The 144,179-nt window shown below is 40.0% G+C and overlaps 4 protein-coding genes across 9 annotated transcripts in view; 3 read left to right on the forward strand and 1 right to left on the reverse strand.

The window, feature by feature from the left end:
• The first annotated feature begins 2,705 nt into the window (after positions 1-2,705).
• On the forward strand, positions 2,706-105,835 carry IQGAP2 (IQ motif containing GTPase activating protein 2). Of its 6 annotated transcripts, none has more exons than XM_018070384.2 (37): positions 2,706-2,799; positions 43,176-43,332; positions 44,577-44,654; positions 46,436-46,512; positions 51,086-51,153; positions 51,482-51,595; positions 55,433-55,614; positions 56,272-56,359; positions 56,919-57,082; positions 57,585-57,672; positions 60,099-60,262; positions 60,819-60,979; positions 63,196-63,320; positions 64,788-64,951; positions 73,361-73,451; positions 77,390-77,551; positions 78,755-78,897; positions 79,903-80,073; positions 82,209-82,292; positions 82,974-83,045; positions 83,211-83,280; positions 83,603-83,811; positions 84,983-85,132; positions 85,919-86,082; positions 86,715-86,939; positions 87,548-87,688; positions 88,042-88,126; positions 89,336-89,568; positions 91,658-91,790; positions 93,223-93,325; positions 94,240-94,381; positions 97,840-97,927; positions 98,785-98,997; positions 102,408-102,568; positions 103,367-103,510; positions 104,392-104,500; positions 104,966-105,835. In XM_018070384.2, the coding sequence occupies exons 1-37, from the start codon at positions 2,735-2,737 to the stop codon at positions 105,077-105,079; spliced, it is 4,902 nt and encodes a 1,633-aa protein (XP_017925873.1). In that variant the 5' UTR covers positions 2,706-2,734; the 3' UTR covers positions 105,080-105,835. The 6 variants fall into 6 exon arrangements, with proteins under 6 accessions (XP_017925873.1, XP_017925874.1, XP_017925875.1 ...); XM_018070385.2 differs by having other exon boundaries at positions 55,433-55,611; XM_018070386.2 differs by lacking the exons at positions 56,919-57,082; positions 57,585-57,672.
• F2RL2 (coagulation factor II thrombin receptor like 2) lies at positions 67,314-71,587 on the reverse strand. Its single transcript, XM_008921679.2, has 2 exons — positions 71,099-71,587; positions 67,314-69,436 (listed from the first exon to the last, which is right to left on the reverse strand). Exons 1-2 carry the CDS (start codon positions 71,154-71,156, stop codon positions 68,349-68,351), a joined length of 1,146 nt encoding a protein of 381 aa, XP_008919927.1. The 5' UTR covers positions 71,157-71,587; the 3' UTR covers positions 67,314-68,348.
• A 10,009-nt stretch (positions 105,836-115,844) lies between the features above and the next one.
• On the forward strand, positions 115,845-117,455 carry F2R (coagulation factor II thrombin receptor). The gene has a single exon (XM_018070253.2). The coding sequence runs from the start codon at positions 116,036-116,038 to the stop codon at positions 117,212-117,214; it is 1,179 nt and encodes a 392-aa protein (XP_017925742.1). The 5' UTR covers positions 115,845-116,035; the 3' UTR covers positions 117,215-117,455.
• A 22,652-nt stretch (positions 117,456-140,107) lies between these two features.
• Positions 140,108-144,179, forward strand: part of F2RL1 (F2R like trypsin receptor 1) — a 6,434-nt gene continuing 2,362 nt past the window's right edge. The window contains exon 1 of the mRNA XM_018070220.2: positions 140,108-140,403. Within this exon, the coding sequence (XP_017925709.1) occupies positions 140,337-140,403 (67 nt within the window). The 5' untranslated portion in view covers positions 140,108-140,336. The remainder of the gene's footprint in view (positions 140,404-144,179) is intronic.

The raw sequence follows: 144,179 nt of genomic DNA on the forward strand, positions 1-144,179 counted from the left end.
TGACATTCCCTATGCTCTGTATTTCCAGTGCTCAGATATTCAGCCTGGAAACTTCAGCGGCTTTGGCCTTGACAGGAAAGAAGTCTGATTCCCAGCCTGTGAGCTGCTGGTATCTCTTCTAGACAGGATCTGGCTTTTTCACTTCTCAGTGTCTTGAAGGGTTTCCTGAGCAGAGCAACTATTACAATCCCAGAATATCTATTAATGCCTGAATCAATCTTTGCAGATAATTTCAATGAGGGATTTGAAATGGGCCAGGGCTGCTTGATCTGGGATGTCTGAGAATGGGAGGCACCTATCAACATGTAGATCCAGGGCTAGACTGTAAAGCATTAGTGTTATTCAGGTTAATTCCTAGAGTCATACTTATCAAATGGGTCATGTCGTTTTCTTTCACCTACCTTCTGACAAGCTGCCTTTTTTGCTGCTTTGGTTATGGATGTGGTGAGTTGTGTTTGGAGGGCAGGAGTAAATGTCTGTTTAACAATTAAGAGGAGCAGGGCATGGGGACTGTCATGGAGGATAGAGGCTTGGTTTGGTCCCACCCTAGCTGACAGGACAATTGGCTGGGATCTTCTGATGGCACTTGTCTTCATATGTGGGCTCTCATAGCTGTGGAGAGCATTTGAAAAGTGGCCTTAGAGCTCAGTGCTGCAAATACTAAAGTGATAAATTAAGTTTCAGTGTGGTGTTTCATCAATACTTCTCCCTCGCTCTGGGGAGTGAGGAGCCCTCTGCAGCTCTGTCAGGGAGTGGGAACAGCCTGTCCTGGATGTGCTGACGGTGGTGTGGGTAGAGCAGTCTCCATGGCCAGTTTGCCAGACTGAATATTTTACTTTGCATCTCATGTTTGCCTCCAAACTATGTTTTGCTTCATGACAAGTGATAAGCCTGATTACAGTGTCTGAGAGCTCATTTTAGAGTTAGTCACACTTATTGGAGCTACCAGACTTAAAAGAAACTCTGAGCAAGACATGAATTTGTTTGATCAGCGTATGAAATATCTGGGTAATTAGGAAGACCAATGTTAATAGCAAAGGAAGATGAGAGATAACAGTGCCTGTAGTGATTAAAACAGAAACTACAAAGCTTAAAGCAGCTATATGAGATGTTAAACATGTGGTAGCATCAGTCCAAAATGTGGGCAAGTCACTTTTTTTGTGTCCTCAGTGAATGTATGTGGGATCTGGGGATTTTTTAGCTCTTTTTCGTAGGGTTGGGTTTTTTGTTGTTGCTGGTTTGTGTTTTTGTTTTTTCTTTTTGAGGTACAGGCTTGTATGCATGCAAGTATTTGTAAAGCCCAGAGTCTTGCTGGTTTAAAGTGCTTCTTACTTGAGTTGCCTGATTCTGTTACCAGAAGGTGTTTACCCACTACATGAGGCAGTTGTACTGGGGAAAAGCTGAGAACTTGCTGATGACATGCCCAGTCTGTGTGGGAATGGAACTAACAAAGCATGTTGCAGTGCATTTGAGGAGGAGCAGGGCCTGTGTTTTTTTTTACTGAAGATGTGTCTTGATGTTCTCAGCTAGCAGGCTCATGGGCCACCGCAGAGAGCAGCTGGCCCAGCCCTGTGTTTCCGTCCCCTCCCTTGTGCCTGCACCACCATGCCTGCAGGTGCACAATGGCTCAGATCACAGCCCCAATCTTCCTAGAAATGGGTCTCTTTAGCGAGGGCTGCCCGTTGTTCTGCTTCACTGATGCAGTCACAGGGCTGCCAGCTCTGACATGAGAGGTGGTGTGAGTACATGGCTGAGAAATATGAGGAAGGGCAGGACCAGGTCTTTTCACAGAATAACAATCATTGAGGTTGGAAGAGACCTTCAAGATCATGTAGCCCAACTGTCAATCTAGCACAAATAGGGTGTAATTTTGGTAACTGGTTTATGCTGAAGGCTATTTCCAAAAGCCTCACCTGCTGTGCCTGAAATTCAGCTAGAAGTCAGCACTCGTGGTCCTTCAGATTCATTGCACTTCTGCTTGGAAGAATTGCAGAGGTGCTCACAGAGGCCCTCTATACCCTGCAAAGAGAGGGAGACCAATCACTGGATAGTAGTTGTAAATAATCAGGGCAATTTGCAGCTAGAGAAGTGCACAGACATACTCAATAGCCTGGGAGAGTGCTTTTATGGGAGGTGATGTGATTGCAGCAGTAAGTAGGAGATACCACAGCTTATTTATTTGATGACAACTGTCATCCCCCAGGAGTGGGAGGCAGCTCAGCCTGTTGCAATCTCATGGCTCCCTGAAGTTGCAGCCAATTCCCAATCTGTCCTTGAGATACCTTTGAAGTATGTTGCCCTACCATTGAGGCTCTGCTTATTGTGGGGCTGCTTCTTCCTCTGCTTGCCTTGAGCTTCCTCATGAGAGTCGTCAAAGTCCTGTGAGGATGTGTAAGCTGAAACTTTACTGGCTCCCAGGCTCAGCCCTGCATGTTTGAATGCTCCATCCTACCCCCAAAACAATGGCCTAAGAGCAACATGTGTCAAAGAAGTGAAACTTGAGGTATTCATCGTAGAGAGAACAGTATACTCTTCGTGACATAAAGATCTTTGTAGACTATACTATAAAGGGCCTCTTTTAAAGAGAAGTGATACTATTTTAATTTCCCTTCTTCAGTAATTTGCCCAGGTTCTCAGTAAAATTGCTCTAAAAATCACCCCTGACTCATGTGTAACTTGGTATGGGTTTCTGCTTGCAGCTATTGTGGATGATGAAAGACTTTCTGCAGAGGAAATGGATGAGAGGAGGCGTCAGAATATTGCTTATGAGTATCTGTGCCACTTAGAAGAAGCAAAAAGGTAAGTAAATGAAAGCACATTTGTTCCTGGCCTCTAAATAAGGAAGTTCAAGCCTGTTGTTTTCTTAAGCATTGCAATTTTTATTTCAATATCTCAAATTATTTGGATTAACTGAATGTTGGAATTTCATAGCACTCAATATGAGAAACTGATGCACAATGTGAAAAGTCTGATTCAAAGAAGGATTTAGAAAAAATCAAGACATCCTCAAACTTACCATGGTGTTCATCTTCAGTGAAAGTAGGGGCTGGGTAATGGAACATGAAGCTGTGATTTTTGAGAAGCTGAGACAGGCTTATATGACTAACTGAGGTAAGTATTTTGCTCCTGGCTCTGTGGTTGTGCTCCTTTCTTGGCACTAGTGCTTGTGGAGAGACTCAGGTTGCTAAGATGGTAGAAAGTCACCTGGGCTCTTACTGATTTAATAATCGATATAATCTCAGTGCTAGGTGCAGGAGGGGCATAAGATAAGATGTACCCTGTTCTTCCTTTAGTTCCTCTAACTCACTGGACAGCAGTATTCATCTCTTGAAGCAACAGCCTGTGATGAAACACTGATTTGCCAGTGTACAGGGATTCGATCACTTCATGCAAATGTACTGTGCTATGTACACTGTATTTTCTAAACAAATATTCAACAGCATTTTCATAATGACTAAGCAAGGTACAATATCCTGGTGCTTTTGAAGTAGCTTGAAGTGCTTCTATTGTTGTATGTAAAAGCATATTTTATATTCAGTCTGGTCAGACTTTTTCAAATATGCCTGTTGTACTCAAGTTATTGCTGTGGGCACCACTGGTAGTGTCTTGCTTGTGCTCTGCATTTGTTGATGATGCTGTTTTTAATCATAAACTTAATTTGGATTACTTTCCTATTCATTTCTATTGAGAAAAGAAAACTTGAATTCTGATTAGTAGTGCAAACTATGAAATATTAGTGCAATGACAAACCATAGGACCTTTGTAATGGATTACAACAGTGTACTTCGGTCAGGAATCATCCATTAAATGATGTTCTGAGCCTTGTTTCTACACATTTTCCCTCACGATAGCTGCCACTGGTTTTGTCCTAGAGGCTTTGTTATAAAAATTAGCCATTCTTGCTTCTTTTTCACTACTGTCCCATTTGCTGTAGCAACATTGTTTCCTTTGTTCTTTGCTTCCTCTTTCCCTTGCAGAGTGATTGCCTGTTCAAATATTTAAGGTGACAAGTGTCTTACTGCTGCCAGATAGGACTGTTCTGCTCTGAACACTCCTGTTGCCTCCATTGTTCCGTTGTAAGAGATTGTCCTCAGTCAGCTGAATCAGCTCATTATGCTGGCAGGCAATTCTTCGCTCTTTTGCTGAGTCAGTTTTCTAGTGAGCTGACTGGTCTGATCCACGGGTCAGAGGAGAACCTGTGCTGGCAAGAGGAAGGGGATTGGGTGCAGCTGCACTCTTGAGAGAGGGGAGGGAGCAGGTCTCATTTGTAGAGATGTTAGATCAGCTTCACCATCTCTGGAAACTCCAGTGAGTCAAGGTTGATTTTACTCAAGGTTTCTACTTGATATGTTGCAACTTACCTATCTGCTGCCTTATGGAATTTAATCTCCAAATCCAACCTTTTTTGTTTCTTTTGCTATTATTACTAGTTTATCATCCTGGCTTTATCATCCTTTAACCTTTCCCTTTCACAGGGCTACTTGTCACTTTGAACTCAAGTCCTCCAGTTCATTTGAAGCAGCTCCCTTGATTTTTCACAGTGAAGTTATTTTTACCATTAATGACTTAAATTAGCATCTATTAGGAGTAACACCCTCCCCATCCTCGTGTTTATTTTCATAAAATGGATTCATGCTAGTAGCAAGTTTTTAGAAGAAACATTCTTTTAGCTCTGCTAGCCCATGATGGGACTTCATAGCCAAAACAGTTACTCACGGAATTGTTAGGTACCTAGAAGCATTTCTGAATCTGTTTGGAAAATCAGAATATGCAGGTCATATTCATGAGCAATGCTTACTACTGCATGAGGTGGGGATGAGTTCTGCAGTGTAGGGAGCCTTGTACTTCCCTCATCAAGGGATTGGTCTGTCATAGGTGGAGCTGATGTGGCGGTCCAATGCTGCTGGATATCCTGTCCTCTGTCTCAGCACACTGGTCCCTACTGCTCATTAGGGAGGAAAGGGTGGTGATACAGGGTGTGGTGAAGACTCTGGGAGTGCTTTTGGGTGGACAGAGCCGTTGTGGTGGGGAAGAGAGAGTGTGAGGGAAATTTCTCCCTTCACAGAGCACTGTTGAGATAGGCTTTTTGCACCATGAGACTTTGCCCCGAGACACTCTTACTAATGTAAAAACAACCTGGCAACAAACACATACAAAAAACTTGTAGAAACAAGGAGAAATGCCTGTGTCTCGTAGCTGTGTAGCCCCTAGCCATGCTTCCTCAGGAGGTGAGTAATGCTGTCCAGGGTGTCCAAGCTGGTGCCAGGCCTAGGCTGAGGTGTCAAAGGTGCATGTTCGTGTTTTCCTCAACCTTAACCTGACAGAACAGGAAACAAGAGAAAATGCTGCATCCGTAGCATAACTGCTCACTGCACAGTTATTGCCTCTCTGTGTACTCGAGTAGGAGTGAAACACATTGATGTGCAATCTTTGTTCTGTGCTTGCACAGTTATAGCATTTTCTTTGTCACTGCAGAGCCTGAACATAACCAGGGACTCTTGAAAGCAAGAGGCTCAGAGTGAAACAGAGTCATGATTCAGTCAGCAGCAAAATGAGACCAGCTTGGGAGGCTTGAGTGTAGGAAGCAGGCTACTTCACAGCACATGGTGAATCCTGCCCTTCAGCTGGGCTGAGAGAGCAGTTTCACAGGATCCAGCTCATGGATTGGCTATTCAGAGAATCACAGAATGCTTTGGGTTGGAAAGGACCTTAAAGATCACCTAGTTCCAACCGCTGTGCCATGGGCAGGGACACCTTCCACTAAACCTGGTTGCTCCAAGCCCTATCCAACCTGTTTCTGAACATTCCCAGGGATGGGGCATTCCCAACTTTTGCTGCTGCTGAATGGAGGGGTCCCAGCTGGGTTCTCATCCCTCCTCCCCAGAGCTGGAGGAGAACCTGTGGGATGTACAGGGCCCCTTCTGCTGCTTTGTACTTCCGGCAGTGGGTCTGAGTCAGAGAAGGCAGGATGGTGCCTCCAGCCCCAGGCGCGCAGCTGGTTGTGAAACTACGTGGAGCTGTGGCCTGCTTGCTGCAGCAGTACCCTCATGAATGAATCTTAGGGGTGGAAACTGCCTTTGACATTTAATCTCTGTCCTGAATGATTGGAAAGGACTTTTTAGTGTTCAGGACACCGTGGATATCAATGGCAATTTTTCCATTCAGTTGGCAGCTGCTGAAATACTGTTTCAGTAATATATTCAGCAAATATTGTTTCAGATAATCAACTGTGTGCACATACAATAAGTTTTGGACCATATTGAAGAGTAATAAATACTGAAATAAACAATAAATTGCAAAAGACTGGGGCAGAAGAGGGCTGGGACAATACTATACCAGGAGTTATGTTTTGTTTCTCGCCATATTTGTAATCAAAACACTATTATAGAGCAGCCTTGCATTTTGAAATTCCAGAGTTAATTAAACAGGTGAAGAATGTGTACTTTCAGCTGCTTTTCAAACCACTGTTTGCACACTTAATTCCTGTAGCCCAGCTTTAATAAAAACTTTGCAAGTTCAACAAGAAAGGAGAATCCTCTTGCTGCTAGCTGATGCTTCTGCAAATACCTTCTGTGCTAGGCACAGTATCTGTTAGACATATGCAGCATAGGAAATTGTTTTTTAAACACAATAGCAGGCTTGTAATATCTGCAGAGGCCAGTTGTGTTTGATAGTGTTATATTTGATACTGGAGAAAAAACATTTTGTTCTATTAGATTGCTGGGCCCCTTTCTCCTGAAAATCACACATCTAATAAAATGAAGTTTTGGTTGCTTGTATTTATATTGTTTGATTTATTACTTTTGCCTTTAAGGAAAGTTTCTTGCATACTAAAAAAAAAAAAAAAAGGTAGCAAAAAATGGATAGCATCAAGCATCCTTGAACTTCTAAGAAGAAGAAGTCAAGAATAAGCAATTAGGAGTAGGGATTTTCTCCCCTCAAGCAATGCAGCCATGGAGGCCACTAATAATGCCCTCCAAACATTGCTCTAATACATATCCAGTATAGTTTGGAAAATTTTTCTATTAAATAACAAATGTTTAAGATGGGCATGAGCAGCTGTCACAAGCCCTAATGTCTTATTGAATTAGATTAATGTTAACAGGTAGAATTTACCACAACTTCCTCCTTTCCAAAGGAAATACTTAGTACATCAAATTCTACCGTTGGCTTTTGCTGTTCTTGTCTCTTCGCAGATGTGTAATTACTGCATTGTAAAGGTAATACAGATTTGAGGGGTTTAAATTGTGATTGAAGCTTTGGCATATAAAGCAAATCAAGTTTACAGTAAATGTGTTGTGGCTGGCTAAGGTTATAATTATCCATCGTTAAGCAGATATTATTTCTCTTGGCTTCTTATAATTTATACCTTCTTATGCTAAGCTTAAATTTGAAACATGGAAGACCTCATTTTACTAGCCTTGTCTTTCTTGGCTTGAAATGGAATACACCTTGTTTCACAAAGCATATGCTGCAATTTCAGAGTCAGAACTGCCAGAATTTTTTTTTAATTTTTCTTGCTCAGCTGTTCAGTAAGGCAGGAACTTGTGTAAAACACTGAAGGTTTAGCTTCAATGTTAGGGCTATGAAGATACTGTAAAAGAAAACTACCCAGGAAATTTCTTTTTGAGAAGTCTTTTTTTTTTTTTTTTATTTTGAAAATGTAAATTCTCATTCTTTCCCAACTTTTCCATTTTATGTTCTAAAATTTGCCTTCTTCATAGTGTTGGTTTTTATTGAATTGGTTTGCAATGGCTAATTGCAGTATTGGTCACTGATGACATGATAGTTTGAAGCTGCTATATAAAAGTACATGCAGTTTAATATGCTTAAAAGGTCAAACCCTAAAGTGCTTAATTGGCTTCAGTTAAAGCCAGCAATTTTGCAGTACAGAAAGCTAAAGTTGCCAGGACTATGGGACCATGGAGAGTGGCTTTGGAGTCCACCATGTTTCTGGGGAGGTACTGGGGTCCTACGAAATCTTGGTACTACAAGTGAATTTTGCCAGGTTTCCTGCTGCTGTTTCTTCATGGGCAAAATTGTGGCAACTCTTCACCCTGGTGCTCATGAGTGAATTAATGCTACTCAAATGCTTTCAGACTACAGGAAATCTTTAAAGCTCTGTGCTTATAGGTAAATGTATAATATTGTAATCTAGCTGTACAACTAGCTCACTGTAGCCAGAAAATATTAAGATATTTCTTAGTAACATGTTTTTTCTCAGTTTGTCAAAAAAATCTGGGAGTGGTAGCCTGTCATGTAGTGGATTATGAACTTTGGCTCATCTACTCTCTCTGCTTTAAGATGAATATAGTACCAGTGAGCATGGCTGGCAACAACTCTGTGAAGGCCAAGTGTTTGAAATGAGGGTACTTTATGAGGTGAAATTCTTTGAAGAATCCTACTTAGCTGGGATATACCCATTGCTGAAGTAGCTCTGTCCATACAGAGGGATTGATCAACAAGTGCACTTGTTGTTTCATGTCTTGATCCTCAGCATACTAGAGTACTGGCTATTTTGTTTTGGCTAGTTATACAATTGTGCAGATATAGCAGAGTTTTCATATGCAGCTGTCAGCAGTATCAGTCACTCCAATAATTGCTTGGATGGTGACATTTGCATATGAAAAGTCTTAACAGTGAGATCTGAAGGAGACAGAAACGTTTGTGCTGGTTTCTGTACAGGATGCATTGACCTGCTCACTGGCATGTTGAGGTAATTTGTGCACATGTAATGGGTCATTGCTCAGTCTGTATAGTTGCAAAATAATGATGCCAAGTAATGATGGATATGACCTTTGTTTTTTGCAGACTAGACCATATGGTACTTGTTCCATAGCATGTACTGAAGCTAATAGTACAGTCTCTTCAGAGCCCAGTTAGTTTTCTTTCTCAAAGTTTCCACTCTCTTTTAGGTATGACCCTCTTAAGAAAGGAATTGGGATTTCTTCTTTTTTTTAAATTCAAGAGTGAGAAATTTGAAGTTAGGTCATACTCTGCTACCCTCATATCAGTGTAGTTTGTAGGTTCAGCTTCACCAAGAGAACACATGGCATTTTCAGTTCTCCTTCACTTTCCCCTTTTTAACTTGGATTATCTGTGGTGCAACTCAAAAGCCTCTTTGACTTTGTACTCCACCCACAAGACTAACTGCTTGTCAGATCAAAGTGATGGCTTCTTTCTGCACCCTGGGTAGCTCCTGGTTAATATTAAGCATGACCTGAGATGGCCTCACCAAGGTAGCAGCAGCAGCTGAGACATTACATTACTATAAAGAGCACACCGAGGAATAGGGATACTGGCGCTGTGAGGTAGCAGAGGTACTTTAGGCTTGCATCTTGCCTAAGAGAGTCATAGGAAGTTGCTGTTGGGAAGAATCTGTGACAGTACCTGTGGGATGGAAGGACATTCTTTGCTTAGTCTAAAAGGTTTAAGTATTGTTCTTAACATGAGGGTAAGTTTTTCTGTACTGTTTGAACTCTGCTCAGTAATTCCTATTTACCTGAGAGCAGCCTTGGCCTTTGCTTCTCTGTGTGTTAATGATGGAACAAGTGATGGCATGTGGGCTGTGTACCCCGATCACCCACGCTGGTCTGTGGGCTGTGACAGTCGCACACCATGTAGCTGACCAGCAAAGTGGTGCATTTTGCCTGGAAGGTATCCCATAGGATTGTATCCCTGGTGTGGCATTCAAAAAGCTCTGTGATCATGTGTCTGTTTGCTTTGGACCGGAGGAGGAATTACCTGGACTGATGGAATCTGCTTCTTAAGAGGTCCCTTGCAGAAGTGTACTTTTCACATGCTGAGATCCTTCTTTCTCAGCTATCATGTCCTGAAAAACTGTTGATCTTCGGAAGAAGTGTTTATTCAGGCTCTGGCAGAAACTGCTGTGGGGAGGTATAAGAGGCTTTTCACAGATCAGAAGAGATGAGACAGCAACTGTGCCTAGTGAGCTTTATAGCACTACTTTGTATAGACCACTGCTACTAGTGAGGTGCCCACAGGTATGTGATAGTGGGATCTCACTGTACTGGATTGAAAAAAAAAGTGTTCATAGAAAACATGCTTCTAGAGCAAGAGACCTTTGCTATTACTTTGTGGATGTTAGAAATCCACATCTCCACAGCTGGCTTAGCTAGTGCTTTGAGACTGGAGATTCTAAAATTGGTCCAATGATTGCTGAGATTAGTAAAAAAACTAATGTGCCACTATACCTCCAGTTTTGAATTGGAAAAGCAACTTGGGGAGTGGAGGGATCAGTGCTCACTGAATGTGCAGGTGTGACCTTGCATCTGGCTTTTGCCTTCCAGCTACTGCAGGCAAGTATTTTATGGCATAAAGAAATTTCTGAGGGATGTAAATCTGTGTTCCTTTAAACATCATTTTGTTGCCAATATCTCAACAATTCACAGACTGGAGAAGGAGCACTCTGGCAGTTTTTACCTCATATCTATAGAAATGGAATAATGCTGGAAACTGCTTTTGCTGTTGATGTTACTCACTACAGACCGTGTGAATCCTGTCTTAATAGATCGAATTACTGAAAAACCCAGTGTTCCTCACCACAAGATGAATGGCAGTCCTCTGCAAGGGACTCTATTATTTTTTTTTAAAGTAATACATGGTCAGACTTGCAACCAAGCTGTTTAGGTTGTGGAGTTGTGTGGCTCAGTGTGTGCACTGTATGGTGCTTTTGTTTGCTGTTGTTCTCAGTGTTTCACATGATTTAATAAAGATGACTTCCTATTCACCTGCATTTAAATTCAAGCTTCTAGTAAGAGGTAGGTTATAGTAGTGTCCCAGAGTTGATAAGAGCCTGTATCGATCTCTCAGGAGCTTGGACATTTGTCAGAACATTCTTCATGTTCTGGAGCCACTACCATTTGAGGCTGATAGTGTGATGCTTTTTTTTATCTAGAGATAGGCATGTGCAGGCCTCTGTGTGTGGTTGTGTAAAGCCCTCAAATTCTTTCCACCTCACTCAAGTTAGGGAAGGCTGTGAAAATGGTTCTGTTCTTCACTGTTTGCATATTTTCCAGCTACCCATGTTTCTTCCAATTGCTTATACACTGTCTGTAATGGGTTTTTGTTGTTTTTTTGGGGCGTTGTGGGTTTTTTTTGGTTTTTTTGTCTTTGTTTGTTTGAGTTGAATTGAGGAATATTGACAAGTGAGTTGTTACTGTGGTACTGACTACAGAGGTATTCTGGTAGAATGACAGCTAACTTAATGCCTAATTTTCCAGCTATCCAGAGGACAAACAGCTAGCCTGCCCTGGAATGAAGGCTCACAGACCAGCAATTGTGGTGTGCTATAAAGGTGTGCGGTGAAGAAGTACCCTACTTGCTTTGCATGGCAGCCAAGATGAGATACCGGATTCTCATCCTGGTTTTTATTGTTCCCACTTGGGTTGTTACACTTTTTGGGTTATGGGTGATGCATTTGCCTCACAAAGGAAGTGATAAAGCTGGTTTGACAACTCAAGCTCTTCTGCCAGCTGTAGTGTGTTAACTGTTCCTAAAATCCGGTTACCATCAAAGCAGAGCAGTGAGTTAAAAATTTGATGCAGTAAGGAGTGTAAAAGAACTCTTTCAGTGAATGAAATTGACTTAAAACCAATGCTTTTCACTACTGCTATTATTCTGCTCCCTAAGTCTGCTTGTTACAGGACCAAAAGCAGAATTTGTCCACTATGGCAGTAAAAACCAAAACAGTTCCTGCAGGCACACATCTGCCACTGTCCAGGAATTGCTCTGCTATGTCATAGGTATACTCAGGGCACTGGTGTGTTTTGCTTTCCAGTGGGTAGAATGAAAAGAAGCTGTGAGGGCAAGGAGAGAAGGGGAAAAGGTTCACTGGAAATGTGCAAAAAATACCTCAGACAGGAGGCTTGCAAGTGGGAGAAATCCATGGAGGGCCATTGTATGCAGGTTATGGATGTTGGCTGCTGCTCCTGGGGTGTGAGGCTGGGTGGGTATATGGAGGATACCACTACATGCCAGCCACCTTTGTCCACAGGGCAGCCTTTCACTTGCAGAAAGCATTAGAACATCAACTGCATCATAAGTTACGCTCTGTGGCAGGAGTGACTTTAAAACCTGGCTGTCAAACAGGCTGCTCTAAGATGGGTAAACATCAAACATCTATTTATGCCTTATGCTAAACCCCTTTTCCTTGTTAAAGAAACAAAGCAATGAAATTATGTTACATCAGTAGATGTTAAAAGCTGGAACATCATCTTTTCCTGATGGTTTCCAAGTTGCAGATTGCATCCCCTGACCCAAGGAAAGCACAGTGAGCTTTACTTAAGTATGTCCACATTTGCCGTGTCTGCACAGACCTGGTCATGTGGGATTTACTTTGCAGCATATTTGGGGAGTGCCAGCCCTTGGTCTCAGCTGCAATCTCTTTGCTGGAACAAAGTTCAATGAGATTCATGACTAGAACTGGGTTTTAGAGCTTCCCATTTTTCTGATTAACGTCTATAGAATAGGGAAGTGTTAACTTGTTACACCCAGTAAATTTTGAAGCACACTGTGTTTGGCTGCTTTCAAAAACAAAAATCAAAACTCCACTTCATGTTGAACATGAAACGGGGGAAAATGTGATTTTTTTTGTTTTGGGGTTTGTTGGTTGTTTTTTTTTTCCCTTTGAAGTATTGATGGCACTGAGAGAGATGTGTGTTTGCAGCTTTTCGAATTTTTAATAGTATGTTTTTGCAGTCTTCAGATCCTCTGTTTGTATCTCCCTTCCCTTTTTTTCCACAAGAGCACTGATCTTACCTTGCGATTAGCATAATACTTAATACTGCGATGTCTACTATCTATTTTGGGCATAGCTTATACTTCAGTTGAAGTCATGGTAAATGTAAGGTAAAGTATTGAATGGTATTGGCATATCTTTGTTTTCAGTTTATAAAGCTGGAGGTACATTTTAACATTCCTGCTGCTTTCTGTCTCAACAGAGAGAGACCTTGATCTGCTGTTTCTAAATAAATATAATTCTGTTGTTTTTTCAATTTCAAGATTTTCCTTACTTCCTCAAGGTCAAAGTGGTATCACATGATGGTTAGTAGCACATACTGTTCTCCTTAGTGAGAAGCTATAGGAGAGAACATACTTTAAAACAGGAATTTATCCCAGAAATGTTATTTGTGAGCTTATGCATTTCTACTATGTTAAAGAGAAGGTAGGAGTACAGGGAAACTTCTCACTATTTTTCTAGTATCTTGTATTTCTTTCTTGCCAGAGAATAATAAGTAAGAAAGATGGTGCCTGCTTAAGTTTTTCAGTGTCTGAAACTGGCAGAGACAAATTCATTTGCTGTGGTGGTTGCTGGCTGAGATTGTAATGGTATTTTCAATGTCAACAGCAATTATTTTGCATCTTAGGAAATCATAGAACATCCTGAGTTGGAAGGGACCCACAAGGATCGTAGAGTCCAACTACTGGACCTGCACAGGACAGCTCCAAAAATCATACCATGTGCCTGAGAGCATTATTCAAATGCCTCTTGAACTCTGGCAGGCTCAGTGCTGTGACCACTTCCCTGAGGAGTCTCTTCCAGTGTCCAACCACCCTCTGGGTGAAAAAAACTAATAATAATAATCATAATGTTAAACAGCATTTTCAGACCCTTGTAGAGATGTCTAACAAAAGTTTGAACTTGCCCATTACAGTGCAAAAAAAGACTAGGAAAGCAAGACTAACTGGAGGATTTAGCAAGATTGACCCTTAATAACCTGAGATGCCAAGGAAGAGGCAACAGACTGCAGCCACTGTACTGAGATCTCTGAAATCTGTAAAGGGCTCCTTATGTACTGAGTGTTCACTGGGGTCAGCAAAGCTGTTACTTGTGTTTGTTCTGCTGACACCAAAATCTGTATGTTGGCAAAATATTATATTTGATGCAGTTTTTGTTTAGATTTTACTTTAGTGCAGAAGGAATTGGATCTGTTCATCTCTAAGCAATTTCACTTTCTTGTGGTTTGATTTTAGATTTCAAATAAAAAGCTGAACTCTGCTGTTGCTTCACGGGCTTCCTAAAACCGCTAATACCTAAACTGCAGTGCAGAATTTTCATCAGTCCATTAGTTTCCAGTAAATTCAAAGATGAAATATGCACGCAATGCTTCTGACTTAAGTCCATGTCAAGATCCATGTGTTTCAAAAGAAGCCACTGTCTGAGGGCGGAGTTCTGATGTTTCTGTCTGTCTGAACTTGGTGTCACCAGAGGAATTGTATCTCTTCTGTGAAGATCCTGCTTAGCTGGTACTTTGATAACATAATGAGATTAATAATTAATGCTGAGTGTGCTGTGTGGCCTTTCATGTGATGCAGGACATGAATAAGCAGGTGACTGTTATTAAAAATTGTCTCTGCCTGCAGCATACCAAAGGCTTATGGTCCATCAGCAACAAAAAACATAATAAGAAATACGTAGAATGTTTTTATTTGAGTCCTTTTCTCTTGCTTACAGGAATGGTAGGGATTAGGGCTGAGGGGGAGTGTGAGGTGCACTTGGGGGTTTTCAAGGATAAGCAAATTCCTTTTGGAACCTCTTTTTTTTCTTTTTGTTTTTCAAGAATTGATGAAAATAAAACTGCTATTAAAATGGCTTTCTGGCATTCCAGAAAAAGAGGACACCAAAATAGCTCTTTTTCTTTTTTGTACACCAAGAAACTGATGAAATAAGGTGAAAGAAACAACTTTTGTAAATGCTATCACAGCTTCTTGTGCTTTTGGCAAGCACAAAAAGTGGTCCATTTGTCTATTTTTTTGAAGAAAAAGATTTTGAGCTTGTGTCTGATGTCTATGCTAAGAAGACACCAAAGTAATGACTTGTTCTTGTTGGATTTTAGGTGTTCCATAACTCAGTTTCATTTCAAGAGGTGGTTGAATGAAGTTCCTCACCCTTCACTGTGGTCACTTTCTCCTTTTAGCCATTTGTTTTAGGTCAGATAATTGTACTGGGACATGCAGTGGTTTGACAGAGCTGGCACCTTGCAGGGGGGGCATGGGTTTACTTGAGTATCTGCAGCAGTGGAAACAGATACAGAAGAATAATCTGCAGCTAGGGGTTTCCTCCTGCTACAGCAGGGAAACATCTACTTCTCTCAGGACTGGTGGAGTAAGGATTTGGGAAAAGTATGTGCAAATCTGTTAGAATAACTAGGTGTAAAAATATTTGACATGAGGCATTCAGCTTTTTCAGTGCTGCTGTTAAAATAAGCATGTGTCCAGTGTAAAATAGTACCACCTCAAGGCAGTGAATCCTTTCACGTGGGTGCCTACTAGTAAAAGTTCTGTCTGAGAAGCATTAGAGCATGCAAGTAAAACAAGAAAACTGCTTTGTTTAGAAGTACAGCTTTGGTAATGTCTGATAAAGCACTTTCTAAAATAACAGTTGTTAGTGCTTTTGCACAATACTGCTTTCATCCACTTCTGACATTTAAACGCTGAAATACTATTGAGTTATTGAGTTAGTGTTTGCAGAATGTTTTCGTAATGACCATATTACTCTGAGGAATCTGATCAAGGAGCCAAAAAAGTGAATAACCTCAGGCATCTTTTCTCCTGCTGCATCATCTGTTGGAAAGTTTCTCTCAAGGCACACTTTCAGAAATTGTGAAGTACCCTGACATATGTCCTATAAAGTGGCTTAATGATTTTAAAGTACAATTCTGCTTTGAATAGAGGTCATGTTTTAAAGGTCAAAAGTGCTTGAGCTTGTGATAAAAATGAGCCTTTGTTGTAAATCACTTCTGTTAGTTATGCTGGCTTGTGGCACTATAAGTAAAGCGTACTGGGTTTTTCTAGAGGTAAGACTTCTAACTGGAGTTTGTTAATTGAGGTAAGCCTGTCAAGACAAATTAGTGAATTATTACTTGATCTGCAGAAGTGTTTCCTAACAGCTGCAAATAACAAGTGAAATAGCTTGTTGTCCCACAGTAGATTTTCAAGGTTGGAGACTGGAAGAACTGTTTTGAATTATAAATTCGGCATACCTGCATGGAAGTTGAAAATAGGAGTTGGACTCCTACACTTTCCTGAGTGAAACTGTAAGAAACGCTCAGTAGGTGCTTTGTAGTGACCCAGACCTGTTCTTCTTGCACTGGGAAAGCACCGGGATACATGACAGGAGACTGATAGTTTTGTTTCATTTGACTTGATTGTGTATTCATCATGTTTGACAATTTTCTGTTTTGTGAATTGTAAAGAACCATGTGGTCAGGTCTCCAAGGAGCCCATTAATACCTCTTTTCTAAAACTTAAAAAATGCAATCTCTAAGACATAAATGTTTACATGTTCATTTCTGTGCCTGCCCTGTTAAAGTCAGCAGCACCTCTGTTCTTCTGGTGTGTAAGAACTACAGCTGACTTCTTATTCTGTGTGTTGGAGGGACTAAAATACTTTTAATAGAGGCCTGGTGCTAGCTGCTGAAATCACAGAATCATAGAATGGTTTGGGTTGGAAGGGACATTAGACATCATCAATTTCCTATCCTCACCCATGGGCAGGACACCTTCCATTAAACTGAGAGCAGTGCAAGGCTGTGCTGCTAAGGAGTGGGCAGAAAGGGTTGGAGTTTAGTGTGATGAGACTTGTCATCTTTCTCCAGCTGGTCTGGTTGGAGTTGTGGTGAAAGGGATGGATAACAATTCAGGTTGTGACACGGTGTGCAGGGAGTTGACAGCTTGGAGGACCACCAGGTAAAGCACTTGTACCCCGTGGAGAGCTTCTCATGGTTGCCAGAATATAGTTTTATTGTAACCTTCTCTCAGTTTAGCAGGTAGGGTGGTAATATCTTACATAATGCTACGAACTGCAATATTAGTAATTATTATAATTTTTAAAAATTTTAAAAAATTAAATAAAAAAAATTCTTTGCAATTTTGGGAATTTTGAATCAGTGCAACTTCAACATTACTCCTCCCTCAGAACAAGCACTGAGTGCTCACTTCATCATAAGGATAAGAAGATCTTTGTTCTGTTCCACCCAAATGTTGAACTATAAACCTCTGTCTAATCATTCTGTAAGCAATGATTTGCATCTAATAATCAACTGCTAAAGTGCACTGTTGAAGTAGCTTAGGTGTGCTCTAACTACTACACACTTAGGATAGCTATGTGGTTGTTAGGGGATCATAGCTATGTACTTGTTAGGGGACTTAGCTACAGAGAGGAGAACAAGGTCTGCCTATCCTTGGCAGTGGGGGGCATAAGACCTGGTAGCTACCAATCCCTAGATTAAACAACTTCTAAACGTGCCAGATTAATCAGTTTGTGTAACCACAATACCTAACAATCAAATGGCAATTTGTTATAGTAATTTTGACAGTTGAAAACATGATGTTATACACTTAAGTGTGTTATGGCAGAGTTTGTCTTGAAGATCAGTATTATATTCATGGTGAAGGATTGAATAGCCAAGATACTTAAAGTGAACAGGACAAAACTTACCAAAATAGCACTTGAAGAATGGAGACCTGTGCTGTTTATAGAAGCATGGTTAAAAACCCATGCTGTTTGGGAATGTGGAGAGATGACAAAACCTAAGAAGTCATCTAAACTTGGGATGATGATCATCTTGGGATGAATGGAGTATGCTTTGTGAGTATTTTGTACTGACCTGGTAAAATCTGTGACCTGTGAATTGTCTAAAAAGAAAAGTCATCCAGACAAAGCCTCATGTGATGTATTCCCTAGATCAGCTGTTCAAGATCACTCATTGTCTCCTATTTAACTTTGAATCTGTTCTTGATTGGCTATTTGCCATCTATGAGAAGTGAACGTGAAATTTAAGTTCTAATTATTGTCTTGTGTTTTTTATTTTCTCATATTTTGACTTTGCATGTGAGGAAAACTTGAGGCGTTGCCTTACTGGAGACATATCTTGTGCAACCTTGAGCAAAGTTTCCTGAGTAAAACACGAGTATACCAGTTATTCTGATTATACCAGTTGTTCTTAACACTGAGAAGGAGAATATAATCTGTGCAAGAATGCTGAGCATTTCTTTATGCTGTTTCTCTTTTTCTATGCTTTCATTTTTTAAGAAATCTTAAAATCCAAGAGATTTTCTTACTTGCCATTTACTAACTGATGCAGTCTTACTCCCTTGTATGCACAGCACTATCAGCTGTATCGTTACTTCAAAGGCTTTCTCTCACTGCTGTTTTTGCCATCTGCCTCAAACTGGTATGCCAATTTGCCAATAAAGCAAGCTGAAAATTCTTGACTACTTGGGTAGTCTGAGCAATACATAGAAAGTAATTTGTGAGCCAGTGGCAAGCATGAAAGTTGAAGCATTCTCAGGGAAGCATCTTTTTAAGAAGCACACTTGATCTTTGGGAAGGAAGGTAGCTGAGGGGGTTAGATCTTTTATTTTTCAGCAGATCTTGTTCACAAACCTAGATGAAGCTTAGTCAGTGCCTTTCTATTTTTTGAAAGGGGGTGGGGTGGAAATAGCCCAACCAAAAACTAAAAAAATCTAAACCTCATGAAGTTTTCTAACTCTTGTTCTGCCTCCTCACTTCGGTTTAAGAAGGAAAAATTTTTCTTTTGGCTCCCTTTCTGCAATTCTCTCTTACAGCCAAACCTAGTTCTTCCCATTACTGCATCTTCCTTTGCCTTTGGTTTTAGGAGGGTTAAGAGATTTGCTTCCTGTTTATAACTGACAAACAGCATTCCACTCTTTACTGGTGTCCCCTGCATTGCCCCAAAGAGGTATAGGTCTTTCTTTAACCTTCTTTAATCAGAAGCAAAAGTATTCAGAATCAGTATCATCTCCCTGGTTTTGTCAAGACAGTAATTTTTTACTAAAGCACTGTAGCAGCCTGTCTGCATGCTCAGCATCTGGATGATACTTTCATGTTGCCCTCACGTTTTAAGATTTTTGCTGTAATGAGAAGCAGTAACTAAGTATTTTAATGAGATCTTAAATTCAATGAAAGTTCATCCCCCCAGGTCAAACTTCTTGTTTGCAAGGGATGGATGCTTGCCAGTACGCTGTGCTTGAAAGGAATCATTGTGCAACATTTGTCCTTTTAAGCTATCCTACCCCATAACTGAATGCTATCAACTCAAGAATACCCCTTTTTACATGAGAACAAGCATAATAACACAGAAAACAGATATCCATCTGTTGATTCTTTAGGTTCAGACTTGGTCTTAAGAGGTGCATCTAGCCGTCTGGTTTATTTATTAATAACCATGTGTCTACACCTTGGTGTAGTCTTATTCCAGGCACGTTTCTTTTTCGTGCAAATCATGCTTGTTACAGACTAAGCCTCCCTGACCTGAACAGCTTTCATCCTCTTTTGGACTGAAACCCCAGCAGCTGATGCGACCTGGGGGAGAAGCAGTTGTGATGCAACCTGGAAGAGATTTTCTCCTACTGGCTTCAGCCACTGATAAAGAAAGTAGGTGCCATGGCAGAGCTGCAGCTCCTGCACCATGCTCCTTGCTGGCTGACATGTTTTATTCCTGGAAAAGAGAATTGGTTAGGCTTCAGAACAGCCATTTGTTATTTTATGCAGTGCAGATACTTTTTCTGGCAAGGGAAATCCTTGCTGAAGGGAAAGTGTAAGCCATATGTAGTCCTCCTTACAACAGAGATGTACTTACAGTAGAGGTTCACTCCTGTTCATGCAATTCCTGTTCATGTAATTCCTGTTCCCCTCATTCCTGCTGCAGGTAGCCTTGTCAGGGAGTATCTGTTGATAGTTACCTGGAATTTCTTTTTAGCTAGGAAGTAACTGTGAAATGGAAATTCAGAGTCGAATTACATCTGCTCTTTGTTATTCCAATGCTCCTTTATATTTGTCCTGTGGATTATTAATCCCTGTGACACCTTTTGGCTCTACTGTGGAGAGCAGAAGGGAAGTTTTATTGATCACTTATTTTTCCAGTTGATGTGCATGAAGGTAGAAACACTAGATACTTTTGGTTCAGCTAATGCTCTTCTCTGATCCTCAAAGGGTGATTTGATGGTAAACAGATGTTCCTCATTGTTAATCTTCATCCCACAGTTTCCAGGCATTAAAACAATGATTGCCTTTCATCCTTGAATTTGGAAGCTATTGCAATTCACTTGGTATTTCAGTTTAGCATTTGATGTAAGACTGGTGAGTGGTGCAAAACAGTCACTGTGCTGGGCAGTGAAGACAAATAGTGCTGGCTGTGGCTTTCTTTGCATCTAGAAATCAAATTAGCATTCAGTATTTCTAGGTTGTGGTCTTACCTGATTCTCCTGGGGATTCTCCTCAGAGGTACAGATATACTTAAGTCCTCATACCCATCACTGACTTGCTGATAAGACATTATCACAATTAACTAGGAAGTATGTAAACCCAGTACTTATGGCCTAGTTATTCTTATTCATAAGTGTTATCTCAAATAATGAAAGGAGATGTTTGGCTTCCCATTTATGGAGGAGCTCTGATACTGTGGAGACCATTATGAGACAGTAGTAAGTCAGAGGTTGGTTATATCACATGGGAAAGCAATAATGAAACTTTACAAAAATAGCTTTCTGCTGGATGCCAAGGTTGCCGTCTGGGTAATAATCAATTTTTTGAGGTTATTGCAGCCTCTGTTAGGGTACTCAGGGTACTCCTACTCTGTAGGAATTCCAGCAGTTGTAGTAGTAGCCTGCTCTGGGTCAGAATAGATTAGGCTTAGCTACTTTAGTTTGGTTCACGATGCACACTTCATTAGAGACAGTTGCTAAGTTGCTTTCTGTGCAAGATTCATTTCCTTTGAAATAGATATATCAGAGAAGACCTCTGTGCAAGCACTACTTGTCATAAAGGTGTTGTGTCAGAGCTCTGAAAGTCAGCAAAAAAGCCCACATACATTCTCCTTTTTAATATTACATCATCGCAAAACATCAGCTTTGTGTTCTTTAGAAAATAACTCTTGTTGTTTTAAAATAATCCCCATTGAGAATGTAATTAAATACCCCTTAGATGCAAAAAAAAAAAAAAGGTTTAAATACAGGTTAAGCAAAAAAGAACAATATATCTGTTTAGTGATAGTGCTAAGGAACCTTTGCGTGTCAGTGTATTTGTCAATTGAAAGGGTAGTGACAGGGACACACAGCCTTTTTGTACTTGCTCTCACTGCTAAAGGTGGAGGGGTTATACAGCTGTATTATCTATATGTGCCCAGAAGATCAATTTCAGATGCTGTGTATGTGGTGCCACTTTTATTTTTAATAATCCAGATATGGCCCATAAATCCTAGGCTAAGAACTCAGGCAAGAATGTAAACTTACCTTGAGCTGCACAGTAGCTTAACTGGCTCTGGTGATCTGTGTCTTGAAAGCAGCGTAAAGCATTTTCAGAAGATAATGAGAACCGTCAGACTCATGGCAATGCCTGGGTTTGTAGAGGAGATGCTAATAGCAAGCATACATAGGACAAATATTCAAATCAGGTGAAACAGGCAGCTTCTGACTATATCGCGTAATGAAATACGCTGACCTCTTCAACAAAGAGCAGGCATGTACATCATCTTTAACAGGCTGGAGTAATGATCTATGATTTAGTGACAGCCTTTGATTTCTACAAAGTTCTCATCTGTTGATTAGTAAAAAAGAAAAATTGAGCAGTAGCTCAGGTCTCCTAAGGATAATTAGACTAGTCTCTCTTAGTCATTCATGCATTCCATGTAAATGCATGGAAAAATGTCTAGATGCATTTATAAAAAAAAAAGTATTGATTGGATTTCAGCCTGACATGATTCTAAGTGCTGTGTTTCAATGCCTTTGGAAGCAACTGAGTAGCTTTGAGCCTTCAGTCCTAGGGAATGCTGCTTTTCTTTTGCACCACATGCACACACCTGTGAGTTCTAACAATGCAACTGCTGGGATAAATGACTGTGCTCTGTAACAGCTGTTTAAGTAGCATCCAATGCTGTTTGTGTGCAAAGAAGCATGAATTCTTGTACCTAAAATATTGGTCTAATGGTACCCAGAACTGAAGCTAATTATAAAACTGTCACATTTCTTCAAGCTCTGGTTATGCCTTCTAAAGTAGGCAGTACAGAGAAATTACATGTTTAAAAATAATGTGTGATTAGCTTCTGAGAAATTGAGACTCAAAGCGTTTTGAGACTAATTAATAAATATATTTATGCTTCTTTGAATGTGCTGGGAAGCAAAGTATAGAGCTATGGGATCTCTTGTCCAGCCTGTGTAACTGTCACTCCAATTTATGTTCTCTGACATGTTTTTGACATTCAGGCAACCTTCTAGATACAAGGCTGGAATTGTCTTAAACTGTTTGCTTTGAGTCTTCTCATAGCAAGAGGAAACTGCATCACATTGGATTTACTCTGTAAAGCCCAACACACTTGTTTGATGACAAACCCTTCTCAGAGAGTGGCTGAAGAAGCCTATGAAATGAAGGTACTTGCTCACACAAATAGGTGAGAATGTGGTCCTAAAAAAACCAGTTTCAGATGTAGTGAGACAAAAAGCACTTCTGTAAGTATTTGGACAAGATTTAACAAAGCAGGCAACAGATCTGGCTAGTCCAGTGGTTTAACTTGAGTATTGGCCCTTGAGTATAAGCATAAATAGTACATACAAAACTGCAGTATTTTATTCTGGTTGACAAAACCAAAATAGTAATTTTTAGATCTCCTATTTTTCCATCAGAAATACTGTGCTTTCCTCTTGTGGTTTCAGTTTCCATGCGGGTCTGGATGATGTCTCACCGATTGCTGAGGACAGACTAAGGGCAGGGTGAAGATGGGATAAAGCAGAGCTGGCTTAACAATAGCTTTTTGCTGCCGAGGACTTCTTGGCCCATGGAGACCATCTGGTACATGTGTCTGAATACTGATCTAGTGCTGTCTGCTGGGAGAAGTTAGTGTGACTGGAGCAAAAAAATACTTCAGGATGGTGTGCTCTCTGCTAGAGTTGAAAGAACATGGTGTAGCTTTGCCCTTTTCTGGGCTAAAGTAGCAGATGACTTAAAAGAAAGTAGAGTGCACTAGATAATACTATAACATGGGAGTGGCTTTTTTTAATGGTAGTTGCATTAGTTTGTAAATGTCATGAAGCGCAGAAACATGTGAAAAGTACATAAATTGAATATAAATCATCCACTTGTGATTAATTTTAAAAAGTTATAGTTACTTTAGTGACAAGGGGTAGAAAAACCTGGGGAAAGTCTATTTCTGTTGTCACATGAAGATGTACACACTGCAAACTCAGTCACAGCATTTGTGGTGTTTTCAAGAAACCCTATTATTGGGGAAGGAGAAATAGTTTCAGTCTGAACTAGAGTGACATTGGTACAGCAAACCTGTATCTTGCTCCTGTAAGTACCATTGCTTTCAATGAGCAGAGCTTGTTCTTTCTTGGAGTACGTGTTTCTTTAAGCAATTAATAAACCTGTCATTCAACATGCAGATAGCCCTCCTGGTTAGTAAATGTTTGAAATGAGACTCTGCAGTTGCAGTAGACCAAATGCTTCCACTATACCTTGAAAAGAGTTAGTGTTAGATCTTACCTAAGCTACAAAATAAAAGCAAAAAGGAAAATAACGTCTGTTAATGTATCACATCCTTTTATCTACGGACAATGTTTCTGGTGTCTCTGTCAGCTGTAGAGAGGCATTTAAATCTTCTGCCTCTATAGCACCCTTGTTCCCAAACTGTGACAGACTTAGAAACAAAGATTGGCTTTACAAACAAGATCCAATTAGTGACTAAAGAGGAAACATTCTTCTCAGGGTGGATAAGTGTCTGGATGCAGTGAAGAACTGGAAACTCTTCTGTGATAATTAGCATTATTCCTCAAGACAGTCTGTAATGAGTTGTTTTCATAGTCTTCTGGGTCTCTTTCCATCTATTTCCCAGGTAGATTAATTGGAGGGTTGGGCAGGGCTGAGTAGAGAGGCCTTGTAGTCCTGTCTTGTGCACAAAGTTAGTGAAACTGGTGCTTACCACAGTGGAAACTCTCAGCTGGAAAATGCAGGTAAAATAACTTGCAGCTCAATGTGTGTTCACATACCTGCTATGTATTGACCATTAATAAACCAATCCACGCAAGCATGTGATCATGTAGCTCCAGTTTTTGGGACTGCACAATTGTATCTGCCTGATCACTTCTCCAAGATGCCCCTTTTCATTTGAGTCCAAAGTTAGATTTATAGCTGCTTTTTCTATCCTGAGCAGTTGACTGGATTTGTGCGAACACCACGGTTCACTAGAACAATAGAAACCTTTGAATTGCATGTTCTTCGCTAGCGTGGTTTCCCCCTTGTTTTGCAAAGTGACTCACAGGCTAGGCCTGACATAGTTGCCAGAAAACGATGTCATACTGTAAAATCCCACGAACAAACCAAAGGCTATTTAGAAATTAGGCTGACAAGAACAAAAAGGAAATAACTGCATATCAGATGCATATCTCAATTTTAAAATCAGAATAATGGTGTGTGTGCTTATTAAATGCAGAGGTAGAATAAAAGGCATAAAGAAAAGCTGCAGTGTTTCTCGAACTGTCATTTTTGATGACTGCAGAGTGGGTAATCCTGTTCTCTGATGTCTGTCATGTGCCAGCAGTAGTTCATGCAGCCAAGCTGAGTCAGATCAGGGAACTGATTTGGTCAAGCACTAACATATGTATCTTGTGGTGTTGCATTAGTTCTCAGCAAGATCAGTTCCCTGGTCCCATTCTCCCCGCTGTCCCTAGGGTGCTGGTGTGGCCAAAAATTTAAGGTAAAATGCAGACAAGAATGGGAAGAGAGAGGAAGCATGTTAGCTTGACCAGTGGCCATCTATCTGTATTGTAAAATGGCCTTGAAATTATATCCTTAGCCTCACTAGGGTGGTTTGACAGAATTTCAGATGTACTGGCAGGAGATCCTTCTTTATGTCTCCTTCCCCACCCTACCACATTGTCCAAAAAATCCAATGTTTGCTCTTTGTGGCCCTTGTGCTGCTACTGGGACCTGGGAAAGGGCTGTCCTTTGCTGCAGCAGCAGGACTTACCATCCTCAGGACTCCTTTGCTGCAGCAGCTCAGGGTGTTCTCATTCTGGCACACAGCAATGGAGCTCCTGGCCAGTGCCCTTCACAGGCAGATGACATCCACATTAAGTAAGACTAAGGTCAAAGTCTTTTCCTTTGCAAAATGGCAAAGGCAAAAGAGGCCAACAGGTATGATTTTGTGGGAAAATAAACAGTCTTCTAAGCATTACCTTTTCCTTTTTTATCTCTCCTCTTGCTAGCAGATGTATCAACTTGAATTCTGCTGATTTGGGAATGTATGTGGAGTTTAACTTGCTACTAACCATCATATTTTCAGATGTCTGACCCTGATCTGGAATATAGTACACAGTGTATCCCCAAGATAAATGAACTGAGCAGCATGTTTCTTATTACTTCATATCTTTCTCTGTGTTCTGTATTAAAATTAAATAGTGAATGAAAACTGGCATGTAAACTGACCCACCTGTATTAAGCACAGCACTAAGTAAGATAAGTCTAAATGTTCAGCCTGTGCACTTCATTTCCCTGTGTGATATACTACTGACTCTGCCCCTTAGTGCAGTGTGCTTTGCTGCTTCTGTTGCTCCTGATTATTGCAACCAGAATACAACTAGATGTTCCTGGTAAGACCATTAAATACAGTGTTTAACTCAAATTCATCATAATTTAAAACTCATTCAGAAAGAGATCTTTCTCCTTTGACTGTCCCTAACCTAGATCATATCTTGGACTTGTAACTTAAAAGGAGTTAGAAGGGTTTCATTATTTGGCTGCCTTCCACTTCTGGAGTGGGATTTCCCATTTGTGCACTGAGGTGACAAGTACCATCAAAAGAGATTACCCTTCCACCAGCCTGTAACAAAAGAGCATTGAACATCAGATATTGTTCAATCTGATGCAGATAGGTCAGAAATGCATTTCTTCATAGGTCAGAAATGCATTGCTAAAGAGATGTTCACAGTGCCAGGTGTTACATAGATGAACACCAAACAAAATCTTAAATCAAAAGTGTCAGACATTAGGAGAGCAAAGAACTGAACTGAGAGAATTTATGCAAAACTAAAAGCTGTTGCAGTGCATTCCTCTTCAGTCATCTAAGTATTTCAAGCCCTGACCCTTAGGTGGATCCACATTACTTCAATATTTCTAGATCCTTTTGAGTATCAGAAGCACTCTGCTTTCCCTTGATGTGCACAGTCTCCTTTCTGAAAACTCTGGCAATGCAAACTCACATGCATTGAGCAGAGCTGAAACAATTCCGATGCTTAGACTGGAGCATCATTGTGACAAGATTTGTGGATTCACAACTGGGTAACTGCAGGACTGCTGGGCAGCCTTACATGTGTGTATATTGTAAGTATACATACTACTAACAGAAGTTATTACAAAATTTAAAATCTAAAATTTATTTTTAGTCTTGTTAAAGCAGAATAGACTGAGTTGAAATTTTTGTAAAAAAAAAAAAACACAACAAAACAACACCAATAAAGCAACCACCTTTTCTAGCTTTATGAGAAGATCTAGATGAAGGCAGTTGCAATTGCTGAAAACTATGATTAAGTTTTGTCACACAGGTATTTTGTCAGAGAAAATTAAGTCCCTTTGACAGAGGACCAAGGAGAGACAGACAGATTTCCTTAAAATGAAGAATTATAATTGTGTACAGGTTAGTTTTTGTTCTTACATATAGTGCTGCTATTTCATCTAAATAATAGATATAGAAACAACACAAGGGCAGCTTCTGAGTTCTGGCCACTGTTGAATGGTAGTAGTTGGCAATATAAACACAGTGTTTCACTTTTACTCACCATCATTTTCTAATAAAACTCCTTAAAATAAAGGCAGATGTGTGGTTACTGACATACAGCAATTACTCTAATGTATGGTACTGTCCTTTAAGTAAGCAAATACCTTAATTAAAATTAAGAAAAAGTCCATGTAAAGTTTATGTTTGATTTAGAGTCTCATAGAAATTATCAAAAAATTTACATATGGGAAAATCTAATTAACCATAACACCCAACATGAGAGAGATTAGGAGTTGATCATTTACCTTTAAGCACTGTCAATAGTAGAATACATATCTACTGAAATTAGTTTAAAAAGGCAATGCATGAAAAAAACCTGAGAACTTTCTGAAAAAGTCTAAGTTTAGTCTCCCTCTAAATCGAGAGTTTTCTGACTCTCTTTCTTGTTCCACACAGTTGGTGTTTCTCTTTTCAGTTGTTGTAAATATTTCACCCTGAGATGTGGTGTGCCTGTGACATATAGTGCTTCAGTGGCAGGAAGGTTTTTTTTCCAAAGCAAGGCAGAATGGAGCAGAGAGGTCATGTTTATGTAAAGTAAGCTGTGTGAAAGAACCATGCTATAATTCAAGAATAACATACATATTTATAATTGTAGAATGAAACTACTCAGGATTTTGTGAACAAGCTGTTTGCATCTTAAGATTACATCTGCTGCCAGAGTAGCATTGAAAAGACAGCTTATATTTCATTTAACATTTTGGTAAATCAATTGGTAAGGAAAAAGAAAACTTATTTCTGAAGGATAAATGCTTACGTTCTTTCCCTGGCCAGCCATTGTGGAGACAAAACACTTTTGTGCAGATATATACAAGAGACTAATGTCCTGCTCTTTGTCTGAAAGAAGGGGATGGCTTTGAGTTAGGATATTATGCCATGTGCATTCTGCTATTTTTCATGGAGCCAAATGAAGTAAAGACTTGCTGCGATCAGTTAATGGATAAAAGAATTAGTCTGATATTTGTCTGAAAGACAGGTTGACCATCTGTTACTAAGCGTGAATATAATTTTGTTTTTGTTGAATGGCAACAATAAGGTATAAGAGGATTAGTGGAAAAACAGTTAAATACTTTGGTTTCCAGTAGCCGTCAAGTGAGTTGATTGAACTTGCTGCTCAGGTAGGAGCTATGCACCCTGTTTAGCTTGTGCTTTATTTTATTTTCTTATAGTTCCCCCAGCCCACATCTTAAACTATTACCTTAATGTGCTTGCAGGCAGCAGTGCCAAGCACAGGTATAGCATGAATGATCAATGTTGGTAGAATGCTGAGTCACTAGGTGGGCAACACATAGGATTTTTCAACTCCTTAATTCCCTTTGACCAGGCACTAGTTTTGCTTGACTGCCATGCCCCAGATACTTTCATGTTTGCATCAAAATTCCTCAAATGTCTTTATGTGCATATCTATAAACATTATTCCCATCTAGATACTGGATTTACAGATTACATGGAAGAATGTACTGTGTTTGGTTTCTTTGGTATGAATGATTGTTCATCCCCTTCACAAGGAGCCTACTTCTGACAGATCCATAACAGCTGAAATGTGGGTTTGACTATTTTCTTTTTTTCTTAAATGAAGCATTTAGTATGATATTGTATTGTCTCACTAGGTCTTAACCTATGTGTGGTGTTGTGGTGATGGGACTGTAAGGAAGGACACACGTAGGTATCTTCTGAAGATGGTTTTTGAATTTCACAGGACTGGACATTTAACACTGGGATAAATCCACAACCTTCTGATAGCAAGTGCATTGAAAGTAGCTGAATGCTTAAGTTTGGATTCTATTGCAGAGGTCTGGCTTGTTTGAGAATTTCATGCCATGGGAGGTGGGGACACTCTTTCTCTGGATGAGGCAATCAGATGGAGTTCCGCTGTTCCACTGTGGAGAAACTGCCTTATCGTAGTGTGGTGAAAAAAACATACCACCAATCCAGGCAACTTGGAAATGGCTGTCTGCACAAACGTCTCCTACTTGTAAGATGATACCAGAAGCAGGCAAAGTTCTAGTAGCTGACTCAGTTATAAGGGAACAAGAAGGCCAAAAGGACTATGCTTGTTCCCCTTTTTTTTTTCCATTTGAAGTAGATGAAAGTTGTTGTGAGAGTCTTTGGGTGTTTTTTCAGCTAGCAAGAAAAGCCAACCTGCACCTCTGTACAGGAAACTTCTGCTTCAGTGAACATGGGACTTATGCTGGGCCTTTCATTTCTTTGGAAGAACACTTGCACCCCTGAAATCAGTTTGAGTATAACTCTTATGTTCAAAATTAGGAGCAACTGGGCTTTTAAGTTTCTTTGAATGTACATATAAGTTCTCCTGAGAAATAAGAGTATGGAGACACTTTGACTATGTTGCATCTTCATATGGAAAGCTGAAGTAAAATATGCTATTTAAGGATTTGACTGGGTAACAAAGGAAGTGTGCAGAAGTGCTGTAAGACATACTTTTAAAATCTTACATGAAGGGAAGTGTCTAAGGATGAAGGTGCTCTGTGTCAGAGTTAGAATTGCGTATTCTTTCAGTTTCAACTTGTATCTGTTGGAATAAGTGCACAATTACACTAACACTCTCTTTTGGGCTCTTGCCTCTTTTTGTAAGTATTTCTTGAGAAATTTTGGGTTCACCATTTCAGCAAAACCTACTGTGACCCCAGGAAATACCCCTTCCTTGGTTAAGCACCTCTTCTGGTGCTTACATCCAGACTTCTGATGCTACCAATTGAGTTGATTAGAGTGTATGATCTTTAGTATTCCTTAGAGTTGGGCAAATCTTATTTTTGCTGGGGCACTGCTGCAGCTTGTTCTTGACTTAGGCTAAGGGGCACAACTCTCCACATTCCTTTAAAACCCCCATCAACATGATCTATCATGTTTTCTCTTCCCTACTCTAAATCTTGCTATCCTGGTGTTCATCCTGTGGGTCTCCCCTATCTAACTACTGCCGTGGTCGGCTCTTTCTGCCCATTTCTCTTGTTGACAGGAAAAGTTTGGCATAATGACAGTTGCACTCCTCTTCCTCTCCCCTGTTGCAGTTGCTTTCCCAGCACTGGTGGATGACTAGTGTTTCCAAACTGTCCATTGCTGCCTTGCTTGGCACTGTGCAGGCTGGTCAATTTATGCTGCAGGAGAGATTGCCATGAAAGCTAATAGCACCTCTGTGGCTCTCTTACAGGACACCTTGTACTGCCCATGATGGTCAGGCTCTGCAGACTGCCAGTAGTTCAAAATACATGAGCTATTCCAAAACCATACAAAAACACGTTTTTACAATTTACAGGGAAAAGGTATGATCCAGTTATAGTACTGTGTGGCTTCTGGATGTAACTGCAGCAGTGTCTTCCCAGACTTCATGGATGGCACTGTGCAGGTGCTGTACTTGTGCAGAGAAATGAGAAGAGGAGAAAATTCACAGGTCAAAATAGCAACCTAAGTCGCTTAGGGCTCGGTGTAGGGCTGAGAGTTAACAAGTTGTGATGGTTTGCGGATTACCTTGATCAAAGTAGCTAGGTCATTAATAGGCTTGGCAGCAAGGTAAATTGACTTAAAATACCTTTTGGTTCAAGTTCATATGTGTAGGGTTTGTTTTTTTTTCTGTGCTAAATTGTTAGTGACTTCAGGTTAGAGACCCTGTTTATGAAGAAAAGTAAGCAAGAGCTCCTGTAAAGCATTTTAATGTTTGTTCTTTCTTGTCATCTTTTTGTGACAATAGTAAAGTGAGCTGTACCAACCTAAAAGTTAGTTTCCTAATGAAAGGGGGCTGCTAAGGATTCCTGGATGTCTGCCCTGTGTTTCACTTTGATTTCAAAATAAAAATGACTGTCACTACTTCCATTTTTTAATACAGAGCTTTTTACATTAACTCCTGTGCCTGAAAGCACTTTGAGATCTTAGAAGTGCTACAGGAGTATTTCCAAACAGGGCATTGTGTTGGTTGAAGAAGTATCTACTGAGCTTTTCTGCAACATTTTATTTTTCAGAAACTACTTCTACAAAAATCAATGACCAAACCATTCTATAGGGTTTGTGCACCTAAAAGTTTTCTAGAGGGTTAGAGCATACTGAAAACTCTCTGGAAACACAGTTGTAGAACATAAGCTCAACAATTGATTTGAAATAGTCTCTAAAACTTGCCAGTTTTTCCTTCTGATTTTAAATTTCTTGCATTTTTATTTCCTCTCTGTGCCTGAATAAGGAAACAAAGAAGTATTTTGTTTTATGTTTACTACTTCGTATAAAACACTGTGGTTTCCTGTAAGTAGTCTTATACATCCAAAATTGGGTTTAATAAGACTTTTCTTGTATATGGCATCTTGTGTTTAAACAATGTGACCAGTAATGGCAGTAATGTTCTGGCTGGTGTTGTACAGCTGCTACATGCACCATTTGGCTTGGGGCCACTGGCAAGGAATTGCCTGCCTATTTGCTTTTCTGCTGCTGGTTGACAAGATGACACAGAATATCCAGGGGCATTCACAGCTTGCCCTGAATGGCATTTGAAGTGGGAATGGTGTTACAGGACATCAGAGCCTGGGTCAGCCGTGGACATATGGGGGCTGTGTTACTGGGTGAGTCAGCCAGAGAATGAGCTAACAGTGTAGATACTGATAAATGCTTTGCCCATTCAAATTACTGGAAAACTTTTTTTCTTTTTGACAGAAGAACATATTTTTATGCAATGGTACTTGGAGTCATGGCAGGGAGAGTGGGAGGGTAGAGGAGGATGTCCTCGATTGCTTCTAGGTACCGTAAGCCAGACTTGATATTCCATTGACACGTTTGTGGCCTTTGAAACAAGTGGCATCCTGGTAGCCTGCTTTTGCCAGTCCCTACTATCTTATCTGGTGACTGGAAATCTCTTATCTGATTAAGTGTTCCTTATACCCCTCTTACTGTCTTGAGTGACTTGGATGTGTTTGAGATGCCTATGACTATTTTATGTAGCTGTTAGTTATATGTTCTCAAGAAAAATTCCAACTTACCATGGAAAAACTGCATCCAGGTCTTAACCAAGAGCTCATGTCTAAATATTATATCACATAGAAATGTTAGTTGTGACCCTTAGTGTTAACTGTTTGCCTCAGCTCTCTGTAGAAAACACTACTTAGTTTTGGAACTGGCAAAATTATATGGTCCTGGAGGATCCAAAGCTTTGTGCAGCAGTTATTAGTTTATATTCTGATGATAAAGCTGAGGCTACAGAGCACTTGTGAATATTTTTGCTGTTTTCTGTTATAGAGAGGCTGCTTATCTTCACTAGTGTAAAGCAATACAATTAATTTCTTGGGTTTTCATTTCTTTGTGGATTATTAAATGCTGTTATACTGCTGCCTACATTTTTCTCATCTATAGCAGGGCTGATTTGTATGCATGTGCTTCTTATAACTTTATAGATTGTTATTAAGCAGGTAAGGGAGTACTGTCTCTCCAGCCACTGGGGCTGGTGGAGGGCATTTCTTGCATAACCATGGGAAGATGAAAAGGGAAAAAGGTAATTGTAGGTGCTGTGCATGGCATTTTTCACCTAAATACCTTGGGTTTACCTTTGTTCTTCTATCTTGTGTTTCTTTTTGACACGGGACAAAGTTTAAACTCCCTCTTGCTGCAGTTTTACAGAGTTTACATAACACTAAATGCTTTGAACAACAGTTCAGCCTTTCACAAGCTGGCTCTTTTGGTCTTTTCACTTCTTTTAACATCTTGTTCTCTCATCCATGTCTTTTAATTCTGACTTGGCTGCTGTCCTGCACCTTTCTTTAAGAGTCCCAGCTGCCTGTCTAGTAGGTGTACTACTTGGGTTATTTTTGTGTTTTCTGTACCTGCATACTTGCTGCTAATTGCTTTCACAAAACTAACCTTTGTCAAAAGTTAGACAGTAATATATAAATGTTCACATCTGATCCGGTGGACTTGAACTGGTCAAGGAGTCAGAACAGCACTCTGCATCCTGACATGTTTGAGTTTGGTTTCTTCCTCTGCCATAGGTCTCCTGTGTGGCCTCAACAAGATCTTTAGCCTGCACCTCCTTTGGGTGTTCCTGCTGATCCAGCTGCATTAGTTGCCAAGTAAATGTGCAGGTCTGCAAACAGAGCTGTGTCCTTCTGTTGCTGGTCTTGAATCATGAACTAGGCTTTAACACCCAAACAATATTCAAGCTTCTGTGTTGAAACTACACTGGAGGTACTTCCCTGGGTCAACTTTCTACCTTACAAGAGTGTGTTTATTATAGAAATGGTTGTAATGTTTATGCCTGTCCTCTTATCTGAAAAGAAGGGTAGTAGCACATCCCTCTGGACAGCTGAGGACTAATACTTGCATGGAAGGCACTTTGCAGGGATAATGGACAAATACACAGAATAATAGATCTTGATGTAAAAATGACTATTGCTTTGATGTTTCTTTAGCTATCCTTCCTTGTGTTGCTAGCTTGACAGCTACTGGAAACAGCACATCTGATAATGCAGTGGATTTTAGGAGAGGGTTAATAAAATGTTCCCTAACAGACATGTGTGGTTTAGTTTTAGTAGAAGCTTCATCAAAATGATTATTGGATAGATCACTTCCTAGAAACGACAGCTCTATTTGCAACAGATTTAGATAGTAATTACTGCCATGGCAGGGTGTGGACTTTGGTTAAATACTCACTGTAACTGTAACTTAAGATTAGTAGGACTATTGTGTGAAGGACTAAAGCGTGAAGGGTATTTCAAGGACTCGTTGATTTTTTTTTACAGCAACTTTTTTTCTGTGGCTTGCCAAGGGCACGTATCTTCTGCTACTCTTCTGCTCAAGTGGATTGCTTGGAAGACTATGAGATTATTCCAGGCCAGAATCTTTTAAATTGGTAAATCTGAAATACCATATGCTGTTTTAAGGGGGTGCCTTAAACTATATTACCATACTGCAGCTACAGAAGGCATAATAGAGCAAATCAAACTGCAGTACTATGTAGCAATGCAGTATTAATGTGCAAGTCTAAACTATGCTTTTGGAATCTGCACAGTGTTCTCCTAAAGCAAAAATGGTGTGTTTGGGGGGATAACTTGTTTTGCAACATTTCCACATGAACAAGTGCTGTACTGTGTAAAAATACTCTTGCTGCTGTGTCTGCTTCTATTTATCAAATCAGTGTCTACACAGATTGATGAAAAACTAAGATTAATTGATAATTAATATGTCAAATTCAGCTTCTCTCTTTTTCAGATAAAAGCATTATTTTATTTGTAGGAAGATCCCTTTTCTTTACATATGGACTTGCTACAGAACTCATGTCTGCACTACCTAAAATTTCATTAGTGACTTGAGTCATCTGTCTGAAATTATGCTTTCCAGGGGCCACTGAGCCACCACTGCCAGACTAACACAGGAAATACTTGTGTTTCTCTTGCTGTGGTCTCTGCTGCTATTTGGAAGAGAAGGCTATTAAAATAGGTTTAGACAGTGCAACTGGGTGATGCATGTCAATCTGACTTTTGTTAACTTAGTTGCACAGGGTTTGCAAGGTTTTTAGGAGAGGATTGCTCTGTTTCATACTTTTTACTCCCTTTTCATCCAAGTGAAAAACCAGTTCTTCTCATAAAAAAGGAATATTTCAGACCACATCTTCTGCAGATACTTTTTCTCTCCTGAGACATTTGAACACTGACTTAATATTTCCACTGCATTTGCTTAGGTAACCTGTTGAGTACTGCTGTTTCTGCTGAGAAGAATTGAGGTTTCATAGGGAGACATACTCGCTGTTCAGACTCCACCACCATGGCGAGCTCCCTTCCCGGCACTGCTTCTGCCTCCTCAGCTTTTTTCTCCAGACTCTGGCAGATTGGAGCCAGGCCAAGAGCCGGGGGTGAGGGGGGGGGAAAGATGAGGCGTCAGTGTGGCCATCAGCTTGGGCTTTGTTAGCATTGACCCCCACTCATCACCGTTATCTCACATAGCAGTCCTGGAGTTTGTGGCTGATGCTAGGTGCTAAATCTTACTGTCTCTGCAAAAAGAGAAGACAGCAAAACAAAGCCTTTCTAATTGCAAAGATTGCACACCGTCCTGAAACATACGTGTATGTGTTTCTGTTGCCTGTTGTGGTGTTGCTGGAGAGTCTGTTTTTTCCCCACCAAAGGACTGCTGACTAAACAGGACTTGGCCGCTGCTGGGTGCCCAGCAGCCTGCAATGGCTGTGAGGCTGTGCTAGGGCTCTAGAGCAGGCTTCCTGAGCAGCACCTTGCCTTGTGGACTTTAATCACTGATTAACCCACATAAAGAGTGGCTGGAATAAAACAGATTAAACCAGCACACAGTATCTGTGCTGCCATCTTGTGAACCAGAATTTTAAAACACCTTTAAGATTATTTTGTAAATATGGCAGTGTTGTCATGGCAGCAGATATCTGGTGTGGAAAAATGTTGCTGACATGATTTATTGCTGGTTTAGTGTGCTATAGGGGGCAGGCAAGTCGTCACTGCTGCTTGCTTCTGTTCATCTGAATTGAACATGAAGTTCATCAGAAGGGCTTTGATCAAGGAAATGAATGTCGCAACAAACTTTATGCCAGCTTGCGCAACTCAACCAAATGCTGTAATGTGCAGTGAGATCTGTATTGTTTTAATACTTATACACAAAGAATCCACACATGAATGTTTCATAGCTTTCAAGTGTAGCTCTTGCTGAAAGTCAGTATCCTCCGTGGTGAAATCATAATTGTGAAAAGTTGAGATGCTGCTAAATCTGATACTAGCTGAAGACCCAGAGACATGCAGCTTTGAATTTGAACTGACTTATGGTGTGTAAAAAAAATTGACAAATGCAAGTTAATCCAAAATCTCTTTCTAAAGGATTTGACACCTATTTCATGTGCTGAAGTTCTGAGATTTTGTGTTGCCAAACTACATGTGGTGTCCTCCATGTTGCTACTTTCATGTTACTTCTTGTATGCAACATAAGAGAACTGGTAACTGAGATGACCTATATCCCACCTTTCTTCACCACATTGCTCTGGTGATCCACATTCACAAAATTTGATTTCTTTCAGGCTGTAGTGGGTTGACCCTGGCTGGACACCAGGTGCCTGCCAAAGCCTATCACTTCCCTCCACAACTGGACATGGGAGAGAAAATACAATGAAGGGTTTGTGGGTTGAGATAAGGTACGGGAGAGAGATCACTCAACAAATACTGTCACAGGCAAAGCAGACTCAAAATGGGGATATTAACTGAATTTTTTACTAATAAAATCAGAGCAGGATAACGAGAAGTAAAATAAATCTCAAAAACTTTTTCTCCTGACTCCTTCCTCCTTCCCAAGCTCTACCTCCTCCCCCACAGCTGCACAGGGAAATGGGAATTATAGTCAGTCCATCCAAGGTTGTTTCTGCTGCTGCTAAGGTAGAAGAGTCCTTCCCTCGCTCCAGCATAGGGTGCCTTCCACAGGAGACAGTCCTTCATGAACTTCTTCACCATGAGTCCTTCCTATAGGCAACAGTTCTCCATGAACTTTTCCACCACGGGTCACTCTTCCACAGGGTGCAGTCCTTCAGGCACAGGCTGCTCCAGCGTGGGTCCCCCACAGGGTCACAAGTCCTACCAAGAAACCTACTTCAGCATGGGCTCCTCTCCATGGGTCAGCAGGTCCCTGACATGAGCCTGCTCCAGCATGGGTTTCTCCACAGGTTCACAACCCTCTCTCTGGCAGCCACCTGCTCCAGCATGGGTCTCCTCCATGGGCTGCAGAGATCCGTCTGGTTCTTTACGGACTACAGGACACAGCTGCTTCACCATGGGCTTCACCACGAGCTGAGGAATTTCAGCTCCAGCACCTGGAGCACCTTCTCTGTCTCCTTCTTCACTGACTTTGGAGTCTGCAGAGCTGTTCTTCTCAGTATTCTCACTCCACTCTTCTCTGGCCATAATTACATCTGTACAATAACTTCTTTTTTTTTTTCTTCTTAAATATGTTATCACAGAGGCGTTACCACCATTTCTGATTGGCCCAGCCTTGGCCAGCGGCATGTCCGTCTTGGAGCTGCCTGGCATTGGCTCTGCCGGACATGGAGGAAGCTTCTAGCAGCTTCTCACAGAAGCCACCCCTGTGGCCCCTCTGCTGCCAAAACCTGGCCATGCAAACCCAATATACAGACAAAGTAAGTTTTTAGGATGGATAAAACTTGCAATGCAGTAGAAACTGTCACTAGGGTATGAATCTAGAGCCTCAAATTTAGAAGATGATGCTTCCATGGTATCTGGCTCCAGGAGTAAGTTGGCAGCAGAGGGCTGTAGCTCTGACTTGAGCCAAGGCTCCCAGATGTAAGGAAGGTTTGGGCCTGAATGCACCAGAACACGAGGGGGAGAAAAGGGATCTGAAGAAAGTAGTTTTCTCAGCTGCCCACTGTGCTCTTCACAGCCTCGAAGTCAAGCTTGTGCGTTTTTTTTATACAACTCTTACTTTTTGCCATGATGGTATTCAAATTGTATATATCTATTTTCATGGAATGGCTGGAAGTTTTGCATGCATTTGCTCTGGAAATAGCCTGTGGCTGTTTGTGAAATAACCTTTTCCTCAGGTTTCTGGTTTAGGAGGTGTATCATGCTAAAGCTTGATAAGGAGAACAAATTCCAAAGTCAACACAACTAACAATTCAACGCTGACACCCCCCCCCACTACTCAGCCAAACAATACACCTAGATTTCTTCTACTGCTCTCAACCTCCCTTATGAAGCAATATTTAAGGGAATGTTGGTAGGTAAAAATATCTTTTTTGTCTTAAAAAAGCAAATGAAGAGTTAAGAGATAGGATTTTCTAACAAATCTTTAGATTCAGAAAGTAGAGACATAATAATGTGGAACTTTAAATGATGAATTCATATGCTTCAGACTGCATATATTTCTGAATATTTTCAAGTAAAAGTTTTGACTTAAAAATAATCCTACTACTTCACAGACATTTAAAGTTAGAGTCTAACATTTTGTTTTGAATCTGATTGTTATTCTTATTTTCTAGCAACAAGATTTTTTCAGTCTTTCTTTGGAACAAGATGGCCACATTGTAGTCTCTAGGTCAGCAGTCTGTTTCACTTTTGCTAAACTAGACTGAAGGGCTGTGGTTGTGAGCCAGGGAGGTAGTAAATGAGTAGTAACTTATCTTTACCTTTTTCTCCCTATACCTTTTTCACAGTGGCATGTAGTGTTCTGACCTTTGGCTCTGAAATCCCATCTTTTCTTTTCTAAAGGTCTGTTTCCCACAAGGTAAAAACCTGGTCTCCCTGGATCCACATCTTGCAGCATAAATCCAAAAGAGCAGAGCAGCACAAGTACTGATTTTGCTACAATATTCATTGTGTGCCAAATGTGATGGGCATTGGGTGTGTTGTACAATATATTCTCTGCTGAACAGACACCAGCATTTCCAGTCTCTTGACCTATGCGTGTGCTTTGCTGACCACACAGATTGTCAATGATAACTTCATAATTGGCTAAGTCCATAGTGCAGCACTGGTGCTTCTAGTTCCCTTGACCTTGCCTTGGATGAGATTCAGTGGGTGTTTTTTGGTTTAAAGTGCAAGTCTGAGCTAATTGTACTGCTGCTGTTTTTACAGAATGACAGAATGGATAAGGTCGGAAGGGACAACAGTGGGGTCATCTGGTCCAACCTCCCTGCTCAAGCAGGGTCATCCCAGAGCACATGGCACAGGATTGTGTCCAGACGGTTCTTCAATATCTCCAGTGATGGAGACTCTATACCCTCTCTGGGCAATCTGTTCCAGTGCTCAGTCAAATGTGGAAACTGGATCTCTTGGTGAGCATCATGCTCTTTACTGCTTTTGGGTCTGGCATAGAAGTCATCATCGTTATCGTGCCAGAAATTCACTACTGAACAGCTCTGCTTCAGATTGTCAAGAGTTAAAAGAGTCGAGCAAAGCAAAAAAAATTGTACCTCAATACTCACCCCTAACAGACTATCCAGTACAATGTATTGGAACTACGGTTTTGGAGATATATTTTCATTGATCAGATCTAGATTTGGTTTTTTGTCTAAGGCAAATCCTCTGTTTCTGTGCTGGCCAATACTGCAGTATTATGAAAATAAAAGGAGGCTGTACTTATCTATCTCAAGGAAAATATCTGCTTATGCATGTTTGATCCAATTATAAGACTAAAACTGATATAGGTAGCGAATTATAGCTAATTTTTGATGATGCCACCCAGAACTTCTGTGATACGCTGTATGCTTTAGTCTGCTTCCTGAAATTGACTTTTGTCCCTCCATCTTGGAGTGGGGTTTGCATTTAGCTTTGAGTGACCAAATAAACCATCATGTTCACCACCGTATCAGTTTTTCACAGTTTACCTCTTTCACTAAGTCACAGTTATTAAAAGTACAGTATCAGTTATGGTATTGTTGTAGAAAAAGAAATGGCAGAAATGTATGTGCACCCTTAAAAGCTATAATAGTAAATCCACAAGCCTTATACTGAAGAAAAACATACAACCTAAAATGACTTACAGACCCTACATCTTGTATGGCAATGGTATTAACTACTCTTTTTGGGCAACAGTTTCTGCAACAGACTTAAACCTGGTGCTGATGCTGCAGTTCTGTGTGCTCAGGAAAACAGTGAGTGAGCCAAAACCAATGCTGCTTCTTTAGCCCTGAAGAAAAATAAATTGCTCCAAAGGTACCTATAAATCCTTACTGTCACATGGATATTCTGTTTCACTTAAAGAAACAAAAGTACAAGGATTTCTAGTTTTCTCGGCCCAGTCTCCTCCTGCTGACAGCACCATGTCATATAATAACCTTCATAAACCTGGCAACTGTGTCTTAAAAAGCGAAACCTCACCAGGTTGGAAGTAATGTTTCTTTCTGTTTAAAACCAGAAGTGCCTTTTAATTGAATCAGGTAAAGGAAACAAAACTTCTGTAATTGCAAGAAGTACTGGGGAGAAAAGATGAGTTGGTTGACAGGAAGCTCAACATGACCTGGCAATATGCTCCTGCAGCTCAGAAAGGCAGTGATGTCCTGGGCTGCATTATGAGCAGTGTGGCCAGCAGGTTGAGGGTGGTGATTCTGACCCTCTGTTCTGCTCTGGTGTAACCCCACCTGGAACACTGGATCCCCAGTGTTCTGGGGTCCCCAGCACATGAAAGACATGACTTGCTCTGGCAGGCCCCAGAAGTTATCAGAGGGTTGGAACACCCCTCCTGTGAGGACAGGCTGAGAAAGCTGGGGTTGTTCAGCCTGAAGAAGTGGAAGCTCTGGGGAGAACTTACAGCAGCTTCCAGTACCTACAGGGGGCCTAGAAGAGAGCTGGAAAAGAGCATTTTAAAAAGACATGCAGTGCCAGGATAAGGGGTAACGGGAGAGAAAGGGTAGGTTTACATCAGATGTTAGAAAATTTTTTACTGTGAGGGTTCTGAAGCACTGGAACAGAATGTCCAGAGAAGTTGTGGATGCCCCATCCCTGGAATTGTTTAAGGCCAGGCTGGATAAGGCTTTGAGCAACCTCATTTAGTGGAAGGTGTCCCTGCCCATGGCACAGGGGGGGTGGAACTAGGTGATCTATAAGGTCCCTTCCAATCCAAATCAATTTATGTTTCTATGACGTCTCAATAAATTCTACGAGAGAGTAACAGAGTTGAGCAACTGTTTGCATAACTAAGTTACAAGGTTGTTTGTATATTAGCAGGATTTAGTTCAAATCCTGAGGTTTTTCCTTCCTCAGATTAAACATGTGCAAAACAGAGTAAATCCCTTCACAGTAGATCTTGTTGTAACTAAGTTCTGCAACTTCTAGACAGTGGTAAAACATGTCTTATATGTAGCTCTCTTCTCAGTCTTGGATACTTATTGCCAAGTGCTTTAAGTTACGGTTGCCCTATTGCAGACCCCTGACTTTTTCTAGAATAGATACAACCTACAGATCTTTTGCTATAAATGGAAAGAAACTCTGCATCTTTCAGGTCTGTTCCAGTTCTCCCTATTTTTCCTTTTTTTTTCCCACTGAGTTACTAACATTCTCCTTCTAAAAAGAGACTTGTTTCCTTTTATGTTTATCTGGACTTGTTTTGACAACTGTATTCTTCCTTTTTTTCTTCTTTCTGCTTTCTTTGCATCCTCATACTGTTTCCTGTTTGTTCCTCAGGGTACTGCATTTATCCACTAGACAGGGTAGCCTCTCTATCCAGAATGGATGGTTCCAGATTAATGTTAAAGGCTCATCACTATGCTGGGAAAAATCCACAACTGTTTTAATGTTGTTGAATTACAGGAGGTTTGAAAAGCTGAGGAGCAGCTTTCACTTTGGATCAGCATCTCATTTAAAGCTTGGGGAATTACTCGATTTTATATATAAATAGCAAAGTTTTGTACTGTAAAGAAGAACGGGGGAGACGTGTGTATCCTCAAAAACAGTTCCAATATAATACTTTCTTTGTGCCCTAGACTGAAGATGTCAAAAAAATCTTTTCATAAAAAAATTGAGAATTTGAAGGGCAAAGAATCCATTGTAAGGTACAAAATGCTGCTCTGGGTACACAGTTCATATCACTGGAGCTGGTGCATTGGAACACCAGAGATAGCTTCAACTCATAGTGAATATTGCCTGTGGCTCAGCAAGCTCCTCCTGCTTATCTGTACAACTCTTCTTCCAGAAGACACATTCTAGGAAATAAATTCTTTAGGAAAAGCTAACTGGATTATGTGGAAAACACATTTGCCTGGAATACACTTTCTTTGTTTATTCTTCCTTGTCTTCTTTTCTGGAGAAGACAAATGTTGTGACACTTTGACTTTGTGTGTACCTTTATTTAGTCTATAAAATAGTAGTAAGAGTGACTTTTGGGACCTTTGGCATGGACCCACAACGCATGAACATGCAACACAGGACGGAGTCAGGAAGCTTGTTAGGAATACGATTCTCCTCACTGAAGCAGCTTTTATACTGCAAAATATAGTTCTCCTAGTGATACTTGCTCCGCTCCGTTTTGTGTGATGTTGCCTCAGATTTATGGGTGTTGGTTTTCTCAAGAGTTATTTGGGTAGTCTGTGCTTCAGTGAAACAACTTTCATGTGTCCTATAACAAATCCAAAAGTGTAATGAAGTAGGACATTTGTCTAGAGTTTTAATCTGAAACCAAATGATGTAGTGAGCTTTTTTCTTCTCTGTGGAAGAGTAAAAGCTGGCTTGTTTTTGACTTGGATCCAAGTTTTCTGGTTTCTGAAATCACTCCTTTGGAGGTGATGTTAGACTTGTAATGCTGTCTCACAGTGACACTGCCTTAGTGACAGTAAGTAAAGCGAACTAGTGTCTTCAACTTTGTTCTTGCCCTTCATCTTTCTTCTTTGTGTTGATATTAATGTCCTAGCAGCATGAGAGATTGACTGAGTAAAATAAAAAAAAAGTACTGGGAAGAACTAAGCTGATTTAAAGCTCTTGTAATGTGATTTAGCTGCTAGAAGTAAGAATAATATCACAGAGCCAAAACAGTTAGACCACCAATGTAAGGAATTTTTGGTCTAGTGATTAGGACACTAATCTCTTTCAGGAGTGCCTTGGAAACAATTTCTCTAGGCTACTCAATATAAAAATACTGGATAATATGGTTTCATGTCTGTTATTTGCCTTTTGAACTGTTTATGTATTTAATTAATTACTGTTTTCTGTGTAGTCCCATGTCTATCACATCTTAAGTCTCAAATACATAACTAGTTTACCACCTTGGAGGATTTAGTCACTGTCACTAACCAGAAGCCATGTTTCAGCCAACTTACTGCCAAGCAGAGCTCAAATGCATAAAGTACATTGGACTTTTCAACAAAAAGCTTTCCTCCAGCATTGTCACTGTGTTTCATGGGTGACAATGGAAAGCTTCTGTGTGTTGCAGGAGGAGAATAATCTGCAGGAGTGCTCTGTACTGAGATGGGCATTGCTGTGAGCTTGTGTTGCAGAGCGCATTGGAACCAGCTTCACCCAGCCCACCGCTGGCCTTGATGTTCATGAGGTTCAGCACTGGCATAGCTATCAGAGTTTTTTAAATGCAAACATCAATAATATACAACATCCCATGATTTCTTCTAGTTTTCAGCTTAGATTACTGTCTATTCAAAAGCCTAGTGCTGCTCAAAAGATTTGAGTTGGACCCCTTAGGTGTGTATACTTCAAAGCATGCTGTTTGGTTCCTGATGGGTCATGATCACATACTGCAGACATGATTTTCTAGTCATTTTGATCTGCCATGGGAGTGAATATGAGAATTTTGCCCTTAGCCCTTGCCCTTTTCTGCTGTGATTACACCGTGGTAGTGACACTAAAAGGACAGTGGTTGTGGGCAAAAGGCGCCACTTATATTAAAACACTTACATTAAAAATTTCACAAATGTCTTTGTAGATGGATGGAGGTCTGCTTGGACGAAGAGCTGCCCCCAACTACAGAACTGGAAGAAGGCTTAAGAAATGGTGTTTACCTTGCCAAGCTTGCAAAATTCTTTGCACCTAATGTGGTGTCAGACAAAAAGATCTACGATGTGGAACAGGCACGCTATAAGGTAACACCTTTCTCAGTTCTTTCACTGCCAAGACAAAAAAATAAAATTTTTGTTTTCCAACTGTGAAACATTACCAAGCATGCTTGGTTAATTTTCAGTATCTCTCTTGTAAGACTGTTGGGACTAGATGGAAGACTGACAGCAGTAAGAAGCCAGCACGATAATTTAGAAATATTTTACCCTTAGAAAAACTCTGCTGGTGTCACTTCAACTTTTTAAGGCTGAACGAATTACACTTCTGGCTCCAGGAAGAACATGAGCTTTACCATTTATAAAATTGTTTCTCATTAGGAATAGGAGTCAAAAGCAATTTGATAAATATACCAAACTTTTTTCATCTTGTATAGGAGGATATTTGACATTCACTTCATTAGATCTATGTGTTTATTTCATCAACTTTAACACTGAAAAGCAGAAAACAAGCTACTAGTAACTGAGCTTAGCTTGTTACCTGTGCAAGTCATTTGTTATCTCCAAGATCCTTGATAATATAGAAATATGTACATTCATACACAGCAGTTTCACTATGGAATGCATTGTCTCAACACGTAGAGCAGGCAGAAAAAATTTGAAGTGGACATTTTTAAGGTGTATATAACTGGCTCTTGAGAGCTGAGAAATTACTTAGGTCCCATAAGGTTAACAGAACCATGGTTAAGAATTCTGGGTACATTTAAATTCTTCTCTTGAAAATCTCCAAAACCAGACTTCAGGTTTCTTTTCTTGCTTTACCATAAAAAATAACATTAATTAAAAAAAAATTATATATACTCTCCCACTTTGCTCTTACGCTGCTTGAATAGGCTGTAGGGAGGGTCAGGTACTCATGCAGAACTGAAGATTGACTAAGACCATGTTATCTGTTCTCCTTCACAACAGTGCCTGATCAGTGTTACCACATTTTGGCTCCTGGTATTTGACATCCAGCCTCTACTCCTGAAGCTCAAACAACTGCTGAAGGACTGTACAAATTTCCACTTCAATCCTGGTCCACCCTGATGGGTACAAATCTGGCTTACATAACATGAAAGAAAGAGCTGGACTCGGCATGGGGCTGTTGATGTGTTAGGATGCTTCATTAGCAGGATTGAGGCTGTTACACTTTGGTCTCCAGGTTCAAATAAGAGAAAATTCCTTGAATTTAGCTTCAGGATCTAAAACTGGGAAACAACAGGAGGATCAATAACTAGAGTTTTTTTACCTAATGTGATTTTTATAATCTTCTCCTTCTATTTTTTTAATAGAGATCTGGCCTTCATTTTCGGCACACTGACAACACTGTGCAGTGGTTAAGAGCAATGGAGTCCATTGGTCTGCCTAAGGTAAGCCTTCAAATTTTAGGATAAAAAGTGGCTCAAGTCACTGGCTCACTAAGACCCCCTTTCTTCTACTTGAACGTAAACAGTTCCTTACTGTAAGTCTACAGGGAAGAGGTAATTCTGAAAACAACTCTGAAAAGAAGGTAATGTCTAAAGCAGTGGGAGTGTCAGTTCTGTGTTGCTGCTGCCAACATGTGTGGGCTGAGGCTGCTGTGGATGAATGCTGTGCATGGAAATGCTCAGGGTGCTTCCCCTGTGTGAGGACAAATGGGACACTAGTAGTGTTTTAACTAAGTCTTATTGCTAGTGCAGTCTCTGTGCGGGCCTGAAAGGAATGTGGTTTAAAACAGAAAATTTAAATATTTGCTTCCTTCAGGTTACCTCTTCGCATCGTGTCTCTTGCTGCCTCTTCCTCTTAATGTACATCCCAGTTTCTCTGCCTCTACCCTGTTTCCAGACTGCTCTTGCACCTTCCAGTGCATCTGCGTGACTGTGCTGCTGCTCTCCTTCCACCAACTGCTTTCTTGGGTCACCTCTTATATTTATCTTCCTCCTTGCGGGTCTTCACTTGTCATCTCCCCCCTCTGCTGCTGTTTCTGGGCACCAGTGAGTCTATTTTGGATGAAAATCCTTTAAGGAAGGGCTGTGCGGAAAGACCTATGCTGCTTGTTTGGACATTTTGGCACCCACACATAGCCTGAGGTGAGCACTTTGTTGCCCAGGCTGCCCTGCGGCTGCCTCAGGGTACCTGAGTGATGGCAGCCACGGTGCTGCCTGATGCACCGCAGTTGGGCACAGCTGAGATGCTCAGGCAGCCTTTAGAAAAGCTACATGGACTAATGGCCAGCCACTGTGGGCAAATTCAGTGCAGGTGCCCATATGCAGAAAAGGGCATCCATGGCTGCCATCAAAAATGCCATAGAGATGAGAGGGGTCCTGCCTTTCCCAGGTGAGGGGTTTTTTTCCCCTTAGTTTAGTCCTTGTGTCCTGTGTGCAGCAGGGATCCACCCTGCCATCCCTCCTCTGACAGATTATGTTTCTGTTGCAGAGGATGGTCATAGCCAAAAGCTTTCCCAATTCTCCCTCACAAAGCTGTTTTGAGCAAAAGAGGGCACTGTGCTCCTGTCTTACTCAGTCTTGTCCTATTAACCATGGGACAGTGCAGCCCCACGTGCTTGGCCTGTATTGGAAGCATGCTGCCAACTCTCACAGTTAACTAACTCTTTTATTATATTTTTGTGGAGAAACAGTGTTTAGCAACTGGGACCAAGGCCAGGAACAAATTAGTGGTAGAACCAGAATTGGAACTTATGATGTGACTTCTTGGCTAAATTCTTGCCTCTCTCTAAATATCTTTGTAAATGATGTATTCACAAAATTCGGGGTGCTGGCAATTAGAATCACGCACTTTTAAACCATACTTGATAAGTTTGGTTTTCAATGAGGCTTTGCAACTTGTAACAGTATTCCAGGTTTTGGGTGTCTGTAGGAGGACAAGCTCTACTGGCTGAGCTTATGCCAAAGGACCTTTTCTAAAAATCTTGTCGAAATGCTGTCTGCTTATCTTTCTTTTTTCCCCTCTCATTAAGTAGGTTTTATGCTTTATTAAGTTCTTCCTTATGAAAACTACTAATAAAGTTAAAATAAGATCAGAAGAGACTTGATTTATAACTGTATAGAAGTAACAGCTGAAATTCTCTAAGTTTAAGGTATGGTTAAGCAGAGGAAACTTTTCTGCTCAGTAACAAGTCTTCTTATTTGACTGTGCGCTCTTTGCTTTTTAGATCTTTTATCCAGAGACTACAGATGTCTACGACAGGAAAAACATCCCTAGGATGATATACTGCATTCATGCTCTAAGGTAATTGGTGATGCAAATAAAAGTTATAGTAGCTGCCAAAGCTGGGAGTGTAAGTCTGCAAATGGCTTTAGGGTAACCAGTATGTCAAAATCTGTCAGAATTTACAAGTTCATTAATTTGGAGACAAAACTTCAACTTTGTCAGGACTATTGGCCAAAGTATTTTCAAAATAGAAAATAAGGACTATTGAATTTAGTACAGACACCTTTTTTTCACTAGTACACCTCAAAGTGCACATGGAATTTCAAAACACATACTGCAACAGAAATCAAATAAATGAACAGAAACTTAGCAAAATCTTAGTATAACCATGGTGCAGATGTGCTGATCAGAGTGAAAATTATGATGAACTGACATGTTTCTGTCCCAAAAGTGAAGTAAATAATTACCATATTCTGAGGTAATTCACATAAAAATTAACATTTTCCAAGATTTCAAAATTCTAAGCACCTCAATTTTGAAAGTAAAGTCAGGGAGGCTTTGACCACACCACTGAAAATAGAGCTTAAAAATTTTTTATGTCCTGTCTTAAGGATTTTTTTTATGTTTAGCACAAAAATATCTGCCCTTTGCTGTTCCTGGTGGGAAGGACAGTGGTGTTGGTAGACAGCTCCACCCTCTTGTGGCTCTCCTAGCTCATTTCCTGCGTGTGGAGGCCTTTTCCTTCATTACTTTCTTGCAACTAAGCTTTCAGAGAAAATAATTAACTTACACCTCAAACTCTCCTCTATTTTTGTAACAGTGTTCAAAGGCACATCAGCTGCTCTAGGGCTATCAGTCAGAAGCTATTCAATACATGCTTTATTGAAACCTTTTTAGGGCTAATCCTTGAAATTATGTGCCCCCCTCTTCTACTCTGGGATATGCACACACTGTCAATAAATAGCACTTAATCTGATAGCCCGGTATTTTTTTTTCAAGTCTTGACCCTTGAAGTTATTATACCTGGTGTAATGTTAACAGGGCAATGTCACCAGGACTATTTGAGGGTAGTTCTTGCCTATAACTTGGTAGTGTAGTCTGTTTTGACAGCGAGTGCCTTGTGTAAGCTTGAAGTGATTTCCTAAGGAGGATGCACAGGGCTATAATGTTAACCAGCTCAGGCTGACACAGTGGGCTATGTGTCCCTCCAGTCACGTTATGGGCCAGCTCAAAGTTTTTGCAGGAGGTGGAATAACACATTTAGTTTTTCCAATGTTGCTTCCTCATACATGGAGGAATCCATACAATCTTTGAAATGACAGTAAATCTTTTATCTTGAACTGAGTTTTATATGGGTTGACTTTCGGTAGAAGTTTTCCTTTCTTCATCTTGACATGCCCCAGGATTTATCCCAGTATCAGAATAAGTCTGTGTTCTCTCTAAGCTTTCACTTCCAACTGTCTTGTTTATGTTACTTTTCCTTGCTGTATATCAACACAAAGCTCTAACTCTGTACTTTTTTTTTTTTTATTTTAGTGCTATTATTTTAGAAAAGGACTTAATATCAAATGTGTCATGCCACACTGAATAGGCCTGCAATACTTTCACTTATGATGCTTTCCCATGAGATTGTAGGCCCATGTGCCTGCATATGATATGACACTTAATAATAGAAGAAACAATGATTATGTTTGACTTATTCCGTAACTTTTTCTACAATGCATGCTGTAAGTCCTTCACTGGAGTCTTTTAAATCAAACTCTAGTGTCAGTATTGAATGGTGCATAGACTACATTGAAAGCTGTCTGGGAAACAACAGAATTAAGGACAAGGAACTTGGCTTGGCCAGCAGCGTTCTTAGTTGGGTTGGCATTAGAGGAATGCTGAGCTGTAGGAGTCTAGTTCTGTTCCCCTTCTCCTGATGTTTAAAGTACCAATCTGCTGGTGTCTGTACTCCCAGCTTCATGCCATGTACCCTATCTTCTCTACTTTCTGAGATTGCCACAGCACCCTCTCCAGGGAATCAGTACATGGTTTGCTGACCCTTGTTGCTGACCCAGTCCATGTCCCTGTGGTTCTCAGGGTCCTACAACCCAGCATTGAGAAACAGCAATTGCAAGCAGGGTTTTCACCTTTGCAGTGGTAGCATAGGTGCCTGTGACCACTACCTAAAGAATCACCATTGAGTTTAAATGTTAAATTCTGATGCAACTTGCAGCACATGCTAAATTTTCAAAGGCTCATAATTTGGAAATATAGAGCACTCTCTCAGAGAGGTGGGGGGTTGATCTACTTTGTCTTCTTTCTTAGTTGCTATGAAGTCATTACTCTGAAGCAACATTTCCAACAAAACTATGTAAATTTAAAACAAGGTATTTTCTTCTTCTCATTCTTGAAAATCCTGAAGCCATCTTTAGTTCAGATTTTTCCTACCTGAATTCTTTTATGTGCAGTCAGTGTGCATAACTTAAGTGTTTGAAATTGATAAGACCATTTATAACTGCCCCTTTAAGAGGCATGAAATAGCCCTTAACTGTAGTTAACAGGAGCAAGAAGTTCCATCCAAAAAGTGTATTTCACATCTGAAATAATAGCATTTTGCAGGGAAAGCCATCGGTAATCTGATGTTTTGATGATCTTTGAGCTGCTAGAGGGCCTGAAGATAGACAATGACACTAAGCATGGTGGTTTAAATATATTTTAACATATGCCATGTTTCAAGTCTAAAATAAAGACCATTGCACTTACAGCACATGGGACAACCTGTGCTGTCAAATACAGCATTGCTCTGGTCAGGAAGGAGTGACTTAGCAAACAGTTTCTAGACTCCTGTTAAATATAATTACTTCTTGCTTTTCTTTTGTTGAAACATTAATCCTGGAAGCCTGACTTCAAAAATATGAAGGAATGGGTTTCATTTCTTGCACCATTTTTTTCTTGTGAAAGATGATTTGGATTTGTTCTGGGACTAAATACAGTTAAGAACAGCTTCATTTAAATAAAGGTGCTAACAGTGATTCTTGTTCATAAATAGCAGTGCTTACGGATATTTTTTTCTTGAAAAATTCAGTTTTCAAATTATCTTTGCAAGCAGATCACTGCATCCTAGACAAACTGTCCCTCTGAAGCTGGACAGCTTCATTGTTTTCCTAGGAAATAGTAGAATGACAAGCATGCTTTAAAAGAAAAAGCACACTATTTTCAGATCTATTTTTTACGGCATATTATACATGAGCTAAGCATAAAACAAGACCCAGGAATCTCTGCCTGATGTGAGCTGCAGTTCTGTGTGGGTGATGCTTCATAATGGAGGGAGTTTCACCTGGGGACTGTTCTTTCCCCTTTGTTTCCCCCCTTGTTTCTGATGCCTCATATCCAGCTTCCTTAACTACAACGTCTCCTGCTTTTGACCCTGTGGTTCCCTGAGGTTCGACTTACACTATAAAAGCATTAAGCAAGCAAGCTGTTTCAAGTGAAATTATACCTTAAAACAGAGCAGAAGTATCTTCGTGTTCCCTGCAAGACTCAAAGCGCATTTTCAGCACCATCTGGTGGTCAATAAGTTCACCCATAACAAAGGAGCATAGGAAGTATCACACCTGGCTCAATATACTCCTGGAAGTGCTGAACAGCAAAAAAAAAAAATATTCTCTAATGTTCATAACACTCTTTCTTCCTCTGTCTTTTTATTTTGGTGACCCAAAAAAAGAACCAGCACAGCCCTGTGGTGCCACTGATCTCCATAACTGTTTGTTTGATCCCCAGTGCTTCAGCCAGGATTGTGTCCCTGTCTCAAACTTAGAGCAAAATCTCTTTCTACCAAGAAAGACTAGAAGGCAGATCGGGGTAACAGAGGAACCTGGCTCGTTACTGTAGTCACGGGAGGTTTTCTCCTGCAATAGCTAACTTGCATTTCAGACAGCTTAGAAAGGAGACAATGGCAGTGGCAATGATTTTGAGTGGCTGCAAAAGAGTGTCAGCCTACATGAGATCTGTTGTTGTGTTCATTCAGATTGTGACAGAGCAGAGGAGTAGCTATGGTAGCATGGAAGATAAATGCTGATTCTGTGTGCTCTGAGCAGCTACAAATACTTGTTTTGAAATCTCATCCCATAATTTGCTAATAGCAAAAAAACCCTCTACAGCAAAACACAAAAGGGAACTTCTAGATATCAAAATCCTAAACCAAAATACACATTTGCAATGAATGAAGTTGGGGTGCGTAAGTTAAAAGAAAGGTGGGAAACAATCTATTTGGAGAAATGCCTTAAATAAGTCAAAACAGCACATAAGTCCAAAGTTATAAGGTGTACTAAAGTACATTCACATTTTGATTTTTTTCCCCCAATACTAGCTTTTGCATTTCTTTAACTATCTGTCACTAAGGGTTTTTACTTGTTTACACATCCCCTATGATCTGAGATACACTGGCAGTGCCTCTCTCTTAGAGGTGCTGCTCGGAAATAGAAAATATTTCTCTTTCTGTAAGACTTAAAAATAGAGCATAAAGAAAATTGTAGATAATTTATTCTGTATTGGCTTATGAAAGTCAAGGTTTAAATGACAAGTTTAACAGAAGTGATTTTCTCTTGTACAGAAAAGCAAACACCTCAACCACATGCACTTTAAATTCTTTTTTTCTTCTTTGCAGTTTATATCTCTTCAAACTCGGATTAGCTCCACAGATCCAGGACCTTCTGGGAAAAGTAGACTTCACAGGTAAAAAACTGCTTTTCTAATCATCAGTTAGATGTTGTTTCCACCCTGTAAATCTGCTAACACTGTACATATTTTCTATTATTTCTCTTCTGACAACATTGTTCCAAACACATGGGAGGCTGCTATTTTTAATGAATGCGAGACTCTGAAGGACTGAAGGGAGGAAGTTTGCAGGGAATACTTGTCATATCTCAGATTCCTTCAAAATGGGGAGGAAAATTAATTAGAAGCTCTGGCCAAACACCCATGTTTGTAGGTATGATGATACATAATGAAACTCTTAAGCTTTTGTTCTGTTAATACTTCTTTTTTTTGTGTGTGTAAATAGAGGAAGAAATCAGCAACATGCGAAAGGAGCTAGAGAAGTATGGTATACAGATGCCATCTTTCAGTAAAATTGGTGGGATTCTGGCCAGTGAATTATCAGTGGATGAAGCTGCATGTAAGTGTGGATCTTCTTGTGTTCTCTACTGAATACTTGACAGAATGCTATTAAAATATTTTCTGTGTTTTAATTCACTGACTTTGCCACTTAATAACTATAAAGAAAAGCAAGCAGGTTTTCACTGACTATCATGTTGCTTCACTGTTGCAAGACCTCTTGCAATTTTTCAGTCTGTGTTTTTTAGTATCTCCATTGAACCATAGGAAATGCACCAGAAGCAAAGATTTCTCAGATTAATCTGGATGGGTTTAATGTTTTGGTAGCTAGTGCTCCTCTAGAAAAATGAATTGGGGTCTGTGCATGCATCTGCACCATACGGGTACAATGTATAATGGGCCATGGGAACATACTGTCTTCTCTGTGGCTCCTTTTTTTCTTTTTTTTTGGTGGGGGAGAGGTTGGGTGGGAGAGCCTTTTTCTGTTTTCCTAGAACACCCAAACGGGTTGCTGTGAGGACAAGTCACTGTTCCAGACAGACAGCTCTCTCATATACCGTGGTGTATATGTGGAGTTTGCCTTCATGGACAGCTTTCAATCTGTCTGACCACTGCTGTGTGACCCATAGCATGGTAGAACTCTGCTGGGGGGTACGTCCTGCTGATGCATCTGGAATAAGCTTTGCCTTTTTAAGGGAACTGAACAGTTATGGTCCTTCTGAGTCTATCTTGATCAGCTTCCACTAAAAAACAAAATTAAATTATTTTTTTGCTGCCCATGCCTACTCATCTGTAAATCTGGGTGATTTTCTCTATTTAACTTTTTTTTTTTGGTAGAATAAAGCAATATATTAAAAAAAAATTTGGTTCAGTTTCAATTATATGATATCGAGGATGTTCGCTTACATTGACATTTGAGCTCTAGTTATTTTATTCAAGATTCTAGCCTTCTTCAGAAGGGCAAACCAAACAACAAAATGGTTGGCTTTAGTATGTTATATTGCAACTTTGTTAAACCTTACAAAGTAGCATAATTCAAACAAGCTGAGTCATGATGTTTCTTAGTGTGAGGAAATTTCCAGAACTTAATTTAAAACACACCTGATGTTGATTCATGTTGTCTGTGTTGTATATTTTGAAACCTGCTTAATATGTGCATGCTTCTCCAAAGCTAGCTATTAAAACGCTCCTTTTGGAAGTGGGGGTAGTTTGTCTTCTTCTTTTTTTTTTTTTTTCCCTTTTTTCAGCAGATTTTCAGAGATTTAATGACTACAAAACACTTTTACAGGGATCTTCATTCTGAAGATGAAAAGGCTGGAATGTCCTTCTCTGAAAGCCTTATTATAGTGTTGAGGATTTCCTTTAACTTCTGAAGTGTTTTCGGTCTTAAAGACAGGGTTTCCTGATGCTGGTTCTGTCCCTCTGGGCAGGGATTGTGCTATAGATAACATGCTCTGCCTCAGAACAGGAAACATCTGCTATGGGAATCCTCAAACATTAGAGAGGTAGGATACAGAGACCCTGCCAGAGGAAGGGCTCTGCCATCCTTCTTCCTAAATGGAGTATGCAAAAGGAGATATGAAGTGAAACAACTGCTGATGACTCCTACTTTGCTGCCAGCAACAGTAGAAATCAATGTGCAAAGAGTAAGCTTAAGTGCTTTTGCAGACAGCTTATTCCACAAGCAAAACCCCTCTGTTATTCCATGCTTCTAGCCTGCTCTTTCAGTCCAATATCACTGTTTCTCTTGGCAGGTGGGTTCACACCTACCTGTTCACTTCTGTCCTAATCTTGAACCTATCTTTTGACTACTTTTTGCTAGCTCCAGTTAGGTCAGTGATGCCTCTTGCATCACTGTGGAAGAAATTACGTCCTTCCTATGTGTTTTGTTATATGAGTGTGTTGGGGTGATATGTCTTCTAAGAAGGACAGTGTTCTCTTAGCCCCTTGAAGCTGATATGGGTGTACACAGAATCATAGAATGTCTCAAGCTGGAAGGGACCTATATGGGATAACTGAGTCCAACTCCTTGATTCTCATAGGATTACCTAAAACTAAACCATATAGCTAAGAGCATTGTCCAGATGCTTCTTGAACCTTGGTGGGTTTGGTGCTGTGACCACTTGCGTGGGGAACCTGTTCCAGTGACTGACCATCCTCTCAATGAAGAATCTTTTCCTAATATCCAGTGTTAACTTTCCCTTTTCACAAAGTTTAATGACAAATGAACCAGTGTGTATCTCTGCTTGTATCTCCTCCACCATGCCAGCTGCTTTTATTTCCCATCTGATACTGTGCTGAACTGATCTAGAGTGAAATCATTTAAGAACAACTTCCTGGCTTGAACTTAGTGCTAAGATTATCCAACAAAACTATGCAAGTTGTTCCAGTAGCTGCCATCTCTGAGGATGTATATCTTCACTTCATGCTTCATTTGCCCCTGCTGAAGTTTCAGTGATCTGCTCTCCTGTCTTACTCTCCTAAATTTGTACACTCCTTTGTTTTCCTAAAACCTCAGATCTGAAGCATCTTTCATTTCTTTCATAAACTTAAAGTCTCTAAACTCAGATATTTAGTCCCTCAGTTAAACTTAATCCAAAGAAAAGGTTTTTACCACTTTTCTCCACTTTATCAGAACCATGCAGGGCCAGGTAGCAAGTACTGATAAAATAAAAAACATGGCTGTTGTGTTCTCCCTCACACATACATCTCTTAGGTGCCATGAAAGCAAATCCTAGACAAGCTGCTGTGGTGATAAAGAGGCAGCTGTGGTGTTCCTCCTTCGGGATATGATCAGGATATACATTTATCAAGAATTACACTTTCTACAGTAAAGTCCGTAAAATCTTTGAGATTAATGTGCCACCAGTCAGCCATTGGTGTCTGTTTGTAGTATGAGGATCCAAATAAAGTGTAGCTCCAGCGCAAGTCCTTCATCTCAACTGATCTTAGGGCCATATGTGTGCAGAAAACAACTGGGAAGGGTGTGTTAGCCACTACTCTACACCTAATTCATCTGCAAGTCGTTTTGAATTTGCACACTCACCCAAATTTAGTGTGTGAAAAAACATGAGAATTTTTCTGACTCTTAAATTCTTGGGAGTCAAACGTTTGTTTAATAGTTGAAGTTTTCTTGTTTCCTCGAAGGAAAGATTTAACACTTAAGCTGATCAATGTCCGTAGTGAGTCCTATGGCACTTTTTCCTCTTTTCCTGGGTAATAAATTCTGATTACCCTGCAAAGCCCACTGGATGTTCTTTGCCTCCATTTGAGGTTTTGATGTCCTGTGGCTTTGTAGATGACAGATGGGGGGACCGTCACATTATGGTCTCTCAGGCGCTGCAGTTGTTCATGGAGATCCTCATGTTCAAAGAACCAGTTCTTCCCAGGCACACTTAGATGTGATATGTGGGGCTGCACCCTGTCTGGGGCGTCTTAACTGTGTTCTTCCGGAGAACAAGTCTAATGGAGTTTAAATTTCCTTGTTCTTGTGTAGCATCTTTCAGATACACTGAGTTTAGACAATACTTTTATGTCTTTTATCTTTACAAACACAAAGCAGCTTTAAGGTACCAAAAGTGCTTTCAATTCATGCATGTAATTGCCTTCTAAATAAAATAGGACTTGAATAATAAAATATAACTAATTTTTTATTTTCTGTCAGTAAAATATTAACCCCTGGTTGGGAGAAGAGTGAACATGGGACAGACAGCAATTTTTGTAATTTGAGTAAACATAGAGTGCTGCAGTCTAGAGGAAACATGGAGGGGGATGCTTGAATGGGAATCTGTAAATTGTTGAACACAAATTAAACACTCATTTCAAATAAATCAGAAGAAACAGTGAGAGTTTTGGTGGTTTTGCTTCCTGAAATTCAGATCTGTGCTTTAAATTTCAGTGCATGCAGCAGTAATAGCAATTAATGAAGCTGTTGAGAGAGGAGTAGCTGAGCAAACCATTGCAACTCTGAGGAATCCAAATGCAATGTTGCTCAACGTGGATGAGGAACTGGCACAGGACTACCAGAACGAACTCTTTGAAGCTAAAAGGAAAAAAGAATCAAATGCAAGACTCAAGGTAGTGGTGTTTTATTAGCACTCCTAGTACACATGTTCCTTCATGTTTCTTCACATGTGGTAGCATTACTGTTTTAAAAATTCACTTAATTTTTAAAATCAATACAATTAGGAAAAAAAATTCACGCTAAATAAGAGAAAGAATGGTAATGTAACAAGCTGATAGACAATTTTATAAGAATACGTTTACTCTGAGCATGGTGTAGCTTAACTTTGCCCAAAGGCTAAAAATACCAGAAGACTTAAAACTAAAAAGGACTGTTTTTCCACCATCAACTGCTTCAGAAAAAACAAATTTACTGTTTAAAAAGTTGTAAAAAGAATGATACCCCTTTTTGAATATAAAATATAACCTCTGCCACAGACCTTTAGTGTGAAATTATTTACTTTGTTCTTTTATGTGAGAGCTAATGATTTCTGTAGTTAAAAATGCTACCATATATTTGCATGGCTATTTTACAGGAACCAAAACATTGCTCAGCCAAATTGCTTGGCCAGTTATTACAAGGTGCTAATTTCTTTAGTTCATGTGGTCAACAAATTCCTTTAGAAATACGTCCAGCAAATATTTTAGTTGATGCAGTTTTAATGACACCTGCTAATAGCTTTTCTCTCTGCAAATTGTTTTGTGTGTACTAGCAACAATTTTTTGTTTTCTTAGAATGGCACAATCTCTGATGAAGAGAGAGATGTCTATGAGGAGCTGCTGACACAAGCTGAGATTCAAGGCAATATCAATAAGATAAACAGTAAGCCATTCTGGATCCTTATGGAAGTATGCACACAACATGTGATCTCCCAGAGTCCAGCTGAACACAACTTGAATCCACCTGAACAAACAAAATATTTCTATGGAAACTTACAAAATACGCACAAGTAGCTAATATATGTCTACAACTGTTTTTTCATGCTACTCCTTCTCTACTAATCTTTCGGGAGAGGGAGGCTAATGTCTGTGTTTTTTGCTGTAAGGATTCCTCCGTTCAGAATCAAATCATTTATTGCCTGCTCTGTTTCCTTATGTTCCCTTTGTGTGCAGAATACTGTAAATTTTGACCCCCTCTTCTATATAAAGCCAAAATTCATTCATAAGCTTCCACTTAGCTGTGGCTGAACTGCTCCCACATAGGCTCCCACAGATCCAGAGACTTCCTTTGTAGGACTGGACTTGAAAGAGGTAATTTTCTGCTAGATAAAGACTGCCACCCTAGCTGGCTTTTACAAAAAGTGAGATGCTGACAGCAATGGACTTTTTTTTCCCCGCATAAAAACCTTATTTGCTGTTTATAGGCGTTGTTTTCATTTCAGTTCACATAGCTTTAGTCCAAGTGAATAAGGCTATTGACCGGCAAGATGAACTGGCGCTGATGGCAGGTTTGAACCGTCCTGCTCTGAGCCTACTTCAAGTTCTGCCGCAAAATTCCTCATGGTACCTATTGCAATTGTGTGATTCTAAAGAACAGAAAATACAGGTAATTGAATGGAGCAGGTACTATGTGTCAGTTTGCACTTTTTTAGTTGATTTTAATCCAGAGAGAAATTATATCTTCTCTGTCTTCAACATCACTTATGAAAAGTTTTATGAAGATTTCAGAATAATTGATGTACTGATCAACACCAAAAAACTGCATTTGCTCTAAAGAGCATGGTGCCCTTATAAGTCATTACTAAGATAGAAGAAGAAAATTTGAGATATAACATGAATATAACTTCGTTTTCAAAATTAATTATAATTTGAGCACAAATAAAGGTAATATTGAATCACTAACAGCAAATTAAAGTGACAATTGGCTTTTAAGGAGAAAATATATAGGTACAGTGAAAATCACAGGAAAGTATTAATGCTGTGTTTACTGTGCCATTGTATTTGATACACAGATGATAGTATAGTCCTAGTGTATCATCATCGGGCTTTATCCCTTTCTCCTATCAAACTTAAAACCATAATTCAATCTTGTTTTTCTGATCTGTTAGATAGCAGGGATTCCAAATATGCTCGACAAAAATGAAATACAGAAAGAAGTTAGTGTTGCCAATGCTGAAGCTGAGGCTCACAAACTTAGTGAGTAATACTCTTTTTTTTTTTACCATCACCATTTAATTATGTTAAGCTGATTAATTGAGTCCACCATTTCTTGCACATAAACAAGGTTTCTCAAACTGAAACCATATGTGTTGCATTTTATTCTGGCAATTGTTTGTCTCAGTGTCACAATTGCCAAGTCACCAATCTGTGCTGCATTGGGTCTACTCTTATCTGAGATAGGTAACACTTTTTCCTGAGACTAATTTGTGCCACTGATAAACACATTGGCTAAAACTGAAGACAGCGAATGGCTTGGTGACTTGAACAAATATTTATCAGTGCAGTATTAATCCTCACTTGGAAGTGATGACCACACTTGCAGAATTAAAATAGAATGATCACATGGAAGAATATTTTGCAATCACATCACAGAGGGAAATTATTCTCACTTTTAGACACATGTATCTAAATCTAACCTATTCTGCTAAGAATACCACATGACACAAGTTACAGTTCGTAAAAAATATAGTTAAGGGGGATCTAAATTTGCAGTGCATTTATTGCTGCTTTTGACTGGAAACTTCTTTGCTAGGAAGTTAACCTTTGGTTAGTCTGCTGTCGTTTCATGCTGCGTCTGGCATGGCTTAATGGCTGTTTTGTCTCTGGTACTGTTTCCAATGCTTTGAATGCAGGCTGATTGCTCTTGTAATGTGCCTAAAGGCTGTACCATGAGGTCAGTTTAAGCCAGAAGATAAGTTTAACTTGATCCCTTATATGTTTGCCTTTTTCAGATTAGTTAGCCATGTTGAGGAGTACTTCCTCTGAAAGAGTTACCTCTGGGTAAAGGAAAGGAAGATGAAAATGTGATGTGTGAAAAGCATTAACAGCAATCTGGAGAGAAACTTCGTTCTTACGATTAGTGGGTTTTGTTATGGGACTGTGAGCAACACAGTGTGTTGTTCAGTTTCAGAATAAGAAATCAGTAGCTTGGTTATTGGTTGCAGAACTAGTCTAGTACATTTGTGGACCTTGACTCTTTTCCTCTTTGCTCTTTCCTCTAAAAATGCATGCACACTCTAGCTGTGAGAGCCTTTCCTTTTTCTAACCTCAGGAATAGCTTTCAAGGGACAACATAGCCCCATATGACTTGACTCCAAAGCAATTGAAATGTGAGGTGAGGAGCTGTTTTAGGTGGGCCTGTGTACTTCAAAAGGTTTTCAAAGTCTTTCTGTTATGTAAGTTCTGAGTGTTGCTGCGTACATGAACTGTGGATGGTGTCTGCTGTACAAGAAGTCTTATACAAATTTGAGCACTCAGTGGTGACTAAAAGTGTTCCCTGGATAATAGTACACAGAAAAGCCATATGATAAGGTGGAGGAAATAGGGATTATTGATGGAAAAGGTGTTTGCATAATTGCTATTCTTTACTTGGCCACATGAGCTCTAACCTTAAAGGTTACTTCCCTTTCTGCAAGACCAGAGTGGTCTCTTGTACAGCATGTTCCTGGGTGTGTCCTGGCCTGGATTTCTTCAGAGATGGCTCCTCCAGGTGTGCAATTATGGTGGCACTGACTAAGCTGAGAAGTGTCATAACACTTCTGCAGCTGCCCATGTGGGAAGTGGTTTTCAGCATTTTTCTGCTGGGCTTCAAACCTGTAATGAAGTCAGTTCAGCAAAAAGCAAAACAGGCAAGTTGTTCAGGTACCAAAAAGGGTTACACTCACACTTGTCATATGCCTCTGTTGTGGTTTGTTTAAATGAAAATCTGAGCTCTGTAGCAAAGGGATTAATTTCTATACGGCAGTGCTTGTGAGGACTGATCTTCCACACTGGCAGACAAATGAGCAGGTGTTGACATGCAGAGAAAGTTCTAGAAACCATAGCATGTGGTTTTCCATTGGTTCAGCTACTGCTTTTCTGGCAGAAAATTCCCACCCTCCAGCATATTTGGATGATTTCTACCAGGTCTCCTGAAATCTACAGTAATAATTTTGTTGGTGTTGCAGGACAGGATTGTTTTACCTAGCTCGATTAGGTCCTGCCAAAAGAAGGAGGTGAGGGAGGAAACATGGTGCAGAGGGCAGGGAGTATTTGGGGTGAAGCAAGACTGAGGTGCTGGAGCTGACATACCTACTAATACCTGGTGCAAACAAAGCCAGGAGAAGTTAGGTCTTTCTAGGATGGGGTCAGTTCCTTGTTTTGTGTTAAAGGGACAATAAGCAATGTCTCATTTTAAAAGTCCAGAAACTTTAAAGTCCTCCAGTCAATTATTTCCTGCATACCTTTGAACAGACACTGTTTTCACAACATTCAGCAGTTGTCTTGAAATATTTCACAGAAATACTTTTTTTCTCTTATGACAGCAAATTACATTCTTTGGAATAATATAATTGTCATCCACATAGCATGAAGAACAAATGGCATATGAAAATTAATAAGCTTTTTTCCCTACTGTTCTTTAGAACTTATAGCGGTTGACAATATCAATACTGCAATTCGTAACTGTGATCCTAGTAAAACACTGGTTGCACTGATGAAACCTGAGGCACAGCTGCCTGTTGTTCACTCATTTGCTGCTGCTGTCTATCAGACTGAGCTGTTCAACCTCCAACAACAGAATGCTGTGGTAAGAGTGAAAAGCTTACAACCTGCTCATTGGTGTTATGCAGTCAAACCATGAAAGAGCACAAACATAGCATGTTGTTGTGTAAAATCAGACATAATTCTCTTTCCATGTTGTTATATTGCATGAATGGTTTCAGTTGAATAGACAATATTGAATTGCAGAACTTGACACACTTCAATCTGGCTGAGCTCTCGTGTTGCTACAAATAATTTTTTAATTGTTGCATGCTCCAAATGAGGACTAACTCTGGTTTATATACTGTATTGAAAAGCAATACTATACTGTATTCAAAAGCAATACTTTACTGTATTGCTATGACTAAGACCAGAAGAGATGGGACTGTGGAACAAAAGAAGGAAAGGCTGAATAAATGGGACATATAGCAAACCCAGTAAGTTCCATCACTATGTTGTGTCAATCTGGCATGCCTGTAACTAGGAGACTTTCCAGGCTTTTTAAATCAAGTCCATCTCCTTGATGGTATCTAGACTGTGTAACTCAAATTTGTTACACTGCTTATTTAGCTTCCTGACTGCAGTGCATTATTGTCCTACAGAATTACCTGGCACATGATGAACTGTCTATTGCAGTAGAAATGTTGTCAGCTGTTGTGTTGCTAAACCAGGCCTTGGAAAATAAGGACACCCTAACGATAAAGAATCATCTCAGAAACCCATGCATTGGCTTCAATAATCTGGAAGAGGAAAACTTTCAACGGTAAAGGTTTATTTTGTCTTGTCTGGCTGAGACTTGGCAAACTCTGCAAAAAAATAAGTAGGCATTTTACTGGGTGGGCTGTCCTATGTTGTGACTACGAAGTTGAAAGTGCTGAAAGATCTGTGTTTTAAATTAATAAGGGATAATATAACAATTGATGAACTAGTTGTGTATCTAAATATAAACAATCACACAACCTCAGAGGTTTGGAGGCTACAGATGTGTGAGGTGCATGGAAAATATCCTCGGGAAGCAAACATTAAGATCTGACAAGAATTTTTGCAGACACTAAAACATGAACCAACTGTAGCTGGACACTGTTAATCACTAACCAGTCTGCAATTCTGAAAGATGATCTTCAAAATGAAACAGTGTTTAATACCTAAACATCCAGGAAGTTCCTTAAACCATGGCTGAGCCCTTTCTTGCTACAGAATTGCAAAGGTCTGAAAAATATAGCACAGTCCTGCTTGCTAACAAGCTGAGTGCAATGCTGTGGCACACATGTATGTTCAACATTACACTACAGTCTTCACTTGGCCAGGGTGGTGGAAGCCTATATGTGCTTCTGGAAGGCAGTAGAAGGCAAAAGGGGCAGCAGCAGCTGAAGATCTTGATCAGGTTGTCAGGGGACATGAATCTGAGAGCAGCCCTTCCTCAGTGTCTGAAAGCTGGAAGGAAGGCAGTCAGATTAGGAATAAGAGGCCAGTGTTTTGGTTAGAGGAAGAAGAATGACCTAAGATGGAGCAAAAGTAATCTGACACTTTGCTAATGTGAGGTAGTGCTTGTGGGAAAGAGAAGTAACATTATAAATATGCAGAAATGGACCCCAGAGTGTCCCAAATGCAGCATTTTTGGCTGATGTTAGTGACCCAGTCCTAAGATTAAGGTGCCAGTCAATACAGATGAAACATTAGGAATCAGTCAGGCTCAACAATAAAATAAAATTTCATTACGCCTTTATGTTAACCTGCCCTGCCAACCATATGTTGAATATCACAGGAAACTTTGAGTTGCACAATACCAGGAAGAATACAGGAGAGCTAGAAAAAGTTCATTGAGGTAGATGCTGTTCAATGGCTTTTATCAGAAGAGATTAACTTGTTAGGAAGGTGTTTCCTAGAAGAGAGAATTTAGGAGAAATATGTCAGAGGTTTCCAAAAGTGTGCACGGTGTGAGGAAGGTTAACAGACTCAGTTGCTAGCTTCTAATAACTCTAGTTTTTATTTTCTTATGAGAGTTGAATGAAGAAAAGATCAGAACCTATCAAATATAAAGCTTAAAATTTATATAAAGGATCGTCATCTCACAAAACACCTAGTGAGACTCACTTCTCAATAATATATAAGACTTCAAATAAGAGTAGCTAAATTAAAAGAGCACAGCCTTGTTTGCAGCTATTAAAGTGATACGTAGCCTCCAGCTCGGGAAACTCTTAAATGCAGGCTACTGGGTGATTGAAGGACAAATCAGATTAGGAAATGATGAATCTCTCCTATTTATTTTTTTCTGGCAACCATTCATTCCTCGTCTGATGAAAATAGACACGTACTTGATCTGACATAGTGTGGCAGTTGTACGCTTGATTCAGGAATATGAAAATTATTTAACTTGTGTACACATATCTTAACACTAATGTGAAGGTTTCCAGCTCATCTTGACCTGTGATCCTTCTAAGAAGAGTAGACATGGGCTACAAAGACTGTGGTTGGAGGACCTTGAGTTGTGGCAACAGAAGCATGATTTTTTTTTTTAATCCCTTTTTCTGCCCATGGCCCATCATCTTCCATGTGGAGGGGGTATGGAGGTAGCAGGAGGTACTACAACCTGATGCTGGGTCTGAAATTCTGGTCTTTGAATTCAAGAAGTCAACCATAGTTTTCTAAAGCAAGAAGCTGACCATAGTTTCTCCCACGTTTATCTGCTGCACTGTACAGCAAATTGTAGGTCCAGTGTGCATATTGTTATCATCCCATATTGCCAAGAAAAGTGTTCTGAATTAGTGTATAGGGTGATTTTTTTCAGATCCTGAAATGCATGTGTAAAACAGGCAGTTCGCATGTCTGCATGATTCCTACCAAGAGCTGAGTTTGTCTGAAATTCATTCATTTGAAAAAATACTAGTCACTAAATGACGGATGATACATCTGACTAATGCTTTATGGCAGTTTCTCTTATACATGAAATACACTTATGTATTTTATATCTTCTTATAGTTATGCTGATACACTATTGTCTATTAAGTCAGAGGCTTCATCTCAAGGCCAAGATTATTTAAGCTGGAATGATATTCAGAACTGCATTGACATGGTTAATATGCAAATTCAAGAAGAAAATGAAAGTAAGTAGTTCTTCCTCTACGTTGCCCACAGAGGTCATAAATTGGTCTTTGGTATATGAGTTAATGTACTGAATGGCCTTGTTCAGAAATTTGAGGCTATAAAGTTATGCCAAATTTGCGAGCAAGGAAATGAGAGGATGGCTTTTAGACTGCTTGCTATTTCAGAGGCAGTCTGGAGTGCAGTTTTGAGAACCTCTGTAAGAAACAGGCTGTTTGTGCCCTTCCCATACTCCCATTAGTGCTAATGTTTCATACTGGTAAGAGAAACTTCATATTACAGACTTATTGAAACTGGATTATTACTTCCTAAATCTAGTCAAGTGGTTGTCATGGATCCATTTGCTTGCAAAGTGTGCCTTCTGGCAGGGTGGTGTGCTGAGCTGTTTGACTGACAGAGTACTTTTCTGTCTGAACCGCTGCACTCACTAGGACTTGGAACAGACCTTAAGAAAGGTGGTCTTGCATTAGCAGTGTAGGTCTTAGTACTAAAATAGCTGCACTTGGTTTCAGTGACATTGACCTCTGCCTGGGGATGGTTATTTGGGTCAGAGAGCAGAGGAAGAACAGAGATCTGTTTCCATAAGCAAGTCCTATGTCTACATGGTCTCTCTTTGGGACCACCTTAGAAAAATTGATCATTCCCCAAGCCTTATGATGATGTGTATCTGAGATGCCAGCAGGTGGGTTGTGGTGGGTCTGGGAGTGACTTGTTGAGAGACAATCCACTGCCAGCAGAGATGTCATCCCTCGCAGGTGATGGGGAAGCCCTTGGCTGATGTCTTTTTGGGGTGGTTTTAGCAACCACAAACAGCACATTTCAACACTGTTTAGGGGCAGGACAAAACTGATTTTAAACTGCTGAGACAAGTTTGAAGAAAATGAGTTAAGGTTTTGCTAAATACATTCCATCTTGTTACTTACTGACTGAAGTACTGAGTGCCACCGGTCAACATTATAAGATTGGCTGTTTAAGGTGAAATTACAAGAAAGGAGGTTAAGCTGTTATGTAATGCTGTAGCTAGGAGTGCAGTATGTAGGTATTTGTTCAAATCAGAGTTTCAAGTAAGCTGGTCTTAAACTACTTGAATATAAGTCTTTCAGTACTGTGAGCCAATATGTTGGTGAATATAAATAGATGTGAGACCTGATCTTTACTTAAGCTTCATGTAGATGCTTCTGCCCAGAAAGTAGGGAAATCTGTTTTCCTTTTTTTGTCAAGGATAATTTTGATTTTTATGAAGATTCAGGTAAATCAATAATTGTGGCAGGAAGGAAAACCGTACAACATAATAGCTTCAAGTGAATCTTAGAGCAAAACCAATTTTTAAGTCAGCTGCTGTTGCTGCCTCTGCTTCTTGTTATGTGATTTTTTCTGTTCTTTGTTTTACTGCTTTGTTTGTACCTGATATCAGCTAAGTTGCATCTTTCTTTGATAAGTTCATCCTTAATAACTTTTCTGTTTCATAGGAATCATTGCAATTGGCCACATTAATGAAGCAGTTGACCAAGGAAATCCTAAGAAAACTCTAGAAGCCTTGTTGTTGCCCACAGCCAAGCTTCAAGATGTGAGACCAGCAAATGCAAGGCATTATCAGGATATTTTGCACCATGCCAAAGCACAGAAATGCAAGGTTAGAGTTTTCACTGTTGTTCTTTGCAGGAATCGAAATCCCAATTCTTTTCACTTGCATCTGTGTTCCTGTCCTGTTCCCCTGATGTTTGGATTAGCTGTGCCAATGGGGTTGCAAATAAGCCTATGACAATAAACTGGCAATAATTAATTTTGCACTACAACTTATTCTGACTGGTAAAAGGGATTACTTCTCAATGTAATAATACTAAGACATATTCTGCATATGTCTTGCTACTGGCTTGATGTAACTTCACTTATTTTTAATTCTACTAGGTTGCTGCAGCTATTACAAAATATGGTCAGCAGCAGTCCTGACATATTTATGAATTTGTGCAAGGATATAGTTACAGGACTGTGTTTGGCAGGTAGCTACAGTATGGAAGGGAATTGAGGCTTTTGTCGGAAAGGGGTCACAGTAATGGTGTTCCTTAACAAACCTTTGGGAAGTACCTTGAGGAGTCTCTGTGACTTAAGCTCTTTTACTGTAGTGGACTTCTGTACATATTTCTGTTACAAATTTATCATGTAAGAACAAGCTGACAGTCTTGTACGTGCCTTCAGTTTAAACTTATCTCAGCAGGATATTGCTATCTGCTTCCCCAAAAGCGGTGGCCTGGTTAACATTACAGCTCAGGAAACATAAACAAAGATCAGCCTAACAGTTTGCAGTATGTGACTGAACACAAGCTTAGCTAAAGCTACTAGCACAGCACCTAAAATATCCAGGGTTTGGAAAAGATGCTTAATATTTACACAGCATGACTCTAAAAGTAATATGGTCAGCTGGAGAAAGTCTGCAAACTTTGACTAGTAGAAATATCTTCCAGCTATCTTGTTACCTCACCTGTGGTACCTGCTGTGAAACTGCGTGTTTCTGTACTCCGCTGTCAGAGTTTTGAAAAGGTGTTTGCACAAATCAATTTCTTCCCTGGGTTCCCAGAAAGGGCTGGTTTCACTGAGCCCTCAGTGCTGAAAAGCTTTCTCCCTTGCCATGTTTGCTGGGGAGGGTTTTGTGTGTGCTGACTTTACGTGTCCTGGCTGGGCCAGGGTCAGTGTTTGTGTGCAGAGAGAGGTGTTTGTGTGCCCATGAGCATGGTGGCTGCACAGTGCTGGCCCAGGATATACCATGTGCATGCACAGTAAGCCAGGATGCCTCCAAGGCAGAGAACCAGAGCCCACAGGTACCCACATGCCTGCACACAGCAACCCTGCCCTGTTTTTTCTCCCAGATGCAAACCTGTTGCCTACTCCTGTCTCTGTGTGAACGTGCTGACAGGAAATAAAAGAGTGTTTCCAAGTCTTGGAACCAAAACTGTACTGTCTCGTTGAAATCTTCTCACTCCAAAATTTGTGATATTCCAATAGACTTCTGCTAACCTTTCTCTTCTGAGCTATTTTGGTTTTGCAGTCTTTTGACAACTACTTAAAACATCCCCCTGTGAACAGCAGTATTGCTCCTGTTTCAGAAGAGAGCAAGACACTGTCCTCCTAAAAGAAATATTAAGATACAGACTTATTCTTTATGGTGGCCGATCACACAGACATCACTATTCTTTAGGTAAAAGATGATTTAGATGGACCCTTCCTTTAAAAAAAATTCAAACACAATTGAAAAGATAGACAGACTTCAGAAACTGCACTATTTCCCACTTTTTCTGATCTCTGTTTATAAAGCAAATCTGTCTTTAGTTGCATTTAGCATATTCTGAGTGACCTGTGGTAAAAGGGAGTGTTTGATTTACAAGGATCTGATAGGTTTCCCTGTAAACTTCCTGTGTTCCCCAACATCTGGAAAAACATATGGGTCAAACCTTCTCACCTTAAGCAGCTTGCTGTCACTTCTCTGTAGCTGTGGTGGCTTTGGGGAAGTAGAGTCTGTACCCAAATCTGCCAGAACCTGTTACAGGTTTTAATCTCAGATCTGTCCTATTTGCTCCTTGCTTGAAACTGAAAATGAAAACCTGGAATTTATTTATTCCTGTAATCTTAAACCACAACTTTTAGCAGTTCTGAAGGCCTTTTCAAATCAAGTGTATTCCCAGTGAAGAGAAACCCTCTGTTTAGGGAATGTAGTATGGATAACCGAAAAGTTAAACAGATGTACCAAAGGGTACAAACCCTCTGAAAGGGTTCCTGTGTTTGGCTGTGGATTTTTTTGAGGGATAGGAACACGGGTTTAGTTAGCTTTATTTTCAATAACTTTAAAATAATTCAAATATTATACAGCTATCTTTAAAGTATCTTCGTGTGCATTTTGAAGGAATGGCAAGATTAAAACGAACTTAATTTAGGAGCCAGAAGAAATTAAAGAAGGGAGAGTCTTACCAGACTGCAAATTCCCTTGAGGCATTTTCCAGTGCAAGCTATTTTATTTAAGTAAAGTTTACAATACTATTATCAAACCAACATAAAACATTTTTCTCCTCCCTGTCTTACATGCTGCAGTTACAAATGCAAACAACAATCACTGAGCTCATTTTGTAGGAACTTAGTATATATGTAGCTTTGGAGTCTGTGTAAGAGTAAAAGCTGACCCTTTGTTTTACTAAAGTGGACAATCAATTATAACCAGTTGCAGTATTTGTAACACTGTAGCTATTTCCTGTCAGGATAAGGAAACAGAATACTACAAAACAGCTTCCCCATTCTGCTTACCAAGCAAGAATAATACATGCCTGGATTCACACTGATAAGGGTTAGCTCCCAGCACTCCTTGTGGTCTAGGGATTGCAGGCACTGGCAAAGTGGAAGAACAAGTCCCCAGTGCAAAACTGGTTAAGCAGCCTCATAGAATGTTTCCCTGGAAGAGTCAGGCTTGGTATCTACAACTGTAGATTAACTGCTCCTTAAACCTGTGTGGACTCTGGCTCTTTATTTTCAACATCCAGGGCAGTATTTGCTCTTGACTGTGTGAGAGAGAGCTTTTACAAAGTTTGACAGCTCCTAGGCATGTAAAAAGTGCTTTTAGTTGTTCCCATTTCCATTAGGCCAGAAACTTGTTTTTGTATCACTGTTCCTGCAGTGATGGCTGGCTGAGAGCTAATTTGAAGTATTTGGAAATCATGAACTGGTCTAAAGTACCCCTCTTCTGGTGCTCGGAGGCTGTGGTGACTGATACTCTGGCAGCTTCTCCATGGCCTCAGAATGAAATGGATGGAGGTGTAGAGCTTCTTCCTTGAATCTAGGTACAAAGTTGTTTCAATACATGTGATAAAATCACAGCGCTGGAGAAGTGTATTTTTGGAGATACTCCTTGCATGGAAGGAAGTAAATTGTACTGAGATTGTGGTTTTTTAACACTTTTTACAGTTTAATTGTCACACCTGAGACTTATTGCTGTCTGTGTTAATACTTCACAAAGTCATAATTCCAGTAATAGAAATACAGGACTAAATTCATTTTTCCCTGTATATTTTAACCATTGTTAGATAAATATTGGATTGACTTCTAATTTTTGACATCAGAAAATAAAGGAAAGGATCAAGACAACTGTTTAAGCTGCTAAGACATAAAGCAATTAGATAAAATGAATACAACCCATCTGTGTTGTAATAGTAATAGTTGATGTGATGGACAATAAGGATAATATTGCTTGGCACGAAGCAAATAGCAAAGATGGTAAGGATCAAAAGACTGACTTTAACATACCAGAACCATTCACGAGTCTTGAGTGTTCGTATAATTGAGACATAGCAGAAAATGATAGTCGCAAGAGGTATCAAAAACCCAAATATAGCTAAAGAAACATAGTAGTAGAACTGGAAGGAAGATATCGTTTCACAGGCATTGTGCACGTCATGGCAGGTATAAATGCCCAGTTGCTTCACATAATAGCTTTGCTGCATGATGCAAAGTGGGAGCATGTACAAGAAGACAATGGTCCACACGGCAGTGCACGCTGCAATGGCGTAGGCGCGCTTGGGAAGGCTCTTGTAGGTGAAAGGGTGAACGATGGCCATGTAGCGGCTGATGCTGATGCACATGAGCAGCAGGATGGAGCAGTACATGTTGCCATAAAACACCACTGTGGTAGTTCGGCACATCATTTCCCCAAATACCCAGTTGTTCCCGTTGATGTGGTATGCTATTTTGAAGGGTAGCATGATGCAAAAGAGCAGATCTGAAACAGCCAAGTTTGTGTAGAGGATGGCGGTGCACACGGAGCGGATCCTGAACAATAGCATCCACAAAGTGATGGCATTAGATGGCACACCCAGTAAAACAGCACTGAGGTAGACAGCAGGTATTAGCTTGGTGCTCAGAGAACTGGTCAAGTATTCCAGTGTGGTGTTGTTCACTTCTGTTAAAGTGGAGTCGTTTGACTTTTTTGAAGTGCATTTATTTTCTCCAATACGAATGGTTGTTGTTTCCCCTTCTATAGCATAAGGGGGGATGTAATCATAGTCTCTTGCTGAAATTCCACGGAAAGTCTTAATAAGAGACACAGTTTTAATTGCGGAGCCATTCTGTGAAAATTCTGAACCTTAAAAACACCAAATATTGTTAAAACCACAAACTACTAGATTAGCAATATAATTCACCTTCAGGTACAGAGAGAGGAAGGTAAACATCTCCATGTGAAAAGTAATATATTTTTAAAAAATTTGGTGACACTCTCCTTTGCTTTGGGTGTTCATATCAAATGTACTGAGAACAGTATTCACTTGTCATTTCACACTCAGTGCTGAAAATGTATTGTTAACTTAGTGCTAAGCTGATCTTTCTGTGTTTTTGCATGTTTTCAGTAATCTTTGGTGAAAAAATATCAGACTCTTCTGTAATGTTTATGACCTGTAGAGGGTTTTTCCTCCAAAGTAGTAATGTTGTTAATTCTTCATATAAGCAGCAGCCTTGGTTTAGGCTTGATCTGAATTTCCAAAGCAAACAGCATTTCCATCCTTGTCACTTCACATATGAAATGCATGACTGCAAAAGATGCAAAAAGCACTGTCTTGTCTAACCCAGGCTAAAACTTTCAAAAATCTGAAATACCCTCAATTTTTTGGGTCTCACATATCAAATTAATGTTATTCTTCAGCTTCTGACTAAAGCAAACCAAATCTTTTCAGCTTCTTGTGCCTGAGCAAGGGCAGTTAGTTTTGAGAACTGACAACATATGCTTGGGCTGGTACTAGGTGTAATTTACTGGTAAGTGAATAAAACTTTTCAAGAAGCAGGAAAATTTTCAGTGTGTATATATTGTTAGCATGTGGGCAAAACCAATAATACCACTTTTATTAAAGCCTGTTCTTCAATCTTTAGTAGAGGACTTTGTAGAGACATTGATGTTTCCATATGAAGCACAAATGTGCTTTCTTAATGCTTTCTTAAACCCATGTGTTTTAAAATAAATTTGCAGAGTAAACAGCTGTGTAAGTAAAATTGTTTTCAGCTGTGTTTAATGCAAAAAGACTGTAAAGCTTAGAGCATGCGTCATGAAATTGGAATTCAGAAGCAAATTGAAATTTGGCTGAAAACCTGGTTATTTTTTTTTACCTTTCCATATTTGAACAAAATATGGAAAACGGTTTTATCAATGCTCACTGGCACATTCATGGTAGAATATTTTGAAATCATAATTAGTAGACTCCATTCCTTTTAATATTACTTTTGACAGTTAATCCAGAAAATTAGTTTTAACAGCTCTTTACGTCATATATGTGCGCACATAGGCATGTATAAATATAGATTGTGTATACATATATGATTTGAAAACAGCTTTAATTCTAGAGAGAAAAAAGAGATTTATGATTTAATGATTTCCTTTAGTTATTTTTATCACAATGGTTAACTGATCATTTCCTTCTAGTAACACCATCTGTGAAGCTGTAAAACAAAACACCGCAAGATTCAAAATTATCATATCACTACAGAAATACTAGATAAAAGATGTGTCTTCAGTAACTGCAGTGATTTTATTTATTCCCTTAAATAAAATTCTTTCTAGAAAATAACTGGGGGGACGTAAAACATCACTGAAATGAAAGAATAAAAATCTGCTTTAAATGAGACTTCCTAGAGTACAGTTTTCTATAATGTTACAGGTGCAACCTACTTCAGGTTTGCAGCTTCCAAAGACACAACATTATCAAAAAACCCGTGTTATTGACTAAAATATGGAATAGATACAGAAAGGAGGACTCACCTGTTGTGCAAAGACTGGAAGTAAGAGAGAGCAGTCCAGTGAAAAACAGTATCTTCATTGTAGTGTGTGAAATCCAGCAAGCCAAACAATGGTACTGCCCTAGTTCATCTCGAGAGGTGCTTTGTGGGGGATTTTTTTTCCCCTCTGTGAGTGACTAAAGAATGATTGATCAGTCCTGCAGAAGCATCCTGTAAGCATGAGGTTTATGGTAAGGAGCTAATTTGCCCTTTGTCTACTACAGCAAGAGGGTGTGACGTATCCAAATATGCACACATGACTCAGTTTCAGCCTCTGTCCAACGCAGAGATAAAACTGCTTTACTGCAGCAGTTTAACTCCTAATTTACCATGAGCCTGAAGCTTATGTGCAGGGTTCTACTGAAATTTGTACATACAGACATTTGGGGTAAAAAGATGTTTTCTGGAAAAATCAAAGAGTGTGTTCAGTAAATCCTCCAGGGTCTCATCTAGAGAACAAAATGTCACATGGCTGAACTCTGAACCCTTCTCCAGGAAGAAGACAGGCTTGGAGATATGTGATGATCTCAGTTTAGCAAAGGTGAAGGTGGAAAGAAGCCACACATACAAACATGCCTTTAAAAAACTGTTCTGCTTTGCCTTTTTAATCCCTACCCACTGTTAGCTATCTGCTTCCTTCGATCTAGCTACTGGCTCCACTCACAGTTCCCACTCCTCCACAGCCTGCAGCCTCTAAAACCTTTTCCCTATTTTCGTCTGCTGTTTTGCTCATCCCTTCCTTTTTCTCTGCCTGTTTTCTGTTTGGTTGGGTTTTGGGTTTGGTCTGTTTTTTTTTCTCTCCTCTCCCTTCCTTGAGTGGCAAATAACAATGGCTTGTTTCAGCAGGTAAAATTAGCCCAAGTCTTGGTCTGACTTCCAACTAGTTGTGAGGCTCAGCATAAACTGTACTTGGCTGCAGAGAAGTATTTGTGTCTGTTCTTGTATTTAATGTGTAAATGCTTGTTACTAGATAAGGAATTCTTTTCAGTTTCTCAATCCTCTTTTCAAAATTGTCAGCTGTAGTTTAGGAATTTATTATATGCTCTCCCAAGTGTTAACTCTAACTCTCGGTAGAAAAATGTGCAGTCCACTGTCCTGTGATTGTCTGGCACTACTTGATGTCATTTATATATTCTGTTACCTTGTTTATACATAAGATAAAAACTGAAGATCATGTCTCTAGGGTTTTCTACCCTGTTTTTTCTTGGTAATTTCTGTGGATATCAGATTTATTGGATCTTTGGCCTGGAGATAAAACTAGAGGTATTCATTGCAAAGCTGGTTCTTTTTCCACAGTGTTTTAGTTTGGCTGGGATTTTTTCATGAAATATTTGTGTATATCCTGGATCTTTATCAACTGATACATTAATTTCTCTCATCATTAGTCTATTATAGACCTGGTACCTCTATTTCTCTTTTACATGAATTTTCCCTCCTCCTATTGGATTAGATTTTAAATGCTACTTTAGCTCTGAAACCCTTTTTTGTCTGCTGAAGTGTTGGTTCACCTGTGAACCTGGGTAGGAAGGTTTATTAATTGGTATGTAGAGCCCAGTTTCCTGCACTTTCTGTTTTAACTTGGTTTTAATGTCATGCACTGTTAGCCTGTAAGAAGAGTAATACCTGCTCTACTGCTTCGGAAATGTTTGCCATTTGAGCTAAGTCTTCATTACTAAACCTAAGTTGTCTTTCTATGTCAGTTTTCACTGTTATTTTCTAATGTAATGTGTACTCAGGTATACACAGGGATCCTTTCCAAATAAGGGATTTTGAAAGAAAGCCAACTTCCTGCAGTCTTCTGCTATGTTCTCTCTATGCTGCTGTCATAGTACTGCCTGAGAATGTATGGGTTTATGTGACATTCAGACTACTTTGCCTGCATATCATGGAAATTAAAATGTTTCTATCTTTGTCAGAATTTTTATTGATCTTTAGCAGGATGAATTCTATGTCAGCAGAGTCAGTACAGAGGAGCTCTAAGGTTTTGCAGATAAAAACTGAGATTTAAATAAATTCTATTCTTCTATACATCAAAACTTTCAGAGCATTGTATTTGAACGGGAGCTTATTCAAGTCGGTAAATAGAATAGGAACGTGTTTCATTGCTGATTTTAAGCAGACAAATTCTTTTTAGTGTCCAGGGGCTTTGCAAGTGGAGATTGTATGTTAGAGCTGTATCAGTATGCTCAGACAACTCTTCTTATAATTCAGTTTTTTCAAGGCTTTTTTCTATCTTTTTTTCCAGGAATCCCAAGATGAATCAGCACTTCTGTGGCTGGATGAAATACAAAGAGGAATCAGTGATGGCAATAACAACATAAAAGAAGCAGCAATTGGTAAGTATTAACCTGCATCTGCACTGCTCTTGTTTTTCTTAGTCTTGAGAGATTGAAATTGATTATTTACTTTTTCCACTTCAGGGAAGGGTGAAAGACCTTTAAATACAAAAGAAATGAATGCATGTTCTTTGTTTTCCTGAAGTTGGGATGATTTAGAACTACAGGGGTGGTGTTAGTTTTATCTAAAGTGGTAATATTTAAGGTTTTAATTACAATTCAGTGGATTTGGTTATACAGGCTAACATCATGACCAAGATTTCTAATGTCAGTGTATCTTCACGTAACTCCTGAAACATCTGAATGAGAATGAATATGCTGTTCAGGAGCTTATTTTTCTTATGATTAAAATGTTGATGCATATTTTAAAAGCAAATATGTGTTTACAACTTCGCTTATTCATATTTCTTTATATTGTCTTTTATGAAGTGCTAACAAATATTAGGAACATATTAACTTTAGTGTAAAAAGAGCACTCATTTGTTTGGGGTGAACTACATGCTCTTCTAATCTGAAAGGAAGAGGAAAAATGCTGAGGTTTATCCTGTCAGGGCATTGTATATTGAATCCACTCAACACCTTCTGTCAAAGAGAATGTATTATTATACGATATAACAAACTTTGGCAAGTAATGCAGATGTGTAGCTGGGTATATGGGGCACACTGGAGAGCACGGCGGGATGCCTGCCTGTTCCTGCCTAGGGCCAGCACAGACTAGCGAGGCACTGCGTATTGGTTAGCCTTCTGCTTGACTCGGCTTCGGGTGAGTCAGTGTCGCCTTCTTTTGCACCTTAGGAGCTTGTGAATACAATTGCTGAAGTCAGTGCATTCCTGGAGCACTGGGCTCAGCCATCCTTAGTGCAGTGTGGCAGCCTGTGTACTCATAGGCATGTCAGTAGTTAGTGCTTGGGAAGTTGTGGGTGGAAGAAAAGAAACAGAGCTAGCTACTATAAATAGCTATCCCTGTTATATAAATGGATACTAAATAGAGCATTGCATTTTGCATTACTATTACTTTAGAATTGATTTAAACAATTAATACAGTCTTCATGTAACAAGTCAGTTACACTGAAAATAGTTGAAATACCTTCTGTCATGGACAAAAACAGCTTCCTATCAATGCCCCCCAGAGCCATGAGGAAACATCTGAGCGCATGGAAGGGAAGGAAACGTGTAGCTTATAAACAAATGTGAGTTAAAACTAAAGAGCAATTTGAAAACATCCTCATTTGTGTTCACTGGTGTAAAAGCATTAAGAATATATATCATAAACAGCCTGCAGAAGTTAGCACAGCATAATTCATATACCAATACCACACAATGTTGCTAATGATAAGCCATTGCTCCATCCACCACCTAGTTGTTGTAGTAAAATCTTTTCATATAATCTGTGTTGGCAGTACCTGCACAGTTTTTCACAATCAAGGATGTTCAGTGGAACTGTTTTAACATGTCACATGTAGAAAGAAACCTACTAATCTCCTGTACTCTGCCCTCTGGGTTGAAAGGAAGCACTGTCAGCACAGCACATTCTTCAGAAAAGCTCTAAGGTTTTGCAGCTAAAAACTGAGATTTAAGATTTTCCCATGGCACAGAACCTGATACTTCCTGTAACAAATGCATCCTGTCTCAGGAAGTTTGCATATTGCGTTGACACAGTCTAAACTGAAAGTTCAGCTTGATCACAATTTCGAAATGGACTTTTAATTGTCTATCACAGAGGTACTATTTTTGAAAGGCAAACAACTTCAAACCTTTTGCAAGGCAGTCAAAAAATTGTTTTTCAGTCAAGAAACTATTTTTGAGATTGCTGCAGTAGTGGCAATAAAATAAGCAGTAAAATAAGAGAAGGTACTGGCAGCTGTGCTGAAACAGTCTTGATCACTTCCAAACTAATTTTTATGCTTTATAAAAATATTAAATACTACAGTCTTAAAATTTTAAAATAATTTTACCGTTTTTCCTGTCAGTAAAGGGCTATATGCTGTATTTTTATTGAGGAAGAAGTGTTCAGTAAATGCTGGTGCATTTCCTAACTCTTTGCAGTGCTTTCTGTATGATTTGTATCACCCTACTTCACTTCTTGAATCAGTTCAACCGTTGTACTCCTTATCTAAGTGAGGGACAAAATGGAATTGGCCAAGTATCAGAAATAGACTTGAATACCGACTTTAGTCTTACACAGGAAGAGTCTGTCTGTCATGGGAGAGTCCAAGTTATAGGAAAAAGCTGATCATTGGCCTTGTTGAGAGTTCAGGCTTATCACAGCAGACAACTGCAGCTTTGATCACAGCTGTTTGAAGGGAGAATGGGTGTAAGAAAGAGCCCTTCACAGGATTGATCTGGTACTGGCATCTTAACTGCTACAGAAGCAGACTGGAGCTTACAGTTCTTCTGCAACTACGGATGGCTAATCTCCACTTATCTTATAATTTTCCAGGATCTATGTGGCCCTGCTCTAGAGCAACAGCCACAGTATTAATTGCTAGCACTTAAATAGAAAGGAATCATTTTCTGCTGAAATGAGTGTTTTCCCTAGCTTCTCAGTTTTCCCTGCTTTCTCACCACTGACCAGATGCCTGGGCATCACAATGCCACATCAGCGGTAGAAAGACATCTCCAGTCTCACAGGGAGCACATGTATGCTTGGCAGGGTCTGTTTCAAAGCACAGAAAAATAGCAGGATGCTATCTGATAGAAATTCAGACGATGGTGGTGTGGTGTTGTGCCTCTGCTTTGTTTCTCAGCTGGCTGACTGTATTTTTAGGTTTATGAGTTAATGTCTAGCCAAAGCTACTCATTCCACCTTAGTCTGACTACCAATAAAGACAAACTGTTTCTCTAACTGAAATACTCTTCTGCTTGCTCAGTGTTGTGGGGTGACTCCTGTATGTAGGCTTTTGACACTAAGCACCTTCTGGGTCAGCTCTGTGTAGTGATCTGGATAGACACAAGATAAGGAAAAGTGTTTAGTGCTGCAGCATGAAGTGCAGTTATGGAGTGCAAAGGTAGCCAGACTCACTTAAACCAGTATACAATGTGTATGTTCTAGACATATGTCTATTCACTTGTTCCCTTCAGCATGGATCTTGAATTTAGCTGTGAATGAACACCTTTAAAGACTAAAGCAGCCTAAACATCTAGCATGTAAGGAACTTTGAAGTTGCATGTGCTCCCACATGCTGTCAGGTGTGAAATCAGTTTCTTCGGTGATGGTGGGACCTGCACTAAGCAAGAGATGCTTAGGGAGTCTTGAATTAGAATATGGCTAATGTTGTATAATCTCGAGGTTTACATATGCTTCACCTCTCAGGGTGCTTTTATGTGCCCTGGAAGCAAAAGCTGCATCTCTGGCAAATTCAAGGGCATGAATTTCCTTTAAAAAGCTCCTGAGGGTGAGTTCAAGAAAGGGTTGCTTCAGGACGCTGACTAGGTTGCTGCAAGGATTTACTCAAGGCAATCAGTTTTAATTCCCATTTTTTTCACAGTAAAAGTGAATGTTAAGGTTTACACCTTGTAACCGAATTATTCTGTGTACCTCTAGAAGGCTCCCAAGTGATCAGCAGATGATGGCCTGTTTGTTAGGGCAGGCCGAAAGTGAAGGACTTGCCATCCTCAACCCCTGCCCTACTTGTAATCTGGTGTGTCACTTGTTGGGGAGCAGCTCTGCCCTCTAGACTGCTCTCAATTGCACTGTGGCTTCTCCCCAGTCTGGGTGGAGCACACACTTTCTACCTAACACGCTTGATGTTCTCCAAAACATTTGTCCTTACAAGCACAAAGGAGGCTGCAAATGGGTAAAGCACTGAATTGCTGTGTATGTCATGCTGTCTGTGTGTGCCAGCCTTAGAAGTCCATTTTCAAAGTTGCTGGAGGCTAGAGTTATGGGTACATAAAGTATAAGACACTTAATTTTCTACATCATTGTATTACCGTAGTGGCTGCTGGAATATCAGTGATTAACAAGAGCTTGGAGAAGGGTGATTTACAGCCAATCCTGATGACACTTCAGTCCAAGTTTGGATTACAAGTCACTCCTGAGTGTGCTGAAGCCTACTTCAGGAATCTCTCTGAAGCCAAGAACCTCAAAAATACAGAAGGTAAAAACCTTCCTGAATAGGACAGTTCCACATGTCCATATCACTGAGGCAACCAGAAAGCTAGAACAGAAAACTTACCTAAAATCACTGTAAATAGAGGAAGATAGATGCAGGTTTTTAACCTTTTAACAAATGTTATACTTTTCCAAGTGCTTTTTACATGATGTTGTACTGTTGCACACATCATTCAAATCATAGTACATGCTGAGAAACAAGTCTAGTTATTTCCAGAGTCTAGCTAAGACTTTCTAGAATCTCAGCATAGCCTCTGATTGAATTTAGGGCAGCTTCTATGCAACTGTCCATCCTCTCAGAAAACCATATTACTCTCTAATAGCATTTTATTTTTCCTATTAGCAGATGCAGAGATGCACAATTCAGCCTTACATGTTACCGCCAAAGATCAAGCCAGGCTCCGACATTGTCCACAGCTCATTTATAATCCCTGTGCATTGCCAGAGCAGCAGTCATCAGTAAAAGCTGGGGCTAGAATCTGCCCTTAGGAAGATGATGGAATGTTTTGTCACATTAGAGCTGCAAAAGCTGGTCATAGCTAACAGCAGCCAAAGTTAGCTAAAAGTTAAAATAAATACTACCAATATAATACACTTTCTTACAGTGGATGGGCATATTTCATTCCACAACATGAGTATTTTGAGGGCATTTTGCACAACTGACCTTACCAGCTTTATCTTGGGGCCTTTTGTCCATGCGGATATGAGGCTTTTCCTGCCTGCTGCCTGTCAGGATAAAGCTTTGTTTACCAAAGCACTAAAAAAGAAAATTATATGGATATAGGAAATGTCCTGTGTGAGGTAAGTGTCAGTAAGTCCAGCATTTGGACAGAAGACAAGAGCAACATTTTTTTATAAACAGTCTCACTTACATGAGTGATGATAGAAACCATAACACACAGTGTTTCAGGAGTGCTAACTTGGCACATGGGGGTTTGGAGAGGCTGGCAGTGGATCTGTACCAACCTCATAACCGCTTCACTAACCTTATAGTTGTTTCATTCTAGAGGAATCACCCTCATCTATCTAACAGGGTATTTTGAAAATCCTTATTATAAACTGGGCCAAGATATATAGTGATACTGCATGTAAAATGGCTTCATTGGCAAATGCAGGGAGGTGAAATGGGTAGGGAGAGCTGTAATTTATCATGGCACAAATGTGTACTAATGGTGTGTACTGCTTTTAGGTTCTAATGAAAGTCCATGGATTAAACTTGTAATGAAAAGCATGTATGATTACTACTACAATGTGGAAACTGAGGAAGGTACCTGTGACACTCCTGAAGGAGTTGTACCAAAAACTTCATGGTTAACTGGTGAAGAAATCCAGGTAGGTAGTTGAAACATTTGCTTTTACTGCAAATGCAACATAAACATTTGAGGGAAAGAGCGTGAGACATGGCAATATTGAGAGGCTGTGGTGGGTGACACTGAAGATCACTTTATCAGTATCTGCTTCTGGCAAGTGCAGCAACTTAAGTCTAAACAGTGATAGCACAGCCTCCTGTCTACTGTCTGGCAATGATTTAGGGACTTCCTGACTGGAAGTTACAGCATTCGTTCCTCTTCATGGCCACCAGCAGACACCAATGGAGGGAAGTTTGATTGCTTCCATATTCTTTTATATTGTCTGGATTTTGCACTGGCCTTTGCGTTGGCCTATGGCAAGGAATTTTATGATGTATTTGGTTGCAGGTGGAACTACCATTTTCTGTTTAAATCTAATCCTCTGACAGTATTTTTGTATCTCCAGTAGGATGAGCATGCTACTTAAACTCTCTTATTATAGAGATTTTGTGTTAGTGTGTAATATAACTTACAACAAAGTAGATCACATGAGCTTCTGAGCAATTTGTTCTTCTTTTATTCTGATGCAGCTCATCTAAGTTACAGGCATACTCCTCTACACAAACAACTCAAGTCACAGTGTATGTCCTTCTGAAATTCTGAATGCAGCAGTACTTGAACATGCTTCTCAACAGAGAACTCACTGATTCAATTAGTACTTCTAGATGTATGACTTGTACAAAACACTTTTAAGTATTGGGAAAGCAGAACTCTCCTAAAATATAACAAATACTCTCTTAAAATAGCATATTTATTTGAATAACTGAAGCTCGAAAGCAGTTCAGTTACCCTTCATATACAGTTCAGTGGTAGCAAAGTGGCTCTTTCTTCTTACTGAATAAAATCTAGGGGCAAATCAGAGGGACTTGGATAGGGTGAACATAAGCTGTAGAGCTGGAGAGAACACAGATCAAATTCCAGGATGGTTTTGCCTTGAGGGTTTTTTTTTTTTGCTTTTAAATGATCTTTTTCCGTGATCTCTTAACAGAAAATTGTTGGGCAAGTTACAGCAGATTACAATCGAGAGCAGCTGTGGCTTGCTAATGAAAATCTGATTGTTCGGCTGCAAGCCCGAGCAAGGGGATTCTTAGTCAGAAGAAACCATCAGGAAAGAAAAGCATATCTTCAAAACCAGGAACCATCTGCCATCAAAATACAGGTATTGTTCTAGAACAAGAAGATATTGTGGTTTGGGCAGCTTTCTGCATGTGACAGGTAATGTGGCTGATTACCACTGAAAAAATTCTCAAAGAGATCTTTCTCCCTGTTTTCATTAGCAGCAATTTAACTTCTACATCTGTAAATATATGTGCTTTAATATAACAAAGATACAATTTTAAAAGAATGGGTCATATCCACCTCCAGTGTAAGTTACTCAGGAGAAGCTCAGAAATACATAGCCCTGGCTTTGTTCTGACGTGCTCAGATCTTTTTGTGGTACACCTAATTATGCTCAGTACAAGACCAGAAGATATTTGTAAAGTATTGAAGCAAAAATTCCTTGGTAAAGCACGACTTAAGAAATACGTTCCTCTGTAGACTATCCCCAGCTGGAAGTGGTTTGCCTCTACTCCATGAAGTCATAGATGGGTACGGAGTGGCAGCTGTCCCCGTGTTCTCTGGCAGTATTTCTAGGATGTTTCCATTTTGCTGAACCCCAAAAGGAGTATAAAGAAAACTTTCTGCAGGGTGTAAACATTGACAGATGCATGCACACTGGTTTTAAATGATGAAAAGCTAGCTCCTATTAGGAGCAATTTATTCCAGTCTTGAAAAAAAAAAAAAAATCAAACACACCACCACCACCCACTCCCCGACAAAAAAAAAAGGGGAGGGGAAATGTACAACTGATTTTTTTAACCTACAGTAAATTTAATGATTCCTTATGACAAACATCTTTACCACTAGTAGTTGTTATTGGGATTGACTTTTCATTTTCTGGCATCAGTTTCTGCCTGTTGCCTCTTGTCCTACAGCTCAGCACCACCAAGAAGAGCCTGGCTTCATCTTCTTGGCAACCTCCCTTCAAATACTTGTATACACTGGTGAGGTCTCCTCTCAGTTGTCTCTTCTTGAGGCTGAACAGGCCCAGCTCCCTCAGCCCTTCCTCGTAAGAAAAATGCTCCCATCTTTGTAACCCTCCACCAGACCTGCTCCAGGAGCTCCATGTCTTTCTTGTCCTGAGGAGCCCAGAACTGGACACAAGACTCCAAATGTGGGCTCACCAGGGCTGAGTAGAGGGGCAGGATCAGCTCCCTTGACCTGCCAGCAGTGCTCTTCCTAATGCTCCTCAGAGATACCATGGGCCTTCTTTGCCACAAGGCCTCACTGCTGGCTCATGGACACCTTGTTGTCTACTTGTCTACCAGGACACCTTTTTGCCTGTGTTGAGTTTCAGACAGTGTGTTGAGTTTCAGACAGTTCTTCTCTGCCCATCTCTCCGACCTGTCAAGGTCCTTCTGAAGGGCAGCACAGCCCTCTGGGGTATCAGCCACTCCTCCCAGCTTTGTGTCATCAGTGAACTTGCTGAGGAGGCATCTGTCCCTTCATCCCAGTCATTGGTAAATAAGTTAAACAATACTGGTCCCAGCATGGAACCTTGGGGGACACCACTAGTGACAGGCCTCCAACTAGATCCTCTGCCACTGATTACAACCCCCTGGGATCTGCTGCTCAGCCAGTTCTCAATCCACCTCACTGTCCACTCATCCAGCCCACAGTTCCTGAGTCTGCCTATGAGGATGTTGTGAGAGACAGTGTTAAAAGCAATGCTGAAGTTGAGGTAGACAATATCCACTGCTCTCCCCTCTTAGATAGTGATTTCATCATAGAAGGCAATCAGGTTGATCAAGCATGACTTATCTTTAGTGAATCCATGCTGACTATTCCTGATCACGTTCTTATCATCCACATGGCCTCCAGATTGAGGCACTCCAACACTATTCCAGGGATGGAAGCTGAGGCTGAGTAATGGGCAAGAGCTGGCAATCTTCACTATGTGGGATGAAGCCAGTGACTGGGATGCTAAGAATGTGAGTGTACTGGTGATGAGACTAAGGACAACTTCAGGGGAGTAAAGGAAATGGCATTGGACAACAGAGTGTGCTGAGGTTGGTCAAAATTAACATGAAATGTATCACATCACCGTAAAAAGTAGAGGCAAACTTGCTTATGTCTCAGTCATCTTTTTATCACAATGGTAAACACTGTTAATGATTTTAGTGTATATATGTAGATTTTAATAAATATTAGTTTCTTATTAGTGATAATGGTCTCCTGCCTCCTATTAAATAGGCTTTCTGGAAAGGATTCAAACAAAGGAAAAGCTATGTTGACAGATTAAAGATGCTTCAAGGCAATGTTGCTGCTATTGTTAAGGTAAGATCCCAGTGTATTTTGGGGCCCCAATACATTTCATCCCTTGGCTTAGTCCTCTACCACCACCTGGGATTCAGAGACTAATAGCACAAGTTGGAGGGTTTCCAGAAATGTGCATGGTGCTGAAAGTTGTCTAACTGACATCTTAAGCAAACTGCTTCTTGAAAGCTCTGTTGGACTTCTATCAGGCTTTGCTGAACTTGAGGGGCACTTAATAGATATTTCCTTATATTTCCTTTTCCATACTAAATTAGAAAACATTTGAGATGATAGGGTATTATTTCCCTAAAAACTGTGAAATCTAACTCTCTGGAAAGTGTTCAGTTTTCTGAGATGCTAATGGGACATTGTAATGATTAGATTGTAAATCATGGATGGAATATCATGAGAGGATCTCCTGTTTCTGAGAGAGACTGGTTTAGAACTGAGAACTGAGATTTGAAGGTAGAAATTACTTCCAAAGCTAATGCTACACACAGACGGTAGAACCTTGAACTCAACTTGCTATTTCAGTGGGAACCCCTTAATCTGGACACTGGCCAGTAGGACCCTAGTGTTACAGTCATCTGTGGCCACAAGCATGCCAGAACAGCATGCCTACAGGAGTAGACATTCAGAAGCAAATTTAAAACACAGACACAAGTTCGTGCAGTGTTTTTTAAGTTTTTATTTAATTTTCAGATTCAGTCATGGGTCAAAATGTGGCTAGCAAGGAGAGCTTACCGGAAACGTCTGCAATACTTCAAAGATCATGTAAGTCCTTTTTCTCCATTTTGAACATGAAGCAATGAAATAGGGAAATACGACTGCACAAGCAGTTTTTGGCAACTCAGGAAACAGAATGCAGGTTTTGCAGTATGTTTCTGAGCCAAAGCATGTCATAACTAGATCCTTTTGCCTAATCTTGGTCCCTTTCAGAATGACCAAATTGTGAAGATACAAGCATTTCTCAGAGCAAACAAAGCCAGGGAGGATTACAGAACACTAAGTAAGTGGTAACAGTTAAATATTTTATGTTTGGGGACAAGTATGTTACTGCGTTCAGTCTTTGTTTTTTTTAACTGTCATATGGGATTTTTCAGTCTCCTATTCAACTTCAAAAGCAGGAGCAAGTGTTTGTAAGCCAATTGTTCTACAGCTGAAACTATTCTGCATAGCTATACTTACTTTAAAGTATGACAGAAATATTGCTCACTGGCATAAATGTCTCTCTGCAGTTCAGAATTTTTCTGCACAGTGATCAGTTTCCTGATGGTTTTAGGGGTGTTCGTTATTATGTCAACTAACAAGTCTATTTTCTCCAATTATAGTCAGTGCTGAAAATCCACCCTTGACTGTTCTGCGCAAATTTGCCTACCTCTTGGACCAAAGTGACCTAGACTTTCAAGAAGAACTAGAAGTAACAAGGTTAAGGGAAGAAGTGGTTACAAAAATTCGATCCAATCAACAGTTGGAGAAGGATTTGAACTTAATGGATATAAAGATTGGATTGCTTGTGAAAAACAGAATCACTCTTCAGGTCAGCAAGCTCTGTTCAGACTCCCTTGGCAGCATGCACTGAGCACTTCTACATGTTGAGAGAGCTCAGGGTCACACAAGCACAACACAGCTGAGGCTGGAAGGGACCTCTGGAGTTCATCTGGTCCAACCCCCCTGCTCAAGCAGGAGCACCCAGAACAGGTTGCCCAGGACCATGTCCAGATGGCTTTTGAATATCTCCAACAATGGAGACTCCACAACCTCTCTGAGCAACCTGTGTCAGTGCTCAGGAGCTCAATTGGTTAAAATATTCCTAGTAAATTAAGCACTTTCTTCACTTGTTTCTGTCTTGTGCTAGATGTTGTTCTGTTGTCCCAAGTTGCATGTCACTGTCTTTTGCTAGTTGTGGATAATACTAACTACTTGGCAGATTTAAAATCTTTTATATCTTTTCTGTGGTAGAATGGAGTGGAGTTCTGATCACATTGAAAAGCTTGTTCAATGTTAATTAATCATGAATGAGTGTATAGGATATCAGATCCCCATACAGGCATTGTTGGCAAGCCAACAATTGGTGACAAGATAAAGATGTTTAGGAGACTGGTTAGTGCCACTGTCCAAAGCGGGGATGGGGCCGTGGCACAGCACAGGTTCAGGAAACAAGCTAGCGTGCAAGTAGAATGCTTTATTGAAGCGTGCACACGACTTTTTATAAGCTCAGGAGGGGAAAGGGTCAGAACATGGGGTGGAGCATGAGACAGACAAGCAGGGGAACAAATCAGGATAGGGACACAGGCAAAAGGGGGAGGAGCGTAGGAGGAACCGGAGAAGGAAAGGGCGAATGGAGGCTGTCTCCTCTCTGCAGCTTCTCCAGCCAATCAGCCGGGAAGCAGGGAAGCAGTGAAGTGAACAAGCCCGGACATGCCCGGGAGATACAAATTCTGGGGAAACATACAATGTGTATATACATAATAACTGTAAAGTCTGCATCGTAAAGTCCTTTCAATCACTGTACATATTTTTCCACTTCTGAGATTGTTCTCATTCTGATTCTTGGTCCTCAACAGATTAATGAATAGAGCAGCAAAATACACGAAGTTGCTAATTAGGGCCCTTGAAGTAATACCACATTTAACACGTTTGGGGAAATATTCATTTTTCCAATTTGCCTTTTTTGTGAATATATAATTTGGATTATCATCTGTCTGCAGGATGTGGTACTGCACAGTAAGAAACTTAACAAGAAGAGCAAAAGTCAGCTGGAGGAGATGGTTATGGTAGACAAACAGGGTATCAAAGGTTTGAGTAAAGAGAGAAGAAAAAAACTGGAGGCTTATCAACATTTGTTCTACCTTCTACAGGTAAATTTTAATGCAAAAATTAATATGGCAGCAAATTGTTAAAGAAAAACTAGAAATCTACTGTTTAGTTTTAATGATTGTAGTAGTGATTATGAAAATATTTCCAAATAATTTGCAGACTGCAGCAAACACTATGATCAACTTCTAATATTTCCTGTAATCGAGCAAATCCTTGCTGTCTTTAGAATATGCAACAAATATGACTGGTTTTTGATCGAGTATAACTTTAGTTTGTGCTGAAGTTAAAAAGAAATGTTTTCCTCCATATATCTTTTAGTCCATGTAAATTACTGTCACTATTACTGTGCATTATATGTGGTGGAAAGGAAGTTGTCTGCAATGTAGCTGACAGCATATAATGTAACTGTTCTTGTGCTCTTTTTATCTCACCTCACTGACATTTTTCTAGAAGAATTTTAGATCCTCCCAGGGCAGATGCCTCTAACTCTAAAGCAGACATGTAGTATGCCATGTTTTCTTGGTAGATAGCCATTGCCATTTGGTAAAATATCATTGTCATTGGATACATAGGCTTGATGCACAGAGGTACTATCCACAGACTGTAAATAAAATCCTTAATGGTGCTTCTCACAGATCTCTGATTGTGCAGTATTCAGTGTTTCTTTTGCATTAGGATTTGGAGAAAAGTAAAACCTGCATGGAAAAGTGACATATATGAGAGTCAACATAAGTGCTTTTGGTATGAACAGAAACATTGAAAGCTGCCCCTCAAGTGGGGGTAGTTTCTCCTGACAATAGTATGCAAGTAATTTGTTTGTTTTGTAGACTAATCCCACATATCTGGCAAAGCTGATTTTCCAGATGCCACAAAACAAATCAACCAAGTTTATGGATACAGTCATCTTCACTTTATACAACTATGCCTCCAATCAACGAGAAGAATATCTGCTTCTCAAACTCTTCAAAACTGCTCTAGAAGAGGAAATAACGTATGTGCACTCACAAGAAAGCTTTAGTTAGTTTGTGTTGTAGAAAGTTCAATGAATGTTTCATGCCTAAAAGAAATCAGTGGTTAATCTTTAAATCACCATAAAATTGCATACATATTTTTTGTTATTAGAGAAGTGTGTTTTCTAAGTAAGTTATTCTTAAACTCAAGTGATTGCCAATTAAGAAACAATATCTTTCTATGATGGACCATATTCTTGTATAAAAAAAATGGCTTGAAAAAAGATGCTAAGGCTTCTTTGGTATTTAAGGGTGGACAAAGTATTTTCATTCTTTATGTAAATTTATGCTCTGTAAGTAAAGATTGGTGGCTTATCTTGAAACAATAAATATTATTTTATGCCCTTAACAGATATTTGCTGAACAGGCATTTGGGTCCGAATTAGAGATATATAGCTGCCATTAAGTAAGCTATGTTCCCAGAACATTGCTATAATACACACAGAATTCAGGTGGTAGTTTCTATAACCTTGTTTTATATAAAAGCCTTAAGAAATAGACTGTATAAACAGGTTTCATCACAGAAATAGGATAATTTTAAATTGTGGGGTTTGAAAATATGGACAACTGCATACATAATTCAGAGCTGAGAACTATTCTGTTCCTGATACAGCTCTAAGGTAGACCAGATTCAGGATATTGTTACTGGAAACCCCACTGTCATTAAGATGGTCGTCAGCTTCAATCGAGGTGCTCGCGGACAGAACACTCTGCGCCAGCTCCTGGCCCCGGTGGTGAAGGAGATCATGGATGACAAGTCCCTCATAATCAACACTAGTCCGGTGGATGTTTACAAGTCATGGGTAAACCAGCTAGAAATGCAGACTGGTGAGGCCAGGTGAGTGAGGAAGCTGGACATATTGTACAATATACATGAATCCCTCAGTTCTGCTTTCCTGTTCTTTCTCTGACAAATCATACTTGTGCCCATGCATCCTGTCCTCATCTTCTTGCAGCATAGTGAGAAATTTTTGGGAGAGGTTCTTGAAAAACAGGTACTTTTAACTTGTTCTGAGCAACAAAGGGATCACTTTCCTTGTCATGACCTTCCAAGGACAATTACTTAATCTTTACAAGTGTAATAGACTATGACATGGAATGATTTATAGTCTTTTTCTCAGGTTGTATAACATCATGTTAGTAGTGTCCCAGATTTTTGACGAGCTATGCTGGAATTGGGATTTGGAGATGCATGCCTTATATTCTTACTTCCCTTTTGTAATTAAAGGAAGGTACATGATGACATGTACCGCCACCTAAGCAAACTTCTTACCTCCAAAAAAGGAAGCTAATGCATCTGAGACTTTTGTTACTTAACCAGCTTCAGCTGTATTTGTGTCTGACTTTCATTTTGTTCACTGATGGCCCTTATGAAGAAAATAAAAGAAAGTATTTTACTCTCAAATGCATTTAGTCTCATTTAACATCTGTTCATTTGCTTTGCAGCAAATTGCCATATGATGTAACCACAGAACAAGCACTGACACACACAGAAGTGGTCAACAAACTGGAATCATCGATTCAGAGTTTGCGAGCAGTAACTGACAAAGTTCTCACATCCATATTCTCTTCTCTCAATATGATGCCGTAAGTGCTGAGTCAGGACTCTCCAAGCTGCAGTTCATGTGCACAGTGAAGCTTCACTTGAAACTCTGTGATGGACATCCTTTAAAATCTTTTCTATGTTTTCAAAGGCTTGTGATATGTGTCTCTCAAATGACTTCCCCAGCAGAGGGAGTGGTTTCTCAACCTCTACTTTGCTTTAGCAGCCTGGAGAACCTCTCCTTGTACTTGAAACTTTTTGTATTTTCCATTATCAACTCAGTCTGTGCTTCAAGGGACTGGGCAAAAAGCAATAACTTAAGCTGACTAGAATGATTGTTTTGTGTTTCATCTAAGCCTTTCTCAATATTTTTCCTTTTCATCTGTTCTACATGTAGTTATGGAATGAGATATATAGCCAAAGTTCTGAAAAGCTCGCTCCATGAGAAATTCCCGGATGCAACAGAAGACGAACTATTAAAGGTAGACTTCTAAGGGCAAGCCAGCAGCTTGTTATTTTAATGCAAAATGGATTTTTATTGACACTGTGCATTCTAAGGAACTGAGAACACCAGGAACTGAAGGAATTTGGCACTCCTTATTGAGTTGCAAAGGGTTGTGAAAGGGGAAAAGGGAACTGTTGTCACAAGCTAGGTATGTTAATCTGGGTACTCAGTAATACTTATGAAAGATAATGCCCAACTTGGAAAGTAACTGTATTTAGAAGGCTGGAGTTCATATGAATCATCTTGGGACTTAGGTTTGTACTGAGGTCCTTGCCATGAGCAATCCTTTCATTGAGAACACTGTAGTCTTTTCTTTTTTCCTCTCCCCTCACCTGAAGTTGTTACCATACTAAGAAATTGTAATTTAAATACAATGAGGAAGATCCCTAAATTTCAAGTAGGTCATTATATTATACTTAAGATTCTTGTAAAAGTTGTATGAATGATATTTGGTACAGACTGAAAAGTAAAGCGTGTGTGATAAGGATGGTACTTTCCACTGGCCATTGCTACCCCAGCACAGCCACGGTGCCTTGTCAGAGGGCTTAGGGGAATTGCTCCATAAGCCTTCCAGCCAGCCAAGAGACTGACAACTCTCCCAAATTAGAACTACATGTACTTCAGTAAAGACCCTTTAAATATATAAGTTGGAAGTTCTGCAGCTGACTATATACAAGCTAAAGCAAATTGCAGAATGAAAAGTCCTGCCTGTTTAGGAGATCAGGAATTATTTGAAGTCACCATCTGCACAAGTTACTGTAGCATTGTTATAGAAATTGAAGGTTGGAAAATCTGTTCTCTAGCTTTCTAGGGCTGTGTTGCATTCCTCATGAGAAATAATAGGTCCCTTACCTACGAATGCATTCAATGCTATCAGTATCTGCAGCCCTTCAGAGGATGCACCTCTGAAGCTGAATCTTGCAAAATATAGGAGTTGTTTAACTCCATGCCTTGCCAGCATCAAACTGAAATGTGGTTGTAAAAGCCCACAAATGATGTTCACAGAGTTGTTGTAGGAGGCACAGCACATAAAAGGCCTTTCAGTTAGCCATGTAGGTAACATGTCTTAAGGATTCTTCTAGCACCAGTTCATATGGTCTAATTTAGAAGTAGAAATGACTGATCATGTTTTTAAGATGTCATTACTTTATGTAAAGGGAAAATCTCTAATTTTTTTTTCTTTTAGATTGTCGGCAACCTTCTGTACTATCGCTACATGAACCCTGCCATTGTTGCTCCTGATGGTTTTGATATAATTGATATGACAGCTGGGGGCCAGATACACCCTGACCAGAGGAGGAACCTAGGCTGTGTGGCAAAAGTCCTGCAGCACGCTGCTTCTAACAAACTCTTTGAAGGAGAAAGTGAACATCTATCATCTATGAACACTTACCTCTCACAGACCTACCAGAAGTTCAGGTATGCAAAGCCCTCACAAACACCTACACAGTAAGAACTCTCCTCTAGCATGGGTAAGGCAGGTGGACTCCTCACTGATAGAATTTCCTGCTCAGAGTTAAAGATGTTGAGTGATCTGACAAAGTGAAATACTCAGGGATGAGGAAGCTGGAGCAGGAGTAACAGGTTGTATTTTTGCTTGAGCATTAATTTGAGATCATATCTGCTGCCTTGGTTGCAGGAAGGCTTCCTTACTGCAAACACTGACTGTGAGAACAGAGTGAGGTAATTCATTACCCAGCAGAAATAACGTCTACTTTGAGTTAGAAGTACAACTGAATCTTTGTCTGAGGAAAAAAACTAACTTGTCAGGAAAAAGTTGCAGGTTTTGTTTTTAGTCTTTCATCTTTGAGTGATTATATACAGATTTCATCCTTTTATCTTTCAGTCATAGAAAACTGTGTGTTCTGCTACAGTCTGGGACACAAGTTCTTTGGGATTATTGCCCATCTTTGGGGTGATTGCTATTATTACTTTGACATATTGTTGAGTTTTGTGACAAACTTGCACTCGGAATTTTTGTCTTTAGTGACTGCCCTTCATGAAAGCAAATGCACTGTTCATATAATGGCTTTCCTTGAGAGATCATCCATGAATACAAAGATATTTAGTAATCTTCTTTAATAAAGTACTTAAGGGCATGACATGAACATGAAGCAGCAATAGGGTAGAAAGTGTTATAGCAAAAATAAAAAATGCTAATGAAAGAGAAAGCCTACTCCAGTTGGCCCTTTGATCACTACAAAGGGAGGAATCCCCCTCCTAAGTAAGCTATCTTTCTACAAAATTAAGTATCTGTATGCCTGCGCTCTGTACTTTAACTAAACCCTTCTTAAACACCAATAGTGGCTGCCCTCACCTGCCTGTTCCCCTTCTACTCAGCCAGCATCTGCAAGTGCAATATTAGCTACGTTAAAAGCTACTAGGCCTGCCTAGATGTTTAACTGCATTCTGAACTTGTCCAGGAATTTGTCCAAACCTTCCTCAGTCTTTGAGATCAAATGCATCCACAACCTCTACCTGTAGATATCTTAAGAAGTTTGCTACCTGTTGGTTAAAATTAAAATTTTCCTGCAGTTTCATTGAATAACCCTCTGGCCATAATTTTTTAGATTTGATTCATGAATTCTGCACACATCTCACGCAACACCACTGTGATTTTGTACAACTTGATTTGTACTTCTCTTTTCCTCTCCAAACTGAGGAATCCCAGTCCTTTCCCCTGTTCTTTTTATTTTTTCTTTCTAATACTTTAAAGGTCCTCTGAACCTGAGACACGTATCCTCTTCAACACCACAGGGCTGGCACAATGAAAGCAGTATGGTTCCTGGAGCAACCCTGTAGGCACCATCCAAAATCCTGTTTCTCCTAGCTACTCCAACTCAGGTCCTCTGTTCAGAAAACAAAGTGGTCCTCTGATGGTAGGACCCTGCTGGTCCTTGGCTGCCTGTGCACATCCCTGAAGAAGTCAGTAACTTGGAGAGACACCACTGTCATTTTAGAAGCAGGTTTCAGTTCCCCATACTCTGCATTTTTTCCTCTCAAGAGTCTTATATTTATAACCAATACTGCATTTTCTGTCATTTTGAGCAGCTCACTTTCTGTGTAACAGCAGTGTAAACATTTGTAGGCCAAATGGTAATTTTGTCCAGCTATTTCAAGTAATTTCTTGTAAGCACACCTCGTACTACAAAGTGCCTTCATAAAATCAGATAGTCTTTCTGTGGAAATCCTTTTATATCTTCTAGAGCATTAAATACAGAGTTCTCTAAATGCTTAATATTTACCAAGTTTTCATTCCTTGTTGAAAAAGGAGGAAAAAAAATTACCTTTAAAACAGTCTTCCACCAGCTATCCAGGAAAGAGAACCCTTCATCATTTGCATTGATTTGTTGCCTTCAAAAGGTTCCTTGAAACAATGAGGGTAGATTGCAGTTTATAAGAGAAATATAAACGTATGTGAAAGACTTGATCGTGGCTATTTTTATACTGGCTAAATAAAGTGAATTTACAAGGGACAATTATTGAAGTCTTTCTCATTTTCTCATAGGAATTTTTTTCAAGCAGCATGTGATGTTCCTGAACCAGAGGAGAAATTCAATATTGATGAATACTCAGACATGGTGACCCTTAGCAAACCTGTCATATATATCTCCATCGAAGAAATTATCAATACCCATTCAGTAAGTCACTGGAAACAGACTAGTCAACAGACTAAAGCATACAGATTATCAAATATTTGAAACAGTCTCTGAAGAAAACCTAGTTTTCATTCTTCCTTTTGAGATAATTTCTTCATTTCTGAAATGTCCTGAAATTGAGCTTTAGATTGCATTTGTCCTGGGGAAAAAAACCAAACAACTGCTTCCATGCAAAAGCAACAACTCGAGTAATAACTAGTATATAACATTTTCTGATGGGAGAAGAACATTTATGTTCTAATCTTGTGTGATATTTCTAACATATTTAAAAATACTTTCCTGTCTTGGGTAAGAAAGTGACACCAATTTGAAAAAGCTCCTTTGACTCTGGGAATAGAAATTGTATTTTTTGACTCTGGCATTCTGTCATATGATTTGAGGGAAGCAGATGAAAACATCTGATTCAGAAAGACTGAAGTTATGGCATCATGCCAGTTTTTACCATGGGTAAAGAACAGATGAACTGCAGTCTGTAGTATGACTCATAAGGGTGTAAGTTAAATGTTTACCACATGTTTCTCCTAAAGCTGGGTTATTACTATCTGTTTTCTGGCTTCAATATGTCCCCTCTGTATCCCCCCCAAGCTGAAAAAAAAAAAAAAAAACCAACCAAAACAACACACACCCCTGAAAAAGCCCACAAGCCCCACAAAGAACTTCTCACAAATATTATCAGATACACTATGGAAAAGGTAGAATACTCAACTCACAGTAGACCACATTATAAGTTAGCTTTATTCAAGTGAAAACTTATAACCAAGTCTGCTAAAAACATGTTTTCTGAATTGACTTTGTGCCTATTCTTTTAATTTTTTAAGGGATAGATCTGTGACTGCATGTTTATGATAAGTGGTTATATGTAAACACTAGTCTTTATCAAACATTCCTTCTAGTGAGTCTCATGTCTAGCATAACATGTCTATTACATGCAGCAGGTGCTGCATAGACAGTTTATCACTTACAAAATATAGTCATTCACTGATACTGTTGTAAGCTACTGTAATGGATACACAGAAAGTATGTATCCACCAACACTGTCTTCCTTCCTTTGTGTGTTAAGGATATAGCTGCAAAATGCCCTTTTGGAATTTTCACCCCTTACTCTCTGACTAATCTTTGACAATTAGGACTTCGTTAGTCCTAATCACAAATCTTACACTTCTGCTCAGCTGTGACGTTCAGCGTCAGTTCAGAGATGATTGCTAGAGCAGCACAGCAAGCTGTCTTACAGCAAGGGCAACTCTAAACTTGTAGTCCAGGATCAAGCATGATTCCCTGCCTTGGGAAGGTCTTTCATAATTCTGATTGTGCTAGGTCTGTGTTTTTCAGCATTTAGTTTCCAGGTTTATTTTCAAGTATAAGGGTACCAGTAAAGTTTTTTCTAGATGATGACTTCATTTACATTTATTTATAGCTGCTATTGGAACACAAGGATGCCATTGCCACTGAGACTAATGACCTGCTGAATGAATTGCTGGAAGGTCTGGGACCTGTTCCTGATATAGAGTCTTTCCTTGGTATGCTGGTTTTTTGTCTTTACGGGTAACTTCATTCTAGGGGCAGAATTAAACAGAGGCTTGACTTAAATACTCTTATGACTCTCAGAGCAATAGCTTCTGATCCTTTATTTACTAGAGAATTCTTTACTGAACACTTATTGTAACACTGAGTTACAATAAGTAACTTATTATTAAGTAAACATGTTGACCTTCTTCTAATTGCAGTAATCACTCTACAGATTAATGATGTGATTCAAAATCCAAAAATTAATAATGTTTTGAGCAGAATGATCCAGTTGTGCTTAAACTGCAGATAGGAAACAACTGATTTTTTTAACAATCTGATCTTAAGTTGGCTAGTGTTGGCTAGAAACTTAAAAAAAGTGCATGGAAAATTCTAAAACCAGCTATTTTTTCTTTTGATACTTAATTATTCAAATGACTTTTTAAAAGCATGCAAATTTATTAGAAAGGAATGCATGTGAATGACATTTAACTTGAATTAATCGCAGAAAAATGTGAAATGTTTAGAAAGTAGCTAGGAGTCATGGATAACAACAACTTCCAAGTGAACAGCCTGTTAACATAGCTCCTATTCTTTCACTTTTTCATTATCACTGCATGTTAGGACAAAGGATGTTGAATTGCTTGTAGCATTCTTTGAGAAGACATGTAAGTATTTTGCACATCAATAGCCTGAACAGCAAGGATTGGTGTAACTTTTAAAATATTGTAACCAGGTTTATAAATAGCTAGCTTATGGTTTTGATCATTCAATGTCCAAAAAAAAGACTGCTGGGAGGAATATGTGGGCTATTTAATGAACTTAATATTTCTGATTATTTACAGTGATTCATCTAGGCACTTGTTTGCTTCATTAATTGAATCATGGGAAAGTAGGAAAACTTGAAATAGAATACGCTTCTTTTCAGGGGAAGGAGCTGTTGATCCCAATGACCCGAACAAGGAAAGCACGCTGAATCAACTTGCAAAAACAGAGATATCACTGTCTCTAACAAGCAAGTATGAGTTGCGAGAAGGTGAAGATCAGGATCTCAAAAGCCTGATGATAAAGTAAGTTTTGCTCAAACCCCTATATTTTGACAATGCTTTTCTTTTTGTTTTGTTTCTCTTTTAAAAAAATTGCTTTGACACTGCTACCTGCCTAAGTGCAGTCCTGAGGTGCTGAGTGCACTCAGTTTTCAAAATCTAGTTTGTGTTCAGTTCTACTCAAACTTTTGCAAAAGTCAGAGGAACTGTCAGTTCTTCCAGAAAATAAATATACCGCCACTTGTGTTTTGGAGCATGACTGCATCATTATCTAACCTAGTAAGTGTTTGTTTATGGAATTGTAAAAGCATTCTGCTCAAAATAATACAGCCTTGGGAAAACAGAGATGAAAAGCTGTCTAGACTTCTAAGGGTCAGACAGTATCACACTGTGCTTTCCTCCTCCTCAAAAGGAAACACTTCCCTGACATAGTGACATCAGGCATTTGAAAAGGATGCAACTGTCACTTCAGCAGGGACAGTGCTTGTTTTCATCCAGGGAAAGAAAGCTGTGTTTATTCTATTTGATGAACAAATTAAGAAACGGCTACTGGGATACCCTGGGACATAAACTACTTTATAGTAAAAAATATTTATATGAAAGCACTTAATATAAAATCATTGGCACCCATCTTCTGTGTCCAGAATAAGCATTGGCCTTTTCAAGTTCCTGGTACAACCTGAACAAGGGGGGAGAACAGGATGCTGCTCTCCTCTACTACTGTGCTTATACATACCCCACATGTGTGAAGGCCAGTAGTTCACATTGAAGGGAAATACAACATAAAGATTTTACACCCTTGCAATAACTAGGAGTGTAGATATGGGCTGTAATTCAATTCTAATCTGTTAAGTTTTTTAAATCGGAAATCAATAAACTGAATTTATTAGACTGCATGAAGTGTTACTTCTGAAGAAACTTTTTAGCTAATATAATCATGCAGTTTTTCTGTAAAAGCCATAAATGCTAAAGTCTGAGGGGAAAAAAGTCTGATTTTTAAGTGCAAGAAAACTGTTACTGTTCATTCTAACAAGAGGAGGAGTTTTTCCACTGTAATTGTGCATTTTTGACCTGAATGTTATAGTAGAACATCTAATCTGAATCTTATAGTAGAAAACACTGAGATTTTTATGTAACCTCTTACCTGGTGGATCCATCATCTCTCGAGGTTTTTAAGATGAGACTGGATGTGGCACTTAGTGCCATGGTCTAGTAACCACAGCGGTGTTGGATCAAGGGTTGAACTTGATGATTTCAGAGGTCTTTTCCAACCCAGTCAATTCTGTGATTCTATGATCAAATATAACATGGGATCTAAAGCAAAGAGATTTTAATAACTGTCAAATCAAAACTGGTTTAGTCAGTTGGTATTCCAGAGACCAAGACTTAGGAGCTGTTTCCAAGCCGGCTTTATAAAAAGGATATGTCTGCTGCTGTCCCTAAACAAAAAAAAAAAAAAATAGAAAATTGTATTTCCTGCCCTTTCTTCCTGCGGGTAGGAGTAAAATGCTATCCCTTAGTTGAATCTGTAAAAATATGCAAAATCAATGCCAAAATAAATTTCTTCAATGCTCTACATTGTGTGGAAATATGTTGAAACAATAGCATGGGAATTAAGAAAACAATTCAACTACTCTGTTGCATAAGTGCTTTTAAGTAATGCCTCCCATCTTTTGAGAAATCTGACAGAAGAATAATTAGCAACTTGTGTTAAATTGCAGCAGTATCAAAAGTCAAAATACTTACTGCTAGCTTTTACGCAAGAGAAGGAAAAGTACAGATGTTTAGCTTTCCTACCCCAGCTGCAGAGAAGACTTTTACTGCAACTGTGAAATGCTGGGCACCTGTCTAAAATTTAGGTCATAGCTGTTACTCTGATTATTTCTTGTTTCAATAGAAATATTGATATATTTGCTTTCTAAATAGTTTTAAGGCTCCTTGAAGAGGTCTAAAATTTGCTGGTACCTCTGTCTATGTAAGGCGCCTGGTCTGCATGGTTTGAGTGTGTGGATGCCGCACAGCAAGTGGCCAGAGAAGGCCCAAGATGGGTGTTTCTAGAAAACAAGAGCTGAGCAGGTTTGGTAAGCAGGGAGAGGAAGTTCAGGGGCAAGGAAGTGGAAATAAGCCTTGTGTCTTATCAACCATATCAGCACCTGTTTCTAAGGCAGTGCATAAAACAGTAACAGGATCCCACATATGCTAATGTAGACTGTGGTGGTGACCACCAAAGACTGACAAAAGTTTTGCCTGGCAGAGAAAGCAGCAGTGCACGGATGTAGCCCAAATGAACCAACTCTTAGGAAACCTTCCTGTTCTGGTTTTTGTTCGTTGTTTTCTTTCATTTTGTTTCTTCATGGCAAAGTGGAGGGATTCCAAGAGAATTTGTGAAGGAAAAATACCTTTAGCACCAGTCCTTCAGAATCTGTTGAATGGGCTAAAACTGCTCAGTGCAGTTAACAATAGCTCTGGATGAGCTAACTAATTTCCAGGAGGTTTAGCAGCTTACCTTCTGACACGGAAGGAGCAGTGATCAGGTCTGCCTGTGCTACTTTGCCCTCTCCATGGAAGCTTGGATCATACCCAAATACTTGGTGGGTTTGGATAATGTTGCCTGTATATTAGTAAATAAATATCCCACTTCATTGAATTTTTGAGAATTTCTTGTACTGAAAACACCAACAAAACCACAACTGTATATAAGTACACTATCACTTTAAATCAAGTCACAAGGTTTTATCACAGAAATTTTGATCATATTTAGACATTTGCCTTAAAATCTTGAGCTATGTCTTCAATTTTCTCTTCATTTTTAAAAATAATGAAGTATATCTATAACATTGTCCTCTAAATTAATAGAATTCTGAAGCAGGAAGTTCTTGGAAGTACTGTGGATGAATAGGCAGCAGGAATAAGATAAATTTTTGCCAAAAAAAGAACTGGTTTACATATCAGGGTGAAGCAGCTTCCCTTTTTTAGCAAGGAAATGCTCGTCTGTTGCTACTAGAGAAATATCCGCTCCTAAGTGGTTTGCGTAAATGCACTGCATCAAATATAAAGTTCCTTCAAAGTTCAGTAGTTTTGTATGCAATTCCACTTTATTCAGTAAATAGGACCCTTAATGGAATCACGAGTAGTTCAGGCTTTTCAAAGACTACATTCTTATCTGCTGTTTTGTCATGATCACAATTAAAATTCACATGTGAGTTATTGCTTATATTTTTGTTAACAGTAACTGGTTTACTGTGCCAGTTTTCTCAAACAAAAGGAGGGAAGTTTGCACATATTTCTTTATTCAGATGTGTGTTGAAACCAATGTCCAACACTACTAATGAAAGCTCTGAAACATATAAAGCTAGAAAACACAAACTTTACCAAGAATCTATAACAAAGGGGGAACTCACTAATTTTATGGTTGAAGAAATTACATGCAGAGGTGATCCAGTGACATTTGTTTTGTAATATCGACATATTCTTTTCAAAAGGACCAAAAGACTTATTGTGGATGTAATACGAACACAACCAGGGGATACGCTCTTAGAAATACTAGAAACACCAGCCACTGCACAACAGGTAAGTGCTACGCTGTGCCTGAATAGGGAAGAGAGTATGTATTTTATTAGAGCTATTTGAAAGCCTTAACAGATCTCTGACAGCTTTCTCCACCACCCTATAACAATTATTTGTTGCTGGTTTTAGACTATTCAGATCTAGAATGTGAGACTTGCAATTTTATTTTTACTATATAATTGGAAACAGCTTTGGAATTGGAAACAGAGGAAATGAAAAATTAAGTCTTGCTGTAAGCTAGCATGACTAGAATATTTTTGTCTTTACATTTTTTTGTAAACAGAGTCTTTTCTCTGCTATGTTATTATACAACCAAATAGCCTGAGGTGAATCCTTCTGCTGTATCTTTTTATTTTTTCCTTGTGAACTTCAGTATCTTAACTCAAGTTCCCTGATATATAGTTTATTTGCTTAATAAATACAAGCAAACCTCTTCCCATGGAACTACTGTTATCCTTGGTATGGGAATTGAGTGGGAAGAGCTCTCAGTTGAAGTTTTTCCTGTCAACACTAAAAAAACCTCCACTTCAACAATGTGCACATTTTGGCTTACTTCAGTGTGTGTACATGTAGAGGACACCTGTGAGATCTGGACAGTCTTCCCACAATTCAGTGAAGTAATTGAGCCATCTGGCTGATTTTAAATATTTTGATTAATTGAAATACATATCTAGGTGTTGTGATTAGTTATTTAAGGTATGTCCAAAGGCATAGTAAATGAAGAACTTTCAGACCATGTGATAAGAGGACATAAATAAAGCCTGCACTCTGATTCTTGATAATTTCCTTTGAGAATTAAATGTACTTTAATAGTTCTCATAACCTGGAAAATAACTGTTCTGGATTATTTTTTTACTCAGGAATCTGAGAACTTGAAACTTGTAGAAAAACGTGCCATCTTAGATTCCAAAACACCAGAGAAAATGAAGGACAGTCAGTCTATTTTTGAAGATGGGCAGCTACCAATAGAACAAAAGAAAAGAAAAATTCAGAGAAATCTCCGGACACTGGAACAAGCAGGATTAGTGTCTTCAGCAACTAAGTACCAAGAAATTATAAATGAGATTGCTAAGGTAAATGGAACATGTTTTCCTGTATACTGATGGTTTTTAGGCATCTAGTCTAAATCCATCACAGTTAGAGATGTCCAATATACATTTTTCAGGGACTACTACACTAAATCAATGAAGTATCCATATATGAAGCAAATCATGTTTGCTGACAAAATAAGCGAAAGACAGTACACTCCTGCATAACTGCCTGAACTGAGTAACATACAACTGTAACCTTTGTTATCCCGATTTTATATAATGCTGTTCAAACTTCGCCACTACAATGTGTTTCAATATAAATTTTTATATTTTAAAAGTAATTGGAATTACTCAATGGTGTTTCAATTAAGAATTAATGTCTTGGTAAGGTTTAAAAAGACTTTAAAAACCGCAAAATATTATCTGATTGGTATTAACACTGATCTGCTGTGGCTTGGCAAGACACAAGAGTAGTGGGCTAATGCAGTGCCCATCCTGGTGCTGATAATGCACAAGGTCTGTTGTCAACAAATCACCAAATCTACATCCACAACCCATACTGGCTGTAAGAATCTTAGTATACTGGATTATCTTCAACTGCTCATGAGTAAATTACTCATAGCTCATGTTAGTGATTTGCATATTACAAATATGTATTTTTAAAGTTGCAAATACATTTGAATATACAGATGTGTAAATTACTCACTTAAGAACACATTGAACCTACTCTGAAGTGCCATTTTATAGCTCTGCCTGGTTCATGTGTCTGCATCTGCTTCTACTTCAGGAAAAACCATTCTACACATGTATTCAGTGCCCTATTCTTTTTTATTTCTTGTCTGTAAGCCCAGTCATTTTGTTTGGGGCAGAAATCTAGCAGAAAAGATTCAATTGTGCGCAGATTTGGGTGGTTACAGAGGATTCTATGAGGATTTGAAAGCAGTGTACAAACCTACACACCAGGTTCAAAGCCCTTGACTTAGTGCAGATGGTCAAATACTTCTCACAGATAAAATTTCCATTCTGAATCGATGGTCTGAACATTTTCAGATTCTTTTCAGTACCAACTGTGTAGTTCAAGGCTCAGCAATTCAGTACATTACACAACAACCGGTGAAAAATGAATTGGATATTGCCTGTACTATGGGAGAAACTCTTAAGGCCATACACTAGGTGAAAATCAGCAAGGCAGCTGGGGTTGACGGAATTCCACCTGAAGTCTGGAAGCATGGGGGCCAAGCACTCCATGCTAAATTTCACGAGTTCGTGGTGCATTGTTGGGAACTAGGCAAACTACCATCAGACCTTCATGATGCAGTCATCATCACTTTGTATAAGAGGAAAGGAGATAAATCAGACTGTTCAAATTACAGAGGTATTACTCTGCTCTCCATTGCTGGCAAAATCCTGGCAGGAATACTTTTGAACAGACTAATACCTGCTATAGCAGAAGAACTTCTACCTGAAAGCCAGTGTGGTTTCAGAGCCAACAGGAGCACCACAGACGTGGTATTTGTTCTCAGACAACTGCAAGAGAAGTGTAGGGAACAGAATAAAGGACTCTATGTAACTTTTGTTGATTTCACCAAAGCTTTGATACTGTGAGCAGAAAAGGTCTGTGGCAGATTTTAGAACGATTAGTATGTCCCCCCAAGTTCCTTAAAATGATCATCTGACTCCATGAGGATCAACACGGCCAAGTCAGATATGGCAATGCACTTTCTGAGCCCTTTCTAATAACTAATGGTGTGAAACAAGGCTGTGTTCTTGCACCAACCCTATTCACAATCTTCTTCAGCATGATGCTCCAAACGGCCATGGCAGACCTCAATGAAGAAAACAGTATCTACATCCAATATCATACCGATGGAAGCCTATTCAACCTAAGGTGACTGAAGGCCCACACTAAGACCTTAAATCCTCTTGTCCATGAGCTGCTTTATGCTGACGATGCCACTCTTGTTGCCCACACACAGAAGCAGCTCTGCAGTGTTTAACATCTCACTTTGCAGAGGCTGCTGAGCTTTTTGGGCTGGAAGTCAGCTTGAAGAAGACCGAAGTTTTCTACCAACCTGCACCTCAGGAAGTTTTCCGTCATCCTCATATCATCATTGGCGAATCAGAGCTAAAGTCAGTCCAGCAGCTTAATTATCTGGGAAGCACCATCTCCTCGGACGGTAAGATTGACAAAGAGATAGACAACAGGTTAGCAAAGGCATATAGTGCCTTAGGAAAACTCCACAAAAGAGTTTGGTGTAATAAACACCTGAAGAAAAGTACAAGATCAGTGTTTACAGAGCTACTGTAAACGGTATTGTACCGTCTACTCTTTTTTTATATGGATCTGAATCATGGGTCATTTACCACCACCACTTGCAACTCTTAGAATGCTTCCATCAGCGCTACCTCTGCACAATCCTAAACATCCACTGGACTGATTACATGACTAATGTGTCTGTTCCTGAACAGGCAGCAGTTACGAGTATTAGAGGCCATGTTACTGAGAACACAGCTGCGCTGGGCAGGGCATGTCTCCAGGATGAAGGACCACTGCCTCCCTAAGATCTTGCTTTATGGTGAACTTGCCACCGGCTGCCGCATGAGAGGAGCCCCGAAGAAAAGATACAAGGACTCCCTGAAACAATATCTTAGCTTTGGCCATATTGATCAACATAACTGGTCTACTCTGGCTTCCAATCAGGAGACATGGAGGCACACTATACATAACGCTGCTGCTTCTTTTGAGAACACACAGAGATTCATTCTTGAGGAGAAAAGACAAAGCAGAAAGAACCGTGTCTTGCCAATACCGCCTAAGGAGACTTTCCACTGTGCCTTTTGCAACCAGACTTGTCTATCTCGCATTGGCCTTTTTAGCCACCAGCACACTTGCAGCAAGCGTGGGTAGAGTCCTTCTCAAATCTTCGTTTGCAAAGCCTAGCCATGATGATAAGCCCAGTCATTTTGTTTGGGGCCATTAAGGCAATCTGAAGATTGTGATGAGCCTTAGAACTGAAGTTCCTTTTATTTTACTCCAACTACCTCAATTCAACCATTGTGTTCAACCTAAGCGCTAGTTTAGCAGTAGCTAGTTCTTGTCTAGTAGAAGCCCAAGCTCTTATTTCTTAGGCCTCTCACTGGAAAATAGGTGCAAGGAAGCTTCCATTTTTATCACAAAGTGGCCATCTTCCTTATGACTTCTGTATCTGTTGGGCCCTGTAGACCACAGCAGAGCTCAAGATAACACCACTTGTATACATGAGAAGCAAAGCGATTGCCGTGTAAACTGTAGTACTCACTACGGTTACTGTGCTTATGAGAACTAACATGATAGTTCATGCTTTCTTTCAGAAATTAAGTCAGATTGTGTAATTACAAATTTGAATGGTAATAAGCTGGTACTTTTTAAAATATCAAATTAATAAAACAATTACATTAATAAATTTCTTCAGGATATCCGGAATCAAAGAAGATACAGACATCATCGAAAAGCTGAATTGGTGAAACTCCAGCAGACTTTGAATGCACTTAACTCCAAGACAGCATTTTATGAAGAACAAATTAATTATTACAACACCTATATAAAAACGTGTTTAGACAACTTAACAAGAAAGTGAGTCTTCTTGTCTTTTAATGTGTTTTTAATGTGTTTTATCAGGAGGAAGATCAGGTGTTAATCCGTAGTTGAAAGTTTTGATTCCAACAGATTGACAATCTACGGATTAAAAAGTTCATGTCACTAAGTCAAAATTTGGAAAGTAAAGTCTTGTATTTATGTAATACTTCCTTAAAGAAAGAGGTCTGAGATGTATACATGTTTTCAATATATTTAATTTGTGCTACTCTGCAGATCCACTAGCATGCTTTGAGGTCATGAACATTTGGGAAGTAGCTATTGGTCTTCTTCCTTCATTAAAAGGTTTGGGGTTTGTCTTTAGAATGGAAAAGGAGGAAATAAATACCTAAAGAATTTTACTTGTCAGATGCAATTACTGGAAAGCAATCCTCCCACCAATGCCACTGATGTGTCAAAATGAAAATATTTTACTGACGTGAACTGAAGTTTTTCCAGTTCATATCTCATGGATCCAAAAATGAAACTCTAATAGCTGAGTATTTAACATCACTGTGTGTGTACAACTTGTTGTTTTAAAGTGATGACTGTGGACTCTTTAGGATAAGGGTTGCATTTCACGGAAGAATTTAAATATGTGCTAAAAGACATTAATTCAGAATCATTGCCAAGATGTTTAGATGTTTCACTCTGTGCTCAAAATTCCTCTAATTCTTAGATTTTTTTGAATGTTAATTCTATTTTTTTAGAGAAGTTCAAGAAAGAGTGAAGGAAGGTTAAATATGGCTAGAAAAGTAGCTGAAGTATAAAAGACCTGACAGATAAATCTCTTTCCAGAAATTCACGGAGGTCAATTAAACTAGATGGAAAAGAGGAGGTGAAGGGAAGCAAAAAACTCAAGCAGACCTCAGTAAAGTACACAGCCGCAAGATTGCATGAAAAAGGTGTCATCCTAGAAATTGAAGATCTTCAAACCAATCAGTAAGTGTGGTATAAAACATTTCTGAGTGTTTTCTAATCAACAATCTCTTGAGGGGTCTGACTGTTGATAAAAGAAATCTTCATAATTTCCTGGGCCACAGCTCAAATTACTTCAGACTTTTGCATTCAGAAGGATGATAATATCCAGTTGTCATAATTATTTTTTTCCTTTGTACCTTGGGAAAATATTTGAATAAGCCAGCTTTAGCACCAGCTTACATGGAATCAGTGGAAGTCCAGCAGCAGACTCATTGCTAATGACCAGTTTTGTAAGGAATTCTAGCAATTATTTTTTTCATGTACTGACTAATCACTTTCATATAACTGAGTAAGCACCTAATTTTCTCCACTTTCTCACTATGGCAAGGTGAATAGATGTCGTGCTTTAACATCCCTTTTGTATCCATCCATTTTGAGGCTATAGTAGTGAAAGTCTTCCATCCTTTGCACTACCCCATCTATCTTCCACATGAAAAACAGGCTTCCATTTATTTGCGCTTTTTTTTCCAAGCGGGTTCATCAAGTAGAGGAAGCCACATGGGGCAAATATGTACCTCAGACACGGCAGAATAAAAGTCTCACTGCCCTATTCCTATCCACTGGATGCTTGGTCTGATTTGCTCACTGAACTTCCCACAGCTCTTTTTTCTCCTTTTGATTTTTGTTTTGTTTGCTTTTCCAGTGCAAAAGACTTCAGAGTTCTGTATTTCATACTCCATGTACAGTCTCCAAGAAGACACTGCAGTAGGGATGGACTAAGTTTTTATTGACACCAACAACACTGCTTGCAGTCAAAGTTCTCTTGTGTTCTACAGGATTTTCCCCCCAAAACTATATAAAACTACACAGCATATGTATTAAATTACCTTTCTTCTTTCGAGGTTTAAGAATGTGATGTTTGATATCACACCTGGAGAAGAAGTGGGTGACTTTGAAATCAAAGCAAAATTTCTAGGAGTTGAGATGGAAAAAGTGCAACTCCATTTCCAGGTAGAGTTTGGATTTTGTTACTTTGCTATATAGTTGTGTTGCATTTCCTATAAATACAAACTATTTCACAATTTTTTAATATGTACTAGCCAATCGGCACAGAGCAGCAGATCATGTGGCAACAGCTTCTGTAGGATGCTGGATATGGAGTTGAGTTAATGTTTATATTGAGGCAATTGCATGAAACCAAATGCCACATTAGTTCAGTGGCAAGCAGGAAATACCAAAAGAAAATAGAAGTGCACAAAACCGAGTATTTCTTCTGGTTTGCTGTTACTGACAGTCTACAGTTTGGGATCTAGAGAACATGTAAATTTTTCTGTGCATATGCAATAGCTACTTGCAACTGTTTAAGTTAAGAGGACCTGAAGTGGGAGATATTTATCATATGAAGAGAATTTCCCCATCTTTTTGCTGTAAAGTATGGATTCAGACAGACATTAATGATTTTATTTCTCATTTCAGGATTTGCTCCAGATGCAGTATGAAGGTGTGGCTGTAATGAAAATGTTTGATAAAGCGAAAGTGAATGTGAATTTGCTCATATTCTTGTTGAATAAGAAGTTCTATGGAAAATAGTGTTTTCAGATATCATGGACTTCATCAATCAGTGGGAAGTCTATTCAGTATTTTTTTGCTTATGAACTTTTATTTGAAGTTTGTCGTTGGATGCTTTTTAACTTTAAACTCGACCCTAAAACACCAAATGTTCAGAGGAATGTACACAGTGCCTTTTCAGCATTGATAATGAAGAGAAAAACAGGAAATTGATTCATTTAAACAGTTCAAGATTTCATTGGTATTGGTACTTTTAAATCAAAATATTGTTTAGGACACACAGCTTTTGTTGTATGGATTTTAAGGTAGGCAGATATCGAATTTAGTTGAATATATAAACCTCTTCCTATTGAAACATTTAAAAATTACCTCAGATACATAATATAGTTCATTCTAGACTTTAAGTATTTACCAAAAGAAAACCTAATTTGTTTCTAAGGGATAGTTTGAGCAAATGTTTAGCTATATACTAGCCTATTTTTTGGCAGTTGTCAATTGCAAAGCAAACTTATTGTGCAATTCAAAAATTTTTATAGGTAATTATAAAGTGACAATAACAACTTACTTCACGAAAATGTATTTTGTGATTCATTCCTACTAAATGCACTACTGCCTCTTGCAAAATGACATTTTCTACTTTCACAGCCTTTGGAGTGGTATTGGGGAAATCTGAATAGCGAACAGTTGTTCAGTTTGAAGTATTTGAATACATAAATTGTGCCTGTCTTTTTTTTTTTGTAAGAAAATAAATGCAATAAAATCAGTATTTAGATTGGTTTTTTTAATTATTCTTCGGAGATTGTTCTATGTAAAATAAACATTACCTAATTAAACTACCTCGGTTCCTAAATTTCATTTAAAGGAATCATTAAAGCAGCAATCCAGATGGTAGTTGAAAGAACTTCTTTCAGTGCTTTTATAAAATTGCATCTAATTAATCCTGATTGCCCTCAGTATGTTTTGGGAAGGCTGCTCAGCAGTGAAGACTTCATGGCCGCTATGCCATTGAGCGTGACGATTTTGCTGATGAACTAGCACTTTAACCCACAGAGCAAAAGTGTGTATTTCCTACTTTCACTTTTCTTGTGACAAAGATTTCAAAAGACAGACAGTGAGACATTCCAGAATGAACTGTAAAAGCAAATATGAAATAAGTATTAACACTGGTAAGGGAATAAAACAATGTAAAGTCACTGGCAGATACACAGATTACAAGTTCAGTTGATAAACTAACTGGCCTGTGGTATTACACAAGCCGAAAAAATTATTACACTTACTAGAGATATTAATTCACTTATGGCATTAAATCTGAACATGTGACTACTTTGAGACAGCTAATATCCCTAATCAAAAGATAAAAAGCTCCTACATGCTTCCATTTTTCTTCTAGCTAGTTATGTATAATAATATAAATGCTGCAGTATTGATACCGTGGTTCACTTAAAATAGCTGGATAGGAAGGTAAAAGCAACACTTTACTTTTACTTTCAAAGGAGAGAAGTGAATTGTACTTGAATATGAATTAAACTCATAACCTTTTGTTCCCTTTTTATTTGCAACAGACTTGACTAATCACTATATTTTTGACAAACTCTAACTAAGCATGTAAGTCTGCACAGGTACGATGTTGATCCTAAGACCAGACTCTGTGTCCAAAGCCTGGAATTCTGCTGGTGAGACGTGCTAGAGCCCCACAGCCTTTGCAGGAGTAAGTCACTCCTGAATATGCAATTTTGTGTAATATACTTGACAAATCTAGTGCCTGCCTAATTCTAACGCAAACAACACGACATCCTGGTGCAGACAAACTCAGAAAAGCCTATGTGGTTCCCAGGTAATGACATGTATGAATGGTATAATCTATGTGCTAGCACTCACCTTTTCCAACCATTTCTTGGGCTTCCTGTTCTTCCTAGGGGACATCAAAGAATAATTACCATTTAATTTCTTTTAACTCCTTTATAAGCTTTTTTCCTTAATTAACTGGTTCAATATAGGGCCTTGTCACCGAACAAATAATGAACCCTGCTAAACAGGACTGACCACAATGATTCCTACCTAAATATAAGATTGATGGTAGTACCAAGTACCATACAAATGGGCAAAGTGATTCTGTGTTCACCCAATGCTGCTGACAGATACTAAATACAACAAAAAAGAAAGGCTGCTGTGAGCTGCAACGTAGGGACTTCAGCATTAGATAGGACTTGCTGAAAGCAGTTTCATTCATGAAATGGTGGTGTGGAAAGACTTGCATTGCTGATTCAAAATCTGAGAAAAAAGCCAGTACACTTGAATAGGGCCTATGCGTCAGTTGTCATCACAGGACAAAATGCATCTTTCCTTGGACAACTTGTCTATCTCTGAAATTATAAGAGGCAACAGTCTTAGTCTGTCAGCCCCGTGGTTTGCATTCTTCTATCACGTGTCTTTGGAGTTGACTAAGAGTGCTTGGCAGCTACCTTAATTTATTTTGGAATTTATCCATTCTCATGGGGCTCTGACTTTCCAAAACTATCAACAGAACTGCAGAATAACATCCTCCTTCTTGCCCAAGCAGACAGAAACACCATCACAAGCAATAGCTTTGTTCTGTTTCACTTTGCACTTATTTGCAAACTTTCTTTCAATTTTTTTTCTTTACAGAATACAGGAGCAAAACAACAACCTTCCCTCTAACAGAAAATCCGAACTCAGACTGTCACACATGATTTCAAGAAGTTCATAACTAGATAGACAACCCTTTTCCTGGATGAGTGATTTACCCCCCCGAGATACGTTTCTTAAGTAAAAGGCATTTTGTGCAGGTTCCCTAATGGGTTTGGGATGATAAGAGCTGTAGAAAGACTGGCCAGCTGTAAAACTCGTATTTCTTACTTGCTCTACACAAAGTGAAGTGAGCTTCAACACTGCTATAACTTAGCAAGTGGTACGACTGTGAGAGGAACACCAAAAATTCCTGGCCTCACAGATTCCCCTTGCATAAATAATTCTGACAGTTCTTTCAACAGATTGTTTGAGCAACTTGAGCAGGTTTCTGATATCCCAAGGCTCTGGTTGACAGGTCAAAGTCACTCGATGGTTTTTGATACCACTGAACAACAGTTCTGCACCACCTCCAAAACTCCACCTGCAGTGATGCAGGCATAGAACTTACTGGGAACCAGTCCTTGCGATTGGGGGTATTTTCTTTCCATGGTTTTTATTCTCCACTAAAAGCAAAGATCAGTGCTTCTGCAGTAACAGAGGCACTTCATACATATGAACAAATTCTAAACAGAACCTTCTCCTTCTCTCCTTTTTTAATCTTCCTTGCTGTAACAGAGGGAGGTACAGTCGAGGATGAGACAGCACATCCTAGCAAACCAGGGCATCCACTTGTAAAGCTCTGAAGTATTACAGGCCTAATATATAAAAAGCACTCAAACCACCACTGGAGTATTTTGAAAGGAAAAAGCCTAAATAATAGCTGCAAAGTTATCGAAGTATCTTTCATATAAGTTCCAGTTCAACCACTTCAGTTCATGAGCATCTCTCAAGGACAGCACAAATTTTCCAAGGCTTGTCCATGTCACATGGCACTGGATTGCAGAGTGGAATCACCTCCTCAGGGATCTTAGAGTAGCACACAGGTCTGCAGAGCAGGGTAATGCATTGCTTTTGGGTTGTCCTGTGTAGAGTAGACAGTTTACTGAACTCATGGAATACAAACAAGCTTCACCATCATCTCCTTTATACAAAGCGGATCAGTATTAAGAGGCTTTTTGGAAGCAACATATTTCTGCTGGCCTCGGAACTGCTCCTATTAGGCACTTGCCCTGCGCAAATTTGGCAGACTAAGCTTAGGATAATGCCATGAGCACAACCCTTTGTTCCTCACCTCCTGACCCCTCACTCCGCCCGAGCCCACGACCGCTTCCCGTTTCCCAGCTGGGCTCCGGCGCTTCCCATTGCCATTCCCGCGGCGCGGGGGCTGCTGGCTGGGCTGTGTGTGCTGCGGGGGCGGCGGCCGCTGCCCTCCCTTCCCCTCCCGCTCACCGGTGCCGCCAGAGGCCCCAACGCTCCTCCCGCCCCCGGACGCGCAGCCCCCCTCCACGGAGCGGAGGCGCGGGAGGGAGCGGGCGGCGGCCGCGCCGGGGCGGCCGGCTTCCGCGCGGCCAGCCTTCCGGCCCACCGGCACTCGCGTGCCGCCCCCTGGCTCGCACGGAACGGACAGGCCGGAGCAGTCCGGCCGGGGACCGGACGGACGGAGTCGGACAGGCAACGCTCCGGCCCATGGGGCCCCGGACCACTGCTGTGTGCCCTGGCGCTGCTGTGCTGCCGCGCTCAGCCGCCGCCGGGTGGCCCGGCCAGTGAGTGCGCTCGCCGGGCTCGGGAGGGGCCGGCAGGGAGGGGCGGGCTGGCCCCTGCCAGGTGGGCCCGCTGGGCAGCGCGGGCCGAGCGCGGATCGCGGAACTTCGTCGTGTTCGCGGGCCGGGGGGGATAAAAAAAAAAAGTGCCTCCGCATCGCGTACCCTCACGTAGCCGGGTCACGGTGCTCCCGGTTTGGGGTTTTAATGTGGGTTGGAGCCGAGTAGTCTTGGTTGCTGTGAAGCGCGGCCGTAGGTTTGTGCATGTGGCAGCGGCGGGGTGAGGCTGGTGGTGGTGGTGAAGGGTGGTTTCGAGTTTCACCGAAGCGAAGGAGGTGACCAGGCTATAGCAGGTGGATGGAAAGAAGTGACCTGGCTGGCCAGAGGTGTTGGTGGACTGCCTTAAAAAACTGGGATTGCCTTTTACTAACAACTTCGGAAGATGGAGTATCAGCTGAATTTGTAGGGAGCGCAAACTCTGGAATATCTACCAGCACTAAACATTTCAGAATATCCACCCAAGCAGATGACTTTCATGGTTATTCAATTAGAAATAGCACTAATAGCAACGTCAGTGCCCTAACTGAGGAGACCATGGATCCATCCAGCTCAGAGGTTGTTAGACAGTGCAGATGCTGAGGGAAGGAAGGTAGGAGAAGACATGCAGGCACGTAACCCTCCCAGATTATGGTTAAGGTACACCAGTACCAAATATTACGTATTTAGAGATTAGCAGAGGTTTTTTTCTGTGACATTCAGTTTAACATTTCTTTCAATCAGCTAGTGATGATAGTACTGCTGTACAATAACTTAGTCCCATGAGATGCCTGCTGTGAAGCGTCTGTTCAGGCCCTTTGTATAGAAAAGGGCTGATTAGATGAGCAACTAAGGGGATATTTCAGTGTGGTGTACTTTGGCTACTGAACTGAAGACTGAAAGGGGACAGACCCAGTGTTTGTAATTATGCTGAGAAGGAAGTATCAAAGGGGACAAATAATTTTTGCTAAACAACTTTTTGTCACAAGGATAAGTGGTGATGAAGAGATCACAATCGCGTTCATATGGGAATTCTAAGGAAAATGTCTTTTAAAAAAAAGGGGGGGTTGGTGTAAAAGACAAACTATCCATGTTAGTGCTAGAAAAAAGATTGCACTGTTGGGTGCTACTCAAACGGTTTATGGGGACATTCAAACTTGTTCTCCTGCCTTTTGCAATCACAGTTTTCATTAAAGAGCACTATGAATTACGGTACTTATTTGCTACTTCCTTTGGAAACAATAACTACTGGTACTTATTTGCTACTTCCTTGGAAACAATAGCTACTGTATTGCATCGTTAGGAAAAGAAAAACTCAAACAAGTTACTTCATGCACAACAGAACTCACCAAGTCTGACCATCTGAGTATGTCTTTTGCTCTCCTTGTCGCTTCCACTGTAACTATATGATTTCCCCACTGTCCCAGATAATCTTCCTTGTTTTTACCATAGTGTAGTTAATTCCCATCGCCCAGGCACTGTTGTATCCCTAAATCAACTCTGCCCTTGAATCTGCAGCTTCTCATATGCTTTGTCCCTGTCCATCAGTATCCACAGTTACCGCGTCACTGACACGTGTGCTGTTTCTGTGGGCAGGTGAAAAAGCAATAGTTTGGCATTGGATTGGCGTTAAATGCATGCAGATTATCTGACCAGATGTTGCTGAGGTGGCTGACCAAGGTCTCAACTTGCCCAGGTGAACTTTTCTGCATTGGGACACTGACAGCCAGATAGAGAGATGTTATTGTTGCTTAGAGCCAGCATGTGTAGTTAAAGAGATGAAGAAGGAAAAGAAAAAAGGAGCAGACACTTGGTTGCAAGAAAACAATACTTCAGGAAGATGTGTTCTAGTTACTAATTAGCCTATAATACAGTAACGAATTCTGTATAAATGGAGATGTGGACTGTTGAAGATTTTTTTAAAGATAATTCAGTGTTTATTTTTATGAAAGCAACTGTCATCACAACAAGGTTGTGTCTTACCTTGTTTATTAATACATCTGGCATACACTTCACAGTTTGCCTTCAAGTACCTAATTTATGGGCCACTGAGTAATTTAGATTCTAGATGCTTATCACTTTGAGTTATACAAAGAGGAGATAAGAGAAACCGGCTTTTTGTTATAAGCCAGCACCAGCGGTGTGGGTGCACCTGTCCCCAGTAATGCCCAGAAGTTGGTATTAATTGTTGACAAGCAGCACACAGGGAGCATATTTAATTGCTTCTGTAGGAGCCTATTCTTTAGTCTCCCACATCACAAAGATATCCCTTGGGATATGAAGATTGCTGTTCTGTAACATCCTGTGCAGATGTCTGGGTCTACAGAAATATTTTTAAATTTTCTTCTGCAGCTCAAGAGTTCTTTTTAAGATTGGTTGAAGCTGTTGAATTTTTTTTCTCTCGAATTCTCCTTTCACAGAACAGTATGCACAATAGCCCCTTCCATATATAAGTAGACATGAAATTCTAAAATAATCCTGTATAAAAAAAAATAGCAGTAAGTATAAAAAAAAGAGGCCGGGGTAAGCAGAATATGCATATGCTGATTGTGAGATGAATAGTTTGTAGTATTTGATGGAAAATAGCACAGTATAAATTGGACAATCCCAAACTTACTGAGCTTTATACATCATTCCTCTATGTCCTCGTTGGAGAACTGGTGCAAAAACCACAGTCAATAAAGGAAAACTTCAGGCAGTTTGAGTATTGTACTCGTCCTATGTAATTTTTGCCTTTTGAAGTCCTTGGAAGCAAAGAAAAAGACTATATGCATATCATTCAGTGTCCTTACTACACACCACGAAGATAAAACCTCTGTGCTTCAACCTGTTGTTTCTTTGTCTATAGTTTATTAGTCCTGTTCTTTCATGCCTTTTTAAATTTTACATGTATTTTGACAGAGCTGTTAACTGTCATATTGCTATTAGTCATAAAAATAGAAATCCACCAGGCTTAACTTCTTCCAAAAGGACTGGATGACAGCCTAGCAAAAATAAGATGACCCTTTGAACGGTTATATTATCCAAGCTTTACCTCTCTTTTTCTAAGAGATTATTTGGATTACTATAAACTACTTAAACTGTAGTGAAATATGTTTTAGGCAAATTATAACTTCAAAACGGCTAGAAAGGACTATTTCACAGATTCTGGTATAGCTGTAGCTATCTCAAGAGCAGTTACAAGATCTTTTTTTAGAATACTTGCTGTATTGGCTGTCTTGTACTAACCCAGCTTAAAGGTAATGCCTTTTTGTTTATTGTGAAGGTTCATGGAGATCCTTTGAATTAATATGACATCATTTCATCTTCTTCCCTTCTGTGTATAAATCTCTTATCATTGGCATTTTCCAATAAATACTGACACAAAAGGAATACAAAACCTCAGGGCAGTAACTGTCCTCTGTTTCAGAAAGTACAGAGTGCAGTATTTTTTCTAGAATTACACAGATACTGTGTCATACAAACATACGAGCAGCTTTCTGAAGGAAAGAAGTGATATGTGGCTATAAGCTTTTAAATTTTAATTAAATTTAATTTCATCAAGAAAGTAAATCACCACTCTCTATATCATCAAGTGGCACAAAAATAGCAAGTTTGAGGTCTCATAACATTTTTCCATAGAGCTGGCTTTCAAGTATTACCTCTTGTCATCAAGTTCAAGACAGGGACACGGACTGAGTACAGGGGAGAGCATGGAGGCATTGTTGACAGCATGAAGGTTGAGCTCAACTCTGAACTTAGAAAGTCTTTACTTCTACGAAGAACAGGTAGTTTACACCAAGTTAGACTTAGAACTAAACTAAAGTTATTTGTAAAATTTTTTGTTCTTATTTATTGTAATAGGATTCTATATTTAGAATTTTTTTTATAATGGAGTAATGCGGACTCTAAATCCTCTCATCTAAGAAAGCTGTAAATAAGATGGCTCCAATAATTCAGGATGTAATTAAAATTACTAGCAATGTTCAATTAACTATAAACAATAGCTAAGTCAATAAAAGGTACCTAGTCCAATCATAACTTTTTTTCCGGTAGCATATTTTCATACTTCTCTAACTTAAGAGATACTGATGAGAAATGGGTCAGGTTACTGCCAAGGGCTTCTGCATTAAGTGATTTAATTTCCCTCATTAAAGATCAGTGGCTCTGACTGGTTTGCTTGCTTGTCCTCAGAAGTGTGACACTGCAACACTGCTGGCTCAGGTCCTTCAAAGTTCAGGGATACCGGGATGAGAGGGGTGCTTGTGCCTCAGTTATCCCATCATGGAGAGGTAATCTGGGCAATACAGTTCCTAACTCCCAGCACATGTTTACCCTCCTTCTCACAAAGTGTGTTTATATTTACGTTCCCAAAAATATGCCTTCCTCAGATGAAACCATGTCACCTCTTCATTTGGTTTTCCACAGTTTTTCAGTGGTGGAGAAATCAAGAAGGACGTGTAGACCTTTGAGGGACTAGGCTCATCACTGGCTTTCGGAAATTTCCTGGTTTAGAAATACATATTCACAGCATTCAAAATCTTGAATTCATAAAACTTACACGTACTGGAGATAGAATAGGTATGATCAGGATTTTTCATCACGTTTACTGACATCTTTACAGTAGAGACAAGCTTCTGGGCATAAGAAGTTAGGGTTTTTTTTCATTCAAGTATAGTTATAATCCTCCCAAAAGAGATGAAGACCAGTGGTGTCAGTTGTGAATATTTCTATTGCTATAATTATTAAGTTCAGAAGATCTCATAAGTCCTTGATGTCAACCACAGGCTGAAGTTAGAGGTGTTAAATAGAACTTATGCCACACCTGAACTGCTGAGCTAGGGGCTGACTCTTAAACTTTCAACTTTAGTCGAAGCAGTTGGATGGCTAAGGTTAAAGATTAAGGATCTGTAGTTTTGCCTGTTGTCAGTTTCTCTTTAAAACAGCAGAATCAACCCTATAAATGTGTTTAGTGCCCTTCTGTGCAAACATTGAATTTCACATATTTCTATATGTTTCTGTTTCAAACTAAATCGTTCCTACTCCAATGTATGCAGCAAGCTCCCAGGCTGAAATTCTCATCCAGCATCTTTTTTTCTGACTGTCACAGGTTGCATTCTAGTCACTTTGCATATGAAAATCATTATCTCAAACACTTCCCTTCTTTTGTCCCCTCAGCCTCCAGAATGCTGCTGTGACACAGCATGATACACAAAGCACAGCAGCTTCAAAAAAATCACCAATTTCCCTACCACTCCTCTGATCTCTCCCCACATTCAAGTCTGAATTTCATTAAAATTCATGCTGGGCAGGGTCCTTCTCACACAGCCTTCATACAAAGTGAGGTAATTGCCTGCTTAAAGCTGCAGACACTCCTCTCTTTGCCATCTACGTCCTTCACACGCTTTTGTTCTCCCCTGCATTAAAAAAATGGTTTGAATTACTGTAGAACAAATAATTATGTCTAAGTAGCAGCATTTTACACAGCTGAATCATGCCCATGTACTTTAAGTTCACAAATCTGAGCTAACACACCCTCATTTTTATTTTAATTCTCTAGGATAACAAAGAATCAGTTGCACGGCTAATTAGATGAATTATTGTAGTAGTAGTAAGTTTCTACTCCTGTCCACCCACAATGCTTGAATTATCCTGTGCCTAACTAGATTAAGTCAAAGCTGAAAATGACAGTCTTACAAAGTAATTCTCCATAAAACAACTTTGCTGAAATAATGCTTTTTGGATTGTTTGGATTGGTTTGGGGGGTTTTTTGGTACATAAATCAACTCATACTACACATTCAACACTATCATGCTAAATTCTTGACTCTTTACATTTAGAAAGCAGAGATACCCTGTCCTGACTTGGTCACAGCCACCAAACCACGCTGCAGAAGAACCTGCTGTAGAGGGAACAGAAGTGCCCTGAGGGTGCACCAGACACATGCTGTTCTGCATGATGTGGGACAGGATAAACAGAACTGGGAAAGTGTTTCAGTGCAATCTGTGTTCACCTGTCTGTTACAATGAAAAGGTTGATCCATGTCTACCTTGAAAACTGCATGTAGACTTCTCCATCTGTCTTGATGGGGGCCTTCGGGTTGTGTAAGATATCTCCAGAGCGCAGAAATAATAACATGATGCTTCACTGGCACTTTTCTTTTTTGTTATTTTGGTGATGAGTACTTAAAACAGGAATTTGTGTATGAATACTAGTATTTATCTCAGCATCTCATTTCTTAAAAAATGTGTGAAGGGTCTGGCAAAATCAGTTAAAGGGTGGCAAATTTACTGTTGTGTTTGTGTCAAAGAAAGCAAAGATTAGATTGGGTCCTTAAGCACAGCTAGGATCACTACTAATAGCCACTTCCAAGCCAAGAGATAGGAGGCAAAGGAGGACATCTTACCCAAATTTGTAGCAGGAGCTAAAATAAAAAGGCTGCTCTGTGGGCAGCCTGTGCTTTGAATCAGAAATTAACCTTATTATTTTGTGTTGCTAATGTAATCTTAGCTTTCCTTTTTGAAAGGTGTTTTCACTTCCCCATACCATTTAAATATTTGCTTATTAATCTTAACACTGTCTTATTTTTTCAGCCTTTCCAAATAACAGCAGCATGCCACGCGTCAGAAGTTTTGCACTCTTTTCTTCTGTTGGTCACCATGATGACCTTATACCTATTGAAGGTGATACTGAAAATTACTTGGAAGTTGGATCAGGAGCCACCAATCAGACTGGATTATTCCCACGTGAACAACGAATGGTGTCAGTTCAAACATATAGATACCTCACTAGTCCATGGCTGACAGGTTTTGTACCTTCAGTTTACACCTTCGTGCTTGTGCTGAGTCTGCCTCTGAACATCACAGCAATACTCGTGTTTCTGAAAAAAATGAAAATTGAGAAGCCAGCTGTAATATACATGCTGAATTTGGCCCTGGCAGATGTCCTGTTCGTAAGCGTGCTTCCTTTTAAGATTGCTTATCACTTTTCTGGAAATGACTGGGTTTTTGGACCTCAGATGTGCCGTTTTGTCACTGCTGCCTTCTATTGTAACATGTACTGCTCAGTAATGCTTATGACGAGCATAAGCTTCGATCGCTTCTTAGCAGTGGTGTATCCCATGCAGTCTCTTGGTTGGCGCACGGTAACACGTGCCTCGCTGATTTGTTTCATCATATGGCTTGTAGCAATAAGTGGGGTTATACCTTTCCTCATCAGAGAGCAAACAATGGAAATACCCAGGTTAAATATAACTACTTGCCACGATGTGCTACGAGAATCTGAACTTCATGGCTATTACCTCCACTTCTTCTCCATCTTCTCTTCTGTGTTTTTCATAGTGCCATTTATAATTTCTACTGTTTGTTATGTGTGTATCATTCGATGTCTTAGTTCTTCTACCATTGTTGCAAAGCAAAATAAGAAGACACGGGCCTTGCTCTTGTGTGTTGCGGTTTTTTCTGTTTTTGTTATTTGCTTTGGACCAACAAATGTCCTCCTATTAATTCATTATATCCATTTTTCTTATGACAACAGCTTAGAGTATCTCTACTTTGCCTATCTACTCAGTGTTTGTATCAGCAGTGTTAGCTGTTGCATTGACCCCTTTATTTACTACTATGCTTCTTCTCAGTATCAGAGGCAATTTTTCAGTCTCTTCAATTGTAAAAAGACTTTTGATCCTAACAGTAGTAACAGCAGTGGCCAGTTGATGTCTACCACTAGTAGAAGGGCTACATTGTCTACTAATGTAAATAACAGTGTTTACAGGAAATTACTAGCAATGCATTGATATAATGTCTCTTATACGTGTTTAATTTTTACACAGTTTCATACAAAAAAAAGACTTGTATTATATCCAAGAAATGCAAAACCTTAGACCAAGGTGTTCTGTGATACATAGTTCTGTATTCATTATAGTAATGCACAATTCAAATTAAAACTCTGTCTGTGTGTGTGTATACATATAGTGTATGTAAACAGGTTCACGTAAAGGGGATAATAGTTGTTGAGTGTTTTTCAAATAAACATTTTTTTAGACAAATCCTTTGCATTGTTAATTCAGTTTATTTAGAGCTTTTATGAAATTCCATTTTAGTATTTTGAACTGTATCTATCAGGCTGAATAAATTCTTACATATGTAATCACTCCATCCATCCAGTAGTTCCTGAAAAAGAAGTGAAAATATCTTTCCAGACTTTTTTTCCCCTCTATTTGGGATTGCTTCCGGAATTTTCTTAGCATTATTTTGAACCTCAGACATGAAACTGTTTATTTTACATTTTTATATATTCCGCTTCAAAATAGTCTGTATGGTTTTTGGAATGTGAGCAAAACCAAAATCCAGCTATTGCTGGTTGTGCAATGTGTGTCAAGGGAGATAATTCTCAGCAGCTGTAACTAGCTTTTGGTGTTCCTGCCTGTGCTGGTTTAAAGGTAAACCGGCAGGGGAAATGAACTCAACTCAAAAGAGAGATTATAAGTCAGAATAACAATTTAATAAAATAATACAATAAGTACGATTATACAAACAATTGGTTTTAACCCACAAAACCCGAATGTATAACCCAGCACACCCTGGGGCATGAACAGAGTGGTGTTCGTTGGGCCCTCTGAGTCCAAAGGAAAAAGGAGAGGGAAAACCTGTTGGTGAGAGTGCTGTTGCAGTCTGGTCAAGAATCGTGGTTGCAGTCTGGTTGAAAAGTGATGGTTGCAGTCCGGTTGAGAGTAGTGGTCTGCAGTGTTCCTCTGGATCCCAGGAATGGTTAAAAAAGTCCCAAGACTCCAAGATTATATATCCTCCAGTTCAGGCAGGAATGCCCAGTACCTCCCTCAGGGTGGGGGGGGGTTCCATAATGGGTGTGAGGACAGGAGCATCCTCCTATCTCACAGGCCTCTTAACACCCAGTTTATAGCCTGAGGAGTCAGGCCTGCTCTGGGCAGATGGTGTAAATGGTCTATTGACAACAGTTTCTGGGAAATGGCACGGAAGGCTATAGAATACACAGTTTTGGGTTACACCCATACAGTGATGAATGGTCCCAGCTGTTCTGACTAGGACACTACCATTAGTGTATGCTAGGCATCTTGGCTAGGAATGTGGTATTTTTGACAATTAATTTCACAAAAAAATTGTGACATTTCTCAATAAATCAAAGACTCTTCAGAAATACAGTGAAAAAGCTGTGTTCATCACCTTGTAAACATGCTTCTGTGCATGTGGTTAATCTTCAGGCACATGTTTAGGACTTGGAAATATCCTTTATCCTTGCCAGCCTGGATGTTTTTCATACTTTACACTGTGTCCATGTCTACTGAAATTGCTGTATAGCTAACCAATAGCTAACTTGATTCTGTGTAGGTCTTTTACTACAAGAAACACTAAAACCTAGTAACAGGAATTCACTCTTAGAAAGGAGCATGTAGGTATTAGGACTGTATATGAAAGCAGAAATCAAATTAAGTAGGAATTTGCTTAATATAGGATTTGCCATAGAAATCTGCCAAGAAGTACAGCAGTGGAAAAAAGATGTCTTCAAGGCAGCATAAGTAATAAACCTAATCCTTCTGCATTCAGTGTGACAGTGAGACGCTTCTTTCTGACCATGATCTCTTGTTGGTTTGTGTCTATTCCTTAATGGATTTAAGCATAATTAAGTATTGTGTTACCAGAGTTTCTTTAGATTTTTGTTCTCAAGTTTTTGCCACTTTTTAAGTACATGAGTGCTAAAAATATATATATATGCAGTTTGTAAGCCTAAAGCCCCACAAATGAGGTATACACAGTTACATTCTCATTTTGTTTAATATCAGGGGTAGGCTTGCTTTTCAGCAAAATCCAAATGCATCTTGAAACTATGAAGATCCACTTCTTGCTGGCAGAAAAAAATTACCTCTGTGCTTCCTGTAGTTACAGACTGAGGGGCTGCTTTTTAGTCCAGGTTCAGAGGAAGGCCATGAAGATGATCAGAGAGCTGGAGCACCTCTCCTATGAGGACAGGCTAGAAGAGTTGAGGTTGTTCAGCCTGGAGAAGGCTCTGAGGTGACATTGCAGCCTTTCAGTATCTAAAGGGAGTTGATAAGAAAAACAGAGACTTCTTAGCAGGATCTGCAGTGATAGAAAATGGGGTAATGGCTTTAAACTGAAAGACAGTAGATTTAGATTAGATTTAGAAAGAAACCGACTGTGTGGTTAGTGAGGAACTGGAACAAATTGCCTGGAAAAGTTGTGGATGCTTCATCCCTGGAAATGTTCAAGCCAAGGTTGGAGGGACTTGGAGCAACCTGGTCTAGTAGAAGGTGTCTCTGCCCATGGAGGTGGTCTTTAAGGTCCCTTCCAACCCAAACCATTCTGTGAATTGATTCTATAAGCTGCTGAGCGTGGTCATGCGCAAAGCACAATGTGGTGGCCTTTTGTGGAAACTGAACCAGAAAGGTACTGCAAATTAGACTGACATGCTTAAACTAACAGGAAAACAAAACCATATCTTCATGCTTAATGCACTCGTGTACTGCTAGCTGGGAAAGAAAATTAACAGTTTGTTTCACGGGGAAGGAGTTAACATCTAACCAAAAGAAATGAAAATTGTTGGTGTATATACTGTTTCACCCATACCTTCTGCTCCTCAGTCTTTTTTCCCCATCATGTTGGAGTTAAGGTGCATAATTTTCTGTATGAAGCAAGCTAGCAGTCTTGTGCTAGATAACATTTGATGACAAGGAGGTGTCAGGCACTAAACATGCATAAGGAGGTTTGCTAATAATGTTCCAGTTATGCCAACTGCATGTTGTGGCAGTATTGGCTAGGCAAGATTTGTAATCAGCATCATTTCTGTTGGCAAAACACCTCATATAGCAGCTGTCAGTGGTATAACTTATTTCATCTGGGAAGGTTTACTTAATTTAGCATGCCAAGGATTTTGCAGGGATTAGTACTTTATCACTAGACGGATTTCATCAGTTAATGCTGAGTGTGCGTCTGCCTTACAACCTGCATCCCGCAGCCTGACTGCAGGCAAAGTATGGTCTGCTGGCTCTACTTCCCTATTTAGATGAATCTCAGCTGGAAATGTGAGCATGGCTGCAAAGTGTGTTCACAATGTTTTGCACCAGGTAAACTGCATCAGGTCATTGGATCTCTCCCTACTTTAGATGGGATCCAGGAATTTAAAAAGACTACAAGCCAGACACTAGATCACCAGTTACAGCTTCATACTGGAGGTCTCTAAGACCTGGGAGAAAAGAGAAGGACCTGATGTGCTGGGAGCAATAATGAAGTAAATTCCTTGATAAGGCCTTTTTTTTTTTTTTTGGATCATTTTCATCTTTTTTGATCTGATCACAGTTTGATCTTGAAAGACGCAGAGCAAATTTAAAAAAAATTATTGTAACCTCTTACTTGTTTAAAATTAATGAGGCACATTAAGTGCTTTTTCATTATATTTTGCATTTTGCAAGTGCTATAGAAATAGTTTAGTGATTGCTAATACAGCTGGGGAAGGTGAAGAAATAACAGGCCATAATCCAACTTAACGCTAGAGAGCATTAAAATGACTAGATATGACTGTTTTAATTTGACTTGTTGGGGAGAAGACCATTAGGAACCAGATCTGAGTGTCATGCTGAACTGTAAAATACTGATTAGCCCTCAAACAATTATGTAGATTTGGAAAGGTGAAAAAGTATTGGAATTTCATTGGAAAAATAGGTGACTTTATTTTAAGTAGAACCTGTAAAAAGGGCCAGCAAAGTTTTGGGAAATAATTTTTCTTATGTTTGTACTACCAGCCTTACAGTAGCAGTGCCTGTAGCCAGAAACAAGCCTCTGTACTAAAAAGCAGGGGCTGACATTAAAACATGTCATTAACTCAAATGCATTGCATACAACAATGTGACTCTATCAAGGTCAGAGCTGATAAAGTCAGCCTAAAATAAAAAACAAAATAAAAATGAATTACATTGAGTCGAATTCTTCTTCATTCCATAGTAGACCTGGGAAAGACACTTGTCCTTGTCTTTGATCGTTTATTTGGGTTTTGTGTTAGCAACTTGATCTCCAGTATTTTTTTGTGCCACGCTGTTATGTACTAGAGGCAGCAATCCTAGGGAAGTTCTCATGTATGCTTTCTCATGCTCATGGATGAGGCACATGTGCCCAGGCAACAGTGAAGGTGGTGCCACAGGGCGTGGGCACAGGGCTCCCAGCTCACTCTCCAGTGGGGCTGACAGCCTGCTCGCACTGGCTCACCATGTCTCTCCCTTCAACTCAGCTAGAGATCACAGGCTTCCCTTGCTGCTGCTACCCTCAGAAGGGAACACAGAAAAGGAAAATAAGTGAATAGACTTTCAGAAACAGATTATCTCTAAATATTTTAGCACTATTGGCTCCTTATAGTGCTCTTTCTTTTTCTTCAGATATATGTTTAAATCATTCAATTTTTTGGCATACAAAATGGAAAGAGAATTCATCAGCAGCAGCACAGGAAGCAGGTTAGGTTACTAAGTACAAACCTTTCAAATGCCTGTTTCAGGCACCAAAGTCCGTGTACTCAGCTTATACTCCAGAGGGTGTGGAGCCTTTGGACCCTGTGTACCTGCTAGGAGATATGGTGGTACAGAAGCCAGTGGTATCACTGATGGGAAATGATACTGCTGAACACTTCCTTTCCTGCAGAATAGCACTTAACTGGAAACAGGCATCCAGCTCTGGAAGGGTGCGTTTTGTCACTGCCACCTCTTACTATAATATCCTGTTTACTGAAACCTCCCTCCACACTGGGTGTTTTTTGTCTGAGACAATATCCCTCACATTTCCCATCATCATTTACATAGGAAGATACCTTGGAGGCCTACTTTCAAATCATACAGGGTTTGCTGCCACCTAATTTAGTCCTTACTCATTACAACTTAACTCAGAGCTTTAAATGTTTCTTTTCTGATATGGTCACTCCTGTGATTTCCCTCTTATTTTTTTCTCTTTTAAAATAAGCAATTTTTACTGCCTATTCCAGTCTTTCATTACTCATCAATATTATTGCAAAGCCAAATAGAAGAAGATGTCTTCTTGCCTGCAGCAAACCTGTGGATTAGTAAAGTGATACCACTCACACATGACATGTTTTGTAGGAACCACAGAATGCAAGAAATTTATTAAGCTCAAAAAATGGGTCAACTAGAGTAACTGGAATAATTGCATAGCATGAATGCTATGCCTAAAGCATGATGTACTGAGAACTCAGTCCCAGATGGGGAAGAACAGAGAGAAGGAGAGAGAAAATTCTGTGACCCAAACTTCTACATTGTTTTATCTGCCTGTTCAAGTGTTTATAAGTCTCCCTCTTTCAGAATACTTCCAAGAATGTTTTTCTTGAATGCTTTTCCCATAGGTCACAAAAGGAATAAACCTGTATATCAGTGCCATTTGTAGGATTTCTTTCAATTTATTTTCACAGATTTTTTTTATCTCCACTTTTTCTGACTCTAAAAGGCATAAGCAATCCTACTCAGCAAAGAATATAACATATCTAGTTATTTATCACAGCTTTAATCACCAAGGAAATGAAATATATTCTGAAGATTTCTGATTTTGTCATTCAAACACAAGCTAAGAGGAGGTGTAAGAATAGAATATACTACAGAATAGTACTCCCATCACTGAAAATTATATTTACAGCAGCTCTAAAATTCAGCTTATATCTCTTACTTTGCTTTAACATTTTTTTCCTGTTATTTGAATATTATCTTTAGTAAAAAATTTTGTAAGGAGGGACTTAATGCATTTCCCTCACTAGATGAAACATATATGTAAATTTGCTGAGCTATATGGACATTTTTCATTAAAGTATTTCTAACCCTTTTATATCTCTGCATCAAAGATACTGAGTTTTATTACTGAAAATTCTTTCAAAATTACATTTCAAATGTTAAAACTGCTTAAGAGACATGCTTTTCTAAAAGTATATTATCTTTCGTTTGGCCAACTGATACATTGTGGTGCAGAAAAAAAAGACAGTATTTTGTGTACTTCAAACCATTCTGGATAGCTTTCCAGGTTTGTATGTTCTTATTTTATTTTCTAAACTGAGATCACTAGTGCACTGATGTTCTATGAAAGCAGTGAAAATATTTCTTAACTTGAAAATCAGTCATCAAGAGTTACTGCTATTTTCAGCAAAATATTTTATCTTTGCTTAATCACAGTATCTCCTGTTTGTACTCTAATGAAACAAGATGTTTTAGTTTTTAACTTCCTTACCCCCCTTTCCAGGCTAGCACATAAAAATCATACTGAGCAAAGAACAGCTTCAAGAAGAAACCACTTCTCCTTTCAGTGCTCTTTTTTTTGCACTGCGGGTAAACTAAGGTCTGTAAAAGCATTGCCCAGAAGATGAGGGTTACAGTTCTCTTTTGAATATATGGGAAACTCTGCAAATATTTTATCATCATCATCATGGCTAGGCTTTGCGAACAAAGATTTGGGGAGGGCTCTACCCACGTTTGTCGCAAGCGCATTGGTGGCTAAAAAGGCCAATATGAGACAGGCATGTCCAGTTGCAAAAGGCACAACAGAAAGACTCCTTAGGTGGTATATTCTGCAAGGCACAATTCTTTCTGCGTTGTCTTTTCTCCTCGAGAGTGATCCTGCGTGCTTTCTCAAAGGCATCAGCAGCGTTATAGATGGTGTGTCTCCAGACCTCCTGGTTGGAGGCCAGAGTAGACCAGTTATGTTGATCAATATGGCCAAGTCTGAGATGTTGTTTCAGGGAGTCCTTGTATCTTCTCTTCAGGGGCTCCTCTCTTGCGGCAGCCGGTGGCAAGTTCACCATAAAGCAAGATCTTAGGGAGGCAGTGGTCCTTCATCCTGGAGATGTGCCCTGCCCAGCACAGCTGTGTTCTCAGTAACATGGCCTCAGTACTTGTGACTGCTGCTTGTTCTAGAACAGATGTATTAGTCACATAATCTGACCAGTGGATGTTTAGGATTGTGTGGAGACAGCGTTGATGGAAGCATTCTAGGAGACGCAGGTGGTGGTGGTAGATGAAAATATATTAACACTATCTTCTTTTAAACTTTTGCATGCTTAGCCAGGTGCTCAAGGGAGTGAGGTGCCTGTAGCAGCTGGATGGTGATACTGGAATCTAAATAGGATTTTAGATTTTCTCTAATCGTCATGATTTTCAAAACCATTAAAGAAAGGCCAATCCATTCTTGTAAAACTGTGAGATGTTACTCAGCAGAGCAAGCAGACAAATTGTAGCTACACTGAGTACTTCATGTACCCAGCCCAGCACCTCCCCAAGCTCAGGCTGGGGACAAGCAACCCCCAGGACCCTGGGGACAGCTGGGGTGGTAGCAGGTGCCTCTGTGGCTTGGCTGTCCTGGCCCTCATGACCCTTCAATCACCTACCCACCAAGTCTCATGAGCACAGTTGCACACCCAAACTGAGGAGGAGTAGGAGAGGCAGGCAGGATGAAGGCAGCCTCCATCTTCCTCCATCACCAAGGCCGAAGCTTTCTACTAGAGCCTGGGCTCACATGCTGCTGCGTACAAGCTCTAGGGTGTGCAGCAAACAAGGTTGTGCCTCATGTTTTTCTCGGGCTCAGGAGCCTGCCCATTCTCTGACCTCAAGCACAGGGACAGCCATGCCTGAGAGTGAGAGCCTGGGCCTCCTCTACCATATGCAAGGCAAGGACTTTTCCTGCCCCTGTTAATAGGCAGGTGCCAGCCTTGCCTGTGCCACAAACCAGGCACAGCTCTTGAGATTTAGCCACCTGTGGTGAGAGAGAACAAGATTTAGCTTAATGAGGCAGCAAGTGGTCTTCTCCTGCCTAAGATTTTGTAGGTTTGCCTATGTGAGTGACCTTGGATAGGCTAATTTAGGAGTTTACGTTGACTGAAGAATAACCTTTCTTGGTCATGGTGCCAAAGAAAAGCAATTAGCTGCCTCAGCTGCCTCCAGCTTTCCTTCATCACTTCCCCCTCCTACATGAGCAACGTACAAACAGCCCAGATTTATTCTGCTTCTAACAGGGGAGGAGTAGGAGGAGGGAGGAAGGCCCTATGAGGAAGGCCCTTCCCTGCTTCTAACAGGGAAGGAGAGTGGGACCATAGAGCTGGGATTGGCATTATCCTTGAGTTAGTAAACTGGAACAGCCTCTCCACTGGCCTGGGACTTGCAGGCACGTGGGATTCCAGAGGAATCATACAAAATGCTGCTAATGCACAAGGTACAGCCACTCTGAAGTGTATGCAAGCTGGGAACCCACCTGACAACCCGCTGCAATGCATGTATATGTTTATGTGTTAGTCATTTATCAGAGATTTATTTTAATCCGTTGCTGTCACTGTGACAGCAGCACTATCAAGCAGGCATTTCCTGTTTTTCTTTCTCATGTACAGAAAGCAGATGTTTTCTGAGCCATAAAACCAGAGTCAACCACTTTTCATAATGACACTGGTAACAACAGCCAGCCCCACAGACTAAAACCAGGGCTTCTCTAGCAAACCACAAGTTACAGCCTGCAGCAATGAGACTGCATGCAACAAAAGCAAGAAATTTTCAAGGATGATCTTTCAATATAATTCAGTGCGAACAAATTTCACATAGAAAAACATCTGAAGCTCATTCTATAAGCAAAATTCATAGAGTATTCTAAGTTGGAAGGGACCCACAAGGATCATTGAGTACAACTCTTAAGTGAATGGCCCATACAGGAATTGAACCAACGAGCTCAGTGTTATTAGGACCAAGTTCTCACATGATCTGTGAACTCTCCTCAATTGCAGTACCATGTGTGAGGGTCCTTGCAAGTGGTGGTAGATCCTCAAAGTCATTGAACAAATGTTTTGGGACAAAAGTAGGGACAAATAGCATTGCTGTCCTTTCTGTAAGAGGCTGGAGTGTTTTTTACTCTCACTTGTTGTATTGGACAAGAATACAATTGTAATATGTTTTGACTGAAGCATAGTAAGAAGCTTCATTTTACTATGACCAGGGCAGCCTTGGTTTTCACATATAGTACCTCTGCTGCTTATTCTAAAACCCTATTGAGTGTTGCAAGCAGTTCATCTAGAAGGGTACTGTGATGGTGAAGAAAGACGTTCAGGTCTTCACACGTGTCCTCCCCCACACACACTTTTCCTCTGATGGCCAATATTGTTTGTCCTAAGATAAGAACACATATTGCGGAAAGAACTGGATGCTCGCATAATGAGTTCCAGAGATGGGGTAGCAGAGATGTTTTCAATTGACTTTGATGCTCATCAGCCTGCATAGGGGTGTAAAGTGCTGATGAAGACTGGGTCAGCTGGGCAAACTGGTCTCCCAATGTTGTAGGTAGCTTCTGGGTGGATCCATCCTCTGGCAGGAACGCCTGTAGGGAACACTCACTTTTGGAGAGCAAGTAAAAAGCACTACTATACAGACATAAAATCCTTAAGTAGCTACATAGGCGCTTTGTTGCTTTGTAATTGTGAATTCTCCAAGACCAAAGGTACTAAACCTGTACATTTCTGGGCCATCCTCCATGTATTATAGCCCTTTAGACATCAACTATTGACCAATCTGAGAGTAAGTCACCCTAGCTGAACCTAGACTTCTGAGAGAAATTTAGAAAGCAAAGGAGTCTCACTGAAGCTTTTGACTTAACAGAAGTGACAATGACCTGATTATACTATAATCTATTGCAATAAATGACAGAGTGGTTATTTAGGTACTTCACTGGCAATATTATTGCATTAGCAATAAATCTAATCATAATCATCCACATAATCACTGTGTTCTACGTTTTGTGCCTAGCTGAGAGTCTTCTCTCAACAACTTGGCCACAGGTACAAATGATGAAGTTGGGTGTTTACTGTGGCAATTCTGTTCATTGCACTAAAAATCTTCATTGCACAAAGATCGAACGTATTAGATAGACAACAGCAGGGCTCTCTGTTTATAGGTCCTTCTGTTGTGTAGTCAGAGTTCTATCCAGAAAAGTTTTCTAGGCTTTGTTCCTGAGGTTTCTGTTGGAGTCACCACCAACACATTTTGCACATATCTTGGTTTTGGTATCATGGGCTTGTGTGTAGGGTGTAGTAGCCAGTTCTATCAAGTGTAAGTGTTTCCTTAATTAAGGGCAAATTGCTACACCATACAATTTCTGTGAGATTCAGCAGAATGAATTGCCAACTGTGTCAGTGACACTCACTCTGTAATAGCTACTGTAAAATTCAGTGCCACGTAGGAAGCATGACTTCATAACCAGCCAAACACTAACCTGTTTTGCAGATTACTTCCTTCCACATGTTATTCTTGCTGTGCTTCTTGTCACTGTGTTATGACTCCACAGATAAACAGGGCTGGAAAAAGTTGATAGTATAGAAACACCCTTGAGCAGTTCATTAAAGAAAATTATCTTTTTATCTAAATCGAGGCTGTAGCAATCATTAATAGCCATGAGATTTCCACCTTTTCAATAGCTTTCACTATTGCATTCAAAGGTTTTTCCCTTCTTTGCCCCAGTCTTGGGCAGGACTGCAGTCTTTCACCTGCTGAAGGTCTGCCCTGCTTTTAACCATGTGCTGAAGTGCAGCTTTTTTAGGTTACTCAGTTGGCACCACAGATAGACTCTCCTCCTATCTAAATGCACAGATCAGAGCTCAGCTTAATGCTCTGCATATATCTCAAAGTCCCTTCCTAGTCAGGGTGAAAGGAAAAACAGCAAGCATACCTGTGCTGATGGAAGAAGTTTAATTATTTAGTACAGTCCCACTAACTTTTCTGGAAGCAATCAAAATGCCGAAACTGCAGAGGACAGCCCTCAGGTCTCTTGTCCAAAAGAGGAGCCTCTCTTTGACTACCATCATACACAGGTCATAGGGACCTCCCCAGTTAGCCAGGACTACTGGTAAATGATGGGAAGTGGTTCAGTGAGCTGTTCTACCAGCTCCCTCAGTACCCTTGTTTGGACCCCATCTGGCTCCTTAGACCTGTGTCTAAGTGGTGTGGTGTGTCTAAGTGTCTAAGTGGTGTAGTAGGTTACTGACCATTTTCCCTTGGATTATGAGGGCTTCATTTGGAAGCACAGAAGGCATTAAGTACCTCAGTCTTTTTCTCATCCCTTGTCACTACGTTTGGCCCTACATCCACTACAGGATGGAGATTCTCCTTAGATCACTTTTTGGTGTGAATGTATTTATAAAAACACTTTCTATTGTCTTTTATCGCAGTAGACAAATTAAGTTCCAGTTAGACTTTGGTTCTTTTTATTTTCTCTGTGCATATCCTCATGGAACCTTTATGATTCTCTTGAGTTGCCTGCCCCTCTTCCAAAGGTCATAAACTCTTTTTTTTTTTTTTTTTTGAGTTCAGCCAGGCTGGTCTTCTTTCCCACCAGTCAGTCTTTCAGCTCATATTGTTTTGTATTTGACTGCTAAAAATCACCAGAAGATGCAGATGGTGCCCTTGGGCAAAGGCTTACTAGGTGAACCGAGAGATGTTCAGTTCCCTTCTTTTAGCCATTGTTCATTGGGAAAGGGATCCTGTATCCTGTGGAAGGGCAGATATGGCATAGTATTATCTGACTCATTTTACTGTAACAGGAATACTTACACATGGGTGGGGAAACAGCAAACACAAAAGAGAAAGCTACAGGCAGCGATGTGTATCCGTGGTGCCTTCCGCACACTGAACTCTTGTGACAAGAGCTCAGTGTTGACATGAGCACACACTGGCATCCCTCCAGGCTACCTCTTCATTTCTTCACTTCTGGCTGGGTTTTTCCTTAAAAATGAGCCAAATGTATATTTTGATAGCACCTAGAAAACTCAAGCCAAAACACTGCACCTACTGAGTAAGATACTATGCAATCCTTGCCCTGAAGAGCTGATAATTACCATCCAAGAGGCTTTATTATGAGGAGTATAATGTTCTATTTAATCTTTAATGTTTATATTAATGTTATATTAATGTTAATTTATGTTTAATGTTCTTTTCTTGAATTTTTAATGCTGAACTTAGTTACATCAGAATCCAGCTTTTGTTTAAAATAAAAAAAATCCTGGATTTCCCAGAAGAAAGTAAAAATCCTTTAAAATGCAACTTATATAAATTCTAATGGCTCAAGGTACAAACAATAAATGAAAACCTGATGCTTATTACTTGCAAGGTAGTATAAACCTGGGTGGCAACTGTCAACACCTTCTTCTTAACTCAACTACAGACATGCCATTACTACTGTCTAGTTTTCAACAAATGTGTGTTTTTTCCAATTGCGTGGTATGTGGTAGTGTTTTGGGAACTAAAGAGACAGGCTTAAAAAGGTATATACATACTAGTTAAAATTAATTTTTACATTATTTTACAGCTCCACAACCAAGCACTCTTAGAAAGACTTGTCCTGTCTGACCTTTCATGGTTTTATTTCACATTTTTCAAGATTTTGTAGTGTTAGGTCACATCCTGCCAGGTCACTGTTAATAAACAGGATGCCAAATGTTCAAACATTACAGTACCTTTTAACTTGGTGATTGGAGCTCTGTCTTAGGATGAAGAAATATCTGAGCTGAAATCGCCTTTACACATTGATCCTAGATCTTCACAGTCCTCAAAGGTAATGGGTAAAAAAGAGGATTGTTCCTCTTCCTTCTCTTTCTCTGTAGATTTTCTTTTGGGGACAAGAAGGTTGAGAGCAAGGAAGAACTATGTTTTGCCACATCCAATGGCAAAGCAGAAACAGGATTTGAATTAGACACCTGATGTCTTTTAGGTATGGAGCAGGCTGCATACCCTCAGCAGTTTCTACCTGAGCCCTCAGCAGTTTCTACCTGAGCCCTGAGGCACCAAGGGCCCCAGTTCAGTGCCTGCAGGAATCATACTACAAAGCATACTCATGCTGGTTGGAGTTTTATTTTTCATCTTTGCAATCATAGGGCAGTAATGTGTCAGGCTCTTACAGAGCAGAGACAGCAGGACATGTTGTCCCCCGGCTCCACTGGTATGAATTGTCTTGACCTCTCTTCCGCAAGAGGATACTTATAAATCCCAATAAGGCCATAAGGAAGCTGGTTTGCTCCAGCAGGGTCAGCCTGTGCCTGCAGTTATTCAGAGGTCCAAGCTTGCTGGGGCAGCTTTCTGCTGCTCTGCCCAGTGCTGGAGGCTGGCAGGAACAAGAGCCCTCTCTTAGCAAGGAGTCAGAAGCCAGACACCAAGAGTTTTAGCTCTTTGGAATAGGTCTTTACCTGAATCATCTACTTACTTTTCATAAATTCTTCAGATCTTCATACAATATTTCACTGTATACTCCCGTGAGTATACAGTACTGAGTATATAATTACATATTTTAAATGTAATTTATAAGTAGATGTAATTTAATCATATTTCAATTATTTTCATGTGTAGACCACAATGTGCATGCTGTAAAAAAACAAGTGATTTTTTACCAGGTCAGGAAAGATAATACAGTAATGACTCCATCCTAGAAAAACCAGATCAACCAGCTTTTCTGCTAAAGCCTAGACAAGCCTAAACACAGTGGGGAGAATAAAATCCAACATTTTCTTTGTTTCAAATCCCTGGAACCACAGATTGGCAGATAGGTAGAGAAGCACTGTGCTTCATTTTGCAGAAAATGCACAGTAATAAGGCTTACGTTGAAGCTGTCACTGTCAAGTGATATGTTGAATTAAATATGGGGAATTTACCTTTGCAAGCCTAGGAATATACCTTTCACTGAGCAAACATTTGTGAAACATTTAGACTTCCTTAATTCTCATACCCATGTTCCTTGAAAATTTGCCATTAAACCCAGCAATGATAGTGAATACACTGAATAGCTGTAACAACCACACAGAATTTTTACAGAATTCAAGTGAAAGTACTGCTGCTCTTGCACTTCAGCCTTTTATACTGTTTTGCAAAAGACATTTCTTGACTGCTAGAAGACTATACAGAGGTAAGATCATATTGTTCCAAGGTAAAATTAATAACTGTAGTGTAAAAGGCTTTACTTGGATTTAGCAAGGAAGCTGGTGGGTGTGAGTTCATGACCAAGCCTGAGAGAACTTCCCCCAGCTGTGAGGGAAACTGGCAGGAGATGTCCAACCTCACCCTGCTGCAGAAATATTTGGCTATGAAGGAGAAAGAAAAAGGCAAAAACAGCTCCTCACTCAGCAAAAGCCAGAATCGTGAGCTTAGATGCCTTAAGTGCAGCAGAAATAGTGCCAAGCAATAGGACAAGAAGCAATGGACAGAAACTTGGTGCACAGAGAGTTCCACCTGAATATAAGGAAGAACTTCTTTACTGTGCAGGTGAGCACCTCACTGGAACAGATTGCCCAGAGAAGTTGTGGAGTCTCCCTCAGTGGAGATATTCAAGAACTACCTGTACACGATCCTGTGCCATGTGCTCTGGGATGATCCTGCTTCAGTAGGGAGGTTGGACCAGATGACCCACTGTGGTTGTCTCCAAACCTGACCCATCCTATGATTCCCTGAGAAAGAAGGTCCCAGGAGGAACCGTGTCTGCAGAAGCCAAGCCCAGGCTTCCAGTGGATACTGAATCAGGACCTCAGCATGAGCAGGGGCGTGAAGCCTCCGTAAGAGACCCTGGCTTGTGCCAAGTACACCACTACCTGGGAACTGGAAACAACTGGCCATCAAAAAAAGTGGATTGGTGAAGGACAGGCTCTCCCTGAATGTTGTTATGCCTGCATCTTGGGGTGAAGTATCTCACTTCATGAAGCAGTCACCTAGACACCAAAGGAGTGAAAAGTTCCTAGGATTGTTGCAATCCAGCACAACTGGAGTAAGCACTACTGTCAGAAGAAACTATTTCACCCCTTCTGAAGGAATTAGCTGCTTTCTCCTTGCGTTAGGGGCTGATTAATCGAACTTCTGCTTCTACACTGCGCATACCCCAGAAAGACACTGGGGTTTTAGGCAAAAAGAGGGGAAAAGGTTTCCTGATTCCGTGCCTTGCAGCAATAGCTCCACATTTGCAGTGGGCTCTGGTACTGCCACGCTGTGCTCAGGAGACCAGGGTAGGGTTGTTGGGGTATAGTATTGTGTGGAATCACTTCCTCCTGCCACCCCAAAAGAAGTCTGGGCCCGAACAGGAACAATGTTTCATCTAGAGGTTGCAGTGAAGTTCCTGCATGGCACTGCTGCAAGACAGCAGTTTTCTGTCCTTCCCATCCTCTAGCAGTCTTTCACCTCTTCAATGATGAAAGTGGCTGCTGTGCACATGCACCAAATAACTTGCAAATCCTAACAGCTCTACTCATTTTGCTTCTAAACACACATGGACTAAGCATTTTCATAATCGGTATCTAGATCATGACACTGCTACTTATCTGGAGTTTAAATGTTTGATAAATTTCAGCTAAGTAGAAGAAAAAGTATTTTTCTAAATGTGAGTAATAACTATGACTATGTTGTTCATGAAACTTAAAAATAAATTAATTAATCCAATTGGAAATTAAATAATTCAATCTCAAATAGTTATTTGCAAAAACTGAACTCCCTCCTCAAAATGTAATGATGGAATAATAAAATTATTTTTGGTCATAACACTAGATTTTTTTATATGGTGGTAGTCTTCAATTTTGAGCCAATTAACAGTATTGAATATAATAAAGGGTTTGTGATTTTCCCCATCATGCAGACACTGGGAGGAGGGTTGAGACACTGGAAGGGGATGAGGGTGTATCCTGCCACACTAAATAAATACTGTGAGAACAGACAAGATGGCTGTGTGGAAAGCCTGTGACTCAGCTGTGTGGATCTCTTCACGTCCTTCTTAGTATGGGGTGTTTCCAAATAACTTTCTGGAGTTCTGGCCAACTGACATGCTTTTTCCATAAAACTCATTTCTTTGTGGACACTGGGCTCTGCTTCTAGACAGACCCCAATCCTACTGATAAAATAATTAAAGAAATAGTTCCAATCTCTGCGTTTGTTAATAAGTAACCCCTAAGCAGGATAAAAGCAGTCCCCTTCCCCATCAATGATAAGGATGGCAAGACTTCCTCAAAAAACGAACTGGTGAAACAGCATTTATTAGAGGTAGAGAGAAGGGTTACACTGAAACTATGTATGTTCAAAACCAAGCTATTAGTCCCTGCCAAATCAGACAATGCCAAAACAGCAATTCCTTCTACTTGTTCTGCCTTTTGAACTCTAATGCCGTGTACATTTAAATGTCACAAGCCAGGACTGCTGCCATGTGAACTGCCTGACCCACTCAGTGCCCTTGGAGTTTTTATGCATATACCTGAAACACTCCCTCTTTTACATCAACACAAGAATGCCATCAACCAGACTAGAGAACTGATCCTGTTAAAATTCTGCCTCTTTTTGGATGAGTATCTCATGATTCTTATATAGTTGTTCCAACCATGGGCCAGCTCACAGGGGTGGTATGGGATACTGCAAGTCCATGCACATTGTGAGAAAAAAAACACTTTGGCCTTTCAAGTAATTTTCTTTTCCTTCATCCTCCTACCAGAGGCAGTTGCAATATTTCACTATCATGATGACTAGAAATGTTATAATTTTTCATGTCTTATTTAGATCACTGATAAATTAGGAACACATGTATATAACTTGGAAATGCTGACATATCAGCTAAACAGTCAGGTCAATTGCTCAAAATGGAGTCAGAAGTTAATAAATGCATGATTCTGTTAAAATTTTCACAATTAGTTGGGAAATGTGGTCAAAATGCCATATTTCATACCTGCAACTTGCAGACCAATTCAGACTAGCAGCGTATCGTAAACTTCCAAAGACTGCAGAATAAAAAAGGGGAAATAAATTGATACTGTACAAACCATAGATTCAGTTTATCTTCCATTTTGGAAAATGATATTGTGATTCAACAAAACATATTTTCTTATCTATTAAAGCAATTATGACTTTTAATTATTTAACATGGTATCATAGGTTGGACTCAATGATCTCAGAAGTCTTTTCCAACCTCATTGATTTTGTGATTCTTTTATTACAAGTGTCAGTTTTCAAGGATGAATAAGAGATAGGTCCTAAAAACAGAAAGTTAGTTAAGTGACCACAAAAAACCATTTAGAATAGGAGGGTTTTCAGATCTAGAAGCTTTGTTCCCGAGTCCTCCTTTACTTTACAATGTTGGAGTTGTTCATATAACTATTACAGCAGTCAGCACTGTTGTGCATAAATGTCATGGGCATCTGTTCAAATGAACTAAACACTCGTCACAGAGACCTTCCGTGAGGCTCTCAGAATTAATTTATGTTTTGTTCTTTGCAAATACCATTTGGAACCTAAAAAGATAGTCTGATCAGACAGATCCCAGCATTAGCAAGTGCTCAGTTGGTGCACACAGGATCTCATTGTTGCCATTAGATGGATGCATTCATTCACAATCGAGAATGGCATTATTGCTTGGGCAAATCCTAAGTTCCTCTGGAGCCATCAACAATTCTCAGAGTTCAACAATCCCTACAGCTGTCCAAAGCCTTATCTACAGTGCAATATTTACATAATGTCAATAAAACTGAGGTAATCGAAACCAACACCTTCTGAAATCGAGACACGCAGAATGCACTGGCCAAATCACAGCTCACTGGCCAATCACTGCTCACTGCAGCAGCACCTACCTGACTATGGTTTAAGTTAAAACAAGCCTAGAGCTTTAACTTGGTGTACATTTCATGAGGCTGTTCGAAGGAAGACTGTTCTTCCTTTCACACAACTCTTCCTCAGCCCATCCTTACATCTCCACTTATACTTTTCTCCTCTGTACATTTGCTGTGGATTTACTTAAACATTGCACAGTATGTTGTATTTTTGGCGAGATCTCAATATAAAGGGATCTTGAGGGGGAAAAAAAAATGTTTCCTGGTCACCAGTCATAAATCATTGCTTTTCCCCTTGATTTGTGGATTCATTTTTCATAGGCATCCCCTAGAAGTGAGCTAGAAGACAGAGGAAAAAATCTTCTTCTGAGTTCTGGGAACCTTGGTGTGACCCCCCCAGAGTTCAAGAAGTGTTTCGATGATAGTCTTGGGTACCTGGTGTGACTCTTGGGGATGGACCCATGCAAGGTTAAGAGTTGGACTTGATGATCCTTGTGGGTTTCCAACTCAGCATATTCTGTGATTCTGTGAGAAGCAGTAACTGTGTGGTAGCAGAACAACACTCAAAAAATACAGAGGCTTCTAGTAAACTGAGAAGCACAGAAGGGTTGGTGGAAGCAGATGCATGAGGTAGGCAATCCAATTCTGCAGGTTGGTAGGAGCTGGAGAAATAATAGAAGTGAACAAGGGCAGTAGAAAAGCCAGTAGTCAGTCTAATGCATGCATTAGCATATCTGTAGGTTATTTCTACAGTGGGTTACCCTTACTCCAGACTGCTAATAATATGCCCACAAGGCAGAGAAGGAATCAGTTCAAAAAGGATACTACCAATCCTTTCTGCCAACACAGTGACCCCAAAATGCCAAGAATTAATATGCTTGCTACTCATTTCTCCAAGTAGTAATAACAACAGCACATCAGCACAACAGAATTTAAAAAAAAAGCCTGCAAGAATCTTGAAGTAGATGGGGTAAGAAAGAGAATGGAAGGAATTTCCTAAAACCAGAGTGAAATAAAATGAATCTTTGCTTCCAGAGAAACAAAAATATCCAGCTGGTGCCAATAACTGTCTTGCTTCCCAGGCTCCTTGATGGACACACAGGAACATCAAGGACACTAGTGACAGTTGCTATGTAGTACCCAATAGGCCTGCTAGCAAGGCCAACTAGAAATGAGAAGGAAATAAAGATCTGTTCAAAGGCTCAGGAAAACAAGCAAGAGATACTACCTAAAACAGCTCAAGGGCTTTTATAAGCCCTTGAATAAGAAACAGAAGGAGGAAGTATAAAGGGCTTCATCAAATTGAAATGAGTTATCAAAACACTTACTATACTTACCACGCTGGTCTTGCACTACTAAAGGAGAGCCTTGCTGTACCTTAGTACTCAGATGCTCTCCTAGTTTCTAATATGCCAGGTGGCTACCCTGAGGAGAGAGTTAATGCACCAGCTCTTCTGAATAAAAATTAAATTAGTTTCTAAAATTAAATTCCTCACATTGTTTCATTTGACCCAAACTTCACCCTTCTCCTTGAACCTTTACACTGGTTGCATTCTTTGAAGGATATTTTAAGTGTTTTTGCCAGACCTACAAGACATGTTGATTTTTAAAGCTAACTTTAAAAAGTTATTTTCTAACTTTAAAAACTAAAGTTTTCTAATTTTAAAAAGTATTTCCATTTCCTCTCTCTTCCAGAACGAAGTTCTTCTTGCTCCTTAAAATAAATACATATATTTGTGTCTGATATATGGCATGAACAGCCATCCCTTACCTTCTCCCACAACAGATGTGGTATGATTACAATACACTGCACACTAAAAACGCATCTGCCATCTGAATTCATAAATTCAGGTGGAGACACTAACCAAGCTCTATATAATGAAAATGCTCCCACCCATTTATTCTAGCAAAAACTTCACGAGTACTGACAAGTGATTTGCAATTAAACCATTCAGTTCTAATTTATAAAAGGGTTCCAAGTATCTTTGACAGTCACACATCTTCATGATTACATCACATCACTGTGCTGTTAAAATGACTCAAAACCTCAGGAGTGTACCCCAGAAGGTCCCCTTTGGAGGCCCTGTGCTGTGTTAAAACCACCACACTCAGCAGCCACTCAAAGTGCAAGGGAAGGCACGTTTCCACGGACATTCTCTGCCCTAAGGTGCACGAGACTTTCTTGATAACGTGCTCCAAACAAACAGAATTATGAGCAGGGAATTATGAGCTGGTGCTCACATACCTTTTTGTCAGTTTGAGGTATGCTTTGATAACCAATGACATGCAAGTTCAAAGCTCCCTTCAAGCCACTGTATTAAAGTGCAAGATGATTCTTCCCAACTCATTATAGTATAACATAGGAGTATATATATATATATATATATATATATATGTACACACACATACATATATATTTGTAACAGAAAAAAATATATAGCACAAACACCAAGAAACTACCAATTTGTAATGGAGAATTAAGGTTTAATAAGCATCTACAGTAATGTCCTTAGACTTCCTCTGGCAGTTGTAGTTATCAAAGTTATTATTAAATGATAAACAAGTGTGACCAATAACACAATTGTTTTGTGTTTATTTATAATTGTTACATTTTCTTTCCTAACTCTTTGATAAATGACACACTAGAACTGCAAATAGGTTTGACAAATCTTCAATACAGGCATCTAAAATCAGCAAGGTTTGATATTACTTTGTACAGAGGTCCTGATGAGGTGAACAAGGGCAAGACCATTTTTAGTTTCTATTAAATATTTTTTAAGTCATAAGAAAGAACTCATTTATAGGCTACAAACAGGGAATCTTCCTAACAAATATTATCTCTGCTGAAGGTGTTAGCTAGGAACACTAACTTCTCAATAAATTAAATAGAACAAAGTCAGTACAAAAGCCTGGTTAGCACTGCACAAATGAAGCACCAGGAACTGCTTACAAATGCTAAATACCCTTAATTTTTTATAGAATCATAGAGTTATTTGGGTTGGAAAAGATGGTTACAAGATGTCCCATCTACAAAGTCTCTGGACAACATGTTCCTGTGTCTCACCACTCGCACAGAAATGAATCTCTTCCTTATATCTTGCATAAACCTACCCTCTTTTTATCTCAAAATATTAGCCCTTGTTCTATCTCTATAGGCCCTGGTAAAATGTCTCACCTCATCTTTCTCATAAGCCCCTCTTAAATACTGAAAGGTAGCAGTAAGGTTTCTCTCATAACGCAGATTGATAGTTCTACATTAAAGTTGCCTGACATTCCCTCTTATAAGCTCCATTTTTTAATTGCTTGGGAATCTAATTAATTGTTTGTAAGATTTTGAAGTGAGATTTTCTTCACATCAATTACATGTTCCTGGCAACCTGTGAGAAACTAGACAAACTACAAATCTCAATTGGCATGATTTCCTTACACTCAACAGAAGCAAAGTCCAGAGCTGCATTTCCAGAAGATGCATCTGCAGTGACTTCTACATACAGCCACAGGGCTTTTCCAGCTGCAGCTCTGGCCTGTAATGGGACAACCCAGAGCAGATTTTGTTTAGCAACAGTAATGAATCCTTTCCCCTTGTTTTCAGACCCTTTCCACTGTTGCTGGATCCAAGTTTTGAATCTAAAGGGGACAAAATGATGGACTGAATAAATTAAGAGAAAGCAAAGAGTGAAAACTGTGACTGGGCACTGGCAGGAGAGCATTGACTAGAGCAGAACCAGATGAGAGAATGACTGATCACTCCTTAGTATTAGAGATCTGAGAAGAAAAACTCTGGAGATCAGTAAAGGGAGATTAGATAAATAGCCACATGAGAAGACTGCAACTCACTAGACAAAGTGATTAAAAGCAGGATATTAAATACCCATCTAACAGTTTATAATGGTAAAACAAACAAAATAGCACTGAAAGTGAGACAGAAAGAGACAGGGAGGGAGTCTGGAGGGATGGGCTATGACTTTCCTGCTGCCTAGCAAGGAGGCTGAGACTTAGATGAGAAATCTGTAAACAGTCTTAGGTGGGTGGATGACAAATAGAAACTGTGCTTCCAGTATGTGCTTTGAGCAACTTATAACAAAGATTCAAAACCAAGAGGCCCTTGATGTTGACTCAGACACTCAAAACTTCCCAGTGCATTGACCTCCATCCCTCTGTACTCTATTTTTCCTCTGTAAAATGGGAATAATACAGATGTCAACTCCCAGCTGTATTTCATGACCATCACTGAAAATCCTCAAGAAGAAAATTTTTTCAGAAGAACATCAAATAGAGTATATTCATAACATATTCACTCAACAGAGGAAAAAAATTGAAAAAGTTTTATCACTTGGAGCCAATAAGGCCAATGGTATCCTGGGGTGCATTAAGAAGAGAACTGCCAGGAGGTTGAGGAAAGTGATCTTCTCAGCCCTGTTGAGGCCTCATCTGGAGTGCTGTGTCCAGCTCTGGGCTCCTCAGGATAAGACACAGATCTCCTGGAATGGGTCCAATAGAGAGTGACAAAGGTGACTAGGACACTGGAGCACCTCTCTTATGAGGAAAGGCTGGGGTAGCTGGGCCTGTTCAGCCTCAAGAAGAGATGACTGAGAGGGGAACTCATCAATTTCTATCAATATCTGAAGGGACAATGCCAATGGAATGGAGCCAGGCTCTTCTCAGTTGGAGGTTGGACCAGATGACTTTCTGTGGTCCCTTGCAAGCTTACCCATTCTGAAATTCCATGATTCTGTGACATTATAACACGGATGAGTAAGAAACCTGGAATGCTCAACACAGTATGCTATGAGTCGGCTGGAGTAATGCATTCATGCAAAACGCTCCTCGCCCCAGCCGGCGTGACCCAGAACAATCCTGCTCCGCTCCACCTGCAGTGGTGGCCGCTCAACCAGCGCTCCTCGGCTGTAGTGGGCAGCAAGCTGGTAACAGCACACCTGCCGCAGGCAGGGCCCCACCAGCAGGCTCGGGGCCGTAAGTGGAGGGGGTGAAGCGCCGGGTGCGCTGGCACCTGCTCCGCCCCGGCACCGGCCGAGCGGGACGTGAGGCGACGCGCAGCACCAACGCCGGCCCGCGCGGCTGCGGGGCACCGCATTTTGCGGGGCGGCGAGGGGACCCGCCGGCCAGACCCTCCCCCATTTCAGGGACAGCCCCGCCGCCCTTCGCCGGGGACGGGCCCGACCCGACCGGGCTCCGCCCGCCGCCTGGCTGGTCTCAGCCCTGGCCGCGCCTTCCGCCCTTCGCCGCTCAGGTATCAGGTGAAACCGGTCGGCAGTGCAGGCGAAGCGGTAGTGGCTGGCGCGCGCGAGAGCATGGCTGTCGGTCGCGGCTTGTGCCTGCTGCTGGTCTCTGCGATGCTGGGGGCCGCCGCCGCTGCAGGTGAGATGAGCAGCTGCTGACGGGGACCGGAGCCGTCCGCCCGGCTGGGACCAGCGGGGGCGGCCGATCCATTGAGGGTGCCGTGCTGGCCGCCCCTCAGCTGCGGGAGGGATGCGGACGTGGGCACAGCGGGGCTGGTGTCTGGACCCGGCTGGGATGTGAGGACCCCGGAGCGGACTGGGAGACGTTCCCGCGGAGTCGAGCGGGTTAGGAAAACTCGGGCGGGTGGCAGTGGGGCTGCCGGGAGCCGCGGGACGGGCTCCCTGACGGTGGGGAAAGCGCTCCACGGGCGAGCAGCTGAGCGCGGCTCCCTCCCGGCCCCCGCAGGGCTTGTGGGGCGCGCGTGGCTTGGCTTCACCCGCTGTAAAGAGAACCGCAGGATGGCCTGGGTTGGAAGGGACCGTAAAGACCGTCTAGTTCCAAACCACCTGCCGTGGGCAGGGACATCTTCCAGTAGACCAGGCTGTTTAAAGCCCCATCCGACCTGGCCTTGAACACTGGGGCCAAGGGATGGGGCATCCACAACTTCTCTGGACAGCCTGTTCCAGTGCCTCACCACCTTAACAGTGAAGAATTTCTTCCTACTATTCAGTGTAAACTCTCTTTAAACTCTCTTTCAGTTTAAAGCCATTCCTCCTGGTTCTGTCACTACAGCCTCTTATAGCCCCCCCTTTAGATAAACAAAAAAACTATAAGGACCATGTTTTTGCTTTTTACCCAGCTCTGAAAAGCTAGGATTTTTTTTTCTTTATTAGTCTATATTGAACATAAGTGCTGTTTGGGGAAAAACCAAACCGCCATATTAATATTTCACTGCCATAAAGTTAATTTTTCACTACCTTTTATAATAAACTCCATTGCCATATCTACACATACCCTTTGCACTGTGTCTTTCTATTCTTTATTCTGGGCTTATTTACATAATAAAAGCATATGCGTAAAGGTTGTGTAAATATTGAAGCCAAGCGTATGATAGGTCCTGTTTTCTCAAGGTATAGATTCTAGATTTGTGTTTTTCAGAGCGGGGTTCCTGAAACTAAACTGCCTTATAATAGCCTAGTTCTTTGATCTGGGTGGGGTGAGGAGTCTGGAATTTTCAGAGGAGAGGGGAGAGGGAAAAGAAGTATTCTTCGAAGTTCTAACTGGGTACTTGATTTCCTGGAGTAGGGAGGTGAAATGAGGTGAAGTGTGATCCCACCCCAGCCAAGGGAGATGTCCTAAGCCAGAAGCTTATTGCGGCAGTTTTCAAACAGGCTGATGCCATTACGGCGTTGTGGCGAATCTGGGTTGCAGATCCAAAAACCGGGGTGATCTTAACCTTAGTCCTGTGTGGTTATTACTACCATGACCTAAGCTAGGTTATTTTTGGATACTCAGTGCTGCTGTCGCTTTTGTGTCTGCAGGGTAGCCATAATCCTGCGTTTGGTATGTAGTGGGTTATATCCTCTGGACAAATGGCAAAGGTGTTGAAACAGTCTTTTGTGGGAGGAGAGTACGCTTTTCCCGTGGGCAGATTAGCAAATCAACTGCATTCTCTGTGTGTGAGTCAAGCGTGGTGAAATTCGGCTTGGAAAAGAGGTCGATTGTTACGGAAAACGACAAGTGCTGAAAGAGTAAGGAAGTGATGTAGAAAATGCACATACCTAACAAAGGATTGGCTGTTCGGTGAGGGAGTGTTAACAGCAAAGAAACAGGACACTGTCTCCCTACTGCTAGTTGGGCTGACAAAAGCTGACCACTGTCTGTAGTCAGAACTTTTGAGGCTCGACCTAAAGTCAGCATAAAATCAAGACGATCTCGGAATTCACCCATTTAGTTTGACTGTGTCTTTAAAATAGAATAAAACAAACCTTTGTCTTTCTTCTACTAGCCTTGCAGTCTTAAGTCCTGTCTGTGGTTCATGTATCTATCCATCCATTCACTTTAGTACAGTTCTTACTGTAGTGTGTAACACTAACTAACTTTGGGGTTTTTGGTGAGCTTTTTTTTTTTTAGACCTAACCTTTGAACATCAATTGCAAAGCATTGTTTTATATCTGATCACAAAACATTAATAAGAACAAAGTGGTAGTATTTGCTCTTTAGTTTTCTACAATAATTTGGAATGGAATACAAGTAGTGTGACTGCAATTTGATAATATCGACCACTTTCTGATGGACATGTGCTTAATATAGCATTGTACACTGCATTTTATTATGGTATCCTGAGAACTGCTACCAGCTTGGAATAAAGGGTCTGTTTCCAAGTATCTCCACGATCTTTCTCAGCTGAGCTGTAAGGCTGAGAAAAGTGGTACTGCTTAGCTAGTTATCATTTCAGTGTCTGATATCTGCATAAGCTATGTCCTTCAAGCTGGTTTTATGGCTTCTCCTATTCACAGCTCAGGTTAGGGGCCTGGGATATTGCTGCATTACACAATTAAACTTTCCAGTCTTTAACAGTATTGCTGGTGTAATCAAGGAGCTTGAAGATCTGAGAGCAGGATTTATATAATTCTACCTTGTTTTAATTACACTGCATATAGACCAAAATGACTGTTTGGCGGTTGAATTAATTTTCTTTAGGGCAGTTGTTTAGTCAGTGTTCATGAAGTCTACTGGAAAGACTTGACTATGTCATTGTACTGGCAAAAAGTTTTCTTACACCTCAGTTTTCCAGTGAAGACTGCCTGGTCCTGGAGATTGGCACATGCTGAAGTGGATCTAGGGTAACTATTCAAATTATTCAAAAATTCAAATGTCTAAAGAACATCAATGTATACTGTACATCAGACTTTTGCAGTTATAACTGAAAAGAAACAGCAATCCAAAGTTGGGCTACTTTTGAGAACCTATGCTGGGAAACACACATACTTGTGTATTTACATATTTCTTAAGTAAAAATTCTTTCAAATTTAAGGTGTAAGCATTTTTTCAGTGTGGAACTGTATCAAAATTCTACTGAATAACAAAGGGGTTATCCTTGAACACTCTTCATGGCTGTGCACTATTCAGGTACACAAACCTGCTTTGCTCAAGAAGACTCTCCTTTATAACTCCAGTTGGGGAGGGGGGTAGGGAATTTTGGCCAAACAAATCCACAAATATTGAGAGAAACTGAGTTAAGGTTAAAAATAATTCTCCCAAAAACAGTCAACTTCCATGTCCATACAGTTTAGCTCAGTGGATGTCTGACTTTTTGGAATGGTGCGAGTTCAAGGACATTGTCTGCTTCTGCAGTTTAACCTGTCAGCAGGAGAGGGCTGTATTGTGTCTGCAGGGGTTTTGAACTGGGCTGTCAGAAGGCTGTCCTATACAACACAGCAGTCAGGAACACCTGGCTCGCCCATATGGTTTGTAAATTCTCATGGCATTCAAAGAGGCAGAGCAAAACTTGTAGTACAGCTGTCTTATGTATGAAGCAACCATAGCTGTCAGCTCTGCCACCTGGCACTTCGAGTAGGAATTGCGGAGATTGTCTGACTGTCTTGCTGTGAATTGGAAGGAGATCCCAGATGACTGACCCTATTGCATCTTCGTGCACAGAGTTAGTATGTTCACGTTTCAATTCAGATACACTAAAATATGCATTTTTCCCTACACTTGTGCATAGCTTTGGGTATTTCATTCTGAGTTTCAATTCTAGCTTGTCTGAAGGTAACACTCTTATTTTACTGCATACCTGATTTTCAGGCCATCTAAACTGGGGAAGGTTCTGTTGCAATTATGTTAGCCTGCTGCAAAGTTTTATAAATCCCACCACTCGGGTAATCTGGCACTGCTATATGGAAAGCTAA

This window comes from Manacus vitellinus, unplaced genomic scaffold, assembly GCF_001715985.3.
Source record: "Manacus vitellinus isolate BGI_N305 unplaced genomic scaffold, ASM171598v3 scaffold_18_pilon, whole genome shotgun sequence".
In the NCBI taxonomy this organism is placed as follows: Eukaryota; Metazoa; Chordata; class Aves; order Passeriformes; family Pipridae; genus Manacus; species Manacus vitellinus.

Bases quoted from the DNA above. Each gene is read 5' to 3' on its own strand.
- IQGAP2 (XM_018070384.2), top strand. From the start codon at position 2,735: ATGGATGAGAGGAGGCGTCAGAATATTGCTTATGAGTATCTGTGCCAC. The intron at 86,940-87,547 runs GTGAGTGAGGAA...TTTGCTTTGCAG, and splicing joins ATGCAGACTGGTGAGGCCAG to CAAATTGCCATATGATGTAA. The intron at 93,326-94,239 runs GTATGCTGGTTT...GCTTCTTTTCAG, and splicing joins TGATATAGAGTCTTTCCTTG to GGGAAGGAGCTGTTGATCCC.
- F2RL2 (XM_008921679.2), bottom strand. From the start codon at position 71,156: ATGAAGATACTGTTTTTCACTGGACTGCTCTCTCTTACTTCCAGTCTT. The intron at 69,437-71,098 runs GTGAGTCCTCCT...GGTGTTTTTAAG, and splicing joins TTCCAGTCTTTGCACAACAG to GTTCAGAATTTTCACAGAAT.
- F2R (XM_018070253.2), top strand. From the start codon at position 116,036: ATGCCACGCGTCAGAAGTTTTGCACTCTTTTCTTCTGTTGGTCACCAT.